This window comes from Argentina silus (assembly GCF_951799395.1).
Source record: "Argentina silus genome assembly, chromosome: 5".
In the NCBI taxonomy this organism is placed as follows: domain Eukaryota; kingdom Metazoa; phylum Chordata; class Actinopteri; order Argentiniformes; family Argentinidae; genus Argentina; species Argentina silus.
The window spans coordinates 19,082,587-19,213,511 of record NC_139659.1 but is presented as its reverse complement, the minus strand read 5'-3'; the positions used below and the strand labels follow the sequence as shown (position 1 = coordinate 19,213,511).

Here is a 130,925-nt window from a genome sequence, read left to right as displayed (position 1 = left end):
TCTCCCTCCACCCCCCCTCTCTCTCTCAGGCTCAGCTGCCACACTCCTTTGATCAGGGCCTTGGCTCATTACTGCTCTTATCTTTAGCCTTAATTAGCTCCCAGGGTTGTGTGGCCTCTGTAAACGGACCTGAGGCCTGCTGTGTCAAGGCCACTACCTCCACTACTGTACCACTAGCTTAGCAACGCTGGCTGACCTCCGGTCAGAGGTCGGTCTCTGGGAAACGCGTGCTACTGTAGCCACACCTAACGTCTGTTAGGGGGGGGACGTATGGTATGGTAGGTAGAGCTAAACATTGGATGAGTGGAAACTGTCCTCATTGACCACACGGGTTTCCATTGTTTCCATTGAAGCCACAAGCTAAGGAGAGCAGAAAGAGAGACACCTAGAAAAATCACCTTAGTTCCAATCAAAAACGGTACTGCACCTGCCTTTATAGAAAACCTTATATTATATATTTCCACAAATGAGCCCAATCATGCTGTTGTTGCCTGTTTTATGTGTGTGTGTGTGTGTGTGTGTGTGTGTGTGTGTGTGTGTGTGTGTGTGTGTGTGTGTGTAATTTGTGAAAAATTGTGCTGATGAAAAAAAGCGTTGATGCTGTATCAGTTGTACTCTAGGAGAAGATGTCACGCGGTGGAATTTGTTTGGCTTTCTAATGACACCCTTGGTCAGGTTCACGCAAAAAGAGCACGACAGAGCAGCAGCACACGGAATGTTTAGCCATTTTTTACAGCCTTTAAAAAAAACAATAGGAGAGATGTCAGTAGCCTCAGCGAAAACAACAATTTGATTGAACAGCTGCTGCTGCTGTGCATCTCTTACTGACTAGAAGAGAGGGAGAGAGAGAGCAGTAGGTGCGTCGTGATTTATCGCATAGCCGTGCGCGATTATATCTACATTTTCTTAAACGCAGCTCTAGTCTAGGTCACCTGACAGTGGGAGGGCCAAACATATCAGATTAGGCAGGGCAGAAGACTATGTAAGGGGGTGTCAATCTTTACTGCAGAGGCCTTATACGGGCGCTAGGGTGGATTGAGGAAGTGGATTGAGGAAGTTCTATCTTGTGAATTTGTTATTGCTATTTTATTAATATTTTGCTATTTGTATTTCTTTTGTGAATATTTGCTTATACTGTATATTGTTTCTTTATATTGTTTTTTTATGTCCCATGCATCAACCTCACCAAGTCAATTTCCTGTATGTGCAAATATACTTGGCCAAATAACAGAATTCTGATTCTGAGACCCCAGTCTGTTGAGATTCTGCAGCTGCACTGACTGTGGTGAGGGAGGCCCTCCCTAACCTGTTGGTGGAACATCTAAGTACATTGTGTTGGATCCAGCGGATGGGGAATAACAAAGGGTTTGTGTGGTTTCCAGTGCATTCCAGTGGGGGTGGACGGTCATGAAGTGGCAGATGAGGTGGTGAAGGGAGCCCTTGGAAGAGTCCAGGTAGATGTTAGGGTGAACTTTGGGGATATGGAATACTGTAGCATTCCTAGGGAGAGGAGGGGAGAGTGGTGGTAGGCAGAATGGGACCAGGAGGGAAGGGGTCAGCAGCACTATACTATCCCAAGGTCAGTAAGGTGGTCTCAGGGCCAGACGTGTTGCCTCCCAAAAATTGGCATACTGTACTGCCTGGAAGCCTGTTGTCTTCCAAGTCCTATAGATGGATGGGGAGGGACATGCACACGCAGGGAATCCACCTGTCATTATTCGTCGTCCGAATCTGGTTGTGCTAATCTATCATCAACAGCCCTTGTACAGAAAATTAGTCACTAACTTCTAGAGGCTTGCCGATGTCGGCTGTCTGCATTAGCTATTGAGATTTATTTAGATTTATAGAGAGCACCATGATTTGTCGGTAGGTGTCTTTTTGTAAAAGATCACTTAGTTCACCCAAATTACAAAATCATATTTGGTTCCTAATCCTCAAAGGAGTCAATGGACAAGGACAGACTTTACCACACTTTTAACAGATAGCATTACCAAAAAACAATTTAAGTCAATACACCCTAAATTAGCATGTTTGAAATGTATGCCAGAATTATCTCAAAGTCATAGTAAAGTCTTCCATAGGTTTTTGGTAAAAAAAAAAAAATGCAATCAGTTAGCGGTTAGTGGCAGTGGCCAGATAATCAGAGCCAAAGTGTAGATTGAAGTATTTCATTGTTCATTGACTTCTTTCAGGGTACGGAACCAAATATGGGATTTTGTAATTTGGGTGAACTATCCCTTTAACACATTTCCAAAATGTGCAATTGTTCACCTTCTCATCAGTAGTTCATGAAAATGAGAGGAGAAGAAAACACTTGATGTTAAGATGCACCCCTGGGAATCATTATGGTGTGTATTTAGAGGCATTGCTAAAATAATTTTAGAATAACTCACACAGAACAAGCTGATTCTAGCCTCACACACAGAAGGACACATCCATATCCCCAAAACCATTTATGATACACTCGAGTGAGTGTGCAGTGTTGCATCCTAGCATTTTTAGGATGCATTAGTAACTGCCAAAGCCCTCTGACAGTGTATCAATAATGATTCATTTCATTAACAGTGAAAGTGTCAGGATGGAAAGGTGTGTGTGTGTGTGTGCAGGTGTGTGTGTAGGTGTGTGTGTGTGTGTGTGTGTGTGTGTGCAGGTGTGTGTGTAGGTGTGTGTGTAGGTGTGTGTGTGTGTGTGTGTGTATGGCGTAATTTGGGAAGTGCGGTGTGGGAGGTGGGGTGTAAAATCAAGCGGGGACCCTCAATGTTGCTAATTCATTTACAGATTTAATTAGATGGATGGAGCCCTTGCCGTTATTAAAACAGGGGGAGAGAATGTTGCCAGCACTACAGCACTTTTTAATTACGACTCCACAACCCCGCTTGCTGACGTCTGGGGAACCAGTTAATTAAAATCCTCATTATTTTACTTTTAATTAGTTCCCCCCTCTTTTGTTTCCTCGCGCCATATGGCCATGTTCCGTGGTCAAATCAACTTAATTGAGCTAATTAAGTTGATCAGTTTAATTATTCAAAGAGCTCTGATTGGATAGAAATGCTAGCCCATCCGCCTTATCCATCCTCCCCACTACCCCACCCCCCCCCACCACCCCCCTTCCCCCCCACTCCCATCCCTCCATATAAAGTTAACGGTGGAATATCTGGTTTCTATTGGTCGCTGATGGCTGGCTTGTCTTATCGCCATGGTGCATTCATATATGGATACGGACACTTAATAACTTCAGGCATATCTATCGAATGAAAGCAAAGCCTTTCACGGGGGAAAAGCCCCATTAGAGGACCGATTTTTGACCTTTCAGTTGAATTAAAAGACATCCCCATAAAATGTATCCTTATTGCTGACCCAAAACAGTGCTGACATATGATCCTCTTCATTGATCCATCTGATTATTATTAGCTTAGCGCTACGCTGCCTTGCTGCTGAATGAGTGAAAGCCCGCTAGGCTAGCTGCCTTCAAAAGAGCTATAAAGGGTCAGCCTCTCCTCTGGCTCCTCTAATGACTCACGTTAATGATGGCTGATTCATCCCAGTTCATTGCCAACAACACCTCACAACTTTCCTCATTCACTACCTAATTTATTTTTCCGTAATAAAGGGGAGAAAAAAATCCCCCTCTCAGAGAGCTTGCCATCCAGCCATTTCCTCACAGTGCGGAACTGTGACCTTTGCAACAACGGCACGTACAGCATGGCAGGGTTCTCGATTTGGTCAGGTGAAGTGTAACCAACCCTTCCACAATTGCTCTTCCTTTGTATATCTTTCTCTCTCCCGCTCTGTTTGATTTGTTTTCACTCTCCTGTCTATCTACCTTAATTTCCCACTCCCTTTCTGTCTCTCTCTCTCTCTCTCTCTCCCTCTGTGGTAGTCTTTGGCACAGCCTGCCTGCTCTACGGTTGCAGGAGCCAAACAGCTGTGGAGTTTAACACTAGAAGCCCCGGGCTGTCATTACTACCAAAGTACCCAGAGTGAGGTCCGGGGACGTCCGTTTGTTGACGTTAGTGTAACTTTACTGTACGGTTGTATTTAGTCAGGATTTAAGAATCATTAGAATCATTCGACATTTTGTATTTTAAAGAGCTACATATTGAATATAACATGTTGACGGACCGAACCACGGTCAAACTTGGAGCGCAGAGATTAAATTACAGATTGAGGGTTGCTTCACCTGCACTACCTACGCTGTACATTTTTGACAGAGGGTGGAAAGCTCCCAGTTCCGATATTTGCAATGCTTGTTTGCCAGGGAAACACTGAGCGCAGTAACTGTTTTTTTCATAAACCCGCCAGACGCACACACTCACACACACACGCACACACACACGCACAAACACATGGGAGAGCAAATTGTTTTTCTTTCCATTAATGACATCATTATGCATTCACTGCCCATTTTCGGTATTGTTACCAACATCCCTGGCCTTTACACAGAAACACATACTATACCATAACATACACACACAGGAGGAGGTATAATAGGATGCTCATTGAAAACAGGGTCTGAGACTGAGAGAAAAACTGTATTTAGACACACAGGTGTCTCTTCTTCGGAGGCTGGGTGCATGCTGGCTTCTATTCACATGTAACACGCACATTTATCATGCAAATAACTGCTATAGTCTTTCTGTCAAAGACCCATGCGACCCATTGTGGTTGAAATGGGTAAGCCATTCATAACTGTAAGGTCTCGAATCACCATGATGAGGGTAAAGCTACCCTCTGTGGTCCTCTGTGGCTCAGTTGGTAGAGCATGGCACTAACAACGCTTAGGTTGTGGGTTTGATTCCTGCTGGGACCATATATACTAAAATGTATGCAATGTAAGTTGCTTAGGATAAAAGCGTCAGCTAAATGGCAGATATTACAGTTAGGTGCTTTTGGACCTCAAGTTGGTAAGACTAGTGTTAATGGTAGACTATGAGATATGTCATAGCAATGCAAACAGGGTCACACTGACTTTCAAAAAACGGAGATGCAACAGACTATAGACTAGAGCATGTACACAAAGGACGACCAGAATTATGGACATATCAGAAAATGATCTGTACATCCGAGGAGTCTGGAGAACGTGCGTCCTTGCCCTGCTGAAACTATGCAAGTCCCAACGTACTGATCCTAGCCCAAGTTCATGGGGTTTTACTGCAATCATGACAAATGTGGCAAATGTATGTGGTGAAAACGTGTAATATATGCCCAGCATAATCAAACACTAGTTAATCAGACAGAGTCAGAGGTTAGCGAAGTGACAAAACTAAATTGAAATGTTTTCTATTCTGGGTGGCAGAGAAGAGTGACATCTCTGCTGGGAACAGTTAGATTAGATCAACTGTATTCATCACCTTGAATGACCATAGGAGCACATTCAGTGGCCGGCTGGTAATGTTGAGATGTTCCTCAGAATGGTTTAGGAGATCTTTTGAGCCAGCAGCCGTCAGGTTCTTCAATGACCAGACTACATGATGCGTCCTACCCCGTAACTATGATGATGGAGGGTGTCTTCTTAATCACTTTGCTGATCCTGTTTCCGTCCTCAGCTGTGATACTTCCCTCTGAGTTTCCTGAGGAAAAACAACCTGGACTAGGCCCTCTTAAAGATGGCATTTGTCTTCTCTTTCCAGTTCAGTTTGTTGTCCACACGAACACCCAGGTATTTGTAAAAGTAGACTATCTCTACCTGATGACCAGTTGTTAGTCAGTACTCAAGCTAGGTATGTCATTACATGAATTAGTACAGAATTGTTTTATTACATCATAGCTATACTTAGAATAGACATAATAATACTACTACTACTACTACTACTACTAATAATGTATAAATGAATTCATAGACAAACCATACAGCACACCCAGGCGATCTTGTAGCTCATGTGAGCGGCATGACAAGAGACAAGGAACCCATGAGACGGCAGGCAACTGGTGTGCACATCATTAAACCTATATCCAAAACCTATGTTGTCTATTTGAAAAAATCCCTATGGGAAAAATTACTTAAACCGAAAGCAAATTCGTGGACTATATTTTGATGAAAACGCTTCGCCTCACTATGTGCTAGGAAAGGAAAATCATCACTTGTCCTTGATCCTTGTCCCGGCCTCGCATACGAGGCCAGTCCTACTAGTAATTTGAATAGGTTGCTTGAAAACCTTTTTGTTACATTTAAACGTTACATTTTGGCTATTATTCTCATATTTGCAAATGTTCTCTTCAAGATTCAGGAACATTCAAGCCAACTCAGTGAACCACTAGCATTTTGCTAACAAAGTGTTCTCTGTTGCTATGGAGCTTGAGGGAGGGAAAGGTGAGGTGATGCTTACTTTTCCAACGTATTGGGCCTTGGTTCCCAAGGCATAACTGAACAATTGTTGGTGGGGAAAATTCAGTGAATCTGAGGTGATTGTGTTTAAAAAGATGTCAAATGCCTCTTATGTTGGTTGTTTCACCAAGATAGATTGCAATACTAGTTGCAGATTCACGATAGATTGCAATACTGCATCATTGAAGGCCAGTATCCACATAGTAATGGCAAGGCAGATGAGGAAATGAGCTCTGTCATGTAGTCAGAAGATGGCAGGAAATGATATTGGTTTATTGCTTGTTAAATGCTGGATTTCAAATGGACCCTTGGCCCAAGGGGTAATTACTTTACCTCGCCACCAGATAGGTTGTGAGAAATGTTCCCCTAATTGCTAATCCCAGCCCCTGTATCCAGTTGTTTTCACTTGTTTGTAAAGGAGAGTCTCTGAATTCTTCTTAACAGCAAGTACAGAGGGAAAGACGTGAGAGGGACCACAGAGTAATACTGGCAGACCGAGTCCTTCAGGGGGAGAGCACATGTGCACTAATGCCAGGAACGTTAACTCTCAGCCATGACACATGCCGTCATTTATCCAGTTGTTTCAGATCTACGGGAGTGCCTCAGCCCTCGGGGGGTATGGGTTGATTGGGAATTCAGCGGAAAAACAAAACACACAAAAAGTGAATCACTGAATAGGCCTAGCCTTTGATAACTCCAAGGAGACTACTCCTGTTTGAGAGGATCTTGACATAGAGGGCATGCTCATTTGTTATCACACAACGACGTAGTAGCACTCTACAGGCTCTGTGAATCGACCACTTCAGAAGGGTTGGATGTCTCTGGTATTGGGATTGAGTGTAACTACACAGGTATGCCATTCCGATTGAAAATAAAAACCTAATCAACACATTACAAAATGTGTCTTGACAGTCCACACGAATAGCCTATCGTTATCTCAAGCTATCGAATTCATCACCTTGGATAGGAAACCGCAATATGCTTCTAGCTCCATCTTGCTCCCTAGTCGGCTAGTTAAGTTTTCTCCATACTGCTGACTCCATTTCAGTCATTTCAGATCTGCAAGGAGGTGTGAACAAATACCCAGGGAAGGGGACAAGAGGATTGCATTGGGATGGAGCCTCCCTGTATCTATTCTTAATTAGCTCTTACTGCATGGGTGCATCTTTGGCTTGCCTCTTCTCCCCATCTCCTTTGCTACATCAGCACTGAGGCTGGCTAAGGTGGACTCTGGAAAGGTCATAGCAACACCCCAGTAGGCATCCACCATATTGCTCCCACCCCTTCGGTGTTATCAGATCATGGCAGAAGAAGAAACGTAGACAAGGAAAAGAAGGAGCTTTAGACTCTTGAGATGCACCCCATGTTTTCCCTCCCTGTATTATGGCTGATAGTGAGCCTGTAGGCCTTGCTCTGGAGGTGGGTAGAGAGGCATCTCTCTCCCCAGGCCCCTGTTATGAGTGGCAGTGTGTGTGTGTGTGTGTGTGTGTGTGTGTGTGTCTCCTTGGAATCAGATAAAAATATCTTTGCTGCTATGCTGCCTTAATTTTTTTTCTTCACACAACATGAGGTGACGAAACAATGCCATTACACCAATTTGGATGTGTTAATTTGATTAATTAGTGAATTGGGAAAGAGGGATGCCACTTCTTTGAAAAAAGGAAGGCGCGTCGCAAATCTGTACACCTGAAATCTTTTTTCCCTCAACTCAACTCTCAAATAGAAAAGCTGTGCAGTGGAGATGCTATTTGAGAGAACTGCTAATTGGTTTTTGAATATGTGGAGCTAATTAGTGCTATGCAGATGAGGCTTGATTGGTTTGAATGCAAAGTGTAACTTGCACCACGGAGGGTGATTTGAAGATTCCCTCCCCCCCTTTACTTATCAAGATATGGAGATAATTGCAATTAGGGTCATTTGCATACGTTAATGAATTTGTCTGATGCTTTTCAAAATCACAGACGTGGAATAAATAATTGATACCGTATCAGCACTTACACACATGGGTTGAGGACGTCAAGCTGCCAGCCTGCAGAGGGGTGTGGGGACGACAAATAAAAACCCTGTCTTCACTGAATACTGACTATCTCTATGCATTATCAGTGGCAAATATTCAAAGCAATTTACTGAAAACAGGCAAAGAATTGCAAATCAGTAGACACTGGTTATAAATAGAATTCCTTATAAGAGGTTGTCGATAATCAATAACTTACTTCTCCTGGTGATTTTCAGTGTTTGTCTTTAAAAACAACCTTGACTGAACTAGGGGTTTGAAGAAGAGTGCATGAGTGATCAAGCATGGGATGAGGTATTGGAATTGTACATTTTAGGGTTAACCCTAAAAGGATTTTACAAGACATGAAACTCATGCTCAGGTTGGGATTACAAAGATCTGAACAACACCCGGAATGTGTTCATCCTTTAAAACCACTGCATCATTATGGAAGACTGCTTTGATACCACACCATTAAAGATCATTATTGTTCATTGTTATTTTGAGTGTGACTCTAATTGGCAAACCCTTTAAGAGTAACTGTTGGGGTAACAGACACAACACATTGCTTATGGTAAGAGTTCTCTGGAAACCTTCATTTGAAAAGTCACAGCTGGCTTCTCAAGTTTTTTTTTCTTTTTTTCTATCCCTCTTTGTATTGCACGTTTGGTTTTAATTTCTCTCTACAGAAGAAGTCACGGCACAAAAAGTAAAGAGGGATCATAAAAATACATTGGCAGAGAACACCTTTTTTTTTTCAGGCTAAAGGTATATATAAAAAGATGAGGTTTAATCAGCTAATTAAATAAACAAGATCTGAGGGTGGTTTTGTGCCAAAAAACAATTACGACATGCCATGGAGTAGAGGCTCTTGAAAGTTCAGTAGTCAGCAAAGAGGTAAAAATATGTCAAATCAAATGTGAGGAAAAGGGGAGAAATGGGGAAGAACTGCAAAAAAAAAAAAAACTATTTTTGTTGGCGTTTTGCAGTGCTGTAAAGTAAACAGCTGTGCAGAGCAGGACTGCTGCTTGGCACCCACAGGAAAGGGGGTCCCTCCCTTTTAATTAGCCCAGCTCACAAGATTAGGCCTCATTAGACTCCAACGCAGGACTGGAGCTAAAGCCCAGGCCTCCAGCGCATCCCACTTTAATTGCTTCTGTAATGGCCCCGGCTCAAGCCTTTGAAATTCCATTCCTGAGGGTAATCGGCCATGTTCGTCTGGGCCCGGGAAGCTTTGCCGAAGCTACCTTTCAGTGTGAAAGGGCTATTTGTCACACCTCGACACACATACAGAGACAGACAGACACACACACACACACACACACACACACATACGGCAGGTAAATATTATTGAATCACACACTCATTACAGACGTGACACAGGTGACTGGCAATATTATGATTATTATAGTTATTTATAAGGACTTTTTTTTTTCTCCATATAGATGTTTTACAGCATTAATAAGGGCCCCTGGCTTGAAAAACAAAGGCCACACAAAGACAAAAATTCAACCATAGAGCACACAATAGCACTAGAAAATGTATGTACAGTTGTTATCCTACTTCTCTCCATTCCCATGCCCCTCCCTTCCTTTTTCAAACAGTTTGTATGTTGACCAGCTTGACCTCTGACCTTTTCCTAATCCACAGTCACAATGAGAATACATTTAAGGTGTATGGAACACTGCTGCAAAGTAATATTTTTGGAATAACAATTCATCACTGAAAGGAAGATCTTTTAAACGACAATTACAAATGCATGTTTGTATAACCCCCAAACAGTAAATGTTCTCATCCCAGGAGCAATCTTCACCTGGAAAAAAACAAATCACTAAATAACAAAGGAATTCTAGAAATAAAAGGCAATAAAAACCACTTGCAGTACAAAATAATTTTGGGACAAAAATGGTGGTGATGGACAATGAGGAGTATATTCTTTTCAAAGTAGGTGAGGTGTTGAGGCAGGTGTCTGTCCTCGTTCTGCCCAACTTGAGTGTGCCAATGAGAAACATCCAATAAGATACAGCTCTGCTACCACAGAGCTTCCTGCTTCTCTCCATCCAACACATAAAAGGGTCCTTATGTCTGTGTGTGTGTGGTGTGTGTGTGTGTAGCCTTTTGAAGTGTGTTATTTTGAACGCAATCTTCCAGTCTTGAGTCATTTTAGCTCAATTGGAGCAGTCCTTGCCTCGTTGTGTTACTGTGTGGGTTCACTGTCTCCCTGTAGTATGTGCTGACTAAAGGTGCTTTGTTATGAATGATGGATCTGTGGAAATACCATAGTCCTTTCGGGGCCTAACAGTCTTTTCAGGGTCATCATCGGCCTTACTGAGAATGGACACTGGTGTGACAGTATAAACCATCATCTTCATCATAATCATTAGTCTTTCTTTCCTCCCTTCCTCCCTTCCTTCCTTCCTTCCTTCCTTCCTTCCTTCCATCCATCCATCCTTCCTTCCTTCCTTCCTTCCTTCCTTCTTCTCCTCCTCCTCCTCCTCCTCTTCCCCTTGAAACTGGAGGCTTCAGTTCTGTCGAGGGCGAGATCATGACTCCTTTCGAACCAAAGAAACATCCGACTGTTGGGAATGCAGTGTCTTTGGAAAAGCTATTGGCACTGGTTGCTGTATCCAGTGGCACTGAAAGCAGTTTCTGGAGTATGTATGGACAATCTGAATGAAGGGATGGATGGCGCAGAACATATTTAAAAGGTGGAGAAGGAGGAAGAGGAGGAGGAGGCTGGGAAGGAGAAGGCACAAGTTGCACTTTCAGCCACTCTTCTTCAGCAGACCTGAGAACGGGAAAGAGAGAGAGGAGATGGTTAAGTGACAGAGCAAGACGCAAGGCAGCAATGAGACCAAGAAGGCACCCTTCTTGTCTGTTTCCTGCCCTACTCTGCTAACGGTCTTAAAAAAAATTTGAAAAGGAAAATAATCTGAGCCAGCACAACGTGGTTCAGGTTGATACGATAGCTCTGTACAAGCGCTCAACCTGGTATGGAGCCGGACCCCCAACCCGCACCCTGCTGCCCCACCCCTCACCTTCTGGTCAGGCATCATGGCGTTGCCCTGCAGCGGGGCCAGGTGAGTGTTGAGCAGCGCGCCCCCTGGCCGGTCGTGCTCACAGAAGATGGTGCCGTTGACGTAGTGGAAGCGGTCACCAGGAACCAGGCGGTTCCTACAGGTTGCACAGGTGAAACACTGTAGAGAGACAGAGGGATGGGAGGAAGGGAAGGGAAGGGTAGAGAGAGAAGGGGTCAAGTTAACCTCGAGTGGTGTCACAAGATCCAGTTGTTAGGCTCAACTCACAATTGGTGTCATCTCGTGGTTTTCGTTAGGAAATATGAGAAAGGAAATCCTTTTGGTAACACTTTCTACAAGGCACACACACAACACCTTATAACTCATTAGTTATATCATATTGTAGTATATTAGGATGCATTATAATGCAGTCATACATGTCTCTGCCTATAATGTCTAAATATAATAAATATACTTCATTTAATATACTAATAATAGATGTCCCTAAAGTTGGACTCACCTTGAGGTGGTAGACGTTTCCCTGTGCTCGCATCACCATTTCACTGGCAGGGATGGACTGCCCACAGGCGCTGCACGCCCCACTGTGTCCAAACAACCTGCCGGGTCAACCCGAAAAACTCACGTTAGACAACGGCACCCACTTTGGTAACACGCAATTGAACGCACTGACCCTCTAAAACCAAGTCACACCTCGCAAATGAAACAATGCCGTAGTTTAGCACCTCTGCTTTACTTCTGCCCTCATTCAGTCAGCTTTCCCTATCCTGATCCAAACTTTCACCATGACATGCAAATCTGTGAAACTGTTCCCAGAACAGTGGTTATAGGGATAGAACATTCCAGTACGGTGTTTGAGGACAGCATCATCCGTCATGTAAATTAAAGTTCAAATTCACCTAAACATCTGTCATCCCAAGTTGTGTCACAGGACACATCTAAGGTAAGAAAATGACCGATTGTTTAATTCTGGAGTGTTCTATCCCTTTAAGGTCATTAACTAAGCACGAGTCTAGACTAGCGTGAGGATTGAACAGAAGGGATGCAGCGTGGAATGGTGGTTGGGAGACATGTGACTCTGTCTTGTGAGTGCTCAGCCAGCAGCTACAGATTCCAGGTGTTTTTTTTTTTTTACTGAACTTCTATTTTTTTCTCCAAGAGTGGCTGAATATATTTTAAAAGACACTTGAACTCATGTCATCATTTGGTACAAAGAGCTAGAAAAGAACACGATCCACACTTACTTTCCTATGAACTACCACTTGCCAAACAATCAATTATTGCCGCTTGTCAAAATACGTCCTCTTGTGACTTCACACCACATGCTACCAGCACAAAGAGCCCATCTCACTATCCTTCGAGCGCTGCGTAAACAGTTAACCACTCCAACAAGTTCTGATAGGAAGTGGCTCTTCCACTCTCATTACACCACCTTTATTGCTCCTTCTTTCTTGTGTGACACCTACCAGACCGGTTTGCCAGCTACTTCACCTTCTTCTCTCTCTTTCACCCCCTCCCACTACACAACCCCCCTCCCTCCCTCCCTCCCTTTCCCTATCAGTGTCCCAGCTCTGACTGCACACTGTAATGAATTTTTTGATCTTAATCCAAACAGTAATTTAATAAGAGAGCGCCCGAGAGGAACCCTGTTCTCCGTAATTAAGCCTCTCTCTCTCCCTCTCCCTCTCCCTCTCCCTCTCTCTCTCTCTCCCTCTCCCTCTCCCTCTCCCTCTCCCTCTCCCTCTCTCTCTCTCTCTCTCTCTCTCCCTCCAATACAAATTATTTCTAATTATTACTAGCATTGCTAAAAATGCTAACTGGAAGATGTTGCACATTGCTAAATAACCAGCCAAAGGATTTAAAACTGTCTGGAGCTGTAATGTCTGGGTGCAAGATTAAGTGCAGCCAACTAACTTACTGTGATCAAACCAACCTCATTGCACCCATTGATTCGTCTAGCTGGACTTTTCATATGACAACGCACATCAAATGTGGTACTTTGGCCACTACGCACTCAACACTTAAGCAATTTAAACAACATTCCTTTTTGCAAACATAGATCTTACTGCCAATCACATTGTCATTACAAATGTAAGTGCTTTATTTATTAGGGAGTGGTTCTAATTCCAGTATTATTGCTGGACTGATGTACAAAGTGCCCAGTGTCTCTGGCCAGCAGACCTCCAGTACAAGCGCTCCTGGGCCGCAGGTTTCCAGACTGCTCCGGATCTGCCCCAATGTTTGCCCTGGAGAGCGGCAGTGCCAACGTGGACACCCACACAATCCCTGTCTGTTACAGCAGCCAACCGCTCACACACACACACACACACACACAGACACACACAGACACACACAGACACACACAGACACACACAGACACACACACACGTCCAGACTGGGCCAGGAATTAAGTAAAACAGAGCAGGAGCAATTCTGTGGTGAGGCAATGGACGAATGCACAAACACACACTATTGGGAAGAATTTTCAGTCTTATGCTCCGTCTCACCTCACTTCACTTTCTCAGTCTCTCCTCACCTTTCAAAAATCCTTGGGTTTCGTCATTCAAATGCTTAAAAGAAATTCACCCACGCATAGCTGATGCCGTATTCCAGCGTTTCTGGTCAGCGTTTTTCAACTTGAAGTTGCTTCAATAGACCCTTAAGTAGACTAACACACCTAATCCTGCTGTGAGCCTCTACCTTTTGTGAGGACAAATGCAGGGATACTGTCCATCAGCTTTTTTTTTTTTTAATGGGCAAGTTCCCCCGACAAAGCCTACATAACACTTTCGTAAAAAAGACATAACACATGTCCGCTTTGGAGGGAGATGTGACAAGCTTTAGCAGTGTTGGTAGGAGTTATTTCAGTGGTTCAACTTGAAGTTGTTTCAATAGACCCTTAAGTAGACTAACACACCTAATCCTGCTGTGAGCCTCTACCTTTTGCATAACAGACCTCTCTAACATCCTGCCACGCCCTACCTGCGGTATTCACACAGTTGTCATTCACACTCAGACACCTAGCGTACAAATGTACCTACTCCTCCCTCTGCTTTCAGGAAACTGCCTGTGCTTGTTTGTTTAACATGAAGTGATGGAGCAGGCATCATCGGTTACGGAAAGTGGGGATTCGTAGCCCCTCCACCTCTTTATTAAAGGGATAGCTCAGTCAAATTTTAAAACAATTTGTGATAGGCCTAACATCTCAGGTCTGAACTGGATAATATTAGCAAAAAAAACAGCTAGTTGAGGGTTAGCCTGCTAGCTCATGCAAACTTGTATTCCATAACTACACTCATTCAGACTCAGCAGAGCTATTTCACACAAAAAACATTATTCTCCTTCCTTCTTCTCTCCTCTGATCCCCGATGGTATATATTCCAAGCAAATTGCTTCACTCCATCTGTATAAACAATATGGCAGGTACCACACCTGGCCTACCAGAATGTGAGGCGGAGCTAGTGCCCCCCCCCCTCCCCATTAGAGAAAATGGGTTAGGGTCCAGGGATCGATTTTTTTTACAGATTGAAATCCTCCCTCCTGAGGCTGTCCCTCCCTTCCTCACCTGATGTAGTCGGTCTTGCAGAGGATCATGCCCCCTTTGCTGTAGCAGGTGGTGCCAATCTCGCCCAGCTGGGCGTGGCAGCAGGAGCACTTGAGGCAGCGTGTGTGCCAGTAGCGCTCCATGGAGAAGAGCAGGAAGCGGTCGGCGATACGGCCGCCGCAACCTGCACACGAGCGGCCCACCGAGCCCCCACCACCACCACCCGTCACCGACACGGCTGATGCCTCCACCCGGCTGTTTACCATCGCTGGCCTGGAAGAGGGGAAGAGAGCATTGAGTGAGGTTGGGCAATCACAGGTGGTTCACTTGAGACTGGACAAATGCAGGGGGGCTGTCTAATCAGCTTTTTTTGAATGGGTAAGTTCCCACGACAAAGTCTACATAACACTTTCATAAAAAAAAAAGACATAACACGTGTCAGCTTTGGAGGGAGATGTGACAAGCTTTAGCAGTGTTGGTAAGAGTTATTTCAGTGGTTCAAAGGCATTTTAGTGCCTGGTCACATGTAGTGATACTGAACAGTGAGTCTGTTTGGGAGGAGGCAGGACAAGATTGAGTCAGGTTGTGCGACTGGAGGAGTACGAGCAGAGCACTGCTGCCTTTCATGTCCAATTCATTTTCATTGCACTTCAATAAGAAACGCGCACGCATATGGACATGAAAAAAAGGAAATGGGACAGGCAGAGCTCGTGCTGCTTCTTTTGTTTTTACAATTTGCTATTTTCAAAGTTGGATTTTCTAGCGAAACAGGGGATGATAAGACCGATGGACGTTTACAAGTAAACGTAAGTGCAAGTGGTTATTTACAGTAGCGCTGTGGGGTTCAATAGAAAGTACCTGGCCGGCCACAGACCTCGCCGCAAGTCACTGCAACAATGCCCATGTAAATGAGACCCTGCAGAACATTGAGATTCCTCGGGAATGTTTGGGAGAATTGCCACTCAGTCACTCCCGTTATCGTCATCTATCCTGAATGAATCGCTGCCATACTGTACACCCACCAAGGCCATGGGTGGCTGACTGAGGCCTCTTTCCTGTCTGTAGGATCTCTGAGTCCTATTGGTTATCTTGGCACCATAACCAATCAGTTGGCTTCAGGACCCCCTGGAAAAGAGATTAGGCCTATTCATTTAAAGGGGATACGGATGGACAATCCCCACCCCCTCCAAAAATGTGCACGTTTTAGGCAACTGGCACCCTGTATTCCATCTCTAGATAAACATACACAAATTCTCCACAGAAACCAAAGCCACACTCTGTTTGAGTCTGCTGTAAATAAGCTCGCATTGTAACTTGTCATGTGTTCCCAGGAGAAGGTTCTTTGATGTTGCAGAGTGCTGGTCAGTGAATACAGGTTTTGTGTGCCGTCTGTGTAGCCTACAGCCAACACACCACAAGGAAATAAGTCTAGGACTTGGTGATATCCTCAATGATTTTATTCATGTACTTGTAGGTTTTGTGTGTATGAGTGCTTGTTTTTAAAATGGCCTCATAAACTAAACGAAGAGCTGTTAATGTGAATGGGTATAGATCAACAAACTCGCTTTAGTGTTACACGGCTGACGTCACAGTGTTTTCAGTGTTGAAATCACTTTGTGCATAGGCACTTATTTATATATATATATATATATATATATATATAAAAACATTACACAAAACTAGTTTAATTCATCGGCATCCTTTGGGACACTGGATAATTAACAGCAACCTTTAATATATGAAGACACATTCCAAGTGTACCATTATCAGCTCCTATCTGGCTGTATCTCTGTATATCCGATCCTCCCATTTTTCCATTGCAAAATTGAACTGATTTCATGCACAGCTGGGGATAATATTGCTTTCGAATCACACTAACTAGAACCATACCAGCGCGCGACTCAGCAATGAGTCAGCCGTTGCTTTTCGCCGGCTTCATGATTCATAATTATGGCCAACAACAACACAAAATAATTGCAGGGACGGATTTCATTTTCCAAATGAACAACAGCATCCTAATTTGTCCTCCAGTGCTTCGGATTTCAGTGAGGGCATGTTTGGCTTTACGAGTTGCCCTTCCCACAAGACATTGCAGACTTGCCGCTGGTCCACCGCAGTAAAGTCGGCCGCCCCCGCTTTTTGGACGGTGGACACCTGGCTCCAATCAAGCAGTGGAGCTCCATACGAGAGGCCCAAGGGCTAAGCTGGACCGACCCCTCGTCACACAGGGCATCAACCCTACACCTCAGGAGCCCTGGCTATGTAAGAACCAATGAGCTAAGAGAGAGAGGAACCAAACACTGGTTGTACAATTTAATCCAATGTGCGCTTTTCAGCAGTGACGGGTTCAATTAGTTTACAGTATGTGCTCCGTTTCTTTATAAAAGCCTTCTGTGGGGCAGCTGTAACCCATCTGATTAGATTTCTACTGATGAGATCTTTTTTTATGCATTCGTTACACAAGCCTATAATAAGTGCTGATCTGACTGACTGACACACACACACACACACACACACACACACAGTATATCATACTTGTGTATTGGCAATATACATTTCTCTTTTTGATTGATGATAGTTGCACTAGGCTGTTTCTATATTCCCTTTCAAAAGACTGCCAAGCCAATCTTTCTGTGGGGTTGGAAAAACTCCCCATCCCAGGCAAGGCTGACAGAAAGGGGGAAAGATTATGCTGTAGCCTCAAATCAAAGACATTGTATGGAGGAGGAGGAGATGAGGAGAGCTTGGCTTGACGTCTGGACGTGGGGGATTGATGTCTGGAGACGCCGGTTATCTCATGCAGTTTCCTCTCTCTGTCCCTATGCTGGGGTCAACAGGCAACAGACAGGAGATGCCGAGTTCAGGTGTCAGAGGTCACGCACTGTGCCGCTCTGGTTGGGGGAGGTCAGCCAAGGGTCAGGAAAGGTTGACGGTACCACAGGAAGGCAAGGTGACCCAGCTTGCATCAGATATCAGATTCAGATACCAGCTGGGCAGTGCGCTTTCCCACGGCCAGGGTCAACGACAACCCTTACACTCTGCAAAATGCTCCACACCAGATGCAGCCCACTAAGAAAAAACATATTGACATACACCTGGTGCCACAGAAGGGTTTCCCTTGTGTGTTTACTTGTATAAAGACGTGGGTCATACAGCAATGTTCCATTAAAACAATTTTGAAGCTGGGCTAACAGATTTATTCAGCTGAAAAGGGCAATGGAGTTGGGAGGGATGGGAATATCATGGCAAAGCAATGGTAGGGGAAACGCTGCACTGACAAGGAGAGGGATGCAGAACCTTGTGCAACCATCATAATGACATACAGCTATAAACAATTATGAGATTACAGCAAAGAGGCCATTATGTACAATGAATACACTGCCTGTCTGGTGCGTTTACAGTTAGAACACAGACTCCTTACATGGCGCTCGCTGGTTCTCAGTCCGTTTCCTGTCTTCAGAGCCAGATTCTTCTCGCAGTGAATTACCAGTATGAAACATTTCACAGGGTTAGTTTCAGAAGGATAGCGAGTAATTTTATAATAAATGTATATAATTTTACTATACCCCAAAACATACATACATCTCTCTCTCTCTCTCTCTCTCTCTTCAATGTGTCAACAACTTCTTCCTCACCTCAGGCCTTTTTCTGGGCCACTGGCAATTTGCCTGCAGAACCAGTTTGACTCCCTTGACTCAAACAGATCATAACATGTTACAGGAAAGCCACGGCAGACCAAGTTCAACTCAAGGGGATAAGTGGGCTGCCGTTAAATGAATGATTAGTGCCCTGTTAGCTCAACTTAGCCTACATGCTGAGGCTTCAAAGATCTCCAGCAGCCAAGTGAAGTCTTAAATAGGATACACAGATGAACTCACTTTTAGCATTCCTGGTTGTACCTGTGACAAGTTGCGGCAGAATGCAATCACAGGCACACCTGGAGAAGTGTCAGCAGGCCCATATGCAAAGAAACACCAAATATCCCTTGCAGAAAAATGCTAATCTCATGAAAATGCAAATCCTACGTTTAATGTTCTTTTGCAACACACCGCATACTCAGAAACAATACCTGCGCAGCGCCCTAGGGGATGTCATCAGCTTCAGAGGGGGGAAGGCTGTGATATTTCAATGCAGAGCAAACCTGAACAATTACATTATCCTAAATGGGACTTAGGCAAGCTTATCCCCCTTGCTGAAAACACAAGACGCCCACCTATTTTTGTTGAGCGGGCAAGGACTTAGTGTTCCCCCTTATCACCTCCCAGCAGAACTTTGCAGAACTCTGTGTCTTAATAATGCCGACATGTAACCAAACCCTATGACAAAAAATAAGCAGGGCCATTCCTTGTGTTGGATCATCTTGGCTTTATGAATACAAACACAAAATGGGGGGTTTAAAGTCTATGAAACCATACCAGATTTAGAGAAAATGCCGGTACATCCACTGACTACAAAGTGAGGCTAAAACCTGAAGTCTAGACAGGGTAAAGAAGAGAAGGGTGTTCTTTTTTCAATAAAAGTTCTAGGGACTGCCTCTCAGCTTGTCCTTGACTAGGCTACTCTCTTTGGACTGATAAACAGGATTGAGTCCTTGCCCAGAGATTAGAGTCTATGGGGTCTGATTTGTAATAAGCCCAGTGTCTCCGTCTAGCTTTTGATGATAAATGAATCATCATCCAAAACAAAGGTGACTGCTCTGTTCCGCTCTAGTAATAGACTGATTGATGAAATAACCATTAAAAACAGAAGCTAATGAGTGGAAACACAATACCGTTGCTGTCTGAGGACAGACTGATGGATTGCATGTGGTTTCGGACTGACAGAGCAAATAATGGTTCATTCGCTGGACCCAACTGCATTTGGCCCTTCCTCATTGAATTCCTCACTTGTTGGGATACATACATTCAGTTTTCTTTTACTGGCAAGTTCTTTTAATTAGTTTTTATGTTCTTTTAAAACAGACATTTAGGTTGTATAACTTTACTGTCCAAAGCTATAATAAGTGCTAACTGTGTTTGTATTAGACCAACAGACCAAAATGTAGTGGGGCATAGTTGTCTAATCTCGTTTAAAATCAATTGATGTGCATCAACAAGTCCCCATATCTCACCAAAAGGGGGTTGGATTGAATTTCACATTAGACCAGTCACTTTGTAGAGAAGTATCGCTTCCTCTGCCTTAGGTAAACCTACACTAATGAAAACCTGTCAAACCCCAACGCCCTACCCCCCAGTTTAAATTAACAAATAACCCCGCTCACACAAGCGTGGGGAAGTCGTTCGTAATTAAAATAAATAAGCATGACTGCACCGTTAACAAGCACTATAAATAGTACCAATAGCCTAGTACAGTGAGCAATGGTCAGACCCGCTTGGCACCAAGGCAGATTAGCAATATATCCTTCTCTTTTAATAATGCGCTCAGGGGCCATAACTACACGCATCGCTGTTTCATTAAAACGGGTCTCTCTCTTTTTTTTTTTAATTAACACTCCGGCGCACAACTCCCCATTGTATATGGACTCCCTTGCAGCAGAGATGTAGTCAAGATACCGACAGCCCCTCACACAGCAATGACGAGAGAAACGTTAAGAAATATGGGTTACGTGCAGTAAAAGTGAGTCTTGTCCCATATATTGCCACTTGATAAAGTCAGAGGGGTAACTGAAATGTAGAAATCACTGCCGAATAGCCTGCGCTCTCGAATCTGTCCCAACACGTCAAAAAGGCAGGCCAGAGCAAAAATAACTTCTTGCATTTATTATTTTTCGTTTCGTGCCCATGGTCACCGGATGGTTTCTCTACAGACGTCCAAATACCGACTACATCTCTTTAATAATGCATTGAGGCGACCACTGTACAAAACATGCATAGCGCAGCGCTGCTCACCTTGCCGTTGTGGTAGTTTATGTGAAGTCACTGCGAAGAAATGATCACGATGGTGGCGCGCGCTACCACGAGACGTGCGTTTCTCTCAACTTCAACGAAGTCGCGGTTACAATGATGGATTTTTGCCGTTTTGAGAATGTAGCACTTTAAAACTGTTACTATGTATTCCGAGTGGAGAGTATGCAAACTAGTCCAGAAGTATTTATTCTTCTCTCACTTCTTTACGCAGAGAGTCGACTCATGAATTTCCAACGAAGACATCTGAAACGGTGAACATGGTGTATTCAATATTTTTCTCATATCAAAAAACCCCCGATAAACTAGGCCTATAAGAGCTCAGTTTCTAGTTCTTGTTCATGAGCACAGGACGCTATTTCTGCAAGGAAGGCAGGGCTGCTCTAGCTTAGTTCAAAGCCAACAGGGAACACACATTTAAATCACTCCTCCTGTGACGTCGTCGAGGTCCAGCCCCCGCAGCCATTGAACAGTAAGGGGGGTGTGGCACTTGACAGAATGATCGATGTCTGTTTAAGGAACTTTTGCCTATTTGTGGCTGTTTTAAATAGGCCATAATCACCACCGCTGAGCAATGTTGAAAAAGCAGTTCATTAGTCCTCAACCCACCTCCAACCTCCCTACGGCAGAAGACGTCCTGCTCCAATTTGTATCACTGCTGCTCTGACTCAAACATTGGCCTACTCATAGCTGTGCTGCAAATTACAGGCCAACTCCAGTGATGTCAACTTGTTATTAGCGCATTTTTGCCAAATCAGGAAGTGTTTCAGATGTTTGAATCATCTGAATATTCAAATTAAACAAAATAGCTTATATAGGCAGAGGCAGAACTAAAATATACAATTGCTTAATAGACGTGCTAATGAACCATACAAAGAAAGAAATGCTTTGGGATCCCAGTGGATAAACTGTGCGGTTCTCACTCTCACCAGTGGTGCTGCATGCAGTGCAACCCGCTCAAAATCAGGGGCAACATGGCCTGGGGAAATACACAATTACTGGCGTATGCAAACTCTGGTTAGGTTTTACTTCACAATCAAAACAGCAACATAATTTAACTGTAGCATAAGCCCCTTAGAAGTCCAATTAGTCCACAACACATTCTCTATGAATCATACCCAACATTGGCCTACTCATAGCTGTGCTGCAAATTACAGGCCAACTCCAGTGATATGTCAACTTCTTATTAAGTTGGGATTGTTCACCCAAATTACAAAATCACATATTTGGTTCTGTACCCTGAAAGGACAGACTTCAATTCACACTTTGCATCTGTTTGTCTGGGCACTGTAACTTACAGCTAATTGTTAGCATGTTTAACCAAAACCCAATGCAAGTGAGGTGCTACGAAGCAATATAAGAAATTCAACCAATGGGAATCCAGGAGAATAGTTACAGAACAGGCCTACTTATAGAAAAGAATAGGCATAATAATACATAATAACATTCTAATTCTAGGTTTGGAACTATGAAATGGAGAAACAACATGTGGAGCTCTGGCAGGACCACTGCCTTTTTGATATACAGGTATCTAGTGAAAATGATCATGATTATTACAAATTCCAATTATTTTTGAAGAATAGACAGCCCCTGCTGTCCGCACCAGCTATTGTGTCCAAATCTCCTTTTATGTGTTTTGGGGGGATTTTTCTCAGTGCATAAGAAGGATATGTTTACAGCTGAAATGTCTTACTATTTCATGGCCAGGGCCATTTCTGCCGTTGCCCTGGCAATGAACAAACTTTGAAGGGGAGGGTGAGAGGGGGCTCTGTCGCACTGTCCCAGTATGAGAGCAACCATCAGGTTTGCTTGTGCAGTGTACATTGCATCAGGACAAGGTGAAGTGGAGAATTTGTCTTGCAGTATAAGACACTCAACGGTTGGAATTGTCTGTGTTTGAAGTCACACAGTGTCCGCCTGGCTTAACATGGATAGTCCTACACACACACACACACTGCACAAAGTGTGCTGAAATTTGGCCCATGACTTTACTTGCAATCATGTCAGCCAATGTTCCCTCAGCCCTGTGTTCTAAACCAGGGGTCGGTAACCCAAATGATAGGAAGAGCAATTATTTCAATAATCTAGTATTTTCTGAGCTGCACAATGTTTAAGAGGGGAAAAAAACTGAAAAGAGGGACATTTATAGACAAAAACTTGATGTTTAATTGATAACAAGTATTTTACATAGCCTATACTTTTTTACACTGTTGATGTACATTGGTCTTTTAGTGAGTTGATCCACTGTTGCTTGAATGAATATTCACATATTCAAACATACTGTTTAGAAGTGTTTAAGAGGTCCAATGGCCTTGCGTATTTGTGCTAAATATGATGAAAATAACTTCTGTAAATGCCAAGACTTCTTCAACTCAGAAATGTGTTTCCTGTCACCGAGACCATAACCTTCTGTCATTCATAATGATTAAATATAAAATAATAACAAAAGATATACATTCTGACATGCAGGGATACAGTAACACCCTTTTCACCTCAGAAAATGCACTTTGGGTTACTGTGACCTTAACTGTGACCTTAAGGTCATAGTGATTGTAGGTCCCATATATACCCTTACATATTTGTGCCATACATAATTGAAATTGATTGAATAGATGCTGAAATAATCATCCTTTTCTATCTTATAACGATACGCATTTGTGACTATTTTTATTGACATTGGTTCAGTGGAATATAGGGAATATAGAGCTGAGGGAACATAGAACAGACCCCCTCTTTTTACTGAAGGGACCTAAACTAACAGGGTAATACTGTACCTCTAACCACAATGTGGGTTTCAACTCGAGCGAATTGATAGCAGGTCCGGTGTGGACCCCTGTCAGCGCCTTTAATTACGTGGTTATTTATATAGTCTACCTTCTCCCTCTCGTGGCCCAACTACAGCCTGTGCCGCGGCCATATATCACATCACAACACCTGCGGAGGCGCGTAATAACTACAGCAGATTTTTACTGTCTGCGAGAATGCTGCTTAGGGACCGCAGGTCTCAGTGGTTATTTGGTTATGTGTTCTTTTTATAGGCTTATTAACCAAAAATATGCGAGCACGTATGCCTCTCAATCTGCCTTTTGTCCATTTGAAGCATAAACCAGGAACTTTGAGTTGCTCAAAGCCTGGTGAGACAAGGCTATAACCAGGACCAAACAATGTATGCGTAATTACGCACAGACTGTTATGCCAAATAGTCTGTAAGCAGCTGTGTTGGTGCCTTGATCAAAATACAGCACATACCATATGATGGTATTGACAAACATTACATTGGCACAGATGGCTTTCCTTTCCATTACAACGTTTAAATAGTTTTCTCACAATTACTCATTACTTTATTATTAACCCATGGTTGTGAATAAGCAAAAGTTACCTCATTGCAATGCAATTCCAGAATGGATTTTATTTTCAAGGCAGTATGTTAATCTATAAAACGTATATGTTACAGACTCTGATATAGGTTTTTTGGGGGGATTAATTAAAAAAAACAATGATCTGGTTTCTGGGCAGCTTTAAGTAAAGCATGTTTAATTAAAAGACTCATCCTCAAGTACAACCACTTCTATATGACGTAGACGGTTTTCAGTGAATATTATTTACAATGTATTTGAACATGATAGACCCAATTTATGTCTTCATGATGTTTGTCAAATATTTGGGCGACATCTTGTGGCCAAGTGTTCAGGCTATTGTTGATGCTGTTCCAATTGCAATATACACTCACCAAACACTTCATTAGGAACACTATACTAATACTGGGTAGGGCCTCCCTTTGCTCTCAAAACAGCCTCAATTCTTTGTGGCATTGATTTCACAAGATGTTGGAAACATTCCTTTGAGATTCTGGTCCATGATGACATGATTGCATCACGCAATTCCTGCAGATTCCAGATTTTTCAGGTGCACTTTCAAGCTGTGAATCTCCTGTTCTACCACATCCCAAAGGTGTTCTATTGGATTCAGATCCGGTGACTGGGAAGGCCACTGAAGAACACTGAACTCTTTGTCATGTTCATGAAACCAGTTTGAGATGACTTTTGCTTTGTGATATGGCGCATTATCATACTGGAAGTAGCTATTAGAAGATGGGTAAATTGTGGCCATGAAGGGAAGCACATGGTCAGCAACAATACTCAAATAGGCTGTGGCATTCAAACGATGATTGATCGGTATTAACGGGCCCAAAGTGTGAAAGCATTCCCCACACCATTACACCACCTACACCATGAGAAAGTGTACAGGTATTCCTAATAAAGTGTTAAGATTAGATTAGATTAGATTAGATTCAACTTTATTGTCATTGTGCAGAGTACAAGTACAGAGACAACGAAATGCAGTTAGCGTCTAACCAGAAGTGCAAAATAGCAGAAAGTGCAATGAACAGTATTTACAGGTAGTGCAATATATGATCAGTGGTAGTGCAGTATAATATAGTATAATATAAGCAGTATAATATAGCAGTGCAGTATAGCAGTATATGAGTAGCAGTAGCATTATAGCAGAATAAATAGTTACAGTATGAGCAGTGTAGCAGCATATGAGCTGTATGTGTAATGCAGTCTAGCAGTATATATGTATTAACAGTAACATGAGGTAGATGCAGAATAAATATAAATATGGAATGCCGTATAAACAGTATAAACAAGTATGTACAGTATGTGCAGTAGTATTAAAGAAAATATAGGATATGTGCATTATGTGCATTATGAACAGTATGAACAGTATGGACAGGTATGTACAGAAGAGCAGTGGTATTGAGTAAGAGCAGGGGAGGGGAGTAATAGTGCAATAGTGCAATTGTCCGGGTGGGGGGGGGGGGGGGGGGGGTGGGGGTTGCAGGGGTAGTAGGTTGTCAGGTAGGTGTAGTGTTCGAGTTCAGCAGGGTGACAGCCGCAGGGAAGAAGCTGCCTCTGAACCTACTGGTTCGGGTGCGGAGAGACCTGTAGCGCCTCCCGGAGGGGAGTGGGGTGAAAAGTCTATGGTTGGGGTGAGAGATGTCCTTGACGATGCTGCGTGCCTTACGCAAGCATCGTTTGCCCTGGACAGCCTCGATGGAGGGGAGTGAGGAACCGGTGATGCGTTGGGCAGTTTTCACCACCCTCTGCAGTGCTTTCCGGTCCGATGCCGAGCAGTTGCCATACCATACTGTGACACAGTTGGTAAGGATACTCTCGATGGTGCAGCGGTAGAAGTTCACCAGGATCTGAGGAGATAGATGGACCTTCTTTAGTCTCCTCAGGAAGAAGAGACGCTGGTGAGCCTTCTTTATCAGGGTGGAGGTGTTGAGGGTCCAGGAGAGGTCCTCAGAGATGTGGACACCCAGAAACTTGAAGCTGGTGAGTGTATTTAGAATATAATATATCGCACCAACAGCTAAAACACATCGTTTGAATTGAAAAAAAGTAACTTATTTCAATATACTTCTCCAAATAGAATATGAGTGGACTGAAGACTAGGTTGTAAATTATATGGGCTGTCTTATTTCTTGTGAAACGAAATGGGTGCTTACCCACAGTTCAACAAACTTAACTTACTTTGTAAATGTGACTCCAAACCACAGTAATTAATGATTTATATCGCGTTTTCATGCTTTTGTAACATAATAAGTAGCAGTACCATAGACTAGCCTAGCCAGATAATGGAAGGGCGCAGTACTCAATAAACGCCAACCCCGCCCTAAGTCCCAAAAGGTCAGGGTAGGTCCACCGAGGCCATGGCCCTGGGCTTTTTTTGGGCTGGTCCTCAGAGATGAGAACAAAAAAGTCTGAGACTTTGGGCCAAGCACCGGTGTAAAAAGTGACAGTGTAAATGCACCATTAGCTTACATCCTACACCACATGTGGTGATGCTTTATCATTCCCTACCCGATCCCTGTATGTCAATGGTCTATCCCACTGTCTCAGGTTTCTGCATCTGTCTCATCATTAACATGTATAATCTGCTCGACCAGTCAATTTGCCACCCAGCAAGAATGCAGGGGTTTGGTCAGGCAGGACCCCTCTGATGCAGGGGTTTGGTGAGGCAGGACCCCTCTGAAACTCCCAAGTGGTCTCCCTATAGTATCAATGATGTTGGTTTCAAAGAGGAAGAGAGTCCTGTGTGATAATATTCAAATCCCTTTCTGCATACAAAGGCTTCAACCTCCCCCCCCCCCTCCCTCCCCCAGGCCCCAAGGGTGATCAGGACCAACCATTCTTTGATGGGGCACCTGAGAGTCCCCATCCCTCACAATGGCTGCCGGGGTAAATGGAGGGGATCTCTTTTATCTCTCTTTCTCCCTGTCCTCTACCTCCACTATCCTATTGTTTTTTCAGAAACTAATACCTTTCAATGAGACAGAGGCAACGACTTAAAACCCTCATAGTTAAAACCCTCAGGTTATATGAAACGACTGGCTGTTGGGGAGGGTGTGAAAGTGTCCCAGAAAGACAAAGGGGAACATGAAAGGGAGATAGAGCTGATTAAAAAGGTCTCACTGTCTGCAAAATCTTGGGATTTGCTGTTGGGCTACTGATGTCAATAAGGGCTGTGATAGAGTTGACCAAAACCAGTCACTTTAAACAGGATTTAAAAACAATATAGATGTAGACTTATAATAAGGACATGATGGTAGAATAATAGGGTAGTTAACTTAGCAGATCCAGCACTATAACCAACATACAAATTCACATGTTCAACTCTGCACCTCTAGTATACTTCCTGTTTCCTATATGTGTACAGAGCCACCTTGTGGTGGAATCAGGTAGTGAATAAAGAATGCAGTATACAACAATAGGTACACTCTTCATACAGTACATGCCTACCTCAACCTTTAGTTGCAAAACGAAGGTCTTGGATGCCCATAGAGACCTTTGTGCTTGCATAACTGCCACTAATTGCATTTCAGCTTGACTCTTGTGATTGTCATTCTTTGAGATTCTAGCTTCCGAGATTAGTATTTTTGTTATGTACAGTATGCAGAGAGAAGTAAAGAACAGTTAGTAAAAAGACATTTCAAATGACATAACAAAAAATTGTTAAAATGTCCACCAAGGTTGACCAAGAGTATATCCAGAAGGCCTCTTATCTTTAAAATGTTCCTAATGTCGTCTGGTATTAATGTTTCTAATGTCGTCTAGTATACATTAGTATTTAGTACCAAGTGTCATACTCGTATCATAAAGTGTATGATTATTTCACCTATAAGCTGGACTATGGTAACACACACACACACAAAAGTTTGACAATCACTGTGTTAGAGCATTATTGCCAGTAGAGGGAAGTATTTCCAGCGCTTTCAAAGATGCAGGACTGAGACACACACACACACACACACACACACACACACACACACACACACACACACACACACACACACACACACACACATACACACACACACACACACACACACACATACACATACACACGCACACACACACGTCACAAGTGTGTGACTTATCTGCATGTCATTGTAAAAGACAATTGGATAACTGACCATTCATCAATTGACCATTGACTGTAAATATGGTGTGTTCAGCTGCTGTCTGAAAGTCGGAGATACGAGTCCTCAAGTGGGAAATAATCACTAGAGTAATTATTACTATGTCACACATGAAAGGTCAATTTATACAAAATCAATTCATCACAATTGGAATGTCCCTAACCAACCTTTGACATGATCCGAAGTGCCACGATACACAGATTGGGTGAGACCAACCCATCAGTTTCTGAAAGGACGCTGATTGGCAAGAATAGATCTGTAACTGTGGAGAATAACAATAGTGAACGGAGTGATTCCAGGATCAGATCGAGCTGTCTGATTTCCAAAATCTGCCAGATAGATCTGATCCTGCATAGCAAAAAAGAATCGGGATCATTCTGATACTGGCATTCAAAGTTTTCAAATACTGGGCCCAGGCAAAGCTTGCCCTAAGCGGGGATTGAACTCAGTCCTTCCGCTTGCCAACTGCCCGCGCTAGCTACTGCCCCAAAAGACTTAACACCCATGGTGGAGATGCTAATAGGCCTTATACAGGGTTGTTATAATACAATAGGAAAATGTGTCAATATCTAGGAAAAAATAGCTAGTATTTCCACGATTCTTGATTTGAGTATAGTTGTGTATTATATACAGTATGTCAATGTGTGGTTTCTCTTCCTCCTTTCTTCCCACCACCTCCCACCTGCGAGCCTAGAGCTACGGACATATTTCCTCTTCCTCCGTCAGGGCCGTGCTGAAACTCACAGCTCTCTGTGAGGCCGCGCTACACCTGGAACTTCCTGTCTGCTTTCTCAGCCAATGTACACTCTGTCCACGCAGCGCAAAGACACTGGAAATCATTACACACACACACACGCACACGCACACACGCACGCATATGCATTTATACACATGCACACGCCCAGCCAGACCGATCGACACACGCACACACACACTCACACTCACACTCACACTCACACTCACACACACACACACACACACACACACACACACACACACACACACATACACACACACACACACACACACACACACACACACACACACATCTCCCCCCTCTTTCCACCCTTGTGTCCTTTCTGTTCCTAAAGTGCAGACATCCTGCTACATAACAGCTGATAACTGCTGGGAGAATTGCTAAATATTATGCCGAAACTACTATAAATCCTCATTTCAAGTACTAGAAAATAAAGTTTCTCACTTCTTTAGAACAACAGTCTTGAATTGGTCCTGCTCTTGAGCCTCAACGTTGTTTCACTGTAATAGTAATTCTATTTCATATTGTTAATACATTTTATTTATCTTAATGCCACTGTCAATTATATTTCAGTATGTTCAAACAATGAAATATACCCCATGCAAATGATGAATATGATTCTGTTTTCCTAGGCAGAAGCCACGCTGCAACTTGAATTCCAAAAAAATAATTTCCACTTCAACACTGACAACATAACTCCTCTCAAAGCAAGAAGGGAATGTTACCCTGTCTGATGCTGTGGATATGTTTCAGTGAAAACAGCAGAGCTTCTTCTCTCTGCTTCTACTGACACTTCTAGGTCAAACTTCAGATTAAGGCTAGCTGACAAATGCGGTATTTAGTCATTGCAGAAACAGTAGTGTTTGTACTTTTGTACTTTTTGTACCCACCACAATTGTAGTTGTGGTGGGTAACAGTAGTCCTTGCAATTGTAGCACCAGTATTAGTGTGTTACCATGTGTCTATAATGGGATCTACAGTGCCCTGCATAATTATTGGGACAGTGAAGCATTTTTCTTCTTCCTTTGGTTCTATACTACAAAAGTTTGGATTTGAAATCAAACAATTAATATTAGGTTAAAGTATAGATTGTCAGCTTTTATTTGAGGGTATTTGCATACTGTACATATTGGTTTCACCATTTAGAAATGACAACACTTTTTATACAAAGTCCCCATATTTCAGGGCACCAAAAGTTTTGGGATCAATTCATGTCCAAATGAAGCTATGTGTTTCTTTTGTATTTATTTATTTTTGTTTGTTTCAATGTAAAAATTAAGAGCTTCCGATGACCAAATATGGCAACCTGTTGACATAGGCTAGCTAGTGCGCTGACTCTGTGGGTAGTTAAACATTCTGGAGAGACAGAGAAAGAGATTTATTGAGAGAGACAAATTTATTGAGTTTTTTTGTTCGATTTCTATCTATAATCTAATAACCAGTCAGCTAACAAGGCAGCAAACTATCCAGCTTACTAGCTTGGTCGAATTTGTGACATTTGTGATCCAGTATAGCAATATTGGGTGTGTGTGCTATGTTCCCTCAGCCCTATCTTAGCTTAAGTTACTAGCAGGTTAGCTTGAGTTGCTGACAGGTTAACCTAAGTTGCTAGCATGTTAGCTTGAGTTTCTGGCAGGTTAGCTTAAGTTGCTAGCATGTTAGCTTGAGTTTCTGGCAGGTTAGCTTAAGTTGCATGTCAGACAACTAGTTAGGGGGTGAGACGTGACAATTAGAGTAGGTTACGGTAAGGGTTAAAGTTAGGTTAATGCTAGCTAGGGTAGCTGAGGGAACATCGGGCTGAGGGAACATAGACACGATCCCCAGTACAGCACAGCCTTGGTGGAAAGAAATTCCCTTCTGGCAGAGTGTGCTCTGGAGCCAGACACCATCCAAACATGACAGGAGGTCTTGACTTGGAAGACTGGAAGGAGACGGAGATAAACGGGGGACCAGGCCACGAGTGCATGAACTTTGATGATGAGAGTGTTGGCGGGGGGACAGGGGCCAGAGGACAGCCCGGTGGAACCGCCAGGGACAGAGACCACAGACCAATGCTGTGGTGTCATCTGAATAGAATTGATAGGATGAGTTCTCATTGGTTCTCCTTGCAAACAGCTCTTAATTTAAATATTATGGTATAAAAACAGAAGGCAGGTTCTTTCTCTTTTGTGTCCTGGTCAGAGGTCCCAGTTGTTGTTTTGTGAGCACAGTAACAGGTCATGTGGTCTGTCTTTGTTTCTCTCTCTCTCTCTCTCTCTCTCTCTCTACCTCTCTCTCTTTCTATCATTTACCATGAGGGTAGAATGTAACATTTCTCTATGATGTGTTTGCCTTGTAATAATTTTATACATTTACAGCCTTAAAGCCTTAAATTAAAGTTAAGTTAAAGCCTCATTTGATTCATTCTAACGTGATCATTCTTGCACTAATCAACACAAACTCAACAATTATTTGCACATGATGTTAATAAAATTACTTGGAGTCAGATTATTAATATTAAGATATGCCTTGCTATTAAAAGTACATTTCCTTGCCAACCCTTTGTATTGTAACTGCCATCATATAAGGCCCTACAGTCCTTACTACTTAACTTCAGCAGCTAATAACATTTAAATGTTGGAATACCACAAGTTGTTATCCAAACACACTCGACCACACACACTTTTCCATTGCCAGAGGATCCTGCTGAACGGTCCATGTGATATACAATATATATTTGTGGTTGGATAGCTGTGTTGAGTGTGTTGGGGCTTAACCAGGTGATAGGCAATAGCTCTTTGAATGTAATAGTTTACTATGAACCGAAATAAAGTATTCAAAATGTGTGTGTCACTCTTGGCATCACTACTGCCAAATATGTATGCATCAGCATGGGCATAGTTGTAGTACTGTAGTACTGTAGTAGTAGTAGTAGTCGTAGTAGTCGTAGTAGTAGTAGTACTTTAGAAGTGGCGGTGGAACCAGAGGCAGTAGAAATAATCCCTTCTGGCATCACTGTTGACAGCAAGAATGCATCAGCATGCAGCAGGGTAAGGGTAGGGGGGTCAGTGTGGAGAGAGGGCCCAGAGCGTAGGGGGAGAGTGGCAGGGTCTGAAGAACAAGGATACAGTGTGTGGTATTTGTGAGGCGGCTGCAATGTTTGCTATGTGAAGCTGGGCCAGGACGAGTTGTACAAACCAAAAGGAACTTGAACCAGGGCCTTAACCCTGGCCTACAGTTTCACAGCAAACAACTCTGTCAGGTGGGTCTCTGTCCCTCCTAAATCTCCTCTGAGGTCCTAGTTTCTCACATGGTTCAGGGTGTTCCACAAGGCACTGTTTTGGGTCCCATTACAAAGATTCTGACAAACTGATTTGTGGTGGTCAATGTAAATCTCAGGGGTGTGCGGTGCACAGAGGCAAGGGAGGCAGTGCCTTCTCAAAATGTTTATTAAAAAATCTATTGAATTTTCATGTAAAACGCAAGAATAAAACATCTTAATTTGTCAAGAAATATGAGATATCAGAGCGCTGAAATTTTAAGACAAATAGAAAAGCTTACAACAGCAACCTAAAAGCATAGTGGTCAGAGACAATATTGTTTCTGCCTTTAAGTATGAACATTTGGACATGCTCCATGATCCCCCCCCAAACCCCCCTCGTTCTCTGCCTCAGAGGCAGGAATATTTGTTCCTATACAAACGAATCATGAGTGTTTTTAAGAGAGACATAAGTAAATCCAAAGATGAAAACAGCTTAGTTTAGACTGTGGATTGAACAAATTAAATAAAAATAACAGAATAGTTTTGGCCACAAAATTGTGTCAATCTAGTCCCAAGTGTAGTGTATACTGTTGTACAAAAGTTGTTGGCGAGCACCAAAGCAAACAAAGTCACAAAGTTCGACAACACCTGAAATGATAATATAGCACACATTCATTTTTGTAGAAATACATATATTTTTCATACATTTATAAAATATTACAATGGACACTACCATTACAGGACATACACTTGAATATATTAGACAAAAATAAAGTTTATATAAATTAACATAATAATTTCTGGATCCAATATTGTTTATATTCTGTGCACCTCAAAAAAGGAGGTAATATCTTAAACAAGTCACTCCATCACAGGTGAAGTCTATACAAATAAAGAGCATACAAAACATACATATACACTTGATGACAAACAAATCAACAATATCTAACTGTACAAAGTATGGTAAATACATATTTACACACATATCCATTACAAACAAAAACAGGGAAATTAAGTCAAAATCAACAATAAAACATGAATAAGTTACAAAGATCAATTTTAAGCCTCTACATGTTTAGCAATAATTAATATTTCTGTGTGTAAACCATTTCTGTGTGCATTTCTATTCTTGCCCATCAAATTCGATAGGAGGTCAATAGAGATCAGTTGTACAGGGATGCATGCTATCAGCAACAGATCCCCTTACTCAAGAAAAAGGAAAGCAAAACAGACAGCTGGAAAAACTCAAAGGTTATTATGAACACTACCATTGTCAGATGTGGCTGCTCATGCTAGGTAAACAACGTCTCTACTATTAGATTATTTTGGAGACATGCCTGTCTGATATTTAGTCTAAACTCTTCATTTGGTAAGCAACACAAGTCTCAAACAATACAATTAACAGTACAAAGTACAATTTACAATTCCCAATTTAACAGTAAAATGCACTCCCACCAGTGCTTTAGTCTTTAAGACTAAGAGTCAGTCTGTCTATCACTGAAATGAGATGGAGGAGCTTATTTTTGGGTGGAGGGTGTAGACCAAGATGAAGGGGAAGTTGCCAGCTATTTCAGGCGATCAAGAGTGAATGGGTTGTCTACACAAGAAGGCAGCTGTGAAAGTAAATGAGTCCACTGCCTCTCAGAAGTGTCTTTCCTTCATTTGATTGGGCCTTTCAATATGGAGCATGGGCAGGAGTAAGTGAAGACAACTGAGTTTGGGTAAGCATGAGTTATTGGGTTAAGGGTTAGAGCCAGGCTTAATCCTGGGGGCAAAGGTTAGAGTTGGGGCAAGGGCAAGTTCTTGAGGGAAGGATTGGGATTCAGTTAAATTGAGGCCAGGGCGATGCTGGAGTTTAAGGCTGGGCCTCAGAGTGCTGGAGATAGGGTAGGGACTAGTTCTTGGGGGCAAGGACTGGGTTGGGGGGTGCATGCCGGGGATTAGGGCAGGGGTTCTTGGAAACGGATGGGAGAGATTGCTGGGATTTAATGCTGGGACTCAACGGGTGAAGAAATTGAGGACAACACTGGGGACAAGTCCTTGGGCTCAGTGGGTGAAGGTATGGATGTCGTTGGGCAGACTGAGGGAGTCCGGGGAGGCCAGCCCTTGACTCTGACAGCTCTGGCTACAGCGGCAGCGCTGGATCCACATGATGCTACGTGTGAAGTCCTGACGCCCACCAGGGCAGTGGAAGTGAAGGCGCACTGTGCGCGTCAGCGAGGGGGTGCAGCAGCGGCCATCAGCGCACGAGCCACAGGAGCGGGGACGGTAGCGGCGTGCTGTGGAGCAGCCGGCGAAGGTGATCTGGATAGGCTTACGGGGACGCACCGTGCGCTGGCACTTCTTCTCTTTCTGTGTTAGAGAGAAGAATGGGGTCACAGGTCAGAATGGGGTCACAGGTCAGAAAACATACATATTGACATGTTGATCTAATATGTGTTTTTACATATAACAACATATAAAACAAAGATAATAACCTGTACAGTGGCCAATATAGTATACTATAGTCAGACAGACCCTGCTTAGAATGGCAATAAACCAATTTACTATCTATCTAATTCTGAATGATAAACATTGTGATCAACAGTCTGGTACTGACCATGTCCATGGCTTACCTTGCCAAAAGGAATGGGGGCAATGTCACACTGCCTGATCTGGCACAATCGCGTCTCTCTTGCCAATCGGCACTCAGCATTGCTATTGGTCACTCGGCTGGAGACGCCCATCCCACACGTGGCTGAGCAAGGCGACCAATCAGTGGTTTGCAGGAAGCAGGTTGAGGGAAGTAAGGCATGCGACTGGGGGGAGGAGATCCACTCTGTAAGTTTAGAGGACCAAATATTGAGCCTTGAGGAACACCATTCTCCTTCAGTAACATGGTGCTGTCATAGGCAGGATTGATGTTAATTCCAATTTAAATTTAAATTAATTCATAAATTACAAAATAAAAACATTTGAAATCATTGTATACCTTGATATGGGGCTCCAGCACTAGAGTCCCAGGGGGTGGGGACCATGAGCAGCTCATTGCTGGTCAGATCGGGTTGCTGAGGTGGGGAGGGGGCAGGTGTGCGGTTAGCTTCTCCTGAGTCCTCGTCAATATGGTTGTCATCATCACAGAGCCACTCCTCGCAGCAGCGGCCAGGCAGTCGTGCCAGCCTTGGGCGGGAGCAACGCCAGTCTGGCAGGGGCACCTGGTGGGGGCAGAGGGGCATGCAGCCCACCACCCCATCCATGCAGCTGCACTGGTGCTGGCAACTAGGCTGGAAGTCTTCCCCATGCTGGTAGACTCGGCCGTTCAGCTCACAGGGGCGACCCATAACCTCAGCTAGGCAGGGGTAATACAATGTTAGGACTGTGAGGTCACAATGTAGCATGACAAGGTCACAGTGTTAGGACTATGAGGTCATTTTATAGAACTATGAGGTCACTGTAGAATTATGAAATCACAATGTAGCACTACAAGGTCACAATGTTAGGATTATGAACCCCCCTTACCTCGACACAGGCCTGTCTCCGGGTCTCCTCCAGCCCCTAGGTGGCAGTGCAGGCCCTTGATGTGGTCGCAGGGCTGGCTGGGTTTGCAGTCCTGGTTGAACTGCCTGGCACACACTTTACAGCAGCCGCAGGAGTCTGTCACCCAGCTGACGCCAAGCGGGCATGAGGGCGGCGAGGGGGGGCACGAGCACTGACGTGGGCATTCACCTTGCACCTGGATAACACATAATGGAACGAGAGAGAGAGAGAGAAAGACAGAGAGTTATATGTTGATTCAGATGATCCAGAGGGAGTACGATGCTATTGCCTCAAGACATTGAGTTTTTTCCCTTGATGGTAAAGGTTAGCATTTGGGGAGGGTAAGCCTAAGAGCAGCTTCTACACTAAAAGGCATTGAGGAATGGCATGCCTTTGCTATTTGAAGCCCCACAGAGGACTGCTTGTGCTGTGCAGAGAGGTAATTTTCAGTCTATGTAAAAAATAATAATTATTATGCTATAAAATGAAAAGCATCTTAGGTCTCCTGATTTACCAGAAAGTGAACTGTGGGAAGACGTAGAGAAATAGAAGCAAACTCAATACAGAAATATCTGAAAGTATGTCATTAGAACTGTAGTTCTGGTCGAGGTAAACAGACATGATTCTGAGAATGTGACACAATACACATTCCTCCAATCTGTCAACCTACCAGATTGGTAGCCTTGCCACCTCAGACGCTGAGGCATAAACATGCTGCCACATGCTGTGAACAGAGGATGCATATCTGTCCCTACCGCTCAAAGGTACATCCAACTGTATAACACAGATGCACACTAAAGCATCATGAAATAGACTTTTGATGGTACCCTTGGACGGTGGATGGGATCCATGTCCAATCATTATTTCCCCTAGTATAACACAGCGGTATCGCATCCAAAAATGCGATGAATTAAATATTGATTCAAAGATCTCTATAGTTTTAGTCAATAGATTTTTTGCATTGATCATTAGAAATTAATTAATTGACCGTGTTTGTTCATTTCATTTATTGTATAGGTCATATGCGCTCTTTCACATAAAAATACCAAGGATAGGATAATATAATCCATACATGGCCATATCATTTTAAAAAAAGCTTTGGGATATAAACAAATATGGCTGAGCTCCATTTGACGATGTAATAACTGACAGGAATTATAGAGCAGAAATACAAAATTAGAAACTTACCAGCATGACAGTGCAGGATAGGAACACCAGAGAAGAGATGCTTGCTTGTCTCATCTTTGTCCACAAAGAAAACATGATTTGCTCACATGTGAAAAAGATTGATGTGAAGCTATCCCAATATGTCAGTGTTGAAAGATGCAGTGATGAACCAACTGCGAAGAAGAGGAGCTGTTCACTGCTATAGAAAATGGTATCTTCCTATGTCTTCTGATCCATCCAGTGGAGATATAGGTCAAACCTTTAGGTATCTGTATTTTGCTGTAGGGTAAAGTCCAATGTTGGTCTGTTATAGAAACAGCAGTGACAGCACGGCAGAGTACAGCACAGCTCAGCACAGCTCGGCTCGGCTCTTCTTAACTTCATTGAGAGATTCTCTCGGTGGCTTACCCTCTTATAGGCTGCCCAGACAGCCTTCTGTGAGGTCATCACAAGCCCTCTCTCAGACGGTTGAAGGGAGTTTGTGTGTGTGTGTGTGTGTGTGTGTGTGTGTGTGTGTGTGTGTGTGTGTGTGTATGTGTGTGTGTGTGTGTGTGTGTGGGGCGGGTGGCAAACTCTGGGAAAATACTAACAGGCCTGGGATGTGGTGGGTGGTGTTGTGGTAAATGGGGAAAAGGGGTGTTGGGCTGGTTGCAAAGCCAAAAAAGGATCTTACTGAGATTTTTTTTTTTTTTTTAAACGAACTGCAACTCATTGTTTAGGGCTGCAATGCAATGAAAGTGGTCTGTTATTGTTCAGATTTCACTTTGCCTATCAGAGGCCAAGTTGGGGCTAATGGCATATGCACATTAACTCCGGTGTAGACTGCTATGTACTTTATTTGACACTGGAATGAAACTTCTTAAAGATGTAACAGATGAGCAAATGGATTCTGGAGAGAAATGGCAAGGATCATGTACAGTACACACCCAGTAAACACCCAGTTGGGTCAACCCTAGGTATGACACCAACCTTTTGGTTAACTAGTTGGCTGGTTTTAATATCTAGGAATGTTTTATATTGTGTGACTGTTAATTTATCTGTCATTTATCTATTTGAGCTCGCTCATCCTGTTCACATTTGATTTAGATGCACTTAAATGACAGACACATGTCACACATCACTCCAAAAACTCTTTCCCTCAGCAAAAACATTCCAGGAAACAAAAGTTCCCTGGCCTTAACGCCTGCTTGTTTACACAGGGCTAAAAAGAACATCCCCATTGTACAAATGTTGTGGTGGACGTTACCTAAAACGTGTTTATGTTTGACTCTCAGGAAGCGTCTACGTCGGAGCCCGAGGTAGTCACTGTTATGAAACAGGAAACGTAATTTAGCACAGGATCCTAGTCAGAAGGGCAGCTGAAGGGCCAGGCTAAAACGCTGCTCTGACTAATACCTCTCACCAGCGCTACTGTAGACAGTCTGTCAGACTCTTCCTCTCTCCACCAAACCACCGGGACATCACACACACATGGGACATATCTCCAGCCCAGTCTTGTGACGTACTTGGATGGATTGCTCTCAAAATGTGAGTGGAGTCCTCTGGCAGAGTCCAACTCAGGCTCAGGAGTTTCCATTGAAGAGTAATTATCCACTTGCTGCTATGTATACGGGTAAAGTTATGTTCAAAACAAAAATTTGACAGGATGAGTTGTACATGTACGTGTGTGTTCTGATCAGGAATGTTCTTTGCTTGTCATTTCATAGGAAGGAAGAGTAAAAGTACAAGAGTAAAAGTCAGCTATGATACAGAAATAAATATGCCCATTAGACAGATTGGACAGGTTTCCCTGGCCAAGATTAAGCCTAGAGCCAGACAAAAAAACATCTTCTATGGTTTCTATTGAATGTGCGATTTAGCCCCCAATTAAATCAATTGCAGATGGCGGTTTTCCAAGATAATGTAAAAACATGATTCTTTTGCTGGATTTAACTTAAGTAACAATCCAACACGCACCCAGTCCATAATCAATGCAAGCTGGAATGGGGGGGGGGGGGGCATGGGCAGGGATATGAGGGGCTGATTGAAAGACGCACCATGTGCTGGCCTAACACACGAACACATTGTCAGCCATCTAGACAGACATATCCAGGGAAACAGCCAGCATGGGTCAGGAGGGGTCGAGCTCATACATCACCATGAGCTTCATAAGCCTTATGGACGGGACGAGAAAGAGAGGAGCAGTCTGTGTGTGTGTGTGTGTGTGTATGTGTGTGTGTGTGTGTGTGTGTGTGTGTGTGTGTGTGTGTGTGTGTGTGTGTGTGTGTGTGTGTGTAGGTAGGTGGGTCTCTGTGTTCGTGTGTTCATATTGTGGGTGAAGGTACATTTCTAGTTCCAAAATGTAACTCTAACTGCACAATAACCAATGTTTTTCCACATACTTTTCCACGCCTCTCAAAAAATAGAAGTATCATTCCGTGATGTCTGTTTTACATCACAATGCCAACGCATCAACAACCAAACAAATGGGCAGGAAATCACCATGGAAACCTCTGACTGACAAGCCAGACATAGTCTGGACGTATTACTAAGAAGATGTGGTGATTGCTTTGTGATTGGCACAATAGCTCTCTGAAAACAACCCAATCGAATTATCACAGTGGAGTTCAACACTGTTGGAGTGTTGTGTTGTGAGATGCAGAAAGGACCAACAAGCTGACATAGACCAGAGGTAAACACACTATTATGTTTGCGATGTACAAATGGAAAATAGGCCCTTTTGGTCTGACTGATGATGCCGCCATTGGTTTGAGTGGCACTCTACATGTGTGGATCAGGACTAAAGACAGTCTGTTAGTGTGCGAGAGAGGGAGGTTGTTTGTGGGGCGGGAAAGTTGAAGGATATTCCAGCCTCTTTGCAGGTGTGTGTGTGTCTGTTTAGGGGGGGTCAAAGCTGTACAGACAGCAGCTGTATTTAGTGAGAATTTGAGGGGCTTATAGATTGAGTGAGGGAAAGAGGTAGAGAGAGAGAGAGAGAGAGAGAGAGAGAGAGAGATGGAGAGAAGAGAGCTAACGTGTCCCCCCATGACGTTGCTAGGCCTGACTGTGAGAGCCCATAATTCCCAAGTTGTTTACGTGTCTTAAAAATCCCTCATTTAGCCTCATTTCAGGGTAAAAACACATTCCAGGGCTGGGAAAGCCCTCTTCAGATGGAAAGAGGCCCGCCGCAAGCTCCAAAATTAACTCCTCAAATATGTACCTTTATCACTTCACCTTCGAGTGTAAAACACAGTCGACGCTATCAATAATGGGCTCTACTGTGATATTGTTCAGAGGTCCACTGATGTGGAAAATATGTCCGGCTCCTGCCAACACAACCAACCAACTGTTTCTCCGACTGATGAGTCAAGATTGGAGGAATATCAGGGGCCGATTAAAATACCATTGTCAGATACCAGAGATACTTTTGTAATATATATTTATATAAAAAAAGGCCTGACGTACTTTGAGGATTCTGAGTAATGCTCATTTATCTGAAGTTCTGAACATAAAACATTAAACCAGTCCACTTGTAGATCAGGGCCTGGAGAGACAATAAGCTTCTATGAACCTTATTTGTGTGCGTGTGTGTGTATTTTCAAATGTTGATCCTTTTTTTCCGATGTTGAGGCTGTTAAGGGGCTCTGAAGACACAACAGGAACTCAAATAGACTGTGCGTACTGTGTGAGTCTCTGTGTGTGTGTGTGTGTGTGTGTGTGTGTGTGTTTGTGTGTGTGTGTGCCTATATCCCTGTACGTGTATTCAATTATACTTACAGTATGTGAGTATGAGAGGATATAGTTAATAGTACTATCAAAGTATGCACTCATGAGTCACAATGGAGAGTGTCTGTGTATGTGGGTCAGTGTGCGCCTACGGGTTTGTGTGCATGCATGCCTGTGTGTGTGTGAGTGTGTGTGAGTTTGTGTGTGTGTGTGTGTGTGTGTGTGTGTGTGTGTGTGTGTGTGTGTGTTTGTGTGTGTGTGTGTGTGTGTCAGCACATGAGCGATGGAGTCTGTGTATCTATATCTGTGTATTAGGGGCACACAGGTGCTGTCTGGCACACACAAGGCTTTCTGTATTCACAAAAATCTCCACTATGACAGCCTCATGCATCATAGCCCTTCCAAAGTATGTAGGGCTGTTTGTTTTACTCAGCCTAGGACTGACACACCATTGCACATTGGCCCTCCCTCCATGGACGCCATCTTGAGATGTTTCCATTGGCACCTCCATGCAAAGAGAGAAAAAATTGAGTCTGTCAATGACAACTGATATTTGGTACGGAGAATGGAAAAGGTGTGTGCTGTAAGAGACCAGTGGTGTTAAGTGTGTATCAGTTGTGTTTGAATTTCAGTTTTCAGAGTCTGGTTTATTTGTTCAGCTCTCTTGATGGAGGGCTGGCTCCATATAGCAAGAGAGAGGTACAGTTGGAACATTTAGATACTGGGAATGATAATCACAGAGACACACACACAACAAACTATTTCTCTCTCTCTCTCTTCATCTCTCTCGCTACACACACACACACACACACACACACACACACACACACACACACACACACACACACACACACACTAAATGTAGAAAAGTCATGTTTACATGGCAAAATACAGTATACACTCACTATTACTTGGAGCCAATACACAACTATTATTTCCCCAGGTTCTTGGTCTTCTTGGCAACCACCCCAATGAGGACCAATGTCCAATACATACCCAGTCATGCCTCTAGTCAGTGGACAACACCTGTGTGATATTCAGCCACACATATGGCCCCTCTAATCTCGTACCCTACACGATGGTCAGGTGCACTCCAGGTGGGACTAGAGGCATGAACAGCTGAGCTTACAATGGCATTCATTTAGCTTATGCTCTCCTACCCCCTCCAAAAAGGATTTGATGTGTTAATGTTATGGTCCACAGCAGCCTAGGCATACCTTCACCTTTACTAATGCAAGTGATGACAGCTAGGAGAGGGAGCCTACCACCTCCTTCTTAACAACCCCCATGGGTTGTAATGCCCAGGTGGGCTCCATAAGTTATTCATCAGTAAAAATGGGACATTCCAGAAAGTGCAATGGATTCTAAGCTGCACTTGATGAGTGGCTACTGTATGTTAGAATGAGTTGGATACTAGGTGCACCTCACAACTATTCACTACTCCTTTTCACTACCACTCGTCTCCTACCCCGGGAAATATCTGAAGGAGACAAGTGGAGGAGACGAGTGGAGGAGAGAATGGCTGAGGAGTAGTGGTGAGAATTGTGGACATCCCACCCACTTTGACATCATATGTGGCGACGACAATTACTGATTACTGATGATGAATGTCCTTGAGTGGCCCAGCCAGAGCCCGGACTTGAACCCGATCGAACATCTCTGGAGAGACCTGAAAATAGCTGTGCACCAACACTGCCCATCCAACCTGACAGAGCTTGAGGGGATCTGCAGAGAAGAATGGGAGAAACTCCCCAAATACAGGTGTGCCAAGCTTGTAGCGTCATACCCAAGAAGACTTGAGGCTGTAATCGCTGCCAAAGGTGCTTCAACAAAGTACAGAGTAAAGGGTCTGAATACTTATGTAAATGTGATATTTCAGTTTTTTATTTTGAATAAATTAGCAAACATTTCTAAAAACCTGTTTTGGCTTTGTCATTATGGGGTATTGTGTGTAGATTGATGAAGGAAAAGAAAATATTTAATCCATTTTAGAATAAGGCTGTAACATAACAAAATGTGGAAAAAGTGAAGCGGTCTGAATACTTTCCGAATGCACTGTATAGTCAGTGAGAAGGCTAGCTGTTTTAACATAGTTTAGCTTACCTTTGCTTAGCATATCTTATTTTAGCTTAGTGTTAAAACTTTAACTGAGGGTCACCTACTGTGGAGGAGGAAGATAAAGGAGGGTAGGACTGTGATGTTGTGCGAAGGACATAGCATTATGTTAAGGTGGTGGATGTTAAGGTGGAGCCCTTCTGGGTTCAGTCACATACACATAATACAATACAATACAAAAAAGTCCAAGGAATCCACACGCATAAACCTATAAAAAAAAAAACTGCCAGAAAAAGTGGCTTGTGCTTCTGGAATTCCACACTTCATGTGTGGCAGGTAAACAACTTGCTGCGTTCCTGATGTAGCAGCCTCGTGAGGTGACTCATCACTAAAGACCTGAGAAGTCCTTGACAACCTGACCTGACACATTACCAACATGTTATTCAAAGCTTATCCTCAAGGCAGCACTGCATGTGCCTCCACAGGGAGAATTTTCAGACCAATCCAGTGGTCTTCAATGGCCGTTGCACAAAATGGCTTCCAATTAAAGCCAGGCCACTTCACTCTCACACTCTAGTATGAACACAAACATATCCTGAGTACATAAAACATGACTTCACCAGCAGGAGGGCATGATGGAATCTCAGGAAGCTCTTCTGAAGTCTCCCCTCATCAAAAGGCACTCTAAGAGAGGGGAAAAAACGGAGAAAGACATGAAAGAGGAGTGGAGGACTGACTCAGACTGCACCTATTTTTTCCCCAGAACCCAATAATGCTCCCCATTCACACTCTTTACCTATGGATTACATAAGCACAAAACACAAACAAACACACACACACAGACAAAAATGTCAGGGTGGCATGTCAGGGTGGGTTTACACTGGGAGTGTTGTTGCTAAGAGAGAATAGGTGTGTGTGTGTGTGTGGGGGGGGGGTACAGTCCACTAGGCACAGACACACTCCCCTGCAGCCCGGCTTGACACCAGGAGAGAGGGCACACGTGAAGCCGCCATTCCCGCACGTCACTGTTAGTGGAGAATGCTGCCAACGGCGGGCATCGCCGTGTTGGTTTGTTTGTTTAGCATGTCAGAGTGGGCCAGGGCCCCGCCTACAGTCGGAACACTATGCGCGTTTGTCCGATCTGCTCGATGAGGGGGATTAAGCGGGAGTATGTTCGCACCGACACTCGCTTTTCCTTGAGGTCACTGCCTCGATCAATGCCTCTCTGTATAGGCCTTGGGATTTCTCATTAGGGGGAAAAGGCACCTTTGACTGAAGCTACTGACTGGTCCCACAGATCAAAGCAGAGAATTGTGTATCACAGATGTGTGCCCCTTTAAACACACAGACACACGCACAGACACACGCACACACACACTCACAAAAATACGCACGCATGCGTACGCACGCACACACACTTACACACAACTCCCTTGCCCTGGCCTTTATGAGGTTTCTAGGTCAGGGGGTGCTGAGGGATGTTGAGGTGGAGGTGGGGGAATATGAGTGGGAAGCATGCAGATGACGTCACTTCTGTCGCAGTTGCCTCACTGGCATACTGCTCTGCAAACAGAAAAAAAAGAGAGAAAGAGAGAGAGAGAGAGAGAGAGAGAGGGAGGAATTGGGGTGTACACACCATACACATGCATCTATCTATCTATCTATCTATCTATCTCTCTATCTATCTCTCTATCTCTCTATCTCTCTATCTATCTATCTATCTATCTATCTATCTATCTATCTATCTATCTATCTCTCTCTCTCTCTCTCTCTATCTATCTATCTATCTATCTATCTATCTATCTATCTATCTATCTATCTATTCGTTCATGGGTGCTACCGTCAAGTGTTCATGAATTGTCTAATCACCCTTTTTCACTATTACTGTACATCACACACTTTGGGGGGGGGGGGGTAAACCCGAAAAAACAAGAAATTACCTTAGTAAAGTGCAAAAAGGGAACTGTTTTGATCCATATTTCTTGCTATGATTGTAAAATCCATACATTTTCCATCCCCTCGTTAAGTTCACCACAGAGATGTCTCACTCACAAAACATCTGCACAACACAATGGGAGCTAATTGAGCCTGGGCATCACTAGAGGAATTCTCCATCAGAGGGTAAAAGTCAGAGGTGGGGCTTACCTACAGCGCTGCTACCGGCCTGGGTATGGTATGTTTACATGGAATATTAATTTTACATTAGCACATTCCCTGTACCGCTTGGCTGCTCTATCCCCTGCTGGCAAAGCTGGATCAAAAATGGCGCACCTCCAATGGCCCATGGACCCGGTCTTCACAGCGTCGCCCAGCTGTGTGGTGCCCTCTTGATGCACACGTCAATGGCCCCATCCGGAGGAAAGCGAGCTGTTGGTGCAGTCGTACATGCCAAGACACGGTGAAGGTATGAGGCCAGGGTGACCGCAGGTGGACGTCCACGGTCCGAACATCCAAAACACTCTGAGAGGAGGAAGCACATGGTGAGAGGTCATACCTTTAGACAGGGAAAACAACACTGTGGTGCAGCTCCATGTGAAAATATAGTGAAAAAAAGAGGACAACCTTGTTTTCCTATTAAAAAGGTAGTTGTTTTAATGTTTTCTTTATTAAGACTGCCAAAGCAGCTCGCGTTGCGCTTGGACATAAATCATTTTGAACAGATACAATTTGGCTGGCTTCTACACTGTGGAATCTGGTTCGTGAACAACAGCTTACAGTGTAACATATTGCTCTCTTTTACTCACAAGGCAGCCGCTGCATTAGGACATTTTAAATCAGACGCATGTTTTGACATGATTTGAGGAAAATAAAGGTCAGCGCTCATGGTTATCAAAAGATAATACATTTATTCCAGTTTTGAGCCCACAAAAGACATCATGGAGTCTTCATAAACATCTTTTAAGACTAGTATAGATGCTTCACAAATCATGCAAAGCAAATGTTAAACTTGTAGATGTAACGACCTGTTAACACCCTTATATAGTACAGTATGATTGTGCTTATTAATGATCTATGAGGCATCTATGTAGGCTTTGTGGAGGGTTTATGACAGACATTTTGCAAGTTGCAATTTGTTTAAAGTGGACTTCTAGGCCTGTATCAAATAAGTTGAGTCGTGCATCTTTTCTCCACATGCTATGTTCAACCATGGCTTACCAGTCAACTGCCAAGACTACAGATTAGTTTCTCTCAAGCCAACTAGAATGTATGTCCTTTAACAGCTCTTCTAACAGTTTTTCTCTGTGGTCTCGGATCAGGCCTTGAATCCCTGATTTGACCCCCTTGGAGATGTCCCTCGAACATATTTATTTCAGTTCTCTACAAAGCCAGCCGGACAGGGACCACTTTATTTATCATCCAGAGTGTATGTATCGAAGTTGGTTGATGAGCAGATATTCCTGTTTCTATACAAAAGTCTCTGGAGGGAAGTGAAGGAGACCAAGCATTGCAGACCTCCTTTTTCTCCAGAGGAACCGCTAAATGGGGAGGGGAGGTGGTTAGGTCAAATAATAAGCAGACAGGCAAACACTGATACTGTACGAGGATGTTATTATGTTTTCTCTCCAAAATCAGCTCTTACAGTTAGTAAGCTTGAGTATAAATACCATCATGCTGTCCTCTCATTGCTTTTCAACACAACCAATGTATGTCCAATGAAATGATGTACTGTATCTGTACATTGTAATACAGAGTAGTTAGCAACATTTGTAGTGTATACAGTTGAACAGATTGTTCCTGATCAAATACCTGTATTCTGATTAGGCAAGGGAAATGGATTGATTCATGCAGTTTAAATATGGACTGTGTCTCAAAGTGTGCAAAGCAGCCACCATTATACAAACCCCCTTTGTCTGTACCCGTCTAGAGCATAGATTTGGTTCCAAAACCTGAATTGAATCTACACATTCATCAAATTTGAAGGATTGCACCATGTTCTAAAAGGGAATTCTAAACATCACCAGGCACTTTCGGAATGACAATTAAAAACACTCTCAGGGCTCTCCCAACTTTTCCATGACTTTTCACCCTTATTGAATGTAATCATCAAAGGAATAGAACATGTAAGACCAAATTGGCTAGCATGGGGCTTTTATTGTGGAATCTAATGACATTTCATGTGGCATTATTACCATTGTTTTGTAATTATGAAATGGGTATTAAACAGGGTATTAAGTTGCCGTGGTGGTGGAGAGACATCATAAAATGTTCTCCATGTTGTCACTCAGTCAACTCGACCCTCCCTTACTTCAAAGACACAGGCATGAGCAGCAGTTATTAATACTGTATGAGAAGACGGAAAACAACGGAAAACCAAGCTTGCCTTGAAAGGAGTGAAAGCATTTCTTTTGAAAGGCATATTTTTAGTGGTGTTGCATTGTAGTCTTGCGGTAGTGTACCGGTACTTCGATGCTACCAACATTTAAAGAGGCATTCAATATAAGTCTTTATTTCTCTTTTGTATATATGTACATTTGTAAAAATAGCGACCCTATTTTCAATTTGGCTTCTTTTTACCATGTGTTGTATTATGCCTATTGTTATTACTGTGAATTATTATTGTTGAAGATTGGTGTGGTGAAGGGTGAAAAGGTTCACTTTATTCACCCAAGGCACAGCGTATTATGGTGTTGAACCCCTCAGGGTTAGTTCCTGTTAGGGTTCCTTTCTGCGTTTCCCCTCCCACACTTGCAGAACTGTCAATGTTGTCATGAGGTGCTGGGTGGAAATGTAAGAGAAACAGTGTGAAGATACCTGCAAATGTGCCAATGTATTCATGAAGTTAATTATGAAATAGGAGACATTGCCTACATGAAGCGCCCTCTAAAGTGTAATAATAAAGTGTAGCCGTACAGATACGTTTATATCCTACAGACTCACAGTGCGTTATAAAACTGGAACGTAACAGAATAAGATATAAGAGGCTAGCCTAGCTGGGATAAATTCTACATCTCCTGTCTTTATTACGTTCATAGTACTCCTTAACTAGCTCAGTAAGGCTCTATTGATGTCTCTAAGGCTACTGTGTGAGACTAACACTTTAAAAAGAGGGTGTTTAAAACTTGCTGTCAAAATGCCTTAAAGTCCATGATTATGTACCACAACATTGCAACACACACTCCAAACTCTACCATGCAGATTTCTTCAATGTGCCGTTTATTTAGATTATTCACTCACCGAAGACGTCATTTGTGTTGCTGGTTTGTTTACAAACTCCATTCACCATTATTGAGGCTGTTGCTATGGGCTTGCCTCATCCACTCTGCTAGAATTCCCTGTCCTTTTTTCAAAGCTGTGACTGACAAAATTAGCACATCAGAGCTACAGAGCTGCTCATGTACATTTCATTTTCAGTGTGATGTATCTGTCACATGTAAACCACTTTCTCATTGCTACTTACTCTTGAATACAGACATTCATTCAATTACAGATATCTTTTGACTAGTATCAGCTTGGATTTTTTGGAAATCATTCTTTGGTTATTTTTCTGAGTGTTACAATGAATGACCTACTGTAATACTGAATGATCTAATCATGCTATACCTGTACTAAGATGAGTACACCTGTTGTTGATAAACTTGTGACAGATAAGATTGTCATTATAAGTAGGCTATGATACTGTGTAACGCATTAAAAGATGTGTGAATGGCAAACTAACTCTCGGATCCTTCTTTGCTCTCACAGTCGTTAGTGACACCTGGTGTTGCCATGTGGAATGAGGTCACCACAGCAACATGATGCACCCCTTGACTACGGGACCCGCCTACCAACCTTGTGCCAAATTGTTGTACCCCTCAGATAAGCATTACTGGTCTGCACTCCAAAAATGTATTACACTGATAATGGTCTGATAGATGAAAAGTTTGTCCTTCTTATTCTCTTCCTGAATTGATCAATTCTTGAAATTATGATTACATTTTCTCTTTTGTATACTTTTTTAAACTCTATTTAAGAACACATCTGTTCTGAGAGGATTGGTTTTAAGAACTCTCACATCGTTGTACCGTGACATTCATACAGCAATAATAAATGTAACATAAACATTTGTCAACATAAGACTTTACACATTGAAAATGATTCTAGGCATGAAACCACATATGATATCACATTTATAACATCTGTTAATAGAAAGGCAAAGTGGTTTCATCAAAATGTAGTAGTTCCGGTTCAAGACAAAAATCCCCATTTACTTTTTCCCCATCTGTATTTTTTTTAAATAGCTAAGCGTTGTGTAACATGTAGTCTGAACATTTCTTGTACGTTTTCTTCTCTGATTAAATAGCCGTTTGGTTCATGTAAACATTTCTCAATTATGTTCAAGTCAAAACTTGAAACAAAACTTGAAGTCAACACTTGAAACTTTATAAAACATATAAATTAACTTAGAGACAAGAGAAAGCAGACCAAAGATCCAAATCAAATCAAATCAAATCAACCGGAAGTTCAACGAACTCAAACAATCTACATTCTGACGGCATACTTCAGAGCTCTTTAGATAGCAGTAACATGTGTTGTGTCTCAGGGTTGGGGTCAATTCCAATTTGAATTCATGAATGGAGAATGTACAGGATCATGAATTGAAATTCAATTGTAGACTACTTGAATTGGAATTGAACTGGAAGTCTCAACCTTCAGAATTTAAATTAGGCTGTGGAAATTGCATATTAATGTGACAATAAAACAAAGAAGTTACTGTTCAGGATTCTCCATCATAACAATGCAATTGATTTTGAAATCATGCTAGTAATCATGGTACTATTGGTATTATAAACTGCTATCAATTTCAATTTAGGTTAATTTAGTTTGTCCATTTGATTCTAGGGTTAGGGTTAGGGTTAACAGTCTTTGTGAGATCTGCCTAAGAACTAAGGTAATTCAATCAAGGTAGCTAAATTGGTCTAGAATTTAAATAAGGGAAATGTTGATGAAGGATACTTAATTGGGATACTTAATTGACTCTAATTCATGAAATTTACCCGGATAGGTAATTGAATTGCGATTTAATTTGAAGAATTATCCCCAACCCTGTTGTGTACCGACATGCGTGTTCTTTGTGTGGAATCATGAGCATCTAAATCAAAGGAATAACCAATTAAATATCATCTAAAAAACACAATTCTTCTGAGAGGTTATGACATTGAACAGTGGATAAACTGAGTTGTGCTGAATGCAGCATTAGAGAGAGATGTGGCTAGGCTACACTTACTGTACAACCAATAAAGACTGCTTTGTACAATCTTAATGACATCAGGTTCTTGGCATTGACAGAGTGGAAAAAAGAATTAAATAATCTCAATAAAATAACATAACATTGCGTTAAATATGATAATTGCATTCTAAGTAAATATATCAAACTAACCTCAGGACATTTGGATGAAGGGCAACTTTGAAAAACTATAAAGAAAAGGGTCACAGAAATTCTTTCCACTTACCACAATCAAGTGTGTTTCAGCTGTAATGTAAACAGTAAAACGTGCTGCTTGAGCGAATATGACACAGCGGCTCGTTGTTACTTTTTTTATGGCAATGTGAAGATTAGACTCCTTGTAAAAATTCCACATTGAAATTGTTATGAACTCTTAAACTTGGGTTAGGCCACACACATGACTTGAAGCATTTGTCTAATCAGTAAGTGAGGTAACTCCTGAGACCCCATAGGAATACTTTGCTCTACGGACAGAGGGAAAGTATTATGTTTTAGAGGGAACTTCTGTAGACTGATTATACAAGGTTTTTACCACCTCAATGAGCTAGGCTCTCCTTTTCTCTACACTGTACATATATTTTCAACTACATAACTTAGAAGAAACTGAAATTCAAGAAGGTGTCTGTTACTTTAGTCAGGCCCTGAATCAATATGTACTGTAAGCCTAAGGTATTGTTGTTGTGTAGTAGACAGGGAATGGATAACCAACACAATAATTTCCCTATGCTTTTCTCACAAGACGAAACAAATCAATTATTGAAATGTTCTTTATTTGACCTTTAAATGGTGTGATTGCAAGTCTGTCTTTCGTTGAAGTTAAACCATTTGTGATATTCTCACACTGAAAAATCTGATTTCGGCATATTTCCCAAGAAGCAAAAAACAAACAAATTATTATGATGTGTATCTTCATGCAGTACACAGCTGCACTGTCTAAATGGCATTCCTTAGTTGGGTTTACAGATGATTAGCTTGGTAATTGCTGCCCACTAACTCTGCTGAAGCTTGCCAACATAAAAAATAAACACAATGGTTCAGGGGAGATGTAGAATGGTAAGAATGATCAGCTTTTCTGCTGCTCTTTCTCCACGTCTCTTTTTGTTCTCTATAGCTGAAACTTATTACACGATCAGAGAGCCTGATAAACTGTAGTCTGCTGCGCGGCCAGAAGACCTATTTTGTGGCAATTAAATGCAAATGGAACACCCAGTAATTTTTACTGTGGTCCAACCTCATTTCATGCCCAAAATAAATTCAGGCTGCCCTGCTATTTTTATCTAACTAGTAGCTGTAATAACATGTTTGGAGCAATTGTTCCTAATCTACCGTGTATGTGTGATTTTGACATCTATTTTTATGTTGTCACTTCACCTGGTGCCGAGATAACTTGACACCTTAGCAAGCTGTCGTCACTCATCAATGGCAGAAGATCCCATTATGTCAATCGCACATGCCTTTATACCGAGGTGTGTCGTCACTTCTGGGTCCACACAAACGTTCCTCGTTCATTTTCTCTGTATGGATTTTTCGAGTAATTATTATGCATTCAGTATTCAATTAATGCTTACAGGATTGTTAATCTAGCCAGTATCTTCAAAATCTTTTAGAACCCATTTCAAACATGGTCTCGTAATTTTACCATTTTAAAAGTCCCAATAGTTGTCATAATAAATTAATCTGGAAAGTTGTTGAATGGGTGGTTTCATGCTTTCACATTTTAGGGTTTTAAATTACATTGCATACCATGCCTATGGCGAAATTTGCGAGGAAATTTAAAGTTGACCCAGGAAGTACGGGAGCTCCTTGGTACTCACATACTTACTGTCTCCACTTTAAAATACTTCACGTATGTCGTCATAGGCATTGTCATGGATTTCAGACACCACACATCCACTCCACAACAAACTACAATAAAGGACCAGGTGGTTGAGACTGTAGATAAAATACAAATACTTGGATACTATTGTTGACCATAAACTGATATGTGATCTGAACACTGACAAAATCTGCAAGAAGGGGCAACACCTGTTTTTCCTTTGAAAGCTGAATTGTTTTAACATTGACAAAACGATTGTGAACCTTTTCTACAGAGCTCTGCTCAAAGTTAGAGCTTATGTGATCAGGCTTGAGGTAAAGAACTCCCTTCAATCTGGGACTGGGTACGCTGCATTTTTAGTATTTTCAATTGTCATAAAACGGTTATTTATGCAATGCACAATGCACTTTATTCTAAACTAAGCCATTAATATAGTCTTGGACGGAGAATCATGTAATAACATGCAATAAGATCTTATTTTGTAGTGTATCTGTGTACTGTGTACTGTGTGTGTTGTTGTGGGTCCACCACCTGTAGAGCATATTTAATAATAAAGAGATAATAAAGATTCACTTTGATTTGATCATCTCTGTGGCGACCAGCTCCACACTCCAGCACAGTGGGTGGCGATGTGCATATTTTTCGTTGGTTCGCGATCCGCCATTAACCTATAGAAGAAGAAGAAGCTTCGCGGGAACGTGCTCAAAACAAATGTGACAGCTGTATGTGAACTTTCTAGCTAGCCAGCCAGGTTCAGGAAGTTTGTTCAATAAAGCAGGTCTTTATTCTGAATGTACAGGGAACTGTGAGTTGTACGGGTAGGTGCCTGACATTTTCGCATGGGCAGTCAGCTAGCTAAGCCCTTTTTCTCCAGTTAGTGAGCAGGCTAGCATAGCATGCATTAGTTAGCGACTAGCTAATTCCATTGTGGGACGACTGTTTTCTTCAGATCAGCCTCGGGGAGAGAAAGGCAAGAAGGCATCGAAATTCCTTCGGAAAGTGCTAAAGTCATCATTGCACCTGTTTGAAGTTGTATTTTTGATTGTAGCTGGCACGTTTTTATTAGGTGTGCAGCTAGCTAGTGGTCTTAAGTTAGTTGGAACTAATTGAATTGTCAGATCACCACGTTAGGCAACTTTGCTAGCTAGCTACTTTCCCAGCGAATAGATGGCAGAGAGACCCGAGGACCTCAATCTACCCAACGCCGTCATCACACGCATCATCAAGGAGGCGGTGAGTGCACTTCCCCCGAAGTCCGATATGTTTGGTGATTTTGTTAGTGAATGACAACACCAGATAAACTTACAACCGATTTGTAACAGTAACCTTCCTACACCCAACAGCTACCAGATGGGGTGAATGTGTCAAAAGAAGCAAGGCGAGCCATCTCTCAAGCTGCCAGTGTATTCGTCCTTTACGCGACATCTTGGTAAGACAGTACACATGTTCCTGCCCAACAGCTTTCCCCTATGAATGTAATAACATTGAGGGCATTTAAACATGCAGTGTATTTAATGTTTACCCTTCTTTTGTGTCAATAGTGCAAACAACTTTGCCATGAAATCAAAACGGAAAACTTTAAATGCAGGAGATGTGATGGCTGCAATGGAGGAGATGGAGTTTGAACGCTTCCTGCAGCCGCTTCGTGAAGCTTTGGAGGGTGAGTGTCATGATCATAATAACTTCACAACACCACATGAAACTTCCTATTGCGCAATACCAAATCGACCCCTGGACCGTACCCCCTAGGTGCACTCTAGGCAGTCCTGTGGATCTAAGAGTATTGGATGGGTGGAATCAATATCTTCAGCTTATCCTCTGATTGGGTGGATGGAAATGTCACCATATTACATCTATCCAATTCTTTCAGATCTGCAGTTCCCTAGCCGTTCTGTGGAACATTCCCTAGCCGGTCTGTGGAACATTCCCTAGCCGGTCTGTGGAACATTCCCTAGCCGTTCTGTGAAACATTCCCTAGCCGTTCTGTGAAACATTCCCTAGCCGGTCTGTGGAACACTCCCTAGCCGGTCTGTGAAACACTCCCTAGCCGGTCTGTGGAACATTCCCTAGCCGGTCTGTGGAACATTCCCTAGCCGTTCTGTGGAACATTCCTTAGCCGATCTGTGGAACATTCCCTAGCCGTTCTGTGGAACATTCCCTAGCCGGTCTGTGGAACATTCCCTAGCCGGCCTGTGGAACATTCCTTAGACGATCTGTGTTTGCAGATCTGAAGCCCATTGGAAGTCAAGGTGGAGCCATCACCATATGGTTTATGCCTATCCAGTCCCTTTGAATAAGAATCTGAAAGTTTCTCCCACCTTATTTCCCTACTTTGTACCACACCCAAAATGTACTTGGTGGACTACCCTGCATTGGTATATGCGATGTATGCATTTGAAGTTGAACTGGCCTAAGGAAAAGGGCAAGGGGTTGTTTCAGATGCAGCCTTTCTCCTGTCCAAACATCAACATTTAAACAGTCTCCATTGCATTCCCATGTCCTTGTTTCTTTAGTTATATTACCCTAGGGGATTGTTTCACTGTGTAGCACAGATCATTTTACAGATTAAGACAAATCCTGAAAGAAATCGCACTTTCAGTACATTGAAAATGCCTTCTAGTCTAGGAGAAGTATTAATGACTGAATCTGTCCCTATAAATTTGGTCTCTACATTCACTGGGCCTGGCCAAAACAGAATGATAATTTGTAAGAGCCATTTGAGAAGAATATGCAGAATATAAATAGCAGATGGGTGTAGTTGGGGTGTTCCTTTTCAATGTTTTTTTTCTCCCCGATTGGAACAATGTACTTTCCTTGTGTATACTATTTATGGGTGGAGATTTACAGCAATCTATAAAGCAAAGGAAATTGTGGCCAGCACTGACTACAATTGTCCACCTCTTTGCTAACCACTAACTTTACGACTGAACGCTACTCAACATTAACAACGTGTGAACGTTTTTGTTCCAATGCAGCCTACAAGAAGGGCCAGAAGGGGAAAAAAGAAGCGTCTGAGCAGAAACGCAAAGACAAGGAGAAAAAGACTGACGCAGAGGATAATGACAAGAGCAGGGAGGAAGAAGAGGAGGAGGAAGAGCGCATGGAGGAAGAGCAAGAAGTGGAGAATGATGTGGAGGAGGAAGAAGTCGATAATTGAGGACTGACCTGTTATAGAGTACTGACCAGAACACTGGTGCGTGTTCTTAGGCCATGTTAGAAACATATTTTATTCCTCCTTGGGGTAAGCACTGGTCCAACACAAAACAAGTGGAACTACTATATAGCCCTGAAAGAGTCAGTCCTGCCATGTCAGTGATTCCCAGTACTTTGGGAAAGGTTGATATTTGAAGTGTTCCTATAGGGCCTTCATCTAATAGGGCCTTGCCATTGATTTGATAATTCTATTTTGATGTCTTCCAGCAACTGGCCCACTTAGACAATTGAGTGGAATTTAGGCCATCTACCATCTCCATCAGTGGTTCGATGTTAAAACAAAGCACAAGAAAAAACCTGATGCACTCTGACCATGATGGCCTTATACAAACCACTGTATAATTTCCACTTTTCTAACTCCGTATCTTAGTGTTCATCGTTTGTTGATGTTCTATGTGACAGTGTAGCCCCACTTTGGGTTTTGATACATCCCATAGCAGATTGAATACTCATGTTTTTGGTTGTTACATTTTGTCTTACTTACTTACTTAATTAAAGCATAGATCTATCCATACGGAAGTCTGAAGAAGTGACTCATAGGTTTGTGGGATGTACCTGACATTAAAACTATTGTAGTCTCTGGAACAAATGAGACAAACCATGCTTGACCTCTAAAAAAATGATGCAAGGAATGTGAAAAAGCTCCTTTATCAAGAACAGACTGGTTTTTTGGTTAAGACCCAGAATTCAGGCTCTGCATTTTCTGGATATTATTCATCTGTTGGAGTTGACAAACTTGGATTTGACATGACTTTGCCAGTAACTGTCATGTCTTCAATCAGGCTGTAGGCTCTGACCACAATTGGAGGTTGCTAGAAGTGAGCTATTATTTACAGGTTTTCAATGAATTGCTTGTTTTTTTTGTACAGAAATAATTTGGTCAACAGTGTTGTGAGAGGTTGAAATTTGTACTTTTGTAGCATTGTATAAACCTGGCTATATCATTTTAGGATCAAGATTTTTTAAATAAATTTTGCTTTATTGAACATTTAATCACCTGTTACTGGCTATGCTTATGTATTTATTTGAAATTCTAGTGACAGGATTTCATCCCTTGAGATGCAGCATGTATGCACATCAAGTAATCAAAAATATACATGAATGGTGAATTTCAGAACAAGTGGCACCAGCCTATTTAAAGCCCAGGGCAAGCTACCATATAACATGGTATTCATTCAACTTAATAGTACAACACTAAATTGGTACAGAAACCTTACTGCATAGAATTGGGGTATACATTTGTTACAAAGTGTTCACACATTATATAACTACAGCAATCTTCTCATTTTAGTTACATTAATAAAAATTGCTGCTCCGGTGGAGCCAAAAAGCCCCCTACATATACACAAGTCAGAAATAATGTCCAGAGAGGGTAGATGCTAAATGGGATCCTTGGGACAACCCCACTCTAAACCCCAACTGTATGAATCTAAACATCAGGGAGGTAACAGTTCAGTCATCCCACTTGGCATTTACAGTCCAGAAAAGGGCACGCCTCCCAGTGTCTCTTTATTTTCAAAAAGTATGCAAGCGAAACCAAGTTTGGATCAATGACTTCATCAGGAGTACGACAACCAACACTGGCAAAGATGTGACCCAATTACACCAACATTTCAGTTAATAATGATCTGTCTAAGGTGAGGCACAAATGCCTGTGCTTTAGTTTCCTTTCTCAAGCACTGGTACATTAGAAACTCCAAACAGTTTCACAATATTGTGGTACAAAATGTCAAGACAAATATTGATTTTTGTAAAGAACTTTATTTTTTTTCTCCATTTGGCATTACTCAGTTGGGCACTCAACCTTGCCAGCGTTGATGTCATCAATGACATCATGGGGAGGGCGGCCATCGATGGTGCAGCCCACAGACTGGGCAGTGCCCAGGATCTCCTTGATGGTTCCTGGAAACAAAAGGACCAATCTGAGTCAACAGAAAGTCAAACTAAAAGTACATAAATGAGGGGAAAGGAGAAGTTGTTCCAAGTCTTTCGGCACAGAGTCATCCATTGGTTTGGACAGCCCTGTTTCCTAGAGCTGGGTCAATCTTAGCCTCCACTGGATTATACTCAGTCACTCAGACAGACAGGCATAGTGGCGGGAGGCTGAACCCCAATGGCAGGACAGTCTACATTTGAAAGACATAATTATGAAGGCTTAGGCCAAAGTGAGTGCTTACCAGAGAGCTCCCTGGCAATTGAGCGAGCCCTCATCGTGCGAGCAACGGTAACGATCTCGTCAAAGGTTACACTGCCACTGTGCTTGACTAGAAACAAAAAGAGTAAAGCTTAGTAAATTTGAACAGACAACACACTGGGAAAGCGAGTACATCTGAGCTTGCAACTGGGATGTCTGAGCAAGGTTCAAGATTTTTGAACAAGGTGGCACTGGATTGCATCAAAACCCAACTTGAGTTTATTCATGTCAAAATGTGTGAACAATACAGCTAAAACACTGAATTCACTGAGGAGCATTAGCACTTTCACCTTCAGCAACAATGTTGTTGACAAAGCCAGTTACTCCATTACTAAATATAATTTAATTTGCCTTCAATGTTTACATGGTGGCACCGCCAAGTTCACAGCATGGCACAGCTCCACTTAATTTGGGGAGGATGCTGATACAAATAATTATATTTTAGGACCATAAATAGTGGGCTTACAAGAAATATACAAAAAGGAATTGGTTCCTAGGAAAGTCAAAGGATCAATCTGGGTCAACAGAGAGTTAAACTACAAGTCCATAAGAGGGGAAAAGGAGAAGTTGTTCCAAGTCTTTCGGCACAGAGTCATCCATTGGTTTGGACAACCCTGTTTCCTAGAGCTGGGTCAATCTTAGCCTTCACTGGATTATACTCAGTCACTCAGACAGACAGGCATAGTGGCGGAAGGCTGGTGTGTGATCCCCCCACATCAACCAAGATCTAGACCCAAGAGGGGTCTGGAGGTTGTCATTTCACTCAGGGAAAGTTCAGGGCAACTTACTGTTCTTGACCTTCTTCCTGTCACGAGGGGGCTCCTTCAGGGCCTTGATGATGAGAGCAGAGGCAGAGGGCACCACCTCGATCTAGAGGAGACAGAGACGCACGTTGAAACAGGATCGGTAAACAGCATCTACGTTGTAAGGTAGAACCTCATTCAGGGCATCCCATTGGAGAGAGAGAGAGGGAGGGATAGACCCGGTGACGTACCGCTGCCTGTCTGTTCTGGATGGTCAGCTTGACAGTGATCCTCAGGCCCTTCCAGTCACCGGTGGCCTTGGCAATATCATCACCAACCTTCTTGGGAGACTGAAAAGAAGGAGCGGTCATTAGACTAAAAAAAAAAAAAAAAAAGGCTCAATTGTCTGATGTGGTGATAACAATCATTGTGTAATATGAAAGGACTGTTCCAGAACTTTCGGCACAGAGTTGAACATTGGTTTGGACAGCCCTGTTTCCTAGAGCTGGGTCAATCTTAGCCTCCACTGGATTATACTCAGTCACTCAGACAGACAGGCATAGTGGCGGGAGGCTGGTATGCACACCAAATTATTTAACCTGTTCAAGATGAAGACACTTACCAGACCCAGGGGTCCAATTTTGGGGGCCAGTGCTGAGGTAGCGCCAACTTCTCCACCTGTGCATCTCATGTACACTAAGAGCCAAAAAAGACAGTTATTATTGAGCATTTTCTACAGGAGGTTGCCCTCATGTTCAGGCATTTCAGCTAGCAGCCAACATGACAAATCCGATCACACCCCTTACAGCACTGCATACAGCAGTGATTTAACCATTTTTAAAAACGTATTATATCGGCTCAGTTTAACAGGAATTTGTCTGGAAAAAAGGCCACCTCTAACTACAACTACATTGTTGGGAGGAAACTGGGTATTATGCGTCATGCAACGGTATGATCGTACATAGAGGTTTAATACCATGTCGAATCAAGTTAGTTGAGGCTGGAACAATAAATAGATCATCTAAAAAGCTATAACTTACAGTTTACATGGAAATACTGTGGCCCAAAATTAATTATCATAATTAAGGGCCTTCATCTGAAATCTTGTCCTCAGCCGATAAAATGGCATGCTTACAATAGCCTTCGGTTCGGCCCAAGTGCCCACCCGGTCACGCTGGGCTTTATTGGCCAATACGCCATTTAAGAAGTTGGACAACAGTGGATCCTACTCTAAACTTAACGATAACTCAAAATGAAGATGACACGCAACTTTGCTGTGGTAAATTCATCAAGACAGACTCAAAGCACATCCATTCTAATTCCCAAGAGTCAGGTGGACAGCAACTACCTTTAACTGGTTGTTTAAATTCGAATGTATGAATTAATACGTGGGTCCTAAATGATTAAATAAAAACCACCGACATTGTATTTCAATTTCTACTACTAATCCTACCAAGTCAGTGCGCAGGGAGAGCATGCTTCAACCACATGCACAACCACGTGGTCAGTGATGGTGTAGGCTTCTAGTTGTACTGAAATTCATCACCCCCAATTCATGTAGATTGTACAATAATATCGTCAAATGTTAAACACGTATTGACAGTGCATTGAGGAAAAGTCGTCGTGATCCTAACGTTACCATTTTCTGTGCTCATTCATTGTTGAAGAGGCCAAGTATGGATGCGCCCGACAGAAGACGACTCCATTTTGGCTCTGAAACAAAATCAATTTTACAGTAGATTCCACACATACCAACTTTAATCTCGTTGGGGTCGAGTTTAGGGGCCATGATGCTGTTGAGCTCAGTTCAGCTTGAGTTGGTGAGGATGTCGGATGAACCCGATTCGGGACGACCGATTACTGTTGCACCTTCACCGCTAAAGTGAAAAAGGAAAGGGAAGTTGACGGGACGCTTTGGTATTTATACGAACACCAAGTACCGCGAGATTATGCTGTATATGTCGGCGGAATTCCAAATCTACCCCTAACTCCTCTTCTCTCGTTGCTACCCCTACATATGAAATAATTTCATGGCGTTTGGCAATATTATAAATCATTCACATTCTTTCTAAATAGAACGTTTATTTCAAGCAATATATTGCTTTCAACAATCTATTTTTTTCCAGATCTCCAGGGGGTACCTAGGCTAGGAAGTAGGAAATAGGAGCCGAATTGGAGTTTAAACTACAGCAGTGGGTCAGCTGAACGAGAGAGGTCTGGTGGTGGGTTGGACCAACGTCAAACAAACGCATAGCTTCAAGTGGAATCTCGACCTCCAAACAAAGTAATTGATTGCGAGTCATTTCACTCTTTCAATACTCAACATCGATGTGATTTCCCACACGGCCGAGGACAACACACTCAAGGTTTGTCCAAAACTGGTTGACTAGTAGTCAGTAGCTACGCAGCTAGCTTGATCACAGCCCCGTATTCAACGTTAGTGCCTGATTGTTGTGTGCTAGCTGGTTACTGCCATGGTACAGTCTAGTTAGCTAGCTAGCATCACGGCATCTACTTACAGTAAGCAGTAAACAATCCCCGTAAACGAGACTTATAAACTAGCTGTAACTGGTAATGGCTGCTAGCTGTCATCTGGCAGGATAATCAAAGTCGCCCCTAAGGCTTCTGTATATCTGACATGTATCCTGTCCAAAGCACAGGGATAGATCTAGATATAATGGTCAGTAGAAGCGACTGGGTACTGTCATTAGCATTCAATCATTAGGCTATGACAGGTGATGTAATGTAACATTTTGTTGTTTTGAGTAGATGATACCAAAACCGCGAATTCATGTCCATATTCTGGCTGATCTGTTATTCGATTAGGCAATATATGTCAAGAAATCTGTCAAATGATTCGTTTTTCCATATTTGCTTGATATCAGAATCAGAATTCTTTTATTTGGCCAAGTATATTTGCACATACAGGAAATTGACTTGGTGAGGTTGGTGCATGGGACATAAAAAACAACAATATATATAAGCAAAATATTAACAAAAACATTACAAAAAGCAAAATATTAACAAAATAGCAAAAACAATAAATTATGTAGACTGTGCGAGGCTAAGAAGCTGTGAAATGGGTATGGGGCATGTACACTATCAATTAGAATAAATGTGGACTTAGACATGTTAATTAGATATGTGGTCCGTGTCGAGAGAGCACAAAGTAGTTAACCTATTCTATATAATAATACCAATTGAGAGATTGAATAGTTTACTGATGCTGTCGATGTTAACCCTGTCTCTTCACATTCTACAGTGTTGACAAGAGATATCTTCACATTTGTCAACTGACAACCCAAGACAGGAGTGACACAACAACCCCTTTGAAGTCAATATCTGAGGGGAGGGGAGGGGAGGGGAGGGGCACAGGCTCTCCACGTCCTCACTGAGAGACCGACAGATAGACGCTCAAAGGACAGACAGGACTCAGGATGCCTCTGTTCTTCAGAAGGAGGAAGCCAAGTGAAGACTCCAAGAAGCGTCTGGAGTACCAACTGTGTCTGGTAAGAGCACTGTTGTGTGTGTGTGTGTGTGTGTGTGTGTGTGTGTGTATATTTTGATCCCATACTAGAGCCTAACTTGTATGAAGACCAGAGATGTTTTTCTGTTTTGAAGACATCTTAACTCTAAGTTGAGTTGAGGTGTTTCAGCAACACAGTAGCAGAATAACCTGTACTGACACTTTTCCTTTGACCTTTGCCAGTCTAAAGAGGCAGGTGCTGATGACATTCTGGACATTTCAGCTTGTGAGCTCTCAGAGGTGAGTGGGACATACTGCAGTGGGATAGAGGGTTGTGTGTGTATTAACTGGAATCATAGTCCATTGCTTGAATTCATTATGAGAAAGCAGAGGAGCAATACAACTACATTCCACTGGCATTAGTCATATTTACTATTAACATAAGAGTTAAACATCTGTCCCATGTTCCTGCACAGGTGCCAACTAGTGCGTTCTCCATATGCAAGGTGCTACAGAAGAAGGTATGACTGTGGTGAATGACATGTAGTGGGTGAAGGCCTAACCCTAACCCAGAAACACCCCCTAGCCCCTACTCCCTAGACACTTGCGTAGACCTAGGTGCTACTACTGTATTGCTTGTACCTACCCAATCCTTTCAGATCTAGTCAAGTGTCTAAGGGGTCGGGACGAGGGGTTGTTTCAGGATAGGGCCCGTGTTTTTTCCTCAAGTTTACTATTTGAATTGTGGTCAGTGTTTTCTTGTCAAGATTTTGAATAGTTAAGAGCCAATCAATTATAGCTCTGTGTCTCTGTCATTGCTCACCAAGGTGTTGATTCTCCATGGGAACCAGCTGAGATGCCTGCTTCCCAAAGGCTGTTGCATCAGCTCTCTGGCAACCCTAAAGGTTTGAAGACAAAACACGTGTTACATAACAGAGCATAATCAAGCATGGCACAGACAAAGCAATCAGCCTTCTGAGACAAATGAAGCATTACAGTGTAGGACAAAATCAACAGACTAAACAGAACAAAAACTAATGTGGACAAAACATGAAATTGTGGACAAAACGTTACTTCACAAGCAAAAGGGCAAGTCAATACACTGTCCTCTTATTACTTTAATTCATTTATTGGTGGGTGACTTACTGGTGGCTTAACCAAATTGCAATGTTGATATTATACCCTCCTCCAATGAAAGTGATGATTAGCTGTTTGACCCAACAGGGCTTACCTGTAGTCTGGTTATATAGCTTTCTTTTTTTTCCACATCATTTTGTTTTTGTGTATAATATGTTTACTTTTTTTCCCCTCACTGACTTTGTCTCCCTCTTTCTCTTCCTCTCTCCATCTCTCCCTCCCTCCCTCCCTCCCTCTTCTTCTCTCTCACAGGTCTTAGATTTACATGAGAACAAGCTGAGCTCACTTCCTGATGACATAGGACAACTGGCGTCCCTGCAGGTAAAGCAATGATGATGAATTTACGACCTTTGTAAAAGATGATCAAGGCAACCGATCCTCACGGGCAGCAAATGTGTGTCCCTTCTCAGGTGCTGAATGTGGAGAAGAACCATATCAAGGTCCTACCGGACTCCATCGGAGATCTCCGACTACTGCAGACGCTGAATGTGAAAGGTCAGGATACTGCAGGAGGACGCCTTTTCAGGTCACTCAGAAACCCGAGAATAGTCCTGGCATAGTGACGATTCCCGGATTTTGTATAGTTTTGACCGAATGTTTTTAGTTCATCAGGTTGCTGCTTTGGAGTTCAAGAAGGTTGGCACTGAGTGTGTGCGTGTGCATGTGCGTGTGTGCGTGTGTGCGTGTGTGTGTGTGTGTTTCTCTGCAGGTAACTCTCTCAGTGAGCTGCCCTCCTCTGTGGGTTGTATGAGGAGCCTGCGCACACTGGACCTGAGTGAAAACAGTGTGAGGGAGCTACCCAAGGCCCTGGCCCTCGTCCGCACTCTTGAGGTGTGTTTGTTTGCGTCTGTGTGCCAAGAAGGCTCTCCGTGTGGAATTCCAATACAGAACACCTCATAAATGCTTTTGGAATCAAATTGTTCCCATTGAAATACATGGCGCTTAAACTACTAAAAGTACTACTGGTTGTTGATGTTGTTCTACGTTGTTCTCTAACAACCTGTGTGTGTTCTCATATAAGAGTCTGACCCTGGATGCAGCTCTGATGTCATATCCCTCTGCCTCAGTGTGTACCGGAGGCACTGAGGACATCCAGCGGTTCCTCTGCACTGGTGAGTGAGACACACACACGCACACACACACACACACAGGCAAACACACACACACACACACACACACACACACACACACACACACACACACAGTTTTACCTGTGTTTGTTGTCAGAGCTGGGAGAGGAGTACTGTCCCCCATCCCAGTACCTGCTACCTGTACTGGAGAGTGACTCAGGGAAGCAAGACTCAGACTGTGTGGACGGGCTTGAGCTGGCCTGGCAGGTAGGTAGTGCTGCCCGACACACACACACACACACACACACACACACACACAATTTAGTTGCATTTAGTTCCATTTAAATGAGCTTAGAATAGGCATATATGACTCATACAATTATTTCTTTCCCTGTTGCACCATTTGCAGAGCAAGTTCAACGACTACGAGAAGAGAAAGGTACAGTTGGAAAAACAGTTCCCCTCATTGCTGTTCTTTGTGACACTTTGGCTGTTGTCCTAGGCTGCTTATCTCTCTCTCTCTCCTCTCTCTCACACTCACACTCACACACACACACACACACACACACACACACACACACACACACACACACACACACACACACACACACAGGAGCAGAAGCAGCAGGAGAAGCTGGCCTTTGAGTGTCAGAGGGGGGAGAAACAGAGGGAGCACACACGACTCCTCCTGCTGAACAACACCCGCAAGGAGGACATCCTCTGCTCTGTCAGACAAGTAAATGGACTCTCACCACACACACACACACACACACACACACACACACGCGCAAGCAAGCACAAACACACACACACTTCCTGATGCTTAATTCGTCTGCCAGGAAGATAAACAATCCCTCTCACCACCAGCCAATAAAATACACACCTTGCCTGTCTATATCACACACTGATGTGCTGGGTAAGTCTGTTGTTGCTGCTCTAGGATAATAAAGTCTAGGATAATCTATAACCAATCATTTTTTTGTCTTTTTTTTATTTTATTTTTTTAAGTCTTAATGTAAAAAAAATCCCAGAAAAGTGTTTGGGGGGAAAAACCCTGCTGGAGAAGTGAGGGAAAATGTTAGTGTAAGTGGTTGGGACACACACACACACACACACACACACACACACACACTCACACAGTGAGTTTGATGCTCAACTCATTCCTCCCCCTGTCTGTGTAGGAACAGGAGCGTCTGGAGATGGGTGTGTCCCTGCAGCAGAGGGCCCAGGATGCTGAGAGGCAGAAAATGCTGGGAAAGGTCCGGCAGGCCGAAACAGGCATCACCAGCCGCATCAGCAACCTGCTGCTAGACAACAAGCGGTGGGAACTGTGTGTGTGTGTGTGTGTGTATGTGTGTGTGTGTGTGTGTGTGTATGTGTGTATATATGTGTATGTGTATGTGTATGTGTATGTGTGTGTGTGTGTGTGTGTGTGTGTGTGTGTGTGTACCTTCACGTGTGTGTGTTCATTCTTGAGAGTAAAACTTGCTATATTATATTAAAAAAAGATTCAGCCACCTTTTCCTTTCAGAAAAAGCTCAAGTACAAACACAGACATTTTTACTGTTGAAAATATTCATGAAATGTTACGACATCAATCAAAATGGAAATGTTTGTCTCGGCTGACCCAAAGTGTTTCTAATCATTCCAGCCAGCGAAAGAGTGCAGAGTTCCTGCAAGCCATGGAGGAAGATCGGTAAGTGGGGCATCTTCTTTGTTGATCGATCCGAGCAAGAGCAATCTATGTGAAAGCCGCCACCACCACAGCTAAACTGATTATCCCTGCTTACTGTAAGACTGAGTCACTGTGAAGATGCATCTCATACGCTAATCTAATGGATTTCCACTCTGCCTAATGACTACGGCCAGATGGAAAAGACAGGCAGACCCATCTAAAAGGCTAACATATTTAGGTCAATGCCAAACAGGTTATGAGTGATAGCTGTTTTTTTGTTCTCGCCCCCTGCAGGATACGCATGGAGCATCTGACCGCCATCACACAGGAAGAAACCAATTCCCTCAGGAAGAGGGATGTAGCAGGTGAGCGTGGGAAATGTAGTCTTCGCTCGTGATTGAAACAATCGCTCCCCCCTCTGGATTTTTCACCATTATCAACCCGTCCTTCTCTCTCTCTGCCCCCCCCCCCCATCCTTCTCTCTCTCTGCCCCCCATCTCTCTCTCTCTCTCTCTCTCTCCAGTGGCCATGCAGAAGTTGTTGTCAGAGAGCTGCTCAATGCGTCTGCAACAGGAGGCTAGTGACTTCCGTAGACAGAACCTGGTCACAGAGGCCTGTAGGAGGTCAGACACACATGAATTACATTCCATTTGTTACTGAGAGGTCCAACACACACACACCCTCACACACACACACACACACACACACACTTGTCCCAGTGTCTCATTCCCTAGTTTTTTTCTCTAAGAATGAGATACTGGTCAAAGGTCTATAACGTTACACTGAAACATGGCTGGTTTGATGGTCTCCATTGCTCCCTCAGAGGCTTGTCCTGTTTAGAAACACATCCACCTTGTTTCCTTTCCTCTTCCTCTGTCATTGTAGTCTGGAGAGTCTGGATAGGAAGTTCGATCAGGTGCTTTCACTCCAGCAGCTAGACAAAACCAAAGCCGTCGCCCATATCCTGCAGGAGGTAAACACACACACACACACACACACACACAAAATAATGACAAAAAAAAAGAGACAGTGCTTTCCAGTCACTGTCAGCCAAAGCAGAAAGCGAAGCAAGCTGACCGAATCCTCCATCAAGACGAGTTGCTGTTACTTATGACTCTCTACTCCCCTCTGCAGGAGGAGATGCAGAAGGCAGCCTTCCAGGCACTGCAGCTCCAGAAGGACAGCGTATACGGCCACATCCAGCAACAGGTTAGGCTGCTGCTAACCCACTCATTATCACACACAATCCTTAGGAAGTCATAATCATTTAATATCAAGTCAAGCCCACCCGAGGTCACCACCCACACACTCATTTGTCAGTTGATATTTACAAACCATAAAAAGGGCAGAACTTTTCAAAGGATTTACTTTGAAATGCACGTTTAGAGAGACATGTTGTGCTATTATTGACAGTTTCATTAATTATAATACCATATAATGTCTTGCTGTAGGTATACTGGGGGAAATACATGTGTAAAATGTGCCTATGTAGATTTGTTTATTAGGAACAAGTTTATAACGACCACATTGCACTAAGGAGCGCTGTAGGAGATCTTTTCTGCCTGCCGCAATAAGACTGTCCAACTCCTCCTCCGGCTGGCTCGATCAGGGTGATCAGAGTCAGGCCGGGGGATGTTAAATCATACTGGACTGTTCTTACTGTATATAATGTTTCAGATTTTTATTTTTTATTTTATTTGATTATTCTATTGTCACTTTATTTTGTTGTTGTTGTTGTTGTTTGTGATGTGAGCTGCTGTAACGCCTTAATTTCCCCTCGGGGATCAGTAAAGTACCTCTCTTATCAAGTGATGTTTAGGCAGGACCACGCTCATCCTCCACCCTCCACCAGGGTGCAGCATCCACAGCACTTTCAGCCATTGGCCACAATAATTTTGTTTTGTTTTTCCTCCCCGCCTCCTATCAGCCATTCAGCCAATCCCCTTGCTACTGCCTCTTTGAAAGGCCAATGAGCCTTCATCGGGTAGCCAACGTTGCCTCTACAGGCTTTTTGAATACATCTGACATGTATGTCCCTCTAGACAGGGATATCTACTGGAATGTACATGTCAGATACTGTATAGGGGAAGCCTGTAGAGGCAACTTGGGCTGTTTCATCATCAGAGTGCTTCTCTCTGTGTCTCTAGATCAGGCTAATTGAAGGCGAGTTAATGCAACTGACTAAACTGGAGGTTAAGAGACGCAATCTGGACGCTGAGAACCTGCAGGTACGTGCTGGGCTAGACAGGTGATGGCGGCTGTTCTAGCGGTCGCGCAGAAACATGTTCCTCCCTCGCTTCTTTTCTTCTGTATTTTGGCTTCTTTCTTTTTTCTCCCCCCCCCCCCCGAAATCTCCTTCATGTCATTGTACCATGAGAGCATGATCCTCATTTCATGCACACACCCTGGCCTGTCTTTAAAAGGGGCAATCTGGGACTCAAACTAACAGCACAACGATCACTTTCTCAAATTCGTAGACTGGTCTATGGATGCTCAAACTGACTATCCATGAGGTCAAGATAGTTGTAATTTTTTTTTTTAAGCTATAGTGTTCATTTACAATTACATTGTTTACAAATTATGGATTAAATCAAGCTTGTATTTTGGGTTGTTGAACTAAGCTCACGAGGCATTTATAGATAAGGTATACTCCTCAATCATCAATGGCTATATATCATTCATTTTAAAATCCCAAAATGGATGTGCCAATCCCGGATTGCCCCTTTTTAAGAGGGGATGGTGATGTAATTAAGGATTGTCTACTGGAAAGGTTGTAGAGCTGCGGTAGCTTAAGAGTTTTTTTGTTTAGTTTTTACAGTGGTGCCATTATATCATATCCCATATGGATGGCACGTAACGTACTGTATATCACTGTACCTGAACGTCAGAGTGTAGAGGACAGGAATGATTTAGAAGACGCTCTGGTTTCCTAGTCCTCACTACTAATGAGTCAGGTTGAAAAATGTATCTGAGTGAGGGACTGTCAGTGCTTTGCTGTGACGTGTGTGTGTGTGTGTGTGTGTGTGTGTGTGTGTGTGTGTGTGTGTGTGTGTGTACACAGGAGGTACTGTCGGATCAGCGCACAGCTCTCGGCGACTTGCTGCAGCAGCTGCTGAAACAGAAGGACCAGAGAGAGGTGGAGCTCAGGCAGGTTCTGGTGAGTCACTAGGGGTCTGGAGAGTCAAAGGTCACACAGGGGCTTGACACAGTACAAGGCCGACCCGAACCATACATTACATTTACATTTTTACATTTATGGTATTTAGCAGACGCCTTTATCCAAAGCGACTTACAACAAATACATTTGTCTAAGTAAGTGAATCATCTATCCATCAGTCATCATAAGAAAAAGTAATCTATGCTAGGACCAGGGGCCATTGGCCATTTTTTTAAAATTTATTTATTTACAGTAGAGAAACTTGTACAGTAGGGTAGTGGGGATAAAGAGGTCTTTAGGAGCAACAGTCAAGATGTATCCTGAAGAGATGGGTCTTCAATCTACGGCGGAAGATAGGTAGTGACTGTGCTGGCCATACTGTGCTGGATCGGATAACTTCCTTTCATTTTCCCCACACATTGTCCCTTTCGGTGCTGTTTCAGCAACTAGGGTGGATGTAATCAGGCCAGCCCAGCGCGGTTCAGCTCGGCTTGGTTTGGCTTTGCAGTGTGAATTTGGGTACTGTGACCTTTAGCGAGAATGCATTGAGGTGTCACACTTTTTTTTTTGTCACATTACAGTTCAGGAAATTCAGAAACAGAAAATTCTCCATTAATTTGCACGGTATGCTTATTTAAAGGGATAGTTCACTCACAAATTGTTTTGATTTACCACATACTTCCACTGTCGTCAGCCTGCCAAAACAGGTTTTTAAGTCCATTCCCTACTTATTGAGCAAATCGCAAGCATTTTCGGGTTTTAAAAAGCATAACGTCTTTCAAGTATCTCCTTGGCAGGTAGACCCCACATCCTGATTCATGCTTTAACATGTGATAAATCATTGCTTTTGTGTGTGTGTGTGTGTGTGCTGTGTCCTTCAGGCGGAGATGGAGCTGAAGAGTGACTCCACCCAGCAGAACTACTGGATGATCCAGTATCAGAGACTCTTGGACGCCAAACCTCTGTCACTGCGTATGCAGGTACAGTACACTACCTAACCCCATGTCAGAGAGCAGGTCCCTCACTCTCAGAACCTTAGAATTCCCTAAATGCAGGTACAGTACACTACCCCATGTCAGAGAGCAGGATCCTCACTCTCAGAACCTTATAATTCCCTAAATGCAGGTACAGTACACTACCTAACCCCATGTCAGAGAGCAGGATCCCCACTCTCAGAACCTTACAATTCCCTAAGGGCTCCGGAGAATGGTATTGGACTCTTTGGACCACCGTGCAGTATTCAGGGTGTATGAAATGAACCCCCAAACTGGCTGCATTTATGTTTCCCACCAAGACTAAGCATAGGATTTTGCATAGAGCTCCCTACTGGTTAATAGAGCTCCCTACTGGTTAATTCTGAGATAGCTCTGGGAAACGAAGAGATCTCAAAGTAACATTAGGTGCCCAGTTGGAAATTTAGTTTAAGTTTAAATTCGTTTTTTTTTATTTTCAAGGAGCACTTGAATGCAGTAGTATCCTCGACTATCCTCGTTAATCCCTCTCTCTGTCTCCCTCTCCCTCTGTCTCCCTCTCTACCAGGAGTCTGGTGTGGAGAGGGACCTCGTGAATCTGCTGTGTAAGCTGTCTGCACAGCACTGTCTCCCCATCCTGGCCCACCACCGCCTCACCACAGAAGCCCTGAGATACATGACCGTCAGCGACCTCAGCAAGGTGTGTTTGTGTGTGTGTGTGTGTGTGTGTGTGTGTGTGTGTGTGTGTGTGCGTGTGTGTCAATGTGTCTATATTCATGAGTACGTTTGTAAAAACGATCAAAGCACTAGCGAATGATACAGTATGTGTGTTTCTGTGATAGTGGGAGTGTTACATTGTGACAGGGGAGATGCCAACCTGTGTCTCGGATGCATTTGTACTCAACTTGGTTAACAATCTCTACCTCTGTGCTGACAGCTGGGGATCAGTGAGGTGGGTGTGCAGAAGGCTCTTCTCAACTGGGCCAAGGAGCAGCCTGCCACACCTCCTGAAGGTACACACGCACACACACACACACACACACACACACACACACACACACACACACACACACACATATACACACACACACGCACACAAAAACCTTGACACCCTGATTGAAATAGTATTAGAAATCTTTGCTCTCACTTCTTTCATGTCAGTGCAAATGATGTGACCGAGACAAGAAAGACGCTTTAGGGGCGCTTAGTGGTGTAGCACCCTAATGCGCTCACCACGTAATCGCAAGGTTCCTGGTTCGATTCCGACCCTCGACATATCTTGCATGTCATCCCTCCTCTCTCTCTCTCTCTCTCCCTCTCCCATCCTTCCTGTCAATCTCTACTGTCTCTATCCCAATAAAGCAGAAATGCCCTGAAAAACATATTTAAAAAAGAAAAAGAAAGCCGCCTTACACTAGTGACACACAGCTAACGATGCAAACACCAGTATTCTATAGTTGCAGTGTTGGTGAATCCATTATCCACGTGGAACCACTGTTTGTGCTTCTCTCTCGCAGGAGCCTGTAAGATGGAACCCCAGGAGGAGGAAGCTGGTCCGTCCCCATCCCTTCCCAGCACCCCCGTCCATACCCCCACCCCGCCACTGACCCCCGGGACGCCCGTCACCCCCTCGTGCCCCAGCCCAGTGGACTGGCCAGGCAGCTCCGAGTGTGTGGTGTGCATGGAGACTGGGGTGAGGAGACAGCAAAAAACACACGCATATGTACATGCCAACACACTTGCAGACACACATACGCTGTATACATGCATACCAGGGTTTCTGCTAGGAAAATTTGACACCGGACAATACACATGCATGTGCATGTACACAGACACACACACACACTTTGCACCCTTTATTCTCAGAGGGGGATTAAACACCAAAAGCAAAAAAAACTAAAAACTTTATTTACTTATTTACTTTATTTAAAACTTATGACTTACTGTATGTTCTACCATTTTACTGTGTTTTCTTACAATGTGATACTTTCCATGTGATTTAATACCCCCTGATCCCTTCTCTCCCTCAGTCCCAGGTCATCTTCCTGCCCTGTGGCCACGTCTGCTGTTGCCAGGTGTGCAACGTGGCGATCCAGAACTGCCCCCTGTGCCGCGGCACCATCTCCCAGCGCGTTCGCCTCTACCACAACTAGGGCCCGAAACGCCTCGATCCACAGAGACCCGTCTGCCTTGGGGCTCCATGTATAACCACCACCACATTACCCCCAATATCCCCCAATCCCTTCGGCCCCGTCTACATTCGCGACAGAAACATGGCTTTCGTTATCCGAATAAAACACAATCTGGCCACCGACAATCGGACTGTGAACTAATCGTCACGTTCGGATAACTGAAGTCTGATTTAAACGTCAGGTGTACCGTCGACGTCAGGGGCAACTTCTACTCAATGCTTTTATATACACCTGCACTAACTCATAGTTCACTCACACCTGCACACCATTATATATGCATGACCATACGCACTGCAACTCTATAATCTCACTATATATTTATATTTCTCACAGGGAAAACATAAAATACATACATAAAAGCCCCCAACGCTCAGTCAACAGGTAATTCACCTCGATAAACCAAAATAGACATAACACATATGAGTGACTTTAGTAAGGAATTTTAGCGACGTGTCTTTATTTTATTTGACTTTTTTTTTTTAAATATAGAATAATTGTTATAATCCAAAAGGGATAAAGTCAATGACTGTTTTAAATGAGTTTGACTGTTTCAGGCCTTTGGGAAATACCTGTTTGATTGACGTGTGCCTTTTTCTACCTTTAGAAACCTCTCTGCTCCCTCTCTCTCTCCCCCCCTCATTTTAACCCACGTGTCAACGTGTTGTGGACGCTCTTGTATGTCCACTGAAGGACTGTTAAGATATAGTGGTTGTGTCATATATCTTCTGCACTGACTTCTCTTGCTGTCTTATTACACAGTATCCTAATTATTTGTGTCTCAAGGGAGTGTTGAGGGGAAAAACACATCTCTCTTCCCACTAAAATCAGTTGTGGGTGGTTATGGTGTTGTTACCATCTGACAGATCATATCAGGACAGCCTCCGCAGAACATATTAGGATGCAGTGTTAGCCGGTGTGTGTTTGGCAGTGCCAGGACAGGAACTAATGCGGCGTTCATGAGATCTTGGAAACTCTGAACTTCCGAGTTCAAATGAACGTACAGTAAATAATCTGCGTAGAGCTTCTTATTGGTTGATTCGGATACCCTCCCGAGTGGAAAACTCGGGTATCGTCTTTGTACAGAAAGTTTCCATGTCGGAAATGTTGGAGTGCACATGAACACGCACGTGCAGCATGCACACCTTGTAGTTGGTTAGAACCATGTTTGGTGACCGCTGCTGTAAGCATGCCCCCCGACCCCCCCCCCCCCGACAACACCAAGAACGCTGCCTTCCATATCACTGCAACTCCTCAAGTGCTGTCATTCATTCATTCCATAACAGTTCTCTCAAAACTCTCACCCATATGTTACATTTAAAGGGATAGTTCACTCTAAATTAAAGGGATAGTACAAACATATGGTACGTTATGCTGAGTCTACTTTTAAAAGTGTTGACTGGAGTGAAGGTACGAGGTTGATCACAGACATTTGATTTGAGAGTGAACTGTGCCTTTAACTGCTGTCTTTGGCACTTCTGATCTCTATTTAAAATGTCTCACCCTTTAAAGGCTTCGTCTCACTTATCCCATCAATATGAAACCGATGCCACTTTTCTATCCCTTCTCCATTCAAGTGCTCTTATAGTTGTTTCTAACTTAGCATGCTTCAGGTTATATAAGACACTTATATTGTATGTTATTGAGGTAAAAAAATAAATTAAAAAAAAGATGCTGAATATGATGAAATGTAAGGATTTTTCAGCTGAGATGACAAGGTGATGTCAAGGTGTTAATATGTGTTGAATGATTTTCCTCTCCTGGTTGTGTGAACACTGTGTATTCTGTTGCAAAATGTGTTCTTTTGACTGGCCCAAGGGATGCTGTTTTGTACTTCTCCTAGCACTAACAGTCATTTTCCCTTCAGCTCTGCATCTCGTTTAATGACCACAAATGGCTGCTCTAGTATATATATATATATATATATATATATATACACCTATAGAACTATACTTAATCAATCCTTGTGTTTTTATGTTAACAGCTTTTATGTGCGACTGCCAAATATATATATGTTTAAATATATACCATAGCATGTTGAATCACTGGATATACCATGTTCAGTTTCCCCCTGATCACCATATTTAAGGATAATGAAGTTACATAGCTATCAATGATATTAGAAAAGATCACCAACTGTCATTCGATGCAGTGGTCAGATCCATCTGGATGAACAGTGTCACAACATCTTCCTTTCTGTAATTCCTTCACTGTTTGTTCACTTTGACATACTCTGTTTCTATGCCTTAAATACTGAACTTTCATAAGGTTAAACGACTTCAAATTAATTCTGTCTGTGTCATGTATATGTTCCTCTTATTGAGCCCTATTTTCAGTTGCAGAGTGATACGTATGGGTTTTGTCACTTTGGTAGCACTTTACCGTAAGTATACTGCCATAACTGTCATGAATTGTATACTATCTGTATAAAAATACTATAATGCAAAAAGCATAAAAGAAAGCGTTTGAATCATACTTGATCGTTATGTGACCTTGCTCATAATGGATGGTCATTTCATTTCATTATGACTTTATGGCAGAGTATCGTAGGTGAAGTGTTACCTTAATTTTTCTTCACTAGTACATTATTAGTGTGATGTGAAACCTATGCAAATAAATCTGCCTGACCCTTTCTTTGTCTGTGATTTTACATAAATAATACCCTTTATCCACCTTTCAATTTATTAATTTCATTTAATTTACTGTAGAAGAGTAGAATCAATTAATTGAATACATTTTATTAAATTAAATTATTCTTGCATATATATATACACACACATACTGACATTATGGTAGTAGCTGCATTTGTCACACAACAGAATTGTTAAAATATTTAACTATATCTATACAGTACTGGTTATTTAGCTTTGGTTTGTTGTATCGTAGAAAAATAACAAGTAGGCATAGATTCATGGTTGGTCATTGACAGTAATGTAAATGCATGTGATTAGCCAGATAAAACCTCAGCTTGGGATGTTAGAGCTTTTGATTGATCGTTCTGGAAGATGAGCAGCTGGGGTTGGTCAGATACAACCTCAGTTTTCTTTAATTGGTCATTTTGAACACTGAAAAGCCAGACCTTTCCTCTTTTTTAGCCCTGAGACTGTGATTGGCCATTCACTTCCTCATTCTTATCCATGAGGGGTTGTTATTGATTGGTTCTGTTTGGGTAGAAGTTATTTCTCCCCTGTGTGTCTATGGGCTTGTTTTCTGGGCCTTTTGAATCTATGGTCTGAACTACACCACCGTCCTTTCTTTGTACTGTTTGACACAGCTCATATTCCTCCTTTTCTTCTTCTTCTTCTTCACCATCATCATCATCATCCTCTGCTCTCTTTCCATTCTGCAGCACCACCTGTGTCGATTTCCCATCATCCTCCTCTCTATCATTGGCTGTTAGAACCTCAAGGGTCACCCCCTGTGGAGTGGAGAGAGGGATTATAAATTATACATTTCTTGGGCTTACATTACCCAAAAGGTCATTTGTACCTTGATCAAGGTTGTACCTTGAGGGTCCTCAGGATGATCCCTAGAACAAAGCCTCCTTGGTATGACCCGTGCAGGTCAAACTCCCCCCTGAGAGAGTGGAACACTGTGTTCATGAGTCTCTTCACCTGTAGGGAGTCATCATGACCATTAACAGTCATTCAATCCCCCGCCACGGCCACCACACAGCTAAGATTTGGTTGTTGAAAGTTGGAAGTTTACCCAAAATCTATATTCATGTGTATTTCTGGTCAATTCACGATGCATACCGTATCAAACTGTCGCCATTTTGTATGCAGCTGCATTATTGCTATCGAAACGCGAGGTCTATGTTTACGAGCATTGATTACCTTTTCTTATGACGACTGATGGACAGATGATTCAGTTACTTAAACAAATGTATTTGTTGTAAGTAGCTTTGGATAAAGGCGTCTGCTAAATGTCATAAATGTAAACGTCATAAAATAATTGTCATACTACATTAAAATACGTCAGTTGAGAGGTTTTGCACTCAGCTCTACTATGCCAGTGATTCCCAGAGAGCAGCATGCGCTAGCTCTTGCGGACATCACGTGGGAGGGAGAGGAAAATCTTGGGAATTGTTAGATTTGACTCAAATGGTCAATTTGGAACATCAGGACAGTTGATGTTCCAAATTGACCATTAGAGATATCTTGATTCAAGAGATCATTTTAAAACGTGTTTTTTTGTGTGAATGTGGCTACTTTTGACTAATGAAAACAACAAATCCAATGGATTACAGGGTCAAATTCCGCTTTAACAACGCTTCACAGGACACGGTATATGAGTCAAACGGTGTGACCTCTCACCTGTTCTGCCATGGTCTCCTGATTGGCCTGCTTGGCCAGCTTCCTCTCCACCTGCTGCATGACAGTGCACCCATGGGATTGTTTGACGTACTTCACTTAAAGCAGTAGGACATGACATTTTAGCTTTCAAAAAGTTCTACATGCTCATGATAAATCAGTAGTAAGAACAGAATGAGATTCATTGGCAAAAATGGAACATTGAACAATGTAGTTGTGGTCTCTAAAATAGCATTTCAAAATATGGTGTCAAGATCGATCTCTACCCTTTAAATGTAATATGTTCAGATTGTCCCTGACCTGCTCCTGTAGCTGAGTGAGCGTCCTTTCCAGAGTGTCTCTCTGCTGGGTCATCTCTGTCAACTCACAGCAGTGCTTCTCCCTGGCCAGGGACAGAGCCCTGTCACACCGACCCTGCCACTCCGCCTCCATCTCTGACTGCAGCTGGACACACACACACACACACACACACACACACACACACACACACACACACACACACACACACACACACACACACACACACACACACCTAAGTGAGTCTGCTTTGAGGTCACGTGGCCTGACCTAGAAAAAAATAATACTCCTTAACCTAACAATGAAAGATGATGATTGATTTGAAATACAGCCAATACAATAACTTGCTGCATTGATGTCACTCCTCCCACTCGGTCTCTTTCAGCCCATTTTGTTTGAGCAGAACAGGACTGAGCTGTGCAAAAAATACCTAAAAACTCATGATAGCCTACAGCATGATTTTTATGGCGCCTCGTATTTAACGTTGTTTTTTAACAAACAAGTGATTGTTCAATGGAGTGTAAACCGTGTGAGAATATGCTGCACGCCATGACAAAGACAAAGACTGTTTATTGGCCATGCAATCAATTCTCATCAATTGTTGGAATGTGGGAATTTTTGCACCCCCCGCCCCCGCCCGAGACAACACACGTGCACACCCCCAAGGGAGAACAGAGCTCTGGGCTCTGGGCACAGGGTCAGCCATATTCCGGCGCCCCTGGAGCGGTTAGGGGTTAAGTGCCTTAATCAAGGGCACAACGGCAGTGGTAGGCACCTGGATATGATGCTGCCAGTAACCCTCCAGTCACCAGCTCACATCCGGCTCCCTCCTGGAGCGGGGATCGAACCAGCAACCTTCCGATTGCTGGCCAGCCTCTCTAACCTGCCGAAATGAATAACTACAGTATTCAAAACTCTAATTTGAGTTTAATTGAACTTGTTTCTCCTCACTATTTTGCTGCAGTGAAATGGGGGCAGTTGTGCCTACCTGTTCCCTGTCCCCCCGCTCTGCCTGGCTCCTGGCCCTCCGTAGCTGGACCCACAGGCTCTCTGTCTCCCGGTGACCACTGCTCCTCACCTCCTCCAGCTCCTCAGCAACACGCTGCCGCTCCAAATCCCACTTCCTCTTCCTGTCTGACAGGATCTGACAGAGACGGATAGAGAGGTTCCACCCAGGAAGAGGAGCAGGGGGAGACGAGATAGTAAATACTAAGTGGGGGTTGAGATTGAAAAGATTACACACACAAACACACACGCACGCACACACACACACACACACCTGGTCCAGGTTGTCTTTCTCAGACCTCAGGTCCTGTAGTTCCTCCTCCATGTTGGTAACTCTCAGATCTGTCTCTCTGCGTTTCTGTTTCTCTGTGCGCCACTGAGCCTGCGCTGTCTCCACTCCCTCCTTCAGCTCTGCATGCACGCACGTGCGTGCACACACACACACACACGCACACACACACACACACACACAAAATTATCCATCATTTCCTCTAGTGAGCTGTTCTGAGTGTAGCGAATATCCCTCTATGCCTCTCCTGTGCAGTACCTTCCACTTGTTTCTCCAAGGAGCTGATATGGGTGCAGTGATTCTCCCTGTCCTGCAGGGCGGCGCTGAGCTGGGCCGTTAGCTCAGAGACTGTAAGCTGGAGAGAGGAGGCCTTCTGATGTAACTGAGATGCCAGAGAGGAAGATGAGGCTAGCTCCTCAGCCAGGCACACCTGAAAGAGGGGGAGAGAATGGTGAATGGTGTCACAGTGTGTTGAAGGTTCAGAAAAGTGTGTGTGTGTGTGTGTGTGTGTGTGTGTGTGTGTGTGTGTGTATGTACAGTACCAGTCAAAAGTTTGGACACACCTTGCCAAGAGTGTGCAAAGCTGTCATCAAAGCAAAAGGTGGCTACTTTGAAGAATCTAAAATATAAAACATATTCTGGTTTGTTTAACACTTTTTTGTTTACTACATAATTCCATATGTGTTCCTTCAGAGTTTTGATGTCTTCAATATTAATCTACAATGTAGAAAATAATAAAAATAAAGAAAAATCATTGAATGAGAAGGTGTGTCCAAACTTTTGACTGGTACTGCATGTATGTGTATGTATGCATGTTTTTATGTTTGCATGTACTGTATGTATGTATGTATGTATGTATGTATGTACAGTATGTATGTATGCTCCTCCCTCTGCTCCACCCTACCTTATCCTGCTCTGCCTGCAGTAAGCGGGTCTGGCTCTGATGGTTGCTGGTCTTCAGTTCATCACTCCTCTGCTCCAACAGCAAACTACTTTGCTCCATATGTCTGAGACATAGCACACACCCTGTTCAGCTACACAGCACATGCTCTATTCAGCTACACAACACAGCATATTCAGCTACATAACACATGGTCTTTCTTGAAAAATAACATTTTATTCCAATCAGACTAACTCTTCATAAAAAAATAAAAAAAATAAAGGTAGAATACGCAACAATATAGTAGGAGGAAATAGAAATCCGCCATTAGCCTTTCAAACGTCCTTTCAAATATTAAAGGGTGAATTCACTCAAAATGAATTGAAATGTTTTGTACCTCATCTGTGAACAAAGATATGCAATTTCCTAATGGCCCCTATAATCGGCCTCATTTACATATAATTCACTAATTTTGGCAAAAATGTGTATGTAAATAATACAAATATTAAATATGCATGATCACAATGATGCAATATGTTGCAATTTCCTTGGCAGCACAGTTGGATCCTTTTTCCATCTGCTGCAGGTTGTTTGTGACTGAGACACATTTCTTTCTGGTTATTGCGTCGGTTTAACGGGCGCAGAAGCCTTTAGTGAACTTGTCTGAGTGTGTCAATGGCTGTTGGTATGGAGCTTCTGTTGCACTGGGCCTTCTTGCAACACAGCGTATACAATACAACATGCATTCAAGCCCTCTCACCTCTGGTTCTGTTCGATGAGTTCTCCAATCTTCCAGTTCTGCTCCTCGATGTGGGAGCTCTTTTCTAGAACCTCCTTCTTCAGAAATACGTTCTCCTGCGGAACCCAAGAGGAGCATAGTTAAGAACACTGGGGGTGCGTCCCAATACTATAATGCTGCTCCATTCCCTTCTCCCCTTTCCTCTTTCCTCACTACTTTGAAGGTTCAGTGGAGGAAGATACGACTGTAGCTCTGCCCATCATTTGCAAATGTAACTTGTGCCAAATGCCAGACAGTCCGCTACACACCTGGACGATTCTCTGGATATTGTGCATGATCATGGCCGTTTCCATGGACATGGAAGACAGACCCAGGGAGTTGCAGCCACTGTGCTTTTGTAGTGTATCCACCTAATGGAGAAAATATTAGTAAAAGTGTCAATGGAAGTAGATATAAAACTGGGAAGAATTAGAGGGAACGGTTGAAGCATTGTGTTAGTTATGTCCCAATATTGAAAAGAGGCCTCTAATCCATGCCTCCTTTCCTTCATTGGCACTTTAGAATATCAAGAGACACAACCCAAATCCATAGCTTACCTTGGAGGCTAGCAGATCCATTTTATCTGCCACTTTCCCGATAGCCAGTCTGATCTCAGTGGTGTGTTGCCGTGCCTCAGTCATCAGGAAGGAAGTGACATCACTAGGTACTAGCCAAGTTAAAAAAGACACATTTTTCAAGAGTTGTGCAGGCTTTGTTGCAAATTAGCATTACAACTGATTAGTTGAATCAACAATTAAACAGTGGTTGATTGACACAAAAGCCTGCAAGGACCAGAGTTGGTGACCCCTGTCATAGCTAATCATTTTTGCCATGTTAAGTTATCATTTTTGCCATGTTAAGTAATAATTGTTGCCATGTTCAGGTATCATTTTTGCCATGTTAAGTAGGAATGGAAATAATGTCCCTTACCCTGGTATGACATTGCGTGAGGTGGGACGAACGGACCAACAGAACACTGCAGGTGGGGGTACAGCTGTGTGTGGGGCAATACAAACACCATAGCATTACGGGTGGCAGGTAGACTCAAAACAAAAACACTTAGCGCGAACCAGATCCAGACAACTGTCGTACCGACACTGTCAAATTAACCAAAATGGCAAACCTGGAAAGCATGGGTGTTTCCATAGTTGACAGCCTGAGGGGCGGCTGTCTCCATATACACCGGTTGCTGGGCAGCCGCTGGTGCGGCAACCCCAGGGACGGGGTAAGAAGGTGCTGGAAATGACGCAAAAAAATTAAGGTATCAGATTCCTTCAAGTGCATAACAAACAGGGTTGAGGTCAGTGCCGTTCCAATTCACTCGATTCAGGAGATACATTGACATTCAGGATCCATTTATTTTCAATATGGATTTTTCAACTCTTGAACATACATTTCTATTCACAAGCGTGTTGAGTACATTAAAGTAAAGCTTTGTGTGAGATTAGAGACTAAGAGACTGAGAGGGAGGCCACACCTGCACAGGAGGGGGGTGCAGCTGACATCTGTACTGGTTGAGGGGAAGGATGGGAGGATAAGGTGGGGGAGGGGGGCATCCTTGTGTGGGACTCACTGGGGTACTGTGGGGTAACAAATGTGTGGTAAATGTAATTTAATTTAAATTTAAACAAATGAATTGTAAATTAATAACAATGTACATGCACACACACATGCACATGCACACACGCACACGCACATACACACGCACACACCTCTTTCTCTGAGTCATTAGGGTCTGGCTGGGCAGGAATGGTTCCTGGTAGGAAGGGCAGCATGGGCTGGCCCATCTTAGCCATACGGGAGATCAGCTTGGCTTTGGACGCATCTGGGTTCTGCTGGCCAAAGGAGAGCTTGAGGAAATTGTGTGTGTGTGTGTGTGTGTGTGTGAGAGAGAGTGAAAACAACTTGTGTGTGTGTGTTTAAATGCATGTGTGCCAATTACCGTATAAAAGGTGGATAAAGACAAAACACAACTGACTCACCATCAACTGCTCATTTATAGAATTGGATTTTACTCGTAAAGGCTGACCCCTGTGTGACAAAACAAAGAATTGAAATGTCAAAGAGTGTCAAAGGGATAGTTCATGATTTTGGAAGTTATACCATATTTTCCACTTAAGAGTACCTGGGGTGTTTACCTTGGGTGAGAACACTTCCTGGTTTGCATGCGACAGTGAAGTGGAAATTACTTTGTTGTCCAGGAAGTTCAATAATAGATTTGTACGCTTATAATAGCTAAAATAGCTATTTTAACTATTATATCTATTAGCTAGAAGATAGATTTTTCCATATCTATACACGTGTATCACCTATAAAGAGATAAGATTGCAAAATCTTTACCAGGGGAGGAGAGAATATCACTGTGAAATCAGGGTTGGGGTCAATTCCATTTTAATTCAGTTTAGAAGAGACATTGAAACTGCAACTCAAGACTTGAAAAGCAGCAGCATTTAGTTTTAAAGATTTTTCAATGCTTGAATTGTAATTGAAATTCCCCAAGTTCCTTAAAGGACAAGTTGGGTTGTTTTGATTGATTTCTTTTTTGATAAAATAATGGCATTCTGTAGAAGACACTTTATTTTTTTGCTAGGTTTTGACTGGTTGTCATGTTTGGAGCAGTAAACACTGTACCCTGGTTCAGCTGGGATAGAGGTGGGAGGTTGGCAGGCCACCTCAGGTCCAAGGCTGTCCACACTGGGGGAGGGGGAGTTAGCGGCGGACCCAATGCTCACACACTCTGAGACAACATCCTTAGCAAACTTCACCTGGGTGCACACAGTTCAAATGGCTACAGTGAGGAAATACTTTCACAATTTGAAACTGCCTGGATAAGCAGTTGTGTGTATTGATGAACTTGAAAGATTTCCTGCTGTTCAATGACCAATTCAATTATCAATAAATTCCCATTGATCCTTGGAGAGAATCAAAAACAAAAAGTCTAACGTTAGCTGCTTGAACAGTAACAGCACATAGCACTTTGTCACCTGTGCACAAGGTCACGTCTCCGTACCTTCACCCTGTGGGACCTAGCACTAACAGTGTGTGTGTGTGTGTGTGTGTGTGTGTGTGTGTGTGTGTGTGTGTGTGAGCATGTACTGTATGTACGTATGTGTGTGCCTACCCGACGGATCTCCAGGTCAAAGATGAGTGTGCTGGTGGGTGGGACAAGGTTGGGCATGCCCTTTGACCCGTAGCCTAGGCTGGGGGGCACGATGAGGAGGCGCCGCCCACTCTTCTGCATCCCCAACATCCCTTCCTCCAAGCCCTAGAGAGAGAGAGAGAGAGAGAATAAAGAGAAAAGGAGAAGGCCATGTCGACAAAATGTAAAGTTAAAAAACAAATGTAATGCCGTACCCATATCCCAACAAAACAGAGAGAATGCCTTAGATTAGAACCAGATATAATTTTCCCAACCCATGCCCAAAAAACATCACTCACCTTAATGGCTTTTCCAGCGCCCAGCTTCACTCTCAGGAGCTTGTCTTTTCCCAGGTTGGAGTCAAATATCTGACAGACACACAGTTCAATGCTAAGTCTATGGTGCCACGATGGGCATTAGTTACAGGAGACCAAAGCACTGGGGTATGACCCTCTCGTGATATGGGCTAATGACCAAATAAGTTGCGTAAATGATTCCAGACAACATGACACTCATTAGGGAAACTAATGAAGGACCAGAATTACAGAAATGAAGGCCCATTGATAGGAACAATTTATAGGAAAAACAGCATCCAACATCTACAGGACTTTGGAGTAGAGATTTTGTGAAATGATGATACAAATAATTAGTTTACCACATGTACAAAGTCAAGAACTTGCTTATAAATGCAAATTATCATTTTATCGGAAGCAACTCTTCATGCATGAGTCTACGTGGCCCATTCTGGAATTGATCCCACAACTTTAGAAAAGACAGTATCTACCTAACTCAAACAATCTGGGCCACAATTTAGAGGGTATAAAGAACACATTAGTTGTTGATGTTAATTTCTGTTTCCTACTTAAATTTGAATATCCGACCGTACTATCAAAATTCAGACTCAACTGTAAACAAAGTTAAATAGCACAATTCTATAAAAGAAAATGTCTTCACCTGTCCAATGTGATGGTTCTGTAGTAGCCAGCCTGTGAATGCAACCTCTACGGTGTCCCCACAGGCCACTGTCTGTCCCTCTCCCATAGCAAGGTCCTGGGTCACCAGAGTCTCTAGAGTAGGCTCACTATTCCTCTTCGCCACACACACCTGCATTAGGGAACATGTTTGGACATCAGAAAAGAAGAGAAGACAATATTGTTGCTGAATGGATGAAATAGTCTCCCAGGAGATCGGGATGGGAATGAAGCGTAATAGATACGCATGGTGTGACAACAGCAAGGGAGGCCTGGCCTTGATTTCCGATGAAAAACCTGGATTTGCAGTGTGTACTGTAACTATGGAATTTTTTTTCCGTTCACTTTCCGTTCCACATGAACGCACAATATGGTTGTGTTGCGCATGGGCAATTAGGTCTGGTATTGCAGTTAAAACATTATAGGAGGTAAAATACACCAGCATTATAAAAAATTAATATATAATTGTATATTCTATATTTTTCCTTATTGATTATGAGTGCAGGTATGAGTACTCCAAGTACATGCTTATAGCCCTAATGTATAGTTAATCTGTCCCTCACCTCTTTGCAGAAGTCCATTCCAGCTTTCTCTGAGTCAAACATCAGGGACCAGTTTTGTCTCTGGTCGTCGTAGAATGTTCCGTAGTTACCTGGCTGGACCTGAGCAGAGAAATACAAAAACACAAGCTGAGGTTCAATGCATAACACACTGTATACTCACCCTACAGTAAAAACAGCAGCAGTATACATCATTGACATACTGCACACACACACACACACACACACACACACACACACACACACACACACACACACACACACACACACACACACACACACACACACACACACACACACACACACACACACACACACACACACAACTTTGACACCCTGAGGGGGGCATCCTTGTCTTTAAACAAACTCACTGTGAAGACAAATCCCGAGTGTATCTTGGCAGTGGTGATTTGTTTCTGTTGACTGCCATAAAGTAGGATATTGTACTGTAAAGAGATATACAGTATCTCAATCATGATGCAGGCTTATTATCAATACAAGTTCATATTGTGTACTTATTACATGAATTTATTGCATCCAGTCCAAGTCCAGTGGGTATGATTAACACCTGATTAGTTTCTGGGAAATCATATTTCTTAGTGTTTTAAGAACAGTTAAGTTAAAACAGGATATATACACTCACCGACCACTTTAGTAGGTACACCTTGCTAGTACCGGGTTGGACCCCAAGGCAGGATGGATCCATGCTTTCATGTTGTTTACGCCAAATTCTGACCCTACCATCTGAATGTCGTAGCAGAAATCGAGACTCATCAGACCAGGAAACGTTTTTCCAATCTTCTATTGTCCAATTTTGGTGAGCCCGTGCGAATTGTAGCCTCAGTTTCCTGTTCTTAGCGTGGCACCCGGTGTGGTCTTCTGCTGCTGTAGCCCATCTGCTTCAAGGTTCAACGTGTTGTGCGTTCAGAGATGGTCTTCTGCATGCCTTGGTTGTAACGAGTGGTTATTTGAGTTACTGTTGCCTTTCTATCATCTCGAACCAGTCTGGCCATTCTCCTCTGACCTCTGGCATCAACAAGGCATTTTCACCCAGAGAACTGCCGCTCACTGGATATTTTCTCTTTTTTGGACCATTCTCTGTAAACCCTAGAGATGGTTGTGCGTGAAAATCCCAGTAGATCAGCAGTTTCTGAAATACTCAGACCAGCCCGTCTGGCACCAACAACCACGCCACGTTCAAAGTCACTTAAATCAGCTTTCTTCCCCATTCTGATGCTCGGTTTGAACTTCAGCAGGTCGTCTTGACCATGTCTACATGCCTAAATACACTGAGTTGCTGCCATGTGATTGGCTGATTAGATATTTGCGTTACCGAGCAGTTGAACAGGTGTACCTGATAAGGTGGCCGGTGAGTGTACATGACTCTCCACTAATTGAGTTTGAGAATCACATACAGTAATTCAACGTAAAAAGCTGAATACTTCCTAATCAGATGATCTGGAATGTGTATTCAGTCTTATGTAGCTGAAGTGGTTTGGAACCACGACCGGAACACTTACACCCATTCAGACCTGTTAAAGGTGCACTCGTAAAGCTAGATTTTTACACTCTCATTTATCTTTTGGTCTGTCATAAATCATTAGGTTAGAAGACTAGGTCCTCACTGTCAGTGTTAACTGATATTAAGGAGTGCACCTTTAAAAACTCCCTTTCGGTTACAGTACCTCTCTGAATAAATGGCTCCCCAGAATGGCAGCTCCCACCTTCCCCTGTTTCATGTACTGGCCATTCACACTGCAAGATGAGGGGCATACAGACACAAAAAACGGTTTAACGTTGCACCTATGAACAGAGATGCAGACAGACAGACAAACACACACGCACGCACGTACGCACGCACTACAATATGTGTCAGAGAAGTAAAGTGGAGTTGGCGTGTATCATCTTCTAAGATATGAAGAACATCTTCACAAAAAAGAATACTCACAAGCGGAACGCCTGCACGGCAGTAGCTAAGAGGATGGAAGGAGTTCCAGGAGGAGGAGCTGACTTTTGAGGAGGCGGGCCTTATAAATAAGAAGAAAACAAAACACACAGGGTGGAATATATTTAACTTTTGCACCAAAAGGAATGATGGAAGTATTGGTATGGAATTTAATGTTATATCTGAAGTCTGTATCTGAGATGTTAGCTGACAAAACACCTCATAGAACACTATTGACTCTGGCCCTCTTTGAAGACTGATAAAATGTATCCTTTCTTCCTTCCTTCTTTCCTTCCATCCTTCCTTGAGGTAATCAATGATCTGACGTGACAGAACTGCTGAAAGCTATTTCAAGGAATCCTTGCTTGCCTTTCACCTTTCCAATCATGTCTGATCATTGATTGCTCTAAGGAAGTGAGATGGGAAGGATGCATTTCATCAGTATGGGGTACAGTACAGGTTCTCATACCAAGTATGGAGGAGCTTCTTTTGGGCTGCCTGGGGGCGGTGAACTGGAAGGTCTCATTGCCCTGACTGGCAGCCTGGTCCAAGCCAAACAGAGAGGCCAGCTTTTCCCTGCAAACATAATGTACACATCCACATATTAGACCATAATGTACATGAATGGATTGTGTAACCATGACACATTTTTTACCATGTAAAATGTAGAATTGATTGGGCTTCCCAAAAAATTGCGTAGCCCCTTTCATTGGCACTTCGCAGCTCTCACTGAAGGAGAGAGGTGTGATCTTTGACAGTCTACCACCACGTCGGGGTGTTTTAGGAATAAAAAGTATTTCCCATTTTTCGCTGGTGTTACCCTTTAAGTGTTTACTGGCTTGAGGGAGTCACTTCAACATCACTGTGTTGCTATCTTAGCCATCTGCCGCACGCACGCACACACACACGCACGCACGCACACACACACACACACACACACACACACACACACACTCTCTCACACACACACACACACACACACACACACACACACACACACACACACACACACACACACACACACACACACACAATGCACAATGAGACTTTCAGCCCAATAAGCAGGTCAATCAATGCAATGTCATCACATTCCGCAAACAAGGAGCAGAAGAGAACAGGAGATGGTTTCTCACAATTCAAGTAAAGGCTGTGGCTTATCCAGACAAACTTGATTTACAAAAACAATGTTTTTCTTTGAATAGCCCAATTTAGTGGATACAATTTAATCTCACAGTGAGCCCAATCAAGCTTTGTGAAAGTCATAGGCAATGATGCAATAAACTCGAGGTAAATAATTCTACCATGAGTTGCCATTGGCGTTTCTGTTTGGAAGTAAAGTAAACAGTTCTATCATCCCAACCTTACTGGGGTATAGAGAGAGATGACAGCATTGCATTCTATTGATTAGAGGTGATTAAATTATACATAAGGGCCTAATTCAATTACTTAGGTAGTCACTCCTATCCAGAACAACATATTTTCCCAACATATTGCTATGTTGAAAACCTTATAAACGAAGAATTTTGATATCTGATATGATACGAGTATGGCACTAAATTCACTATCTTTACATTCTATTATGTATATGCATATACCGTAAAAGCCCTATGAATGAATAAATGAATGAATGAATGAATGAGTGAATGAATTCAATTTTTATTTGCGTGTCATAAATTACCCATCCCTTATTGGATCATAAGACACATTATCCAAAATATAGAACAATGTTGTACATACACATATCCAGTGCTACATTTTACAAGACTTCTTAGAACCATACTCCCTGTCACATTCAATATACAGTAGCGAAAATCAGATCCACATGATAGATAAACACCACATGCTGTAAGTAGTTCCTTCATCCATCGCCTCACCAGCCCATCCACTCCCAAGATAGATAGATAGATAGATAGATAGATAGATAGATAGATAGATAGATAGATAGAGCACCCTTTTGCACTCAAATACCATCTCTTACCGCTACGAACACCTCTTTTCCTAAACTTCTAGAACATTTAAACTACAGCAGACAGGCTCTCTACCTCTGCTTGACTCCTCTATGGCTTATGTTATCTCTCAAAGAAATAGTAAACAACCTGCTCACTCCAAAGTTAACTTATCGCCCTTTAAGACGTGCTGAATCCTTGTTAAAAAAAAAAAGATAAATCAGAACACACCACTCTACAAAAGATAGATTTGTTTTGCCTTTTTGGAGAGTGCTGTGCTACGCCGGCTCCAGAACTGTGTGCCCTATTGAAACACCTCATTATCTGTCATTGTCATGTGAAGCATCACATTGTTAGTCAGAGGAGTTGCCTCATGCACACACAGACCAAGGACCATGGTAGTGCCTTCCAAATATTTGTTCTCACAGATATCACTTAAACAAGACAGATATACTGACCCTTGGAATTCCCTCCACAGGTAGTCAGACATGGCCACCAGATGTGCACTGTGACTTCGGACAGAGGCGATACCGAACGGAGACACAGAGAGAGAGGACGGAGACAGGACTTAGTGGTAGCTGGAGAGGGAGGTACTGTAGCAGGCTGTGTGTGCCCTGCCCATGCCTCTCTCTCTCTCTCTCCCTCTCTCCCTCTCAGCCTATTGGAGCAGAGTCCTCCTGACTGTGTTTGGATGTAACTAGTGGCATGTGAGCTGCATTATGGAGCAAATACAGTTTCTTATTCCTCCCTCCTCTTCCAGCTATCCACTAAGTCCTGTCTCCTAGCTCTTCTCAAGACTGAGAAATGGCTTCCAGTGAATTTGGAATGACGAGCAGGGACAAACGAAGACCGTGATCTTAGTTACAGTATTTCTTACAGTAGTCCTAGACACTCCAGATTGGGAAGCAGGTGCTCAGTAGGGCCCTACAATAAGACAAGTAGCACCACCATTACACCAATACAGTACTTAATTAAACGGCTTAGCTCACTTTAATTAATCAGAATCAGAATTCTTTTATTTGGCCAAGTATATTTGCACATACAGGAAATTGACTTGGTGAGGTTGGTGCATGGGACATAAGAAACAATATATATAAAAAGAAAACAATATATCAGCAAAATATTTTTTTTACAAAAAAAAAGAAAGAAATGTTGATTGAATATAGCATCCAGGTTGAGAAGCTTTTTTTAAAACTGGATTTATTATGTCTCCCATGCCTTTTCAATATATCACAATTTGATTTGATGGAGCCTGACCATGGGCCTTTGGCAGAACTTTTGATCTTTAAAATCACATGGATTTGGAAAAATGAGTGAATAGAATTTTAACCAACTTACAATATGTGTTCATGAGAAATACTTCAATGAAGTCACACACACACACTTCACACACACACACACACACACACACACACACACACACACACACACACACACACACACACACACACACACACACTTCTAGGAAGGTAAGGCACAAACATCTACATTCCACCAAATGAGTTTCACCAGATTTAGATTTAATAAGGCCTCCTTTGACTCCTCCTTTGAGTCCACAGGGAACCACTGTTTTAGCACCAGACCCAGAACATGTTAGTTAGATCTACCAGTGCACGTGATGATAAGAGCACAAAAAAAAAGTGTTTAAGTGTAAAGTAAACAAAAAAGTAAATGTTATTTTCACTAAATCATAAATTGTCAGGTAAATCCATTTTATTATGTTTGTTTGACTGCTTCCATCAATAAATATTCAAACGTAACACTAATTTGATATAATTTGTTTCATTGTAACCACTTTGCTAAGAAGAAACATTGCAATGTGACAACACATTACAAAAAACGTTTCCCCTCACATTCAACCTCAGCGCATCAACAGTGGTCCTATCAAAAGAGAACGCTTGCATGCGAAGATAAAAACAACTTCAATCCATTTTTCTCTGCAAACTCACCCGCTTTTAGGCAACAGAAAGTCCCCATCCGGATATCCACAAAACATGCCTGGAATTTATTTCATGATCTGAAGCAGAGAGGAACAATGCTCTTTTATTTTTGGAGAAACATAAAACTCGCATGCATAACATGCATTTACACTTTCAACTCCACAGTAATGAAGTTCATGAAGAATCGAATCAGCTGACCTATCAAATTACTGTCGTAAACCAGACCAGGAACCAATCAAAAGTCATGCCTGGCAGCCGTAAAGTGTTTCATAAACATGTAGAAGGAGAGGCTGAAGGAAATGTGTTTAGCATCGCAAAAATAGTCATTTCAGATTTTTACCAAATATATTTTACGGCGGTTATTATATAGGTGAGGATCTTTGCTTAGCTGTTACCTGTCTATATTTATTTTAAGTATTTACCTTGTGTTGTGTGTAATTGAAGGCCGGGTCAATAAATGCTACTCTGTCGTTGGCATTCGAGACAACTGAGCAATATTATTAATTATTACATCATGTCTCGTCTCGTTTACGGGGCTAAAAGTCATCTTGTTTGTGGTCGTGTTTTTGTACGCTGACAATATATTGACATCTTTGTAGGTGATGATAGCCAACCTAAACTAAAGCCTATTGCACCAATAGTGTATGACGATTGCGCCTAACGATTTGCTGATAACATGAAGGGTCTCCTGGCTAGGTATATGATACAATTCTAATAACTACGGTATATAATAAGATGTCAGATGAGTTCAAGATGAGAATCAGTACCGTAATTCACTGATCTGTATGCGGTCTTCTTATAAATAGTGTGCCTATAGCCTTCGTTGTTTATGTGAAGCCATCATTTTACAGTGATTTGTTCTTTATCCACAGAATGTCAACCCGTAAGTTGCTGATTCTGTACGGGAGCCAAACTGGCACCGCTCAGGACACAGCTGAGCGGATTGGACGACAGGCACAGAGAAGACGGATGCAAGTCAAAGTGGAGGCTCTTGACAGTTACAATGTGGTCAGTTGATAAAAATAAATAAATAAACAAAAATATATAAAACATATATATATAAAAGGATAAGCCTATGAAATAAAACTACATGCACAGTGCCCTTACAATAACATGAACTGTCCCACTATCACGTCATACTGTAATGATTAGACAGGAGAACATGTTTATCATTACTTTATTGTATGGAATTATTGCATTGTTTATAACAAAATTGTAAACGTCTGTAGGTTAGTTTAAGTGTCTCTTAAATAAAGGTCAAATGATTGAAATGGGATTTGTTTCAATGCATCGAGCAAGGTTATGTATTATTGAAGCTGTGCTATATGTTCTTCAACAGGCTAATCTAATCTCTGAGACCCTGGTTGTGTTTGTTTGTTCTACCACTGGCCAAGGGGATCCCCCAGACAATATGAAGGTATCAGATGAAGTGACAGAGCTGTTTGTTTTTGTGTTTGTTGGTTTGTGCATGTGTGTCAATATTCCCCATGAGGAGCTAACATGGCTGCTGTGGAATTATGTGGTGTTATGTAAATGCTTCATAATGCTTCTGGATAAAACCTAAATGGCCAAACTCTGTGTATATGGCTCTATTCTTTAAAATCCAACTGTTCTGCCTCTTCTCGATTATTTTTGTATTGTGAGTAGGCTGTCAGAAACGTTGTTTCTGTTAGTGTATGATTAACCCTCTACCCCATAATGGTACGATCGAATGATTAGTTAGATACTAGTATGATGGTTGTGTTCCTCTCTCAACTTGTGCATCCCGTTGCAGAACTTTTGGAGGTTTCTATTCCGAAAATCACTTCCTGCTGGTTCTCTGTGTCGCCTAGACTGTGCCGTGCTGGGATTGGGTGACTCTTCATACCCCAAGTGAGACCTCATAATCCAAATTTTCAATTTAAGTCATTTAGCAGACGCTTTTATCGAAGGCGACTTCCAATAAGTACATTTGTCTAAGTAAGTGAATTAACTATACAACAGTCATTGTAAGTAAAACCTTCAATAAGAACAAGTGCCATCAGCAGTCACAGTGCTAGAGAAAGGAAGATTTTTAAAATATATATTTTTTTTTACTGGTAATGTAGGGTGTTAGGGGGTGGAGAGGTCTGAGGAGGAAAAGTCCAGGTGTACCCTAAAGAGATTGGTCTTTAGTCTACAGCGGAAGATGTAGTGACTCGGCCGTCCTGACAGTGGTTGGAAGCTCATTCCACCACTGGGGCGCCAAGACAGAGAAGAGCCGTGACTGAGCAGAGCGACCACTACATCCTTGTAGAGATGGCGGTGCCAAGCGTCCCAACAGAGGTGGAAGAACGAAGTGATCGGGCCAGGGTTTGAGGACTGACCATCGATTGCAGATAGGGAGGGGCCGTTGTCTTTACCGCTCTGTAGGCACCAGGGTCTTGAATCAGATGCGAGCTGCTATTGGGAGCCAGTGAAGGGTGCAGAGGAGGGGGGTGACATGGGAGAATTTGGGGAGATTGAACACCAGATGGGCTGCAGCGTTCTGGATGAGCTACAGATGTCTGATGGCGGAGGCAGGTAACCTGGCCAGAAGTGAGTTGCAGTAGTCTAGACGGGAGGTGACTAGTGCCTGGATCAGGAGTAGCGGGCCATCGCTGTGATGTTAGCTGCACAGGACAGATTCTTTGCTGTCTGGGAGGGGGACACAGTGAAGTTTTCCACTGTAATGGAGAAGTCTTGGAGAGCATGTAACACACTCATGCCTTTCACATCGGTCGTGAGATTCAATCAAACAATGATCTGACACAACATTGTCAAGAAGTTGCTCACAATACTGTAATCATGGTAGTATTATGCATTTTCAGGAATATAACCCTAATATAAAGTCATACATAGCAGTGGATGATGAAACATTTTCACTTGTAGGTTCAACTTTGTGGGTAAGAAGCTTCATAAGCGCCTTGTGCAGCTTGGGGCCAGTGTTCTGCTGCCTGTGGGATTGGCAGATGACCAACATGACCTTGGGTGAGTGTGTCGTATGACAGAAGGTTCGGTGATGCAGTTTAGAACAGAGAAAGGGGCGTAGTGGCAGTGCTCATATTTCCTTACTCAATAACCAGGTGCCCATCTAACACTGGTTTGATGGTTACGTAAGATATAGACTGAAAATCTAATTTGTAACATATTTTCATAAATGCTTGTAAAAGGGTTATTTTTAGACTATTGCATGATGTTCCTCAAGGCTCTAAATAGGTCCCTTTTAGAAGTTCCTCGCTTAAAATATTTGCAATTCACCGCTTCCTTACACTGTAAGGTTTGTGATTTAATGTTATGGTATGATGTAATTTTACTGTTACTTATATCACTTGTGTTGACAGTTGAAACAATGAAATCTTTGTGTTCAACAGCTCAGACGGAGTGATCGACCCTTGGGTCATATCATTCTGGGAGAGAGCTTTGGCTCTATACCCCCTACCTGTAGGTCTGAGCCTGATCAGGGAGGATGAGCCGTAAGTCTTTACTTTACTTAACTGGAGGAAAAGTCTGTGTATGTCTGCCAATGAGATATCCTTATTTAGTGTAACTTAAATATATGCAAATTACTCCCAAAGATGTTGTGTCTTGAAGATTTCATTTGAAGTGGCAGTAAGCAGGATTGTGGAAAACTGCCCCCTACTGTATGTGTGGTACCCTCCTAATTCAAACTTAAACCAAAACTATACTTCTCTCTCCCCCCCTTCCTCCCTGCACCCTCCTCCCCTGACATTGTCTTATACATGCTCGCCAAATCTTCTTCTCAAGCTTAGCTAGTTACTCACCAAGGACTGCTCACTGCATTATTGCACATAGAAGAATATAATAGAATTTATCTCAAAATCCACTGTTTTTCTGAATGGGATTTTCATGGGATAGAGTTGGTCTCAGGAGATGATCTTCTGCCGCCAGTTTCACTGTCAAATCGCTACAAATATAACAGGAATGCTTGGAAATATTTGAATGACTAAAAACTTGCCTACTGGCACTGTAGAGAAATCTGTGGAAATTAAGAAACATTGTAATGGAAAAGATTGGCCACCATCAAATTCCATCATTTTCATATACTGCTGTTCCCTTGCACCAAGGTGCATGAATTCTAAGTTCCACAATGCCCTCTGATAATATGTATCATTCCCTGTTGTCTATTTTGCAGACTACCTCCAAGGTATGTTTTCCGTTTCCTAGACAACATCCTAGAAAAACCAGCGGACAGGCTGAGAACACCAGACCATCAGTCCATAGTCTCCCAAGCCCACCCATTTCCTGCAAGGGTCGTATCCAATCAGAGGGTGACACACACCTCCCACTTTCAGGATGTGAGGCACATTGAGTTTGACATCACTGGTTCAAACATTGAGTAAGTGGCCTTGTCATCCATCGGCAACATGCGTAAATGTGTTTTTCTGGACCAGGAAAAACTCTGGGCCCTACCTATAGATGTGCGTATGTCTCTTGCAGGTTCACTGCTGGGGACGTAGTGATGGTGCGGCCTTGTAATGCCCCAGAAAACATAGAACAGTTCTGTCAGCAGCTGAGACTAGACCCTGACGCCCAGTTTACTCTAAGCCCCACAGATAGTGATGCAGGTCAGTGTGTGTGTGTGTGAGAGACAAACAGTCTGTAATTTGCATTCAAGGTAGACAAGCAGCACCCTGTCTTATGGCCATAAAGGATTGAAGTTAATTGAATGAATCCATTGCAACCACAACTCTCTCTCCTCAGCCCCGGTCCCGGCCCGCCTACCCCAGCCTTGCACGGTGCGCTACCTGGTGGAGAGCTTCCTGGACATAGCAGCCGTGCCTCGGCGCTCCTTCTTCGAGCTGCTGGCCTCACTCGCCACCAACGAACTGGAGAAGGAAAAGCTGTTAGAGTTCAGCTCAGCCGAGGGCCAGGACGAGCTGCACACCTACTGCAATAGGCCCCGCCGCACCGCCCTGGAGGTGAGGGGTCAGGTCAAGGTTTAAAGGTCACGACCCTGAGATTGGGGCCAGTGTATTACCATTTGAACCTCTCCATTCTCTTTCTCTGTCTCTCTCTCCACTGCGTACTGTAGGCGTTGGCTGACTTCCCTCACACAACGGCAGAGCTACATGTAGACTACCTACTGGACCTGTTCCCTGAGATTCAGCCCCGCTCTTTCTCCATCGCCTCTTCCCTACTGGTAAAGCAGCACCGTGAAAGGCTCAACTGTATGTGCTGATTCAGGATCAGCTTTCTCTACCCCCAAATCTCTTGATAATGTAAGGGATAGCCGAGTGCTGGAGTATCGCACACATACTGTGTTTTGTTCCAAGGGACCGGGGATCGATACCTGCTCCTGACTTTCTGTGCTGTCGTCCCATTTTGTCTGTACCCCTCTCCACCGCTTATTGTTTCAATAAATGTACAAAATAATTGTGAAATTCCACTCTATTTAAAAATATGATCAGTTAGTTGAGACAGGAGTCAGCTTTATCCCAGCATTGGTGAGCAATGTACATTAGACACATGCAAACAGACCCACAAATGAGATGCCTTAATTCTTTGTTCTGAGCGTGAAGGAAAAGCAAAATAGCCGGATACTGTTATTTAGTTTAATTGACAGAGTGTAATAAATAATTGGTCTTCTCCGTCCATACTGAAACCCTGTTCCACTGTTTACGTCTCCCACAGGCCCATCCTTATAGGATCCAGATCCTGCTAGCAGTGGTGTGCTACAAAACCAAGATGCAAGTACCCCGCAAGGGCCTGTGCTCTTCGTGGCTAGCCTCGCTGGACCCCACACAAGGTCTGTCAACATTAGGACGTTAGCATCAACAGTGTTAGCATAGCCCTTTTGAAGTCCATTTCTGTAAAAGTGGTGCAAATTGGCACTGTAGCTATCAACTCTGGATATATAAATGATGTGTTAGCATTGTAGCTATCAACTCTGGATATATAAATGGTGTGTTAGCACTGTAGCGATCAACTCTGGATATACAAATGGTGTGTTAGCACTGTAGCTATCAACTCTGGATATATAAATGGTGTGTTAGCACTGTAGCTATCAACTCTGGATATATAAATGGTGTGTTAGCACTGCAGCTATCAACTCTGGATATATAAATGTTGTGTTAGCACTGTAGCTATCAACTCTGGATATATAAATGTTGTGTTAGCACTGTAGCTATCAACTCCGTGTGCCACACATTGCAGGGGATCAATATGTGCCTTTGTGGGTGAAAAAGGGGACTATGAAGTTCCCAAAACAGTCGGACAGCCCTATGATAATGGTTGGGCCTGGGACGGGAGTTGCTCCATTCAGGTGTGCGATACAGGAGAGGATAGCCCAGGGGAAGACAGGTGAGTTGGCTTCCCCTAATGGACATTTTACACAAAAGCCTTTCAAGCATTTAGAAAACCTACATACAAATCCAAACCAAAGAGAAGGAAATTAAACAGAAAATATGCTCCTAACACATTTGGCCAATATAGGAGCATGTGTTCGGTTCAATTTGCTTGGTCTATGGAGCGACTTGCCTCATCCAGTACCATTTTGTAGTACTCCCGTGATTTACACACAAACATCTATAGAGAAAAATATATTCTGCCAGACGAAGGTTAGCAGTAAGCAACCGCTTCTTCTCCTTATTGGTTTCAGCCAACGTCTTGTTCTTTGGCTGTCGCTCTGCGTCCAAGGATTACTACTGCAGCTCAGATTGGGAGGAGATGGAGAAAGCTGGGCAGATGACCCTCTTCACAGCTTTCTCAAGGGATCAGGTTGGCGATAATCTCTCAACACACACACACACACACACACACACACACACACACACACACACACACACTCTTCTCATCTGACCCCCATTTACACAACTGTCAGTGAAACGATTGCTGTATGGTAACTAACTTGTCAGTACATACTAACTAACTGGTCAGTGTGTTCTGTGTCATATTTAGGGTTGCATTCAAGTAAAATGTGAAGGAACTTGAAAGCTATAGAGGAATAATTCCTTCCCAAGCCTCGACATGCTAGCCTGGAACCATACTGAATTGCTCCAATAGAGGAATTTGGACTGAAAATAGCCAGTCCAATTAGTGCTCTTTCAAAAACTATTTTGCACAACCGTGTGCCTTAAGACGTTTCCATGTAGGAGACTGTAGACTGATATTTGGGGATGCAGAGCAAAATTCATTCTGGTCATGTGTTTTTGCAGGAGGACAAGATTTATGTGCAACATTGTGTGAAGGACCAAGCTAAGCTGCTATGGGACCTGATAGCCAATAGGAACGCCTACTTTTACATCGCCGGGTGAGTCAGCTACGTCCTGAACACAGTTGGGTTTACAGGTGCTTACAAAATTAGCACTGAGAAAAAAACAAAAACTAAAAAACACTGATACAGTCAGCTATTTTCGAGCTCAATAATTGTTGAGGTAAGAATTGAGGTCAAAGCTATAAAATCCTAGATCTGCTTAAGGGCAACTTCGACTTAGCAGTTACTTAACAGTTTTTTGTCTTCCTACCCTGTCTCTTTCTTCTAGCAATGCCAATCAGATGCCTACGGCAGTGTGTGATGCACTGAAAGAGGGGTTTCAGAGCGAGGGAGGTGTGTCCACTGAAGAGGCGGAGGAGATGCTGCTTGCTTTGGAGAGGGTGGGCCGATTCCAGAGTGAGACCTGGTCCTGATCACATGGGCCCTGATGTCACAGACACTACTGCTATTCAAATCTGCAAGCTCGACAGGCATGGTTAAGACGTGTAAAATATTGTTTGGGCAATATGCTGTTCCACAATGTTCTGCACTTGTCTTATATTGTAGTTTAAGGGTGCGGTTACACCTGGTATTAACAAGTGATCTCTATACAGATCGAGCCCACAGTCTGATTCGGCCCACATTTTTAGGCAGGTAAAAAGACGTGCCGTGAACTGATTGATCAGATTGTGATCAGATCACGGACCCGTAGTGTTTGGATTTATGCTCTGTGTGGATGCAGTCCGGCTACCGAGAGCATGAACGGCCAGTAAAAACAGTTTTGTATTTTAAATACCAGGTGAAGTTTGGGTTGCATTGCTGTCGAAAAGTGAACTGATCATCACGTTCGGATAACAAAAGTCACATGTTAAAGTGACGCTACAGGAGTTGTTAATATTTTCAGCCACTTGTTCTAAAATGAGTGCCCAAAAACAGGTCCCCGAAATAGACCTGATTGGACAGAACAGGGGACACCTCTGCACTCCCATGAGCAAAAGCTTATTTCACAAAAGTTTGTTGGCCTTAAACTGAGCACTGTGTGGGTCTAATGAGATAATAAATCGATCAACACTTTATAATGAACCATACAGTCTTCACTTAATTCGATGTAAATAAATCCTGTATCCTCTCTTTAATACCAAGTGTAAGCCCTGTCTAAATGTTTCAAAGTGCATTTGATAACAAGTGGTGACTTTGACTGGTAAAAATATGACTGCCACACCAAGGAAAATGAATTATCGTGCCTCTATACCAATCTGTTGGTACAAGCTGCTTGACTATTTTGAACAATACTCAAATACTAGTGAAGGAAATACATTTGTCATGTACTTAATGATGATTACTGTGTTAAAGGTGCAATATGTTACATTCAATCTTTCTTATGGTTGTAATGACCATAAGAAACCAGTATGTTTAATCGCTTGCGATCACAGAATGAGAAATATCTAATTTACGAACGCAGTTTTAGTCCCGAAAAGCGCTTTCTAAAATGGAGTGTCTAGGGGCGACACTTGGTTAGTTTACAAACATGTTGTTACTGGCCAGGAGCGTTCTGGTCCTGCCTCTTCCGAGTCGGGCGTGCTTGCAGAAACGCAACAGCGAATGTCCAACACTGAAAGTCCATTTCGGCAGGTTAGGCTATTTTTAGGGAGGATGTTGTGTGGAACTTCTAACTGAATTTCGCCTCGGTAACAGATTTCCAAGAGACTTATGCCCTCTAAGGACCCTCTAAAGAGCAAAGATTGCCTATACTGTAGGCTTCAGAGGTGAGTGTGATACTTTTCTGAGACTGAATTAATCTACTGGAGAAATGTGTGATGGAGTACAGGCCTAGGCCTGGTTCACAATTAATGGACCAACTGAGATCATTGTATTATTTAGTGTTGTATGCATTCATATACATTAAAAATCATCAAATAAACAATCTTAATCTTTGAGAATCAATTGGTATAGTGGCTTACTCATTGTAAAACACCACTCAACTCATACAATATACTGTTTTGCTATGGCAGAATATGCCAAATAATAACCTAATGACCCATATAGGCAGTAACCAAGAAACCACAACAATGGATGATTTTCTGTAAAGTTCTATTTCATTTGACATTCAAATGCTCATTTGGAGAAAGTCACAGGAAATGCATACGTATCAGTGCTCACCAATAAGTTATTGGACAAAGTGAGCCTTCAACAGCCCAATCCCAGACATACAAACAGTGTAAAATGATCAATTTCATGTCCTATGTATAAACATCATAAAAACCAGGCATATGGAGGGACCTATAGCAACCTTTGTGCTGTAACTCATATACGATAGACCTTGGCCTTTCCTGCATATGCACGTGTATACGAGCTAAGAGTTGACTTGACATTTGTATTCCTGTGGCCTACCCACCCATACAGACCATCACAGCCCCTGAAGGGGATCTCAAAATCTGTCATGATAATACTGATAGCATAGATTCATAAAAACTTTACCTCATGCGTCCACACAAACAGTGGGTCATACACACCATAAGACAAAAACACACCGACACACTCAGCTGGACTGTCCGACTCAGCAATAGGAGGCTTGTCATTAGGGTCCTGAGCTGAAGTAGTGGCAGCAGCATTTTGGCGTTTCTCTCCAACCTCCCTCCTCTTCTGCCCAATTCCAAATTCCCCATGGCAACTGTGTAGAGCAGCTGACAGGATTAGATCAGTGTGAACAATATGACAAACATTTGACCTTGCCAATCAGTTTACCACATTTGCTCATACCTAGGGCTCAGAATTCTTCCTACAGTCAGGAAAGACTCTGGGCCCTTCTGGTACCAATCTGATCCTTTCAGATCTACATGAAGTGCCTCGGAGCCAATGTGGAATTGAGAACCCCCTCACACTTCTTGTCCACTCCTCCATCCCTATCTCAGGGCCAGCATGTGGACCTGGTAGATCTCCTTGGGGAAGTCTGTCTGCTGCTCCTCGTAGAGGATACTCAGGCCTGCCCGGTCCACCAGGCCCCTAACGAGAGCTAGGTCCCGGCACACACTGCTGTCCACATCGTCGGGGACCACGCCCTCGTAAGACACGTTGTCCTTGATCACGATAAGCCCCTCCGGCTGCAGGGCACCGCGGCAACGCCGTAGGAACTCTACCAGGTGGTCATCTGTCAGGTGACCTGAAGAGAAGGGGGTGGCTGGGTCACAGGGCTATTTTAGCATAGCGGCTAACTCATTCACAGGAGTGACTAAGGGGAAAAGCTGGGCTTGCAAATCATGAATCCTAACCAAAACCGTTCCCAAATGTTTACCAATTCGGAAAGTGAACATCGGTTTGCAGGCCCAGCTGGTCCCCTCAGGGCTGGGGTAATATTGGGTCAAGAAAAGTGGGATATAAAAACAGTTTTTGTTCATTTTGTGAGAAAATGAACAAATATGTAATAGAATTCTAGCGTTGACTAAGAAATATCCTTTGTCAATGGAACAGAATGGCCACTAATCTCCAACAAAGAATGGCCCAGTATTGCTTTGCCACACTCTGTACAATGTAAGCCAGAGAGAGGCCATAGACACTCGTTCAACATTATCAGCTAACATTAATGCCAATAAAGCTCATTTGAAGTGAATTGAGAGACCAAACACCCACCGATGACCCACTGGATCCAGATGACATCATAGCGTCCGTCCTGGGGTATAAAGTCCTGTAAGCCGGTGCAGAAGTAGTTCTCCACCCGCTTGTTCTCCTCTCCCAGGTACGTCTTGGCCTTGTCCAGAAACTCTTGGGTGACGTCTACCAGGTCGACAGTGGAAAAGAGAGGCAGCAGCAGACGTTTGGTGATGCGCCCGATGCCGGCACCACAGTCCAGGGCACAGCCTGTGCCCGTCTTCCCTTCGCCTTCCTTGGGGCATAGTGGGAACGTTAGCCAACAGTAATGACTTGCTACAGTTTTAATGTAAGCACCTCTCATAAAAGATCATTGTTCTTAAATACAAAATGATGTCAATGAATACATTGTAAATGTAAGGGATGAAGATGAACCATACTGAAATACAATAGGGGTAGGGGTTAGGTTAGAGGTCAGGCCTATCTGTCATAAAACAGCTTGTTTCTTCAAGATACACAGACTGATTTGTGGGATCCATATTATTATGTAATACTTATTTCCCCAAGCCCTGTTGAATGTTCAATTCCACTGAAAGAATAGGTTGTTTCTTACGCCTAGGAATTTCTTCAGGAACTTCTGGGAGCCATTGAGATCAATGCTGGAGATACTACCGTAACCCCCCAGCATTCCGTCCACGGTGGGCGGGACTTCCTTCCAGTAGTGCTCCGCCTTGGCGTAGAAGGTTGTTTCATTCTCAGCTACTGGTGTGTTGCTCATCCTGTCTGGATAACGCCAAGGGTTAAGGTAAATAAAGGCTACCATTCACACATTTAGTGTACAAGTGATAGTAGTAATACATTGTTTAATCAGTGGCTTTGAGAGCCAAGCGGTCTTTGCTGTGAGCAGTGCAACAGGCCATATTCCACCAACATGCCTGTGCACTCTCCTTTCTAGTCTGTCCCAGGGAACCCCTATGAAGCAATCTGTAACCTGACCCTTGATGATGTGAGACACACACGTCACCCTCAGAGGCCAAATCTGGCCCTAGTTCAGCTGTCAGCACTCATCTTGTGATCAGGGTCAGTGCAGGGCATTTTCCTTGAATGAGTTACCCGAACCATAACCCACAAGGGACGTGCACCAAATGGCTAGCGTGTAATGCCAGATAATATTAAGATAAGTTATAAGCATTATAGGTTAAGTAAATATAAACATATAGCAGGTTGTAAATATCAGATGTAAAGACCAGAACCTGACATGGCCTTTCAAACTGGTTTCTCTCCTGTTAAATAAAGTAATTCTTCCTTCTAGCATTATGACTGCCTCTGGCCCCTGGTCCGAGCATTGATTACTTTATCTTAAGATGACTGATGGACAGATGATTCACTTACTTAAACAAATGTATTTGTTGTAAGTCGCTTTGGATAAAGGCGTCTGCTAAATGCCATAAATGTAAATGTAAATGTTTAGCTGGCCAGTTACTACTAGCTAAAGTAAAGTGATGAATGTACTGCAATAGAATAATCGAGATTTTTTAACAGTTAGCCAGTTGAAAATCTGACAGCAGCGCTGCATGCACTGATCTATTTTTGCTCACAGTGGAGCTGTAGACGAAGAGTGACAGTAAGTGACTGAAGAGTTGGCTAGCTAACTAGCTTTAAGTAGCACGTGCTAGCTTCATGTAGCCAGGTGAATCAGTGCAAGGCAAACGCCGATAGTCTTGATAATGTTGTGGACGCTCAATATCTAACACCCATCAATAGTAATCTGTACAAATGGAGTGGCAGCAACTTACCTCCCCACGTACGTCTCAATTGCAAATCCCTAAACCCCTTGATCATGTCACAAATCGACTGACACTGTGTCTTTTCTGGATACCAAAAGCATCCCTACCACCACCACTGCCAAATGTTTTGGACTACACGTCATTTCCTTATTTGGTTTGCGCAGCCTTCCCCTTTCCCCTCACAGTCGTGTGATGGTTGAATGTCACCACCCAGTGGTAGCCTAGTGTACTGTACAACCAAATTGCAAGCAGTTCCACTCCGCATCACATATTAGGCCGAAACGACACCGACACCGACACCAAATCGAGAGCGTACCGTTGTCGGGATATATCCGACTCGGGTGCACAGATGGCTCAGGTAGCGATCGGGGTGCCCAGCTTTTCTCAGTCTGGTCATTTCCGGGTTTTGCTGCGTTATGGAGACGTTACCGTGCCGTTACAGCGTTGGTATAGTTTAAGTAGTAGTAAGTGATGAAGGGTAATTATGAAGAAAGTGATGAGGAAGGGTAGGAAATGAATGCACAATGATAGCCTTTATTGGAAATGCAGAAGTACCAACTAACTATCCTGTCTATCACAGAGCTAGTTAGTAAACCCTTACCATAATCCTAACTTCTACAGGGATATTTTGCTACTGTAACCTTACATCAATTGTTATTTAGCTAGCATATAGGTTAACCCTTAAGGGTGTTATTAATTGAAAAGAATTGAAAGATAACACTACATTAAAAACATACTTTAGGCAATCTACAGCAATAGGAAATCATCCTTCATGACAATGTTATCATACCCCCCCCTCTCAAAAAAGAAATGACAACTGCTACAGCGAATATTCACACAGACACTCCCTTTACAAATCTAGGCCTGTAGTATCGTCTATAAGTTTTATATGATTACCAAATAAAAATAATATTCAAGTTGTATGATTGTGTCAAATTGATATTCTCTAGGCCGGCATCTTGCCCCTGTTACCCTTATATAATTTATCACATTTTATACACACAGTGTATTTATATTTTTGTTCTTGTGCATCTGCCCTCCAATCCAACAGCTCTAGTTCTCTTTTTTGTCCGATGCTGTACATCACCAGCCCCCTCTCATATCCTTTGCACTCTCCCACAGTTTGCACTTTATCATAATGTTGGAATCATCATGCCAAATTGTCTATGTCTATGTACTTTCTTTTCCTGCTGCACCTCACAGTGAAACTTGAATTCTTCTGTGAATGTTGTTTTCAGTATGCTACTGTACATGTTTTTAGTATGCTACTGTACAGCAAAACAGAGGCAGCAAACTACAGCGCAAGCCACTCTTTTTTTTAAGTTGGGACTTTTCAGTTGGAACTTGGCTAACACCTTATGTAGATTGTGTAGCCCGGAAGGAACACCTCCAAGTGGAGTCTCAGTGATGTTGAGATTAAATTGCTAGCTGTGTGAACTTAGTTAAACATTTTTACCTTGCGTTAGCCCCCCCACAGCTAATGCTTATAGGCTTTCGCTTAGCAGGCTAAGGCAATGGTTTTGCGAGTGGGAGACCTGGGTTTGATCCCAACCGGGTGTAGACACTCCCTCTGGCCCACTTCTCTCTGCTCCCCAATTCTCCTCTCCACTTTACCTCAGCCCCTCCCTTTTCTACGTCATCGCTTTCCTTCATCCTCCCCCTCTCTGTCTCTCTCTGTCCTCTTCACCAGCTGCTGGCAGGGCTCACTGATGACTCAGTGCAATGCCTGGTTCTGGCTGTCGGGGGGCCGGACAGCCTGAAGTCAGTCGATATCTAATCTGATCTGCTCTGCTCCCCCCCTTTCTCTCTCTCCTTTCCCCCCTCTCTCTCTGTCTCTCTGCCTGACACTTTCCCTCGCTCATTAGAATTACAAAACAGCGGGAGAAATGGAGAGGAAATCAACACTTTTTCAGATATCCCTTAGTCAGCAATGCCAGAAAACCCCAACCACCACCCCACCCCCCCGTCTCTCTACCTTGATATCTCTGTTCTACCAACATCCTTCTCCCTTTGTCTAGGTTTTCTTCTGTCGCTCCCTGTTGTCTTCGCTTTACGTGATTATTTTTGTCATTCCCTTCAGTTGATTGTTGAGTCATTGTGCTGTGTGTCCTGTGCATGCTGTATTATATTTAAACTGAATAGCCCTGCATTTATGAGGCGAGCGTACGTTCAGATCTGATCGGAATGGTGATGGCATGGTGTGCTCAAATCACATGTCAACTCTGAGACAAGCATACGTTTAGTTTATGGGTTAAGTGGCACTGACCATAATATGTATACATTGGGGTATGAGATTGTCTAAAGCAAATTGTGACGGTTGGTTCTAGTAAAACAAGAATTCCAACATGTAGTTTTTAAACTTGAAGGCCTACTTGAAATCAGAATAACAACATGTCTAGTCAGCAGCACATATTCAATAAAAATTGTGAGCTGGAGGTGCCACCAACCTCTCATGGCACAGACCAAGGCAGTATGCCATTCACAAATCTAAACACGGCTTAAAGAAGGGTATGTCCAGCCCCCTGGGACCATTTAATCTATGGAAACATCAACGCTTGTGTTTTTCTTTGTAGGATTACGAAGGGAATGGGGTTTAACGTGTAGCGGTGAGGGTGAATGTGAACCCCGACAATGACAAACCTGTAGGCCTGCAGAGCTAGAAACCATGGAGAGACATGTGCATTATGATGCTGCATGATTTGTATCCACTTCAATGCCCTGTGGTCTGTTTGCAGAGTAAACACCCGCCCCAAGTAATATCTCCCCAGGTGATATCTCAGGGTATCTAGAGCCCATGTAATTGCTTATCCCTCCTTTCCAACAGTAGCATATCTGATTTCCCTTGGAAATAGCTTTCTACTGAGGTGAAGCACTGGTCTCTCATCGCCAAGTTCCCCATGAGCCAACCCTCCGCCCAACGTTCGAGGCATCTACCTGCATGATGAATGGCTTGTTGAAATCTGGGCTCTGCAGAATGGGCTCCTTTCACTCCTTCAACTCCTGAAAAGCAAACTCAGCCTCCGTCATCCAATGAAGTCTGTTGGAGCCAGTCTTCTTAGTGAGATCTGTAACGGGTAATGTAATGGAGGCAAAGTTAGGAATGAAACGTCTGAACCCTCCAGTCACACCCAGGAATGATTAACCTGTTTCCTGGTTTCAGACCGAGGTATCCGTTTTATGGCTTCAACCTTCTCCACTTGGAAGAGTCCAAACAGAAGAACTTTGTAATGGTACAAACCAGTGCGGGTCCTGAGGGCAGGGCACTCCCAGCAGCCTGGGCAGAGGGGTACCTGCCAATATCTCTTGTACAAATCAATAGTGGTTATGCACTGTGTAACAGGGTGGAGTGAGTTGGGTTTTTGAAAGTGCCAAGTCTGCCAGTTGTACAGGTGTGTGGCATTGTGATCAAGGGGCGGAGTTTGCAAATAAACCTGAATATAAAAGCTTATTTTGTAAATGTTTGCTAGCCTTAAACTAAGGACTGTGTGGTGACATAATGACATAAGAAATCAATTAACATAATGAACCAGTCAACATTCAAGCTGAAATCTGATGTAAAGCATTTGCGTTCCATAAGTAATATAATAATAATAATAATAATAATAATAATAATAATAATATAAGTTCCATAATGTATCTATAAACATTGGTCTTTTTCGAACACAAACATTGTATCAGCTTCTATACGTGAAGATGGTGTGACTGTGATAATGATGATGAGGATTATCTGGACGTGAGTCATAACAAGAAACAGCATTTAGCCTTCTGAAATCTGTTAAAAACTGAATACTCCCATCCCACACAATTGGACTTGACCATTCACTCTTTGAAGGTGCTATGCTATCCATCTCCAACATTGTGGTTACCTCATCTTGCATGGCCTGCACCATCCATTCTGGGATATGGTAAGGCTTCTGCTGGATGGGTGTGGGGGTCCTTGAGGATAATGACATGCTCAATCACCTCAGTGTGGCCAGGCTTGTCCTGAAACAGAGAAGGGAAGAGATTATGTGTCTGTCTCAGGTCCTGCTGCTGTCACTCATCCAGATTACCCAGACCACCATCCGAGGATCCTCCCACTGATCCAGGGTTCCTTATCCTCCTCTGGAACTTCCCGCACCACTGTTGAGATTGCTGTTCACTCCTTTTTTCCCGTTCCTTGAATTCCTTCAGGAGGTTCACATGTAATATTCTTTCTAATGACAGTGAAGGGCTGTTGCCACTGTGGGGCCAGCCTGTTAGTCAAGATACTAGTAGCTTCTGTGGACTTTCATGATACCCTCTTGTTTCTGTATTGAAATATAGAACTGTGCTGACATTTTCCAGACTTGATTTTCACATGAGGAGAATGTGTAGATATGATTGCATCCATTCAATGCTTTCATAGATCCGATCGTTGGTTGAACAAGGAGAAATGTGCAAAGCATGAAAAGTGTGAAGAACTACAACAGACTGCAACAAAGTGATTGGCTGCAATGTTCTACAGAGAGATTCAGGAGGTCTTTTATCCCAGCAGCTATAAGACGTTTTAATGATTTACTGTAGTCTGTTGCTGGAGGTTGGTATATTGCACTTTTGCACTTTTACGCTTGGCTGATCCCTGTTCCTTTGTTGTGAATACTAGTATTCTGTACCTGACATCAGAGTCTAAGGAGGCCTTTTGATGTTGCCGGCACGGTGAGTCGATAATGAAGGGGTTGTGCCCCATGCTGGTTGGTGTACCCCCAGTATTATTTATCTTTTTTAATTGAACGAACCATGTGGTACGTTTGTTTTGAAACATGAGGTGACGTGAACATCTTGTGACTGGAACTCCCATTGCCATTAGCAGCTAGTAACTAATATGTCATTGCTATAAAAAGGACAGAAATATTTCTTAATGGTCATCTCACCTAAAAGACGGCAAACTCACTGAATGAGTCATCAAAGAATTGTACGCGTACGCAGCTTGCATGCTGCTTATGTTTGCAATGGTAAAAAATCCATATGTGAAAAATTACTCGGGATTGACGGGAACAGGAATAGCAGGATGTTTGTGGTGTTCCGGATTTTGACAACATCGCTTCAGTAATCTATACATTGTGTGGGCCTACAGTAAGAACGTCTTGAGGTGTGGTGTAGTTGTATGTTGTAATGGAGGATTAATACCAAGAAGGAAAATAGTGGAGTATTGTTTGTGTTGTTTTCATCCCAACAGTGGACACCTTGATTGTTCTACCAGCTTTCTCTGACCTTTTCTACCACCTCATCTTCCTCATTCTCCTCCTCCTCCTCCTTTTCTACATGTCATGTCAAATCCAGGTTGCAGACATGCCATCTGGGATGGGGGGCAGTGGTGGGGGTTGGAGAGCTTGGAGGTCCAACAAGGGGCACCAGCAGGGGGGTTGGGTGGGCTAGGTGGGGGTTGGGTGGGTTTGGAGGGGAGGGCAGCCAATGGGGTCACTGGGGGGTGGAGGTCAGTGGGAGACACTCATCATCCTAATCACATCAGGACCTTCCTCCCCCTCTCCTTGACAAGGGCCCAAGGTTACCACCCCCCGTCACGGCCATCTATCTACATACCACACACGCTTACACAGAAACACTTACATACAAGCATAACACGCCACATGGCTGATGCATATGAACATGCCCCCATCTTACTGGATTGATGTGATATATGTTAAGGTGGATTTGAGGGATGGAATCCAAAATAGGACTATGTTGATTATCTATTCCTGATGCATGCATGTAAACTCAAATTCATACTCTGGCTTATTTTTGCATAATATAGCTTTATTTTGGGCCCTGAAGTGTATATGAACGTTACTAGAGGAAATTATTTTCAGAGCCAAGGGTATTACCAATATCGCTGTGCTAAATGTACATGGCAAATATATTGCAAAGTATAGCCAAACTGCTACCGTACGGTTTACATGATTATCAATGCAGTGTTTGAGATATGTGTGAAGTGCAGGCTCCTCATCAATATAGCTGACAGTTATTTGTATCTTCTCCATATAAAAATCTCATTACACTGAGCCTTGACAGATCTACTGTCTTGTTGTTTGAGATCTGGAGGCTGGCCAATTAGAGGGAAGGAGTCAACTCCGATCCAATCAAACTGAAGAGTAAAGACGTGTGTGTCTGCTGTTACACCATAACAGGTGACAATATGACAAGCAAGCAAACAGGAAACATTCCAGCATTATTGAATAATATTATCTGAATGTTGGGTCCTTATCGGAAATATAATTTTGTTATAATGTAATACACTTTAGTGTAATTACAAACTGTCTGGGCTAATCTACAATCAACATCAGGGCCAAACCAGGAAAAAATTGTAAACGATGGAACATCCCTTTAAAAGATGAATACAAATAAACATTAAATAGTTTTCTTCATCGTAAAAACATTTATCCAATTTGACAGCAATATTAAAAAATGGTCAACAATTAATATTCCTCAAAGGAAAGCTCTAGTCAAATTCATTGCTGCAGTGTTGACCTCATTTTGAATTATTTGAGATTTGCCTGTTTACCTACAGTGCATCCACAAGGAGTTGATTTTAAAGGGAAAATGCACCTATGTCAACTTTAACAGGGTCATGAGAAAGAGGGAACATATTAGATGAAAACTTTGGAGAGGGTAAAGTGATAAAAAAAAAAGTGGCCTCTACTCTACTATGAATAGAACAATACTATTTTTCCTCTTTGGGGCTACCACTAGATGGCAATGTTGTGCTTCATGAAGTTGTGTTCTCTACGCTATATAATGTAATGTAAGAGCATAGAATAGAAATGGGACTGTCCGGTTTGATCATGTATGTTTTGGGACAATTTGTACCCTGTATTTCAGATAGACCAACCTTTTAGAGTTTTCCCAATGTTTAGAGATCTGCATGCAGTTGGTTCTGTAACCCATAGCAATTAATCCACTCCCGTAGCCCATTAGAAAAGGTGGTACGATCTGCAATGAATGCAGAATTAAAAGGTGAACACTTCAACACACAATTCAAATAAACATTCCTGACGTTCACCAGGTATTTCACCATATTAGTTATCAGAAAGTGAAGGCCTATTTGTGCATCAAAATATACCTCTCTAATACTAGGTAATGACAATAAGTAGAAGTATTTCATCTACGTTTTTACCTAGGCCACTGCAGGTAGTGGTAGGCTATTGTGTTGAAGAAGTCGCCATTGGGGGATACTTATCAGGTGAATTGTACTTTGGCAAATGTTCCAGGGATGGGCACTGCAGCGTTATGCTGCTCCATGTCTTTTTTTTTTTTTTTTTTTTACTTTACTTTGTCCAGTTTCTGTCATTAACGTAAGATATTGCAAATTTACTGTACACCTTGGATGAGATCCACCTTAACTTTGGATGGTGGATGAGATGAGTTAAGGTGGATGAGATCCACCTTAACTTTGTTCAGACATACACCTTTTGGACTACATTACAATTTAAATATACCTACCACTTTTTTAAGTATCCTAAGCTATGCCCATTTTAACTGAAGGGCATACTGCAGAAAGGAGAAATGCCTACTATACCTAGAATTGTTAGTATGACAGAACTGGGAAAAAGAGACACTTCTTACTAACTATTCTCCTCATATCCCTTGTTGATATACAGTATTATTTCACTTGCAAAAGGGCTATATAAGAATAACTGCTGGGTCGAATTGGGAATTGCCAGTGCACAGTAGTTAGGCCTATTTACCAATAAGAACTACTGTACTTGCATTTATGACAGATTTAAAATGCTGCAACTGAACCAGGCCTACCCCGAAGACACAATATGCATCTAGGGGACAGTTACCTGAAGCAAGAATGACCTCTAGTTGTGGACCAATAATGTGTCCAATGGATACTCTCATGTTCACAATCACCCTACCATCCACTTGATCTGTGTTTGCTGTTCCATGGATGTGTGTACACCCCTACATGTGTGCATTTCAGCAGCCCAGCCTTCATAAATGAGCTGCTGTGTGTGTGTGTGTGTGTGTGTGTGTGTCTGTGTGTCTGTGCGAGCATGCATGTGGAGAGTGTGTGCGCTCCTCTTATGACACAAGGGGGGAGAGTGGGGTTGGCGGAGCGTGTGTAGCATGTGTATGAGTGTGTGTACACTCTGTGCATGCGTATGTCGTAGAGAGCATGTGTGTGCTCAACCAGCAGCTGCTAGAAAAGGCCATGGAGAGGTTACTGTGTGTGTGTGTGTGTGTGTGTGTGTGTGTGTGTGTGTGTGTGTGTGTGTGTGTGTGTGTGGTGTGTGTGTGTGTGTGTGTGTGTGTGTGTGTGTGTGTGTGTGTGTGTGTGTGTGTGTGTGTGTATGTGTTGTGGTCCATGTGAACTCATGGATAAAAAGCCAAGCTGAAGAAAAACTGTTCAATGCAGAGTAGAAATGTTATGGAGAAAGACAGATAAAGAAATGTTTGAAGATGGGACATACTGTGACGATACTTATGACGATATGTCCGTCTTAGTTGTATCATATAGCAATATATATATATCATATATATCATATTGTCTCATACATCTATAGTAAGCAATGACACAAAGCATGATGAGGAATAAGCAATGACCATTTTGTCAGTTCCGTTGACCTAGTCTCCAGTATGATAAACATACAATTATTAACCAGTATTGTCTGTGTTTTGGTGTATAACCAGTATTGTCTGTAATTTCACTGTTCATTCTAACACACACACACACACACACACACACACACACACACACACACACACACACACACACACACACACACACACACACACACACACACACACACACACCTGACTGTTGAGGGCAGCTTCTGAGAGCAGAGGACACTACATTCTCTGCAGAAGGAGAGGTTGAGAGGTAGAGAGATTGGGGAAAGAAGTGAAAAGAGGGAGGAACTGTCACACAAAAGTCCTCTATTATCTACATCTACTGTACCTAAAGGGCACACCACGTCAGTACAACGTTGAAAAGTGTTTGGTATTTGGTTGAGGGGTTGATAAATGTGATATCCACATATAATATTCAACCACTGGAAAAGAAAGCCAAAGGGTGAATTGACTTTGAATTTCAACATTGGATTGAGGGTGAAAGTATGTTGTGATCAAATATAACAAATAAACACTATAAATTCAGAATTAGAACTACTGTAATTGCTTAACGTTAAATTAACAGAATATCCAACAATGACTTGCATGTTCCAAACACACAAATTCTCTGGACTCTCTCTGTTAAAGGTGCAATAGGTAACATTCAAGCTTTCTAAAAGCTTCATAATGATTGTAAAGACTATGTTTAATCAGTAGCGATCAGGGAATGAGATCCTTGTAAGAAATATTTCATTTACAAACACTGTTTTGGTCCCGAAAAGTGCTTTCTAAAATGGAGTGTCCTACCCGACACTTGTATACAAACATGTTACTGGTCAGGGGTGTTCTAGGGGGAGTGGATTCACAGATTTTCTGCCTCTGTTGGCTGCCTCTTGGAATCGTGTGCAATGCAGAAACACAACAGCTAATGTCCGACACTGCAAAACCATTTCGGGAGGTTATATTATTATTAGGGAGGATGTTGTTTTTTGGATCTTCAAACTGAATTTCACCGCGTTGGCCATCAGTGGCAGATTTCCAATAGACTTCGCTCCTTTAAAAAATATGTAAAAAGAGAATATGCAAAACTGCACACTTTAAAACCATAACCGGTCAATTGATAACATTTCAGACCAAACAAACACATTGGAATGAACAATGTGTTTTACATGTTCCTTTTGAACACACAACATTTCACCGGGCAAACAACATCATGCTATACAACAATCCAGTGGTGTTGACTGGTGATAAATTCATTATGCATCTAAGTAGTGAAAAGGACGTGATTATAAGTTTGGCCTGCAAGGTAACAGAATCCCCTGGTTCATCTACACTGGTGTCAGAGGTAGGTTATGAACATGAACCGTGCACCATGAGAGCACTGCAGGTGCCTGGAAGTGGTGATTAATGACAATGAACCTTAACGCAAGCCAAAACATGTTCTTAAAGTCCCCCAATTGACTATCATTGACTAGCAATTGACTATCATTAGTCAATTGTTAAAAAACCTGGAGTAGAGCAAATGAAAATCTAAAAGCAGACATTTATTGTCTAACCCACTTGAACCGTCCATTATTAGACCGACAGTACATGCTGTAATTGTAATCATCATGACATACCAGATGACAATGTCAACACTTTCATGCCATAATTATGACAACGTTGTGTAGCATTATGAGGGTTAAAGTTAAGACTAGTCAAAGACTAATGATGCAGCTAGGCTATAAATGACCACAATGCTGCATATCTACTGAAGTTGTTACACACAGCTGTATTTGCGAATAATACACCCACATACATGGGAGCAGTGTCAGAGGAGCAAAAATATCACTCTGGTCTCCTACTTAAATCGCGTACCTATACACAAGAGTACGCGTTCCCAATTGCATATCCTGGTTCAAGCATATAGTTATCTTGGCAGGTGAGTACAGAAGGTGAAACTCTGTATAAGTGGGGTGGTGGAGTCACTGGTTCTAATCGCGCTATGGACAACAATATTAGCTAATTATTGTTGCTTATGCTAATGTTTGTTAATGCCTTCCCCAGACAACTTACCCTTACCTTAACCACTCATTTCATGCCTAATACTGCCTAACCGCCACACAATACAATGTTTATAATGATTAACTTCTTAAGTAAGTCATGTAAATTCACTTAACCTCACATAGGGTATCTTCAGTTTTTGACATATCGTCCAAAAATCTCTTATATGCGTGAACCAGGATGCGCAATTGGGAATGGGTACTATTATGTATAGGTACATGATTTAATTAGGAGACTTTGTTGAAAAATATGCATGCAGAGCTCACACATAAGAAAGCTGGCAAATAGTATAGACATACTGCTACCCTCCCACACAGAATAAACAATCACAGTACAGTATATCCCACTCAAACAGACAAGCACACACACACACACACACACACACACACACACACACACACACACACACACACACACACACACACACACACACACACACACACACACACACACAAACACAGCCTGACCATTTATAGCTGAGCACAAACACATCACGTCTGCACAGTCTAGATGTACTCTCTCTAATAGAGCTATTTCAGTTTGCGGCTCCAGGCTCAAAAGCTCCAAAGGCAGACATATCACAATAGGACTATTACAGTAACAAACGTCATGGTCAATCAACAACAATTTACATTCTATCCGATTATCGAAGGACGTTCAGTGATATCATCAGTCATTTCAATCGTTATGCTTTTCACTTACAGGGCATGATCCCCCTGTTATCAAATCTGTCGATACATATTCATTAACATGCCATAATAGGTCATAAACAGTCAGTGGCCAGCAACATGATTCCAGATACCAACACAAGCTTTGCTTTGCTTGTCTCTCCAGACGGCTTGTTGATATTTTCGTTGTCATGGTTATGATGCAATCACTTTACCAGCATATTATAGCTGGTTTAGAACTAGCCCAAGGTAAGATGGCTGCCAATTTGTTCCATTCCAGAGCGTTAGGTGCCTTTCTAGTCTTCTAGCTCTATGATATGACTGCTCATGACATCATTGTTAGGCTAATGACAATGTATAGATGGTTCAAGTAAATGGTTGCCTTTGATGTTGAAATGTCCTTGAAAGCAATCATGACCCCCAATATCCTCACTTGGGAAAACTCCAAAGCAGTATTCTTATGTCTCACATGATAGCACTGACCATAGATATAGAACACTGTTCTGTCTCTATGGTGCTGACCCCCAACCTCATTCTGTAGGTGTGTGTCTGACACCAACCACTCCGCACCTTGCCTGCTTTAAAACCAAAATGGCAACCAAACTCCATTCTTCAGACTTAAAGGTATTTGGGTGTGCATGTGTGTGCGTGTGTGTGTGTGTGTGTGTGTGTGTGTGTGTGTGTGTGTGTGTGTGTGTGTGTGTGTGTCAGGTCTCCTGACGCACAGTGTCTGGGTAGGTCTGCGGCACCTAGCTCTTGTTTGATGTGCAGCATTACCAACCCATTACATCATGGCCTAGCAGAGGGGGGCACCTGGCCTTGGTTTTGTATGGGGGAGGAAAGTGGAGGAATGTGAGACCTGAGAGATTTAGGGCTGTTGGTGGAGGAAAGAACATGTGTGTGTGTGTGTGTGTGTGTGTGTGTGTGTGTGTGTGTGAGGGTGTTTACTTTTCAAGCAAGCTCAACTGTGCCCCGAAGTATTTGAAAGTAATTAAATACGTTTTGACCCTTTCCTGCAAAGCAAACCTATAGCATTCTAACAAGGACAAACAATTACATACATTAATTTCAATAAACTTAGTGTGATTCCCGTTCTCTGGATATAAGTTGCAGACGAAGGATCAGTTTATCCTCCCAAAATCGTAACCTTAACCAGAGAGGTTTCAAACCCAGAGCCCCAACATACGGGAGCTTCCTGGAAGCGACCAAACAGACCAGACCATGATTTGGCTTTATTGATGTGAATAAGAGAGTGACAAATACATTTGCTATTGTTTCTCAGAAACAAAGAGGGGTTTCGATTACTCAACCAAGATTTAGATAAATGTATATGTCATGACTACATCTACCCAAATTTGACAAACTGACAGATTTTCATTCTCGTGAAAAAAGGTCTTTTGTTTCGAGGGGAGTGCCTCACTTCTGCACATGCGCAGTTTCCTGCCGCTCTGAAACTTGACACCATCACGTCATTCTGCGCATGAGCTTTGTAAGGTAGTGCTGCCATGACGCCACCAACAGGCGTGATCTGGGATTTCTATTGGACGAGCAGTTCCTGAACCTCTTTGTAAATACTCTCTTTGCCTTAACCATTTGGGATGGAAACATAAAACTGAACTTATATCAGCGGTTAGGGGCAACTTCATACTCGACTCCCCATGATCCTATGTGAGTCATACTCTCTCAAAGCTCGGGCCAAACCAGTGACATCAAGGGCTTATTCAAGAGATTGAAACATCTATAACGTTTCAGATACTTCATCCAACGTAACAGAGTATAACTAATTCTCTTATCTTTTGGTGTAGAGCAATGTTATTTCTATATGAGAAAATCTATCCGCAACATGTTTTTACCCTACAGAACACGCACCCCAGTTGAGTGTCTGCGTAAGTCCAATGTCTGATCCGATTTGTGTATGCCTGTGTGAAAGCGCTCCAGAGAATGGGACGTTATGAGTGTGTGTGTGTGTGTGTATGTGTGCGTGTGTGTGTGTGTGTTTACAGGATTAAATAGGACAGAGCGTTACACAATCTCTCAACCCCACCCTCAACCCAGTGTGCTTGCCTAACCCATTTTTCTCTCTCTCTCTCTGTTTCGTACGCTTGCTCTGATGTACTGAACTGACTCTTTCTCCCTCTCTCTATTTTCCTTCTTGGTCCCTGCCCTTCTAACTTTTATTATCTGCAGTAAAGTTTGGTATAGTATAATTGTACAGTACATGGATTGAAAATGGCCAATAGTTATTGTATTCGAATATTGTTCAATGTTTTCAATGGGTTTAGTGCTGAATTCTTAGTTTGTATGGAGTGCTGGGTTAGGACAAGCTGAAGTTTGTTCCTAGTTTTGAAGTTTGCGGTCTGGAGCACAAATGTTGCTCTCTGTTGGAAATGTATTGAGTCTTTTCTCTCTTTTCTCCCAACCTCTTTCTCCCTTCTTGTCCTCTCTTTTTCCTCCTGTCTCTTTTCACCACCCCATTCTCTCTCTCCTCTCTCTCTCTTTCACCCATTCTCTCTCTCTCTCTCTCTCTCTCTCTCTCTCATGCTACTCCTCTCTCTACCCCCCCTCCTCTCTCTCATGCTACTCCTCTCTCTACCCCCCTCCTCTCTCTCTCTCATGCTACTCCTCTCTCTACCCCCCCTCCTCTCTCTCTCTCTCTCTCTCTCTCTCATGCTATTCCTCTCTCTATCCCCCCTCCTCTCTCTCTCTCTCTCACTCTCTCTCTCTCTCTCTCTCTCTCTCTCTCTCTCTCTCTCAGGCTGGAGGCTCCTGTTTTCTAGGTCACAGGCGGAGGCGCGGAGGCAGGGCTGAGTACGCGCTCCACTTTCCTGTCTGCTCTAATCTGCCCAGCGCATTCTGATTACAGACCAAACAATGAGAGAGGGAGGGGGAGAGACAGAGAGAGAGAGAGAGAGAGAGATGGAGGAGAAACAGAGAGATAAGGGGGAGAAGATAGAGGGAAAGAGGGAGAGACAGAGATGGGGGGGAGAGAGTATGTGTGAGAGAGATAGGAATAGAAAATAGAGAGGAGAAGGGGGTGAAAGAGAGAGATGGAATTAGAGAAAGGGTGAGAGAAACAGACATATGGGGGAGCAATAGAGAGAAAGGGGGGAGAGAGTGAGGTGGGAGAGGAAAGAAGAGAGGGAAAGGGATAGAAAAACAGAGATCAGTAGAATGTGCTAGAGACTGGGATAGAAATGAAGAGGAAAGAGAAAGGGGTGATGGAGAGAGGGAGAGAAAAGGGAGAGAGCGGAGGAGAGAATGTCGTAGGTGGGAGGAGAGAGGGAGAAAGCAACAGAGAGGTCGGTGAGACGCAGAAAGGCGGAGGTGGAGAAAAGGAAGGAGAGAGAAAAAGTGCGGTAGAGGAAAGTAGAGAGGGAGAGAGAAAAAGAAGGGTTGAGAGAGCAACAGAAAGAGTGATAAAGGAAGGAGAGTTCAAACCTGAGGGGGGGAAAGGTGAACGGTATAACAAGGGAGAGAGAGAGAGAAAGTCGAGGGAAGATCGAGGTGGGACAAATTAATAAGAGAGACAAGGAGTAAAAGAAATCAAGTGTTGAAAAGAAAGGGTGTGAGAGAATGAAGGAGTGAGATGGTGAGGATGAAAGAGAGAGGTGAAGAGAGACCGGCGGGGGGAGGGGGAAGGGGGGGGGGACAAACCAAGGGGTGAATGGGAGGACAGTGCTGCAATGCCCTTTTGGTGATCCTGATACGTAATTGTAACTGTATTGTGCACTCACGATTACAAACCCCCTTCTATTATAGATACTACCCAAATGGAGCAGATTGCAGCCTGCTAGCTAGCTAGCTGGTTTAGCAATTGCTCTCCTCTTCCATGCAGCTCTTCCTTCTTTCTTTCTTCTTTTGAACAACACCCGTCCGACCCGATTTGGAATAGTAAAAGTAACGACCTAAACTCAACCTGAACGTACATCTTTTTTAATGAGATGTCTTTCTCCAAGTGCTGTTTGCAAATCCTGCCTCTCTCATCTCTTCGTGGGGTTTCAAACCTGCATGCTCCAAAACTTAACACCCAGTTTGGTATGATACCAATCTTTTAGTGAAGTAGCTGGCTGGTTTTAAAATCCAGTAAGGTTTTATTTTGTGTGGCTGTGCATTTATATGTCATTTTGGTCCCATAATTCTCCCTTGCATTGCATCCTGATTGTGTTTTATGTGGATGTACAAAAATGACAGAAGCATGTTGGTGCTCACTCTTTGCCTATTTTGGACTGGTGTCACACTGTGTCTAACACAATTGTGGCCTAGAAGGGGGCAAACCGAACTTTTGAAAGAAGGGGGCAAACTGAACTTTTGAACTTGACTAATCACACAAATGCCAGGTGCGTCTTCAAAAGGAGAAGCTTTAAAAGCGGCACACAGGTGGGATGTGGCAAAGGGAGCGGCACTGGTTAGGAGAATAACCAGTGGCTATGTGCCGCTCGATTTGGATGGCGCCCATGTTTAGTGAATGAAGGCCAACTTTGGGGGATTGTTATATGAGTCGAAGAGTGTGAGAGGAGATCCACTGTCTCGAGATTGCACTGTGTCAAACTTTACTTTGGCTGTCCTGTTACTTTGTGAGCCCCCAAAACTAAATATATTCAGGAATATAGTTGTAATATATTGTGCGCAAATAAAACATATTCAAGGTGTTACAACTGACAAAGTTGATGGCAGGTGAAACTTAAAGGTCCAGTACTGTATGTAACATTCAAGCTTTCTAAAAGCTTCCTAATGGTTGTAGTGACTATGTTTAATCAGTTGCGATCAGGGTATGAGATCCCTTGAAAGAAATATTTCATATTTTCGTTTTGGTTCGGAAAACAGTGCTTTCTAAAATGGAGTGTCCCACCTGACAGATTACCTAGGGGAGTGGATTCACAGATTTTCGCCTTTCTGTCTCTGGTAGCTGCCTTTTTGTATCATGCGTGCGTGCAGAAACACAACAGCTAATGTCCGACACTGCAAATCCATTTTATGATTATATTATTAATAGGGAGGATGTTGTTGTCTGGAACTTTGAACCGAATTGACCAGATTTCCAATAAATGTCCTGCTCCTTTAATGGCTTGTTCAAAGTCTTGGAAGATGGCTGACTGTGTAAACATCATAAAAACTTGAGAAGCTGATAGAGCTGGAGTAAACGTAAAGAAGACTTGTGAGGATTATTAGTCTAATTTAAACTACTGCGCCTTGACTGGGCAAGAGATGGAATGGAGTGAGACATGGTATCATGTTTGATACTGTGTACTGTTTAGTAGGTCCTATTTAGTATGTGAAATTGCAATATGTGTAAACGCTTTACCTACTCTCTAGTTACTCACATAGCGGAAGTAACAGTAATCCCTCAAGTAAAACCTCAAATTAATTCTTTCGATAGCAGCTTTCCTATTCGCTTTTTTGCAGAGTATGTGAGTGGAGTTGAGCGGTCCTCGCTCACAAGGATTTGTTTACACTTTGCTCTCCTGCTCTGCGTCCGCTTCCCCGCTCCGCTCCTGTGGGCTCACCGCTCAGAGGGAAAATGATGCCGCTCGAGACTAACCATTTAATGTTTTACAAGGTAACTACTGCTAGGTTTCATACCAGATGCAATGAACAAGTCAGCAAGCCACTGCCTGCTCTGACAGGAGCTAGTAGCTCTATTGGATCCCATCGTTATATATTCTGTAAACATTCTGTAAATAACCATGCTCGGCCGGTATGTTGGCTGCCATGTTTCTTACAAAATGTCTGTCTGACCTGAAAACAACTTGAGTGTCTCCACGGAAACGCAAAGAGTTGTGGGATAGAAATCATGCTAATACATTTTTATTCAGAACAGTGTACAGCGATATCATACTAACAATTTCGGCTGATTGAGTAGGACATTACTCCACTCATATGCAATTTCAAATACTGTCAAACTTTCTTAATCTTGCATACACAAATGGCCTAGGCAGTATGGGTATTCTGAGAGCAAGTCTTTGTTCACAGTTTCTTCTTCCTCAGAGGTGCTTATTGCGGGCTTGATCGATACTGAAACACTGCCTTTTATTCTGGCCAACTCCTGCGATCCTAATCGAGCCAACTGGAGAAGGGGCGTGGCTAGGATATGGTGCAGGAGAATCAAAGGACTCAATTAGAAAAACATTGGTAAATGTGGATGAGCAGGGTTGAACCCGATGAACATTTTGGACTCAACAAGCCTGGGGCTTGACAACTACACAGTCTAGAAGCACCTGATTTGGCACAGAGTTTTAAGCATCACCGCACGGCACGATAATGGAAATTAGGCTATTAATGCGTGGGTCAGCATTTTTTCCCCCACGCCGTAACTTGAATGCAATTCCCGCCACTCCTGTCTTTTGAACCAAGACAGGTCTAAATAACGGAAATTCATCTGCTAATGAACATACAAACTGCAATCTATTTGCAGCGTCAGTGGCTGATCATAGTTGACTGGTAGTTTTGCGGATGGGTTTGTTGCATGTCCAAGCCTATGGAATCATCCCCTTAATCCAACACTCTACCACTCATTATTGTCCCATCCAGTTCAGACATTTTTAGAACACCAACGGCGTGCGCCATGATTTCATTCACTGCTCGCCACTGACGTTTGATGGAAGGACGAGATGGATAGATGACCGAAGAGAAGACGATGTGAGAAATGAATAATAAAGAGGATCAATGGAGAGATGTAAAATGAGTGGTAATAGGAGGAAGGAGAAGGGTGTGTTGGTCGGGGAGGTGAGGGAGGGAGAATGAAAGGGAAATACATGGAGGGGGAGAAATGAGGTGGTGGGTGGGTGTGGTGAGGATGGTGTCTCTCTCATGCTCAGGGTCTCCTTGTGTTAATGATCTGGAGCTGGTCCATGTGCCTCCACAGCGTGCGCGCGCACACACACACACACACACACACACACACACACACACACACACACACACACACACACACACACACACACACACACACACACACCGGCATGTATCCAGTCGTTGTGCTGCATGAGGATGGGAGAAGGGAAGAGAGGGAAGAGAGGGAGATATAGATGGAGAAAGAAGGAAAGACAGAGAGAAAGAGAGAGAGAGAGAGTGTGTGAGAGAGAAAGAGAGAGAGAAAGAGGGAAAGAAAGAAAGAGGGAGTAAGAGAGAGAGAGCTGGGGCCCCAGTGGTGGCTGGTGCATGGTTAAAAATGCATGGCCCATTTTCTCATCAATATTTCAGGGAGGCAAACTCCCCCTCATCAGCCCCCCCTTGCACTACCATGCTGGAGGACCGCAGTGAGATAGAGAAAGCTGGAGAGCGGGCCATACAATAACTGTGTAGGTGGAAAAAAACAACCTCTGTTAAGGAAAAAGAAGAATAGTTCATTTTGGGCTTCCTAATGCTCTATACTGTAGCTTCTCCGTTCTCCCCTAAACTAACCTTCTGGGCTATAGCGGTAAGAAACTTGATCTAGGGCAGCTGCTGTCTGACTAGCATGCTCTGGCTAACTGTTTATCGGACTGTTCATCTGGATCAAAAAGTATTTGAAACACTCGAAGATACTTTGAGTGTCTGACAGCCATCTTGGCAGATTTTAATTGGGTTGTTATTTATGTCTATAAGAAGGAAGTCAACCTTATTGTGTTGTCATGTGATGCTGTTGTATGGCTTCCTTTAATTATCAGATAACTAGGTCTGCAGCTGTAGGCTACATCTACTCTGAGCACCTCTATGAGGTGCAATATATTGCTTCATGATTGTAGTTAGGGGAGCCATTGTGCCTGTGACCTGTCTCGCGGCGTGATATCCTGTAAAAACCAAAATGTCTGTAACTGCTGAACAGACTCCAGCCTCTTTCTCCATGGGGCCATTTTGTTTTGGTAAATACAGTGCATGATGGGGGAGTGCCAGCCAGCATGGTCCCAGACAGACAAGAAGCCCTGCGGTTCTGGCATGGTTCTGTGTCTGCACCCCCTCAGCCCCCCCCTCCTCTGCAACCCCGCTATCCCCTCTCCTTCCCTCCCCTCTCCCTTGAGCCAGCTAAAAATGTACGCTACGGATTGCCAAACTAGCCTACAGTAGCACTGCAGAAGGCCTTATACTATGAATCCCCACTTACCGGTTGGTTAGTGGAAATGCAGGTAGCAGCCTAGTGAAAATGTACTGGCATAGCTTTAGTGAGAACAATTTATTGACGGTAGCTCGCTTGTGATCAGAAGGAGTGGAAATGTCCCTTTATCTAACCACCGATAGACTGCCCCTTGTCTGACCTACGTCTGTCAGGGTCCATCAGAAACCCATGAGTTTGTGAGGTGCACAAGTAGTGACTGATGGGTTATTAAATATTGATTTATTCACAATACACTTATGAAACATATTAAGATGTTGGTTATGTAGCACTTTGAGATGGATGACATTTGACTTCCTAATGGGAGTGTGTTGTCACCCGCAGCGGGATTGTGGACAAGCTGGTAACGGTGTTTGACTTGTGCGAGGTCATTTGTTTCGTCCATCACCATAATGGCTAAGGCTAGCATTGAGGGTGGGGGGAATCTGAAAATAGAGCTGGGGTTAGGGCAACTTCTATGTCACCCAGGTCCCCCTGCTATCCTAAACAACTGACCCAGCTGTGGAAAGTATATCACTCAATTACAATTGGTCTTCTAAAATGGTGTTCTCTTTATTAAGCTCATCTATGCCCACCCATGTCAGTATCACACTAACAAGCTCTGGCCATTTTTGACTGCTTTGTGTTTTGTCTCAACAAAAGGTATCACCCTTTTCCCACGACCACCCATCTCCAAGAGGTATGTTAATACAGAACCTTGTCTCAACAAACGACATAAGTGGGTGATTTGGGAAGACGTAAGCGTAAACTGTAGGGGGTTGGCACACAGACCACGGACAAACAACTCTGGCAGGTCTCTGACTCCTCCCAAGCTTGTGCCCCCGATGCCAGCCACCCCAGCTGGCAACTCTTATTCTGTCTCTGGGTACAGGGACATAACAGTGGCTGGTAAGGGCCTGGCACGGGGCCCTGCCCTCTTGTCTCAGGAGCCCTGGCGTGACTGGATGGCTGACACATGGTGGCAGACGTGTGGCGGGCGAGACGCGCAAGCGTGTGTGTGTGTGGTTGTGTCTGTGTGTGTGTGTGTGGGGGACGACGACGGGGGGACGACGACATGTGTGTATAGGGGACCACTCTCTAGGATGGGGATGCAGAGTCAGGCTCGTTACACACACACACACACACACACACACACACACACACACACACACACACACAAACAAAGTCCTAACACAGTCACAACAATAGACTCAATTTTAACTTACACTCGTAGAAAAAGAGGGTTCCAAAAGGGTTCTTCGGCTGTCTCTTTTGGAGAACCCTTTTGGAACCCCTACTTGAGGTAGGTGACTATATCAAATCATAGTGCAAAACAACTATAAGATGTCATTAGAGTGGAACATCCCTTTAAGAACATGACAATAAAGAATACTTTTTGTAAGTATACAAAAGTACACATTTAGGGACACGACAATAACAGTATACTTTTTTATAATTTATAATTTATACTTTTTTATAATTTTATAATAATATAATTTATACTAAAGTGCACATTTACGGACATGACATTCAACTATACCTTTTTCTACGTATACTAAAGTATAAGATTCAATTACATAACAATCAAGTATACTTAATCAAGTACAGTTTTTGTAGGAATACTAAAGTACAATTGAAAGTACTTTCAATTCTAGTATACTTTTGGTAAGTAAACTAAAGCACACATTTAAAGCCATGAAATTAAACTATACTTTCAGTAGGTACACAGAGGTACAAAGTCAGTACAACAAGTAAGTATAGAAAACAGGAATATATTTGAAGCATATTATTTATACTTTGTGCAATAAGTACATAAGTAAGTGAATCAACTACCCAACAGTCATCGTAAGTAAAACCTTTGATATGAACAAGTGCCATCAGCAGTCACAGTGCTAGAGAAAGGAAGAAACCTGCTGTCCTGACAGTGATGGGAAGCTCATTCCACCACTGGGGCACCAAGACAGAGAAGAGCCATGATTGAGCAGAGCGACCACTATGTCCTCGTAGAGATGGCGGCGTCAAGCATCCAGCAAAGGTGGAAGAACGGAGTGATCAGGCCAGGGTTTGGGGACTGACCATCGATTGCAGATAGGGAGGGACTGCTCTCTTTACCGCTCTGTAGGCACCAGGGTCTTGAATCTGATGTGAGCTGCTACTGGGAGCCAGTGAAGGGTGCGGAGGAGGGGGGTGACATGGGAGAATTTGGGGAGAGTCTGAACACCAGACAGGCTGCAGTGTTCTGATGGCGGAGGCAGGGAGCCCGGCCAGAAGTGAGTTGTAGTAGTCTAGCGTAGAGATAACAAGTGCCTGGATCAGGAGTTGCGCGTCTTGTCAAGATTGAGCTTGAGGCGGTGAGCAGACAGGCAGGGATGTCTGCAAGACACGTAGAGACACGTGTCACCACCTATGTGTCGGGGGGGGGGGAGATAAAAAGTTCAGTGTCATCAGTATAGCAGTGGTAAGAGAAACCATGTGAGGAAATTACAGAGCCAAGAGATTTAGTATACAGAGAGAACAATAAGGGTCCTAGGACAGAGCCCTGGGGGACACCAGTGGTGAGGGTGCGTGATGTGGACAAGAGAACAATAAGGGTCCTAGGACAGAGCCCTGGGGGACACCAGTGGTGAGGGTGCGTGATGTGGACAGTGACCCTCCACCCCCAGTGACCCTCTCCACAGTGACCCTCTCTTACCTGGTATGAGTGATCGGCCAGGTAGGATACAAACCAGAGTGCAGAGCCGGAGATGCCCAGCTGTGAGAGGGTGGAGAGAAGGATCTGGTGGTTCACTGTGTAGAATGCAGCAGTCATGTACAGAAGAATGAGAACAGAGGAGAGGGATGATGCTCTGGCAGAGTGGAGGGCCTCCATGACAGCAAGGAGAGCAGTCTCAGTAGAGTGAGCAGCCTTGAAGCCGGATTGATGAGGGTCAACGAGATTGTTCTGAAAGAGATAATGCGAGAGTTGGTTACAAACAGCACGTTCAAGAGTTTTAGATAAGAATGAAAGAAGGCAAGTGATGGCTTCTTGAGAAGAGGTTTGACTCTGGCTGTCTTAAAGGCACCCGGTAAAGAGCCAGTGGTCAGATAGAATTGATGAAGGGGGTAAGGAAAGGAAGGATGTCATTCGAGATGGATTGGAGAAGGGGTGAGGGGATGGGATCGAGAGGGCAGGTGGTGGCCTGATTGGATGAGACAAGTTTTAGGACATCGTCAGGGGAGAGTGGGGAAAGTGATGATAAACCACAGCCAAATCTACTAGTGGTAGTAGAGGTTGTGCAAAAGAGCTGCTAATGTCATCAGCCTTCTTTACAAAGTAGGTGACACACACACACACACACACACACACACACACACACACACACACACACACACACACACACACCCCTCACTGATGAAGGAAACCACCTAAAACATGACATATTTACAGTAAATCAGCATTCCATGCTGTGGAGACCATTCAGCCACCCCACAAATGTCCACCTCTTAGGAGGCAGGATGAGTAGGAGAGGCCCAGGCTTTACTTTCTAGAGACAGGCCTGTATACGTATCGATCCAGTCAGAGCTAGAAGGCTCCTGAGAGACAAGGGGGGAGAGAAGGAGGGGGGCAGGGGGAGGAGGAGAGGAGGAGAGGAGGAGGACTACAGCTATTCAAGCTAACTCGTTATGTCCCTGGCTTATTGGAAAACAGTCCGACTGCAGCTCAGCACTGAAATTAGTTATTGATCTCTCCCCTCCTCTCCCCCTCGCTCGGGGACTGCAAACTCCCTTCTGCTGATTCCTACCCTTTTCATTTGTTCCCCCTCTCTCTCTCTTTCATTCTATCCATTTCTCTGTCCTTTCTTCCTCCTTCCCTCCCTCCCTCTCCCTCTCTCTCCTTCTGTCTCTGTCTTTCACCCTCCCTTCTGAATTCAGTCCCAGCCCCCCCCCCCCCCCCATCCACGCGTCACTCTTTCTCTCTCCACCTTCCCCTCTCTTTGTCTCCCCCATACCCTTTCCCGTTTTTTCCCTCCTCTCTTACTCTTTCCCTCCCTCTCTCTCTCCCTCTTTCTCGCTCTCATTCCACCTGTCACTCTTCCTCCTAATTCCCTTTCTCCCTTCCATGCTGCTCCTGTTCCCTCTACCTATCCCTCTCCCCTCCCCTCCTTTCCTCCGTTCGCCTTTCTCTTCTCCTATTCTGCCTGTCACTCTGCCGCTCTCATCCTCTCGCTCCTTCCATCCCTGCTTTCAGCTGCATCAATTCTGCAGCCACCCACAAGCAGCTGCTATAACTCAAAGAGGCTGCCGGGGCTGTTGGCTGCTAGGCAGAGGGGAGGCTGAGGGATAAATGTGCAAGTAATTGGCGTGGGGAGGGGAGAGGGGCTCGGTACGTGCTATCATGGCCGTGCTGATAATTTTATAACAGCACATTAAAAAAAATAAGAGAATCGCACCAGGCATGTAGCACTCAGGCAGGTTCACCAATGAGTCGAGATACGAGTGTGCACGCACATAGGTGAATATTGTGTGTATTCACGCAGGTACGTATATTCGCGTACATATACACACATTTACAGTTACACACAAACACACTCATATGCGCACAAGTACACAAACCCACATATTTATGTAAATACACACACGTGCACACATGCATGCACACACCAACACATAACCAGTGAAAATCTTCAACAGAACTGAACACAAATAACCAAATGTTGGAATTCTTATTCCATTCAAGGCTTGAATCTAAAAAATAATAGATAGCCAACCAGTCACACAATACCAACAATACAAGATGTTCAGGTCATTTTGAAAGGAAAAAATTACTTTATTAACTTAATTTACCATGGAACAGCTACTGATGTGTTGTGTTACTGTGCCATCTGATTCAATGAACCAAATTCCATGCGTGTCGACTACAGAGTGTATTATTTGGAAACTTAATCAGGAAGTGTCAGGATTAACATCTAAATATTTATTTTAAGATACTGTTATTGTTAAATATTGTTGCCTGGTGATCTGCCACGCATATGCAGTTGCTATGACTTTGTAGAAATCAAGAAGTGACCCTTACCTGTCCATCTAATTACCTGCCATTCACTCAGGATCCACCAGGTGGCACTGTGTAACAGGCAAAAAAGCCATTGATTGGGCATTCAGAAATTCCATGGTAGCAAACTTTCTCCACCCTTTTGAGCGAACTCAAAACTATATTGTATCAATATACAAATGGGAAGTGGAATCAACTAGGTTGACCCCCCCCCCCCCCCACACACACACACACACACACACACTGTGAATTATGAAATGTACAGTCATCTTTACATAGAACATGGCTCAAGGGAAAGCAAAAGGCCAACACAGCAAGAGCAAAGACAAACAGTAGCCCTTGTGCTCTTGCTGAGGCAACATTATCCTAAAGCCCTGTGAGTTATTTTCCATCTCTAAGATTAAGTCCCTCATAACCGCTGTATCATCCCAGATACTGAACTGTTCAGTAATTAGTCTGTGGTTGTGGCCTCCAACGAAACGTTACACGATATTACTGTAGAGCAATTAAGCAAATGTTTATCCTATGGCGAAACGGCAGTTCATTTTCTCACTGCCCTGCGAGAGAGTGGGCTAACACAAATATCACTGTGAAATGAGGATTAAGGAAACTCATAATATACTGTATACAGTCATCATGGATGTTAAATTGTTCAGGATTTAATTCCCACAAGTGGGTAAGGCTCATTTGTATGATCACCTGCCACAGACATATTTCAGTACGGGCATGACCTGAGATTTATGTGTATTCCTGTTGACTCACACATGTTTTTGAAAGGCATTTAACATAATGGTATAAAAACATTTTTTTGTGTATGATACATCATTTGTATACTGTATGCATCTTTATTTCGTTCTTGGTGTGTGTGTGTGTGTGTGTGTGTGTGTGTGTGTGTGTGTGTGTGTGTGTGTGTGTGTGTGTGTCTGGAGAGAAACTAATCTCAGCTCTTAATTGTGAGCTGTCCGTGACTCACAGGGCTGCGGCTATGGAATAGCAGCTCTCACCATCTCCCTCCTCTATACTCACCTCCCTCTTTTTCTCAATCTCTGTCTCTCTCTCTCATTTACACACAGTCTCCCTCTCTTTCTAGATAATCAACAGGGGGACAGGCAACCAAAAACACATACAAAGTCAGTCAGTCTCTCTTTCTCTCTCTCTCTCTCTCTCTCTCACACACACACACACACACACACACACACACACACACACACACACACACACACACACACACACACACACACACATTGTCTCTATCCCTCTCTCTATCTCTTTCTCTATACCTCTCTCACAGACTTATTCTCTCTTTCTCTCTTTTCTCTCTCCCAGGACTAGCGTGTGTGTATGTGTGTGTGAGTGAATGTGTGTGTGCGTGAGTGCCTGTGTGTGTGGGCATTTGTGTGTGCGCATGTATGTGCGTGTGTGCGTGTGTGTGTGTGTGTGTGTGTGTGTGTGTGTGTGTGTGTGTGTGTGTGTGTGTGTGAAGCCCTCCATGGCTCTGAGGCATTCCAACCTCCAGTCACATGAGCTGCACATGGTGTGGGACTCTGTAGTGGAGCCTCTATCCCGCTGGTAATCACTGTGTGAACTTCACGCCTGGGACCAACAGTGTGTTTACACTCACATATCTCATAGGAGCTACAGCTCCTTCATGACTCCATTACCCAAGATACACCATTCTGCACATGGGAGTGTTTCTTCTCCTGATTGGTGGCACAATTACTACCTGCGAGATATAATTGCAGTATGACTCAAATGTAACTGAAAAACCTTTATTGTTCAGATTGATATTTCATTGGCCTTACATGGGCAGATAAAATCAACTATCCTACTTATTGAGCACAGAGAGTCTTTGTCAGATACTCAAGTATATACATTTAAAGCTGTTCTTCTGTCTTCCCATTCTCCACACCACTCTTTTCCACTTTCATTCTACTCCCTCGTTTTGTCAAACACTCTCTCTCCGATCCGTTATCATTCTCTACCATTCGCCCCTGCGAACTCTCTCTTTCTCCCTCCCCAGATCATCCTGTCTGGTTGTTCGTCTGTTGGGGCAGTGCTGTGTCCCACAGTGCAGTGCGGGGGCCCCAGCCCAGCAGTCAAACTCCAAACTCAGAGAGCCACAGAAAAACTCCAACCGAACAAAAGGCCCATTCTAGAGACAGACAGGAAGTAGCAGCCCCAGTCCCCCCCCCCCCCCCGATCCCCCCCCCCTCTCCCCCCCTCTCTCTGCCTCCCTCTCTCCGTTTCTCTTTGTCTTTCTCTCTCTCTCTGACACACACACACACACACACACATACACACACACACACACACACACACACACACAAACACACTCTCTCTGCCTCCCATCTCTGTTCCTGTGTATCTATCAGTTTTTCTCTCTCCCTTTCTCCCTGCCTCCCTGCTCTCTCTGTTTCTCTCTATCAATCAGTGTGCTCTCTCTCTCTCCCTGTCTCCCTATCTACCTACTTTCTCTCTCTGCCTCCCCTCTCTCTCTTGTTCTCTTTATCTCTCTGTTCTTCTCCATCTCTGTTTATCTCTCTACCTGTCTCCCTCACTCCATCCTATTTCTCTCTCTGCCTCCCTCTCTCTCTTTCTCTCTCTCTCTGCCTCCCTCTCTCTCTCTGCCTCCCTCTCTCTCTCTCTCTGTGCCTCCCTGTCTCTGTTTCACTATGTTTCTCTCTCTCTGCCTCCCTCTCTCTCTTTCTCTCTCTCTCTCTGCCTCTCTCTCTCTCTGCCTCCCTCTCTCTCTTTCTCTCTCTCCCTCTCTCTCTCTGCCTCCCTCTCTCTGTTTCACTATGTGTCTCTCTATCTCTCTCTCTGCTTCCCTACTCTTTCTGTTTCTCTCTATCTCTGTTTCTCCCTATCTCTTAGTTTCTCTCTCTCCCTTTCTCCCTCCCCCGCTCTCTAGCCTCAACCACTCTGCCTGTTTGTATTTTCTTCCCACAGGCGGGAGAAAAGAGGAGGAGGTGCGGGGGCCGGGGGTTGGGTAGGCAGTGGCCGGGGGGTGGGGTAGGCCGAGGCCGGGGGGTGGGGTAGGCGAGCGGGTATTGGAAAGGAGAGAGTTAAGGGAACAAAGCAGGAATTTAAATAGCTCCCCCCCCTCCTCTCCCTGTCTCCCTTACTACCCCCACCCCACTGCTTCACAACCTACCCCCCTCTACTACCCTCCCCAAGACTTCCCCCACCAAAGCCCCCCCACACCCCCTTTATGTGATTGCGAGAGCAGCTTGAAGGGTGGGGGGTGTGGGGGCTAGCCACCCTGCTCCCCCTTCACAGTGACTGCCAGAGATAAGAGATGCCATTCACATAAAAAAAAGGGGGGGGGGGGGTGTGTGTGTGTATGTGCGTGTGTGTGTTGGGGGTTTGTTTACACTACTACAGAGGGATCCCCCACACCACCCCAACCCCCCAGCTCAGACCAACCCGACCCCCCCAAACACCTGGACACACACTGGGTAGATATCCAGCTACCTCCTCTCTTACCACAATCACAGTGTTAGAGGCTATTTGAGACTGGGCCTAATCAGTTCCTTTCTCCTAGAGCAAGGATGAGCAACTGTCGAGGCCCACAACACATGTAGGCTTTTGTTTCAACCCAATTCTAACAAACCACATTATACCAATTTAAAGGGATAGTTTACTCCAAATGCAAATTAAAATGATGTCTGATGTACCTTGGCTGTTTTTGAATTTAGTACCCTAAATATTTGAGAGTCAAATATGTTTTGATAGCATCGCCATACATCCTATTCTTTCGGAAAACATGTCTTAAACACTGTACAAATATGCCAAAACAACTCATATCACACAGTCCTATATGACTTTTTAGACTTTTCAAAATGTCACTGTAGTGTGCTGTAAAGCAGACAGACAATTCAGAGAGGCATGTTGAATGGGTGTGTTGGTAAGGTCACCAAAAGAAAACATATCTGTTACGTATCTAAGTAAAGGAACTCAAACTGTCTTGCTGAGCTAGAACAAAAGCCTGCATACATTGCTGCCCTCCAGGACCTGAGTTCCCCATTCTTGCGATCTCTTCCATTCTCCTATAGCCTGTTCTCAACCATGGCCCCTTTTCAACACTTCATAAGGGGAACAGTTACATAAATGTGTGCAGGAGAAGCTTGCTCTACTGTAATGGGTGTGAGAGCAGAGAGAGGGGGAGGTGTCATACACACTGTTCAGGTGGAGGTGAGTCACAGTGGTGACACACACAGACTGAAATGTGGGTGTGTGTGTGTGTGTGTGCGCGCGCGCATGCCGTGTGTGTGCGTTTGCGCGCATACGGAGCCTGTTCGAGCCAAAGAACCAAGAAAAATCGCTGATGTAG

General features: G+C 43.2%; 8 protein-coding genes across 11 annotated transcripts; 3 read left to right on the top strand and 5 right to left on the bottom strand.

The window, feature by feature from the left end:
• Positions 1–9,650: 9,650 nt before the first annotated feature.
• lmo4a (LIM domain only 4a) lies at positions 9,651–21,159 on the bottom strand. Its single transcript, XM_083669392.1, has 5 exons — positions 20,786–21,159; positions 14,919–15,170; positions 11,856–11,952; positions 11,357–11,515; positions 9,651–11,106 (listed from the first exon to the last, which is right to left on the bottom strand). Exons 2-5 carry the CDS (start codon positions 15,161–15,163, stop codon positions 11,098–11,100), a joined length of 510 nt encoding a protein of 169 aa, XP_083525518.1. The 5' UTR covers positions 15,164–15,170; positions 20,786–21,159; the 3' UTR covers positions 9,651–11,097.
• Positions 21,160–34,333: 13,174 nt separating this feature from the next.
• Positions 34,334–37,045, bottom strand: ccn1l1 (cellular communication network factor 1, like 1; the record flags this gene model as incomplete). The annotated part of the gene is made up of 5 exons (XM_083670853.1): positions 34,334–34,639; positions 34,903–35,105; positions 35,259–35,615; positions 35,786–35,999; positions 36,992–37,045. The coding sequence occupies 5 exons, from the start codon at positions 37,043–37,045 to the stop codon at positions 34,334–34,336; spliced, it is 1,134 nt and encodes a 377-aa protein (XP_083526979.1).
• Positions 37,046–52,440: 15,395 nt separating this feature from the next.
• On the top strand, positions 52,441–55,950 carry pole3 (polymerase (DNA directed), epsilon 3 (p17 subunit)). Its single transcript, XM_083669604.1, has 4 exons — positions 52,441–52,983; positions 53,094–53,179; positions 53,292–53,410; positions 54,726–55,950. Exons 1-4 carry the CDS (start codon positions 52,918–52,920, stop codon positions 54,905–54,907), a joined length of 453 nt encoding a protein of 150 aa, XP_083525730.1. The 5' UTR covers positions 52,441–52,917; the 3' UTR covers positions 54,908–55,950.
• A 754-nt stretch (positions 55,951–56,704) lies between these two features.
• On the bottom strand, positions 56,705–59,791 carry rpl12 (ribosomal protein L12). 2 transcript variants are annotated; one of them, XM_083670449.1, is made up of 6 exons: positions 59,653–59,791; positions 58,523–58,596; positions 58,152–58,250; positions 57,946–58,027; positions 57,141–57,227; positions 56,705–56,865 (listed from the first exon to the last, which is right to left on the bottom strand). In XM_083670449.1, the coding sequence occupies exons 1-6, from the start codon at positions 59,687–59,689 to the stop codon at positions 56,747–56,749; spliced, it is 498 nt and encodes a 165-aa protein (XP_083526575.1). In that variant the 5' UTR covers positions 59,690–59,791; the 3' UTR covers positions 56,705–56,746. The 2 variants fall into 2 exon arrangements, with proteins under 2 accessions (XP_083526575.1, XP_083526576.1); XM_083670450.1 differs by having other exon boundaries at positions 59,540–59,680.
• Positions 59,792–60,147: 356 nt separating this feature from the next.
• On the top strand, positions 60,148–74,198 carry lrsam1 (leucine rich repeat and sterile alpha motif containing 1). The gene is made up of 25 exons (XM_083669732.1): positions 60,148–60,266; positions 61,163–61,409; positions 61,610–61,666; positions 61,843–61,887; positions 62,194–62,271; positions 62,756–62,824; positions 62,914–62,998; positions 63,213–63,334; positions 63,525–63,615; positions 63,731–63,840; positions 63,983–64,012; positions 64,187–64,309; positions 64,755–64,894; positions 65,225–65,269; positions 65,543–65,613; positions 65,772–65,871; positions 66,134–66,221; positions 66,383–66,457; positions 67,396–67,476; positions 68,310–68,405; positions 69,287–69,385; positions 69,945–70,076; positions 70,314–70,389; positions 70,894–71,069; positions 71,407–74,198. Exons 2-25 carry the CDS (start codon positions 61,338–61,340, stop codon positions 71,527–71,529), a joined length of 2,184 nt encoding a protein of 727 aa, XP_083525858.1. The 5' UTR covers positions 60,148–60,266; positions 61,163–61,337; the 3' UTR covers positions 71,530–74,198.
• A 165-nt stretch (positions 74,199–74,363) lies between these two features.
• On the bottom strand, positions 74,364–89,684 carry fkbp15a (FKBP prolyl isomerase family member 15a; the record flags this gene model as incomplete). Its single annotated transcript, XM_083669338.1, has 26 exons — positions 74,364–74,983; positions 75,072–75,179; positions 75,882–75,971; positions 76,179–76,322; positions 77,164–77,319; positions 77,455–77,591; positions 77,728–77,899; positions 78,374–78,476; positions 79,110–79,204; positions 79,397–79,498; positions 79,685–79,794; positions 80,058–80,121; positions 80,251–80,363; positions 80,605–80,707; positions 80,840–80,959; positions 81,110–81,158; positions 81,759–81,892; positions 82,249–82,392; positions 82,566–82,634; positions 83,221–83,370; positions 83,801–83,899; positions 84,169–84,243; positions 85,483–85,552; positions 85,746–85,824; positions 86,212–86,318; positions 89,638–89,684. 26 exons carry the CDS (start codon positions 89,682–89,684, stop codon positions 74,714–74,716), a joined length of 2,910 nt encoding a protein of 969 aa, XP_083525464.1. The 3' UTR covers positions 74,364–74,713.
• Positions 89,685–89,901: 217 nt separating this feature from the next.
• ndor1 (NADPH dependent diflavin oxidoreductase 1) lies at positions 89,902–98,875 on the top strand. Of its 2 annotated transcripts, XM_083670604.1 has the most exons (15): positions 89,902–89,998; positions 90,501–90,636; positions 90,968–91,045; positions 91,403–91,500; positions 92,518–92,616; positions 93,000–93,101; positions 93,782–93,985; positions 94,087–94,214; positions 94,351–94,568; positions 94,682–94,789; positions 95,281–95,395; positions 95,803–95,949; positions 96,248–96,366; positions 96,804–96,898; positions 97,131–98,875. In XM_083670604.1, the coding sequence occupies exons 2-15, from the start codon at positions 90,502–90,504 to the stop codon at positions 97,273–97,275; spliced, it is 1,791 nt and encodes a 596-aa protein (XP_083526730.1). In that variant the 5' UTR covers positions 89,902–89,998; position 90,501; the 3' UTR covers positions 97,276–98,875. The 2 variants fall into 2 exon arrangements, with proteins under 2 accessions (XP_083526730.1, XP_083526731.1); XM_083670605.1 differs by lacking the exons at positions 89,902–89,998; positions 90,501–90,636; positions 90,968–91,045; positions 91,403–91,500 and adding an exon at positions 91,901–92,169 and having other exon boundaries at positions 97,131–98,874.
• Positions 98,876–98,884: 9 nt separating this feature from the next.
• On the bottom strand, positions 98,885–102,337 carry ntmt1 (N-terminal Xaa-Pro-Lys N-methyltransferase 1). Of its 2 annotated transcripts, none has more exons than XM_083670606.1 (4): positions 102,223–102,337; positions 101,040–101,209; positions 100,469–100,721; positions 98,885–100,001 (listed from the first exon to the last, which is right to left on the bottom strand). In XM_083670606.1, exons 1-4 carry the CDS (start codon positions 102,266–102,268, stop codon positions 99,745–99,747), a joined length of 726 nt encoding a protein of 241 aa, XP_083526732.1. In that variant the 5' UTR covers positions 102,269–102,337; the 3' UTR covers positions 98,885–99,744. The 2 variants fall into 2 exon arrangements, with proteins under 2 accessions (XP_083526732.1, XP_083526733.1); XM_083670607.1 differs by having other exon boundaries at positions 101,040–101,205; positions 102,223–102,269.
• Positions 102,338–130,925: the final 28,588 nt, after the last annotated feature.

Excerpts from the sequence above, each read along its gene's own strand:
- lmo4a (XM_083669392.1), bottom strand. The coding sequence starts at position 15,163 with ATGGTAAACAGCCGGGTGGAGGCATCAGCCGTGTCGGTGACGGGTGGT. Across the intron at positions 11,953-14,918 it reads TGCAAGACCGACTACATCAG|GTTGTTTGGACACAGTGGGG; the intron begins GTGAGGAAGGGA and ends TTGACCCGGCAG. Across the intron at positions 11,516-11,855 it reads GAAACGTCTACCACCTCAAG|TGTTTCACCTGTGCAACCTG; the intron begins GTGAGTCCAACT and ends GTCTCTCTACAG.
- pole3 (XM_083669604.1), top strand. The coding sequence starts at position 52,918 with ATGGCAGAGAGACCCGAGGACCTCAATCTACCCAACGCCGTCATCACA. Across the intron at positions 52,984-53,093 it reads CACGCATCATCAAGGAGGCG|CTACCAGATGGGGTGAATGT; the intron begins GTGAGTGCACTT and ends TACACCCAACAG. Across the intron at positions 53,180-53,291 it reads GTCCTTTACGCGACATCTTG|TGCAAACAACTTTGCCATGA; the intron begins GTAAGACAGTAC and ends TTGTGTCAATAG.
- rpl12 (XM_083670449.1), bottom strand. The coding sequence starts at position 59,689 with ATGGCCCCTAAACTCGACCCCAACGAGATTAAAGTTG. Across the intron at positions 58,251-58,522 it reads AAATTGGACCCCTGGGTCTG|TCTCCCAAGAAGGTTGGTGA; the intron begins GTAAGTGTCTTC and ends CCTTCTTTTCAG. Across the intron at positions 56,866-57,140 it reads AATTGCCAGGGAGCTCTCTG|GAACCATCAAGGAGATCCTG; the intron begins GTAAGCACTCAC and ends TTTTGTTTCCAG.
- lrsam1 (XM_083669732.1), top strand. The coding sequence starts at position 61,338 with ATGCCTCTGTTCTTCAGAAGGAGGAAGCCAAGTGAAGACTCCAAGAAG. Across the intron at positions 64,013-64,186 it reads ACGACTACGAGAAGAGAAAG|GAGCAGAAGCAGCAGGAGAA; the intron begins GTACAGTTGGAA and ends ACACACACACAG. Across the intron at positions 65,270-65,542 it reads CAAGCCATGGAGGAAGATCG|GATACGCATGGAGCATCTGA; the intron begins GTAAGTGGGGCA and ends CGCCCCCTGCAG.
- ndor1 (XM_083670604.1), top strand. The coding sequence starts at position 90,502 with ATGTCAACCCGTAAGTTGCTGATTCTGTACGGGAGCCAAACTGGCACC. Across the intron at positions 93,102-93,781 it reads CTGATCAGGGAGGATGAGCC|ACTACCTCCAAGGTATGTTT; the intron begins GTAAGTCTTTAC and ends TCTATTTTGCAG. Across the intron at positions 96,367-96,803 it reads CAGCTTTCTCAAGGGATCAG|GAGGACAAGATTTATGTGCA; the intron begins GTTGGCGATAAT and ends GTGTTTTTGCAG.
- ntmt1 (XM_083670606.1), bottom strand. The coding sequence starts at position 102,268 with ATGATCAAGGGGTTTAGGGATTTGCAATTGAGACGTACGTGGGGAG. Across the intron at positions 100,722-101,039 it reads TCCTGAAGAAATTCCTAGGC|GAAGGCGAAGGGAAGACGGG; the intron begins GTAAGAAACAAC and ends CTATGCCCCAAG. Across the intron at positions 100,002-100,468 it reads CTGGATCCAGTGGGTCATCG|GTCACCTGACAGATGACCAC; the intron begins GTGGGTGTTTGG and ends CCTTCTCTTCAG.